Source organism: Lactuca sativa, chromosome 7 (genome assembly GCF_002870075.4).
Source record: "Lactuca sativa cultivar Salinas chromosome 7, Lsat_Salinas_v11, whole genome shotgun sequence".
Lineage (NCBI taxonomy): Eukaryota > Viridiplantae > Streptophyta > Magnoliopsida > Asterales > Asteraceae > Lactuca > Lactuca sativa.
Window position 1 is genome coordinate 59,933,370 of NC_056629.2, and position 144,179 is coordinate 60,077,548.

General features: G+C 35.1%; 9 protein-coding genes and 1 pseudogene across 12 annotated transcripts; 8 read left to right on the plus strand and 2 right to left on the minus strand.

Moving 5' to 3' along the window:
• Positions 1-1,971: 1,971 nt before the first annotated feature.
• Positions 1,972-3,096, plus strand: LOC111883775 (uncharacterized). Its single transcript, XM_023880091.1, has one exon. The coding sequence runs from the start codon at positions 1,972-1,974 to the stop codon at positions 3,094-3,096; it is 1,125 nt and encodes a 374-aa protein (XP_023735859.1).
• A 4,949-nt stretch (positions 3,097-8,045) lies between these two features.
• LOC111883857 (uncharacterized) lies at positions 8,046-12,970 on the plus strand. Of its 3 annotated transcripts, XM_042896392.1 has the most exons (8): positions 8,046-8,274; positions 9,155-9,265; positions 10,316-11,298; positions 11,410-11,639; positions 11,867-11,951; positions 12,077-12,131; positions 12,348-12,486; positions 12,627-12,970. In XM_042896392.1, the coding sequence occupies exons 3-8, from the start codon at positions 11,262-11,264 to the stop codon at positions 12,726-12,728; spliced, it is 648 nt and encodes a 215-aa protein (XP_042752326.1). In that variant the 5' UTR covers positions 8,046-8,274; positions 9,155-9,265; positions 10,316-11,261; the 3' UTR covers positions 12,729-12,970. The 3 variants fall into 3 exon arrangements, with proteins under 3 accessions (XP_042752326.1, XP_023735955.1, XP_023735956.1); XM_023880187.3 differs by lacking the exon at positions 10,316-11,298; XM_023880188.3 differs by lacking the exon at positions 10,316-11,298 and having other exon boundaries at positions 9,200-9,265.
• Positions 12,971-18,691: 5,721 nt separating this feature from the next.
• Positions 18,692-23,000, plus strand: LOC111883880 (uncharacterized). The gene is made up of 4 exons (XM_052765917.1): positions 18,692-19,367; positions 19,594-19,678; positions 19,804-20,214; positions 22,619-23,000. Exons 1-3 carry the CDS (start codon positions 19,050-19,052, stop codon positions 19,896-19,898), a joined length of 498 nt encoding a protein of 165 aa, XP_052621877.1. The 5' UTR covers positions 18,692-19,049; the 3' UTR covers positions 19,899-20,214; positions 22,619-23,000.
• A 6,900-nt stretch (positions 23,001-29,900) lies between these two features.
• Positions 29,901-33,181, plus strand: LOC111883879 (rac-like GTP-binding protein ARAC7). Its single transcript, XM_023880209.3, has 8 exons — positions 29,901-30,191; positions 30,665-30,752; positions 30,853-30,962; positions 32,072-32,135; positions 32,275-32,339; positions 32,441-32,506; positions 32,613-32,719; positions 32,794-33,181. The coding sequence occupies exons 1-8, from the start codon at positions 30,093-30,095 to the stop codon at positions 32,822-32,824; spliced, it is 630 nt and encodes a 209-aa protein (XP_023735977.1). The 5' UTR covers positions 29,901-30,092; the 3' UTR covers positions 32,825-33,181.
• A 558-nt stretch (positions 33,182-33,739) lies between these two features.
• Positions 33,740-34,679, plus strand: LOC111883893 (uncharacterized). Its single transcript, XM_023880225.3, has one exon. The coding sequence runs from the start codon at positions 33,975-33,977 to the stop codon at positions 34,443-34,445; it is 471 nt and encodes a 156-aa protein (XP_023735993.1). The 5' UTR covers positions 33,740-33,974; the 3' UTR covers positions 34,446-34,679.
• A 16,296-nt stretch (positions 34,680-50,975) lies between these two features.
• LOC111883837 (cyclin-dependent kinase F-1) lies at positions 50,976-52,866 on the plus strand. Its single transcript, XM_023880160.3, has 2 exons — positions 50,976-51,572; positions 51,879-52,866. The coding sequence occupies exons 1-2, from the start codon at positions 51,078-51,080 to the stop codon at positions 52,779-52,781; spliced, it is 1,398 nt and encodes a 465-aa protein (XP_023735928.1). The 5' UTR covers positions 50,976-51,077; the 3' UTR covers positions 52,782-52,866.
• A 5,334-nt stretch (positions 52,867-58,200) lies between these two features.
• LOC111883836 (probable plastidic glucose transporter 2) lies at positions 58,201-62,965 on the minus strand. Of its 2 annotated transcripts, none has more exons than XM_023880157.3 (14): positions 62,775-62,965; positions 62,336-62,483; positions 62,006-62,123; positions 61,816-61,883; positions 61,586-61,718; positions 61,284-61,383; positions 61,073-61,185; positions 60,902-60,995; positions 60,674-60,827; positions 59,967-60,110; positions 59,810-59,883; positions 59,086-59,174; positions 58,640-58,754; positions 58,201-58,559 (listed from the first exon to the last, which is right to left on the minus strand). In XM_023880157.3, the coding sequence occupies exons 2-14, from the start codon at positions 62,424-62,426 to the stop codon at positions 58,365-58,367; spliced, it is 1,488 nt and encodes a 495-aa protein (XP_023735925.1). In that variant the 5' UTR covers positions 62,427-62,483; positions 62,775-62,965; the 3' UTR covers positions 58,201-58,364. The 2 variants fall into 2 exon arrangements, with proteins under 2 accessions (XP_023735925.1, XP_023735926.1); XM_023880158.3 differs by having other exon boundaries at positions 62,756-62,965.
• Positions 62,966-78,135: 15,170 nt separating this feature from the next.
• LOC111883754 (protein tesmin/TSO1-like CXC 5) lies at positions 78,136-83,078 on the plus strand. The gene is made up of 8 exons (XM_023880074.2): positions 78,136-78,824; positions 79,569-79,676; positions 80,306-80,483; positions 80,815-81,162; positions 81,491-81,594; positions 81,958-82,052; positions 82,222-82,602; positions 82,716-83,078. Exons 1-8 carry the CDS (start codon positions 78,520-78,522, stop codon positions 82,922-82,924), a joined length of 1,728 nt encoding a protein of 575 aa, XP_023735842.1. The 5' UTR covers positions 78,136-78,519; the 3' UTR covers positions 82,925-83,078.
• A 401-nt stretch (positions 83,079-83,479) lies between these two features.
• Positions 83,480-88,079, minus strand: LOC111883753 (peroxisomal fatty acid beta-oxidation multifunctional protein AIM1). The gene is made up of 18 exons (XM_023880073.3): positions 87,902-88,079; positions 87,561-87,632; positions 87,302-87,364; positions 87,166-87,222; positions 87,009-87,076; positions 86,839-86,920; positions 86,672-86,727; positions 86,045-86,347; positions 85,826-85,912; positions 85,565-85,739; positions 85,367-85,488; positions 85,116-85,279; positions 84,784-85,038; positions 84,578-84,699; positions 84,388-84,509; positions 84,174-84,322; positions 83,946-84,084; positions 83,480-83,872 (listed from the first exon to the last, which is right to left on the minus strand). Exons 1-18 carry the CDS (start codon positions 87,993-87,995, stop codon positions 83,834-83,836), a joined length of 2,169 nt encoding a protein of 722 aa, XP_023735841.1. The 5' UTR covers positions 87,996-88,079; the 3' UTR covers positions 83,480-83,833.
• A 19,914-nt stretch (positions 88,080-107,993) lies between these two features.
• Positions 107,994-108,818, plus strand: LOC111883773 (fructose-1,6-bisphosphatase, chloroplastic-like; annotated as a pseudogene).
• Positions 108,819-144,179: the final 35,361 nt, after the last annotated feature.

The window sequence follows — 144,179 nt, forward strand, 5'->3', positions numbered from 1 at the left end:
TTATATTCTTTATATTTATATAAACTTATTATTTTAAAAAATATTTAATATTGATAATTTTATATTAATTTTTTTTCCTAAACCCGTGTAATACACGGGTTTCACACCTAAGTATATTATTATTCATATGACTATTGATGGGAAAATCGTGAAACTACATCTAACACACATGATTTCATAGGTATATTGGGCCTTCCGAAATGGTCTGGTCTTAGTAATGAATAAGTATATAAATTCTATAAGCCCATATATATCCATAATAAACCCACCAAGTTAAATAGCCCATTTCTATATATAGAAGTAAAGAAAGTAATATATATTCCAACAAAATTAACACTAAATAAAAATCGTGAAACTCTTTACAAACCCTAAGCATAGTCTTTGTAAAATCGTGAAACTCGTATGTTACAAACCTTGAGCAGACTCGTTATTGAAGAATTGTTGTTAATAATCGACTGAAAACTTCATCACATGTAGCTAATTCTCAGTAACAGGTATTTATGGGAGTCTTTCTCTTCAAGTTTATTCGTCTTTGTCAAATCCCACCTCTTTTTTAGTTTACCAATACATGAGTTGTCCTTTTAACATGTTTGTATTTTACATGCATTATATGAAGGGATTGAAGAAGTGCCTAACAGCCTAAATGAAATCCGCTTTTGATAAAAGTTAAAAAAAAATGAATGTTGTGTGCCTTTTGCGAAGAACTATAATTAGTCCAACTATACAAATGCCATAATTAATGACGATGAAGTATTTATATAGACCAAATGAGTGCAGGAAACAAATGGGTGTACAAGATTTGAATTGGTCCTAGGTGCTAATATTTGACACATTGACAACCATGATGAAACCATAGCCAAGAATAATGCTATAAATGCTCTTAGACCTATCTGTTTCTCAGGTTGCACTAGTACTAATTTAATTACTTATAAGGTAATTACTCACCATTGGCATACTTTGTAGTTCTTGAAGAGTTGCATATGGGCCAATCTTCTAATTGGGTACCTATTAGTTCCTAAGGGCATCCACAATGCATTGAACTCCATAGAGTTCAATGGATTATCACATCATCATTCTACAATCCATACAACTCTATTATTTTTTTCTCTACAATGCATTGAACTCTACAAAGTTCAAGAGAATGTTACAAAATGTAATATATAGTAAATATTTAAGAATTAAAACTTTCATTTTTCCCATTGAAGAGTTTAATGGTCATTGAATTCCAAATCCATTGAATGCCAATGTGACATCTCATAATGGTTGAGTTTCATCAATTGAATGACACATACACTTGCCACCTCATTCAACTCTTTTATTATACTCACCATTGTGGATGCTCTAACTACAAACAGAACTTATAGGAACTAATTAAGGAAACTAAAATAAATATTCTCTATTAATTTTTCTTCTTTGTTTAGATGCACAACAAAAAACCATCTTTATGCCTCTTGTTTTCTCCTGGGCCGGTTGGGGTTAAACATATTTTGCCATCCATTTATCTGGCACACAAACAATTTTAATGTTTTTGGTTTTGTTTTTTTAGCTTTTTTATAGTGATTGCATGCTAGGGTAACCTCTTTTTGGGGTATTATAGTTTTTGGTTTTAGTCCAGTTGCCAACCCTTTTTTTCTTGTCATTTGGTAGCGATGATATGCCTTTATATCATTGGGTGTTTTGATCAACAAATTAGAATGTAATCTTTGATGCTTTTTACTTATTTAAATCGATAAATATCAACCGTTATGTTGTAAATGTACCATCTCATTAATGGTTTCACAATTTTAGTGTTGTGTTTGTTTTGGTACTGGAAACAACTTTAACTAGTGTGTATCAATTGTGTATGACTAAAATTCTGTGTGTATGTGTTTTGTCTTTTTATTACAATATTTTGAGAAGGGTAGCATATGTTTGTATGTGTACCCTTGTCCCCTATTTACAACTCTTCTATCGTATTTTGCAAGTGTAGGTATGACTAGAAACCATAATCATGATAATGCATCATCATCATCTACCAGGAAGAGGAAGAAGAGGAAGAGTTTCAAGACTTTTGACAAGGGTGATGTGGCACCCTGGTCATATGTTAACCATGATGTGCTTTTTTTAGTAATGATGCAACTGAGAGTTGTTGATTTTGTTGCATTCAGTGGAGTTTGCAAGTCATGGAGGGCATTTGCACTCTATAACAAGAAAACGTTTATGGCGTCCAAACCACCCATGAGGATATTTTTCGAGCACTATAGTGATAATACAATGTTGTGGTGCCTGAAGGACTTTGAAGGAAGAAATTTCAGAACCATTGTTCCCGATTCTCAGGGTAGGAAGTGTGTTGGATGTACTTGTGGTTACCTGATCTTAACGAGAGGTAAAACCCACGACTTCTGGCTAGTGAATCCTATCACAAGGCACGAACTTTATTTCCATGGTTTCTCCTTATATGAAGGTGCTGGTCTTGAATGTACCGGGGGGCTCCTTGTCTTTTCACCTTCAATATCTAGGGGCCTTCTTGTCTTTTCACCTTCAATATCCGGTTGGGTGTTTGTTTTGTTACATGAGAATGAATGGTGTGAAGGAAATATATCTTTTTATATAGCAGGTAAACGAGGATGGAATCATGTCTACTCTAATCACCGCATTCTTGATATACATGTTTTCAAGGGGAAGATATATACCCTAGACGCTGATTTTTGTGTATGCGAACTCAAACTCCTTCCAAATCAGAAGCACAAATGGACGTTACTTGAAATCAAGAATTTTCCAAAGCCTTATATGTTTTCACCGGAGTTTGTAAGTTCGAGTGAAAGCCTTTATGTGATAGATCACTATGCACCACACAAGGTTCTGGAAATAGATATTGGTGAAATGAAATGGGTGTCACCAGAAAAGACAATACAAGAATATGCAATCTTTCTTAGCAATGGCAGGATAAGGTCTTCTGCTGCTATTAAACCCGAGTCATGGGCTGGCCCTTGGACACATTACAAGAGCTATGATTGCTTTCATGATACTGATAAAGATCAACTGGACATTATCCATTATAACACGATGTGGTACTTCCCCCATGATTGTTTGAATGTTAATCTCTTAGATGAGTGATGACTTCTTATCTTTGTTTTGATTATAGACTATATATAGAATCACATTAGTAGAAGAACATTTTGGTTACATAACCACAACTAGTTTATTTTCATCTTGCAACTTGTTAATTGGTTTTCACTCACCATTTTGCTTAATTAGGATGGACATTCTTATCTTTGTTTTTATTAAGGACTATAGCTTGCTCGTTATGCAGTCCTCGGACTCTTTCACACACACACGTACACTTAATTGATTTGGTTGTGGTATGAGTGGGTTGGGTTGTGAGGGTCTTTTTCAAGTGTATATTAATTTAAATATTAAAAATAAATGATGAAAACTGTAAAAAGTTATATTAAGGAGATATTAGTCATTTTACTTTGGACATTGATATTTACAAAGAAACCCTCCTAAATGATTTAAATTTGTAGAAATGAAACTATTGCCACCCAAGAAAACATCTTTTTTTGCATTTTTTTCTTGAATTACACAATAGTAATTAAAACCATTAAAGACACTATGTTACTTTGGGATTGTTATCTTTCTGGACTCTCTCACCATTAAAGACAGAAGTTAGAAATCAAGTAACGCAAATAAGGTCCATTTATTTTTTATTTGCTATTTTATTTCATAAAAAAGCAAAACACCTCAACTGATATGACATGCCTAATTAATCTGCAAAAAAAAAGTTGAGTTGCTAACTGCAAGAGTCCTCAGCTTAGTAATGCTAAAATTCTTATTAAAATTGCTAACTGCAACAGTTTTAGTTGAAAGTTGAGTTACCAACTGCAATAGTTTTAGCTGAAAGTTGAGTTGCTAACTGCAATAGTTAATAGTTTTATCATTTGGCCAATATGTTAATATGGTGATTATTTTTTTTGCTGGAATGTGTTAAAATTGCTAAAATGATAATAATATAATTGTTTTTTGAACGGAGTTTTAGTTCAAAATAACTTTATCATTTGTGTGGCTATCGGAGGTCTCCAGCCGGTGGCTTCACAGTGGAGGTGCCGATGAGCAGTAGTCGGCGTGAGGAATGGAGTCGACGAGCAGGAGCAGAACGATAAGAGCGAGGTGCAATAGCTGAGCTGTGTTTTTTCTTTTAGGGCGAAGGATAAAAACGCGATGCATTTGTATCTTTTGGGTCAACAGTAAAATTAAACAGGATCGAATTAGTCCATTGGTCAGCAACAGCTGACCGAGTCAGCCAATTAGGAGCTCCATCAAATAGGCTAACTTCTGACCAAATCAGTAGCTCTAACCGGACCTAGTAAGTGTAAATCAAACGACACTAAGCGTTTTAGCTCAAAAAAAAGAGTTGGGCCAAACAAAGAAAAGTTTGTCAAATATAAGTTTTCTCCAAAAAAAATTGTAATCACCAAAAGATTTCCAGTAAACCTCTTAGAACGAAGAAATTGGAAAAATACAAGTTATATATATATATATATATATATATATATATATATATATATATATATATATATATATATATATATATATATATATATATATATATATATATATATACCCTTATTCTAATTCTAATTCTAATAAAAGAATAATTTTAACCTTCAAATTGCCAAGTGTCACTCTAATACAACACCCTTATTAATATTATATGTCATTTGTCATTTAGATATATTAGGCAACTCATTTCAAAATTCAAATTTATATTTTCTAATTATATGATAAATTTAAAGTTATAATAACTTTAAAAATTTGATATATCTCTTAATTAATAATTAATAATTTATTTAAAATGATTTTTTTAAATAACTAATTAATAATTATAAATTTTTATTATGAAAATTTAACTAATTTTATAACCGTGGTTCCCACGGGTTATAAACTACTATATATATATATATATATATATATATATATATATATGTCTGGATCCGGTAGCAACTGCAATGACAATTCTCCACTGTCCATTTCGTCAACGGCACAAATGTCAAACACAATTACTAGGTTGTGACGCGTTCACATGCGACGCACGTCCGTGAAACATAATACGGATCTCGAAGAAATAATCACGTACGACGAATGTCCATAGAACATCATTTAAATGAGTTATTTATTTATTTTTTATTTTTTTATTTTTTTAAAAAAACTTTTTTAGAGGAATATATTCTCGGTTTTGCTGTTTTTTACTTTCTTTTTGTTCTTTTTATTTTTTGGTTTTTTCTTTCATTTTTTTATTCTTTTTATTATTTGAAAAAAAAAACTTATTAAGATCAATATATACTTAGTTTCTCAGTTTTCTTTTAAACGTTTTTACTATATCTTTGTAGTTTCTTGTGTTTCTTTTTGTTTCATTTTTTTAATTAAATATCAATTCGAGTTTTGATATTTAACAATTACAAAAAAAATTCAAATCATAACAATACTATGTATCAATGCTATTTTGGATCGTATTATTAAAAGCGGTCTCAAGAGGTTTCTCTAAAAAAACAAACAACCTCCTCTACCAAAATATAAAATCTTTGTTGTAAGGATTAAATCTGGAAAAACGTAACACCTTTGTGGCAAAAATTAATAAATTGAAGGGACTAATTCTCCTAAAAGGTTTTGCAAAAACTAAGGCCTTTCGGTATGGTATGCATTTTCACGCGTGATGGCTGATGTGGCAGACTTTTCCGCGCGTGAACACCGCCCCCAAGGGGGGTAGGTGTGGTGTGGCGCGAATCCGGTTACGAGCAACTACGAGAAATTTGATTGGTTAATGTCATTTGACCGTTTTTCTTGTGTATGTTGAATGTATTGACCGGAGAGATTGTTTAAATGGTTTAAAAAAAGTAGATTCAAGCTTTGAGACTTTGAGTTTTGGTAATGGCTAAATGACCCGTTTTCTAAAAAACGGGTGAAGAAGGAAACCAAATAGGATAAACGACTTCAATATTTGCTTTTTAACTAAAGTTACAACAATGGTCCCTGAGATTATATCTTTTAATTTCATTACACTCTTTCACTTATCTTTGAATTAAGTTAAACTCTCTCAACTACTATATATAGGGGTGTTCAAAATCAGATATCCGAAAATTCGGATAGTTGATTTTTGATATCCGAATCCGTATCCGAAATTTTGGATATCCGAAATTTCGGATACGGATTCGGATATTAAACCGGATATCCGAATTTCATTATTTTTAAATAAATATCCACATTTGAACATCTGATCCGTAAAATCACTGCAACTCTTAAAATTAATAATAGAAACTATGTTAAATCTTGCGACATAGATGGATATCGATAGCAACAAATAAATATATGTAGCATTTACTTAATAGTTTTTTATTATAAGCCAACGAACCAGGATTATAACAAACAAATATATAACGATTGTAAATGGAAAGGTTTGCAATAAAAGTTTGGAAAGAATGATCACGAAAAAGTTGAAAATGGTGGGGAACATTAGTCCATTAAGCATGTCAATGTTTCTAATTTCTCATTTTAAAATATTAAAAAATAAAGAAAAATTATTTTTTTCAGATATCGGATATCCGAAATATCCGAAACTTTATAAATTCACTATCCGAATCCGAAAATTCAGATATCCGAAATTTCGGATAATTTCTAATCGGATTTTCGGATCGGATATTTTGGGATGCAGATATTTTTGAACACCCCTAACTATATATACCTATATATGCTTATTTAATTTTAAAAATAAGTAATATGTTTGTTTAATTTTTTTTATTAGTAAAATGATTATTTAAGATTAAAATTATGTTTTCTTTATTTAGTCTAGTGTTAAAAAAAATAAAAAATAATAAAAATATAAATGATGTGGAGTGATAACCATTTCCAAAGACTAGTGGTTTGTAGTGAACATTTAGTAGAGATGACTTGGCATATGGATAACGTCACTTTTCTAGTGGGTAGGTGGGGACCATACCCCTTAGTCTAACGATTTGTTTAGCACTTAATACCTCTTGATAAGGGTAGCTCTAAATTTTATAGATTCTTAAGCCCTGTTTGTTTACCTCTTAATTGAAAATTTAAGAGGGAACCTCTTAAACATTCATATATGACTTGTTTGGTATCCTCTTAATATACACATCTGAATTTGTTAAATGACTCTTAAAAAATTAGACTTCACCCAACATCTGGGAAAAAAAAAAGATGCAGCTGCCCTTAGTTCTCGCTTTTTCTTTTTTGGCAAAATTGCAAAAATGGTCCCTGTGGTTGACAAAATTCTGTAGTTTTAGTCCAAAAACTTTTGGTGGTGCGCCAATGGTCTAATTTCAGATATCTTATATGGTTTTGGTCCTCATGGTTGTTATTTTTGTGTGGTTTTGGTTCAGACCCAACCTGAAATGACGAATATACCCCTTAAGGAACTCTTTTTTAATTTCTTTTATTATTCTTTTACTTAAAAATCAAAAAGAAAATCTACAAATCTCTCTCTTATTTAACTAAATCTTTATCTGTGTTTTTTTAACATCGTCTCCTTCTTCGTCTTTTCTCTTCTCCCTTTCCCTTTATATTTTATCTAAAGAAGCCTAAAAATTCTGATGTATGAATGTGTTTTCAGAAAAGTCCAGATTCCTAGAAAATCTTATGTATGTATGTGTTCTTGAAGATATGGATGTTCTTGATAATGTGTTTGTGTTCATAAGATGATCTCATGTTCATGTTCAAGAGAGAGAGAGAGAGAGAGAGAGAGAGAGAGAGAGAGAGAGAGAGAGAGAGAGAGAGAGAGAGAGAGAGAGAGAGAGAGAGAGAGAGAGAGAGAGAGAGAGAGAGAGAGAGAGAGAGAGAGAGAGAGATATGCCTTTTTCTAAATTTTAATTAATGAAAAACATTTGAATTAATATAAAAAAATTTAAAAAAAACAAATATAAAAATATAATAGTCTTTTTTATTTTTTATGTTGACAGATACCAAAAACAATAAAAAAAAAAACAATTTTGAACCATGGTTTTTTACCAAAAACATATAAATTTGCCCGAATTTCATATTTTTGCAATTTTGTCCATTTTTTTTCTCTCAAAATCACGCCCCCACACCTTTATTCTCATCAAAGCGCACACACAAACCTCCATCGATCTGTCGAAGTTGTGTTCCCTCCCCGCCGTCGCAGTCGTCGGCCTCCTCTCCGCCTCCAGCTCCGACTGCTACGCCACAGCACCTCCGGCTCCACCTCCGACTGCTACGCCAAAGCACCTCCGACGACTTCTACAACGACGTCTACAGGTAATATCACGCCTCCACTCTTTATTCTCATCGAAGCACACACACAAATAACTTCTAAAATCAGTGATTACTCAGATGTGCTATCGTTTTCTGTTACTGATGATTTTTGCAAGTTTATGTTCCCTGAATTCGGTGATTTCATAGAAAATTTGTTGTTTTTTTCTTTTATTTTTTCTGAAATCAGATGGTGTATAGTTTTATGCAATCGCGGGTTTCTTTTTTTCCTTCGTTTTTGCTGTGAAATCTTGTTTCTTTTTGTTTTCTCTTGGATTTTTCTGAAAATCTTGCTGATTTCTTGTTTCTCTTAGTTTTTATTGTGAGATGTTGCTGAAATATGTGAAAAACATTGCTGTGAAGTCTTGATTTGTGTTGTTTGTCTTGTTTTTCTACTTTTCAACAACAACATATGAAGTATTTTTTCTTTTGATTTGTTGTTTTTCTGAAATGTTGTTATTATGAATTCTGAAAAATCTGTGAAATCGATTATTAACATGTTATGGATTCACTAAATGAAAGTATGATGCTAAATCTTGAACAGGCTGTGTCTATTAGTGGAGAAGATTTCATACCAGGCATTCATTAACATCATATTTATTATGGATTGAAGTAAAGAAATTATGGTTAACACAGAAAGGGTATTTTGGGGAATAAGTGAAAATTGACAGGATTTTAGGTGTTTATCAGAGCATAATTAAGAACCAAATTCTTTTTTTCTTTTAAAAAAGCTTTTTGCTCTTTGTTGTAATAAATCATGATTGGTGATCATGCCAATCAGAAGAAGCTCTGATGATTGGCATATGAAGTTAATTTGCAGTTGGGTTGTTCTTGTTATTCAAAAACAAACACTAGTTTCATGTTTCCATTGGAATCTTCATTGCAGTTGCCACATGAAGCTAATTTACGCCCATGGCGTTTTCATTGGCAGATCAAAGCTTTTGCTGAAAAGTTTTGAATGCAGCTTATGGTGCCTCTCATGCTGCAGGTGGTAGTGGTAAGTGATGTTTGTTCTTGATCCTTATTGTAAAGCTCTTTGTTACTCATTAGACTTGGAATGCTCTAAAAATCTGCAGCTTATATATATATATATATATATATATATATATATATATATATATATATATATATATATATATATATATATATATATATATATATATATATATAATGGTAGATAAAGACAAGTATATGTTTGTTGGAAAATGTTGATCAAGAAGAGTCTTATGCCAATTTAGATCTTGTTCATAGCCCAGTTTAGTTTTTTCTCTGTATGTTTATGATATTATTTTATTATATACATTTATAATTGAAGGGAAATTCAGAAATTGTTTTTTATTGTTTCTTTGTTGAAACTTTTTGACTTGTAACTATGCCAAAACCCTTTTTTATATAAAGTTTAACCATGAAATGATGAAATGGAAGATGAGACTATTAAAATTCACATAGAAGCATGCGGAAATTGAACTAGAAGCATATTAGAATATTTTGTAACATGTCATCTCTTGGATTACATAATATAATAGGTTTAAATGTAAGAAGTTGATTCGGTTGATTTCTAAACATTAAAGCTGAATTCAGCCAAAAAAAAAACAACATATTAAGGTAAAAGGGTAAATGTCACTGTAGCCTATGAAGTTTCATGATTTGGTTTAAATGGTCCCTTTTGTTTTTTTTTTTGGCATTTAAGGGGAACAAAATGTAGTTTTACCGACTCTTCAAGCCATTCTATAGAAAAGAATGGGTAGGCCGGTTAACCCCATCCTACTCAGCATTTTTTAAGACATCTCATGTTAATTATTGACACGTCGAAAGATTCATTGCCACATCAATAAATGAGGTTTTGACCTAGTTAACCCTTTTGTAAATAAGTCATTCACCCATCACTATCTTCTTCCCCTTTCTTCTTCTACCGCTTCTCTCCTAATCGATACCATAGCCGTGTATATGAAGATAGATCTTCATTTTGCTGACATTTTTACTAGGTATCTTGCAATAAGTTACTCAGATGGAGCCGAGCAACGCTTTACAGATGTCGATTTTGCAGGAATGGATGTTAAAGAATTTCTACTGTTCATTCAAAGATTCGCGAACGAGGAATGTTTGAATGTGTATTTTTGCATGCCAGGATTGAGGATAATAGCCATCGAGAAAGACTACCAAGGGTTCATTCAAGTTGGGTACGACAACTGATGTGTAATCCAAGTTTACATGGATCATCTTGGTTCTAATGTCCATCAATGGATACTGGATGACGAAGCTGAAGTTTGTAGTTCTGAAGATAAGATGCCGGGTGTAGGGGAAATAACGAGGACTTGCATAGCCTGAGACCTTTTCAGAATGAGATTGATGACTTGCAAAGTTAATGTACATGATTATTTCATTCCACTCCTATGAATAAGACCATAAATGATGTTTTTTTGAGCAAGCTATGCCCTAAAGTGCAGTCAATCCCATCAAGTCCTCCTGATGAGGATGCATATTTTCGTATGGATGACAATGACACAAATGTTGAGGAAGTGACAACCTATAATGAAAATGTTAACTGGAAAAAACAAAAACCTGTGTTTCTGCCATTCTCTCCCCACAATCACAAAAAATTGTGTGTATGTCACTGAAATTCATCCGGTCTCGAGAATTTAACGAGATCGAATCTGATGACAGTGGTGCGGTAGCCATCTCGTGATTCTCGTGAAAGGGATTGTCTCCTTGTCGGTAATTGTTTGGCCGAAAATGGGTATAATGTATTAGGGTTTGCTTTATTAAACCCTCCCTTTATATATATTGGGACCACAATGACCCTTAGGGACCAAGCAACCGATTCGACTCAACTCGGTGACGTGTAGGGCGAGTCGACTCCGAATGAACTCATTACATGACTTGGAGTGTGACTAGGCTAAGAAACCAGGTCATTGGACTACTTTAGCTGGTAAAACTACATTTTGTTCCCCTTAAATGTCAAAAAAAACAAAAGGGACCTTTTAAACCAAATCATGAAACTTCATAGGGCTACAATGACATTTACCCAAGGTAAAATGGTTATTTTTTTCATTCAGAACCATGGGACATCTTACCGAATTAGGGTTTGCAAAAGGGTTTGGTTATATCATGTAGATGCTGATCGTGATTAAAATGTTACAGGGGAAGACGATATCGTTTCCATGAGCTCCAATTTTGGTTCTAAAATGGTGGAGCCTTCTGTAATTTCGAATGCGAGATTTACATATGTGCATGACTATCATAAGTTTCTTCCTCTCCAAGCCGTTGACACCCACCATATTATCGCTCAGAGAAGTGTTGTGAAGCCAATTGTCATATACCTCTTTGTGATACTTCTCGTAGCATATGCTACCTTTCTCCATTTCGAACAGGTATGATTAATTATCTAATTAGTAACTCTACTTTTTTGAGTTTCATGTCCTATATGTGCTTGTAATTTCTTCCCAATTTTGAATCTAATGTGATCTACTAGTCATATATGTTGAGTTTTTGTGTTGTATGTGTTTATGAAAAGCTGATAAATGGGGTTATTGATTGTGTATCTTACTTTTCATACTTCAACTTTACAACGATCATAATGGTTTTTCCTCATCTACAGGGAAAACCAGTCACGACTGTTTTATGGTGCCTACTTTTTGGTCTTCTCTTGGTCAAATTGTTTATTTGGAGACCAATTGTGAAAGGTGAGATCCCTGCAACCATATTAAATTAGGTATCCTTTCAAACATATATCAACCGTTAAAACTTAAAAAATAAAATAAAAGACATTGTGTAATATTAATTTGAAATACATTTTTTTTGGTTTCAGAGTCCGTGATAATCATGCCTTCTTTTGGAGTCCAACTTGAAACTCATTATGGAAGGTACTCAACTTATCCCAAAATCTATAAAAAAATTCACTTATGAAAAAACAAGTTGTACTGCATATGATTGAGACTGATGTCAGTGAGACAAATTGCAACCTTTTGTCCCATCCATAAAGGTCGAAAAGGTGGGACAGTGGATCTCTAGTCCGTTCAAAAGACGTAAATACCCTCATCATCATCATCATTGATTTTTTGTTTTGTGTACGAGTATAGTGGAAAGATAAGGCGATGCTTTATCCCTGTAAGCAAGATTCTTAAACCGGTGCTTAATGAACATGTTACTCCAGTTACTTGTTGGTGGTGCTTATCTCTCCTACTACGTGACCAAGATGAACTTACCTTAGTTTTCAAGGTAATTACTTCATAAATCTCATTAACCATTAATGATAAATGCAAGAAATAGCAACAGACTTTCATAATCATAATCTATCATCGGAATGCTATCTACTTCTTTTAATCCAACTTTACTCCTTTTTTACTTGCATGATGCAGAAATTCCATCCACCCTTGAAAATGTTGGTACCCATATGGAAAGCTTTATGTGATGCCACTGAATGTAAACAAAGCTCTGAGGTGTTTCAAGAAGAAGAGTAAGTTGGTGGTTTATCATAACACAATTACCTTTTGGTTCCTTTCTCCTCTTCAAAGGCTCAAAACATGTACATGTTTCATGTCAAAAATTGAACTTTTGGTCTTTTTGTATCATGTTTTATAATTATAATCAAGAACCCTAAAAAATAAAACACGAGGTGTTATCTTATAGCCAATTTTATATCAACAATGTTCGAGATGTTGTTGCAATTTGGGGCATGACTTATTTTCATTTCTCTCGATCACTTGATATTTATTAAGCCTTATTTTGATTTGTGTTTTGTACATTTAGTCCCCTTAATTTAAATAATATTCCATTTCATTTTTTTTTTCACTAATTAAACAATTGTATCAAATTTTTGTTAATATATGACGCATTGTAAGGTATTTAATTATTTAATCTTAATGCTTGGTGATATTTCTTTTAGAATCATTTCGTATTCAAATATGATTTGTGTAAAAAAAAGGTTTGAATACATGGTTGTATAGAATATTTTAAATAGATAAAAGATAATAATGTCAAAAGTAATAAGTTATTTAAAATAATAAATACTGCCTGCCGGACGATTTCAAAGACCCATCATGTAGGTGGTGAATAGAAGGAGCATTTGAAAATGTAGGTCAAAATCTACGATATATATTTTGTTTTAATCTCATTGCACAATATTTTTGATGACACAAATTGTTCATCGGTGTTGTGATAGAATTCTTTTTTCTTTGATTATATAGGAAGTGGAAATTAGAAAGTATGAGATAATGTGAATATATGTAAAAATATTTACAAGTAGATGATGAGTTTTTTTCTTTGAAGTGCAAACAATCCCTACTTATAGACTAACTTCTATAATCAATTAAAACAATAAATACAACTCTCTCCGGATCCGGATTTTTTTTTTCTGAAGTTTTGAAATGTGATTATATGATGTTTATAGTTATAAAATAAAAAAAATATTGAAAATTGTTATAATTATTATAAAGTTAATATTTCATAAATGAAATATTATTTAATATAAAATAAATTAATTAAATGTTTACAAAATGCAATTTTAATCCCTTAATTTTATATAATCTATCATATACAATCTTTCTGTTTCGAAATGATATTTTTTATTCTTGTACTACTTTTTAAAATACTAATTTCACTCCTCCATCCTCCATCTTCAACTTTATAAGATGTTATTTTTACCCCTTCTTTGTCTAGATTTTCGTATTTATCCCCTGTCCATGTAGTGTGTGTGTGTGTGTGTGTGTGTGTGTGTGTGTGTGTGTGTGTGTATATATATATATATATATATATATATATATATATATATATATATATATATATATATATATATATATATATATGATTTTTACTCTATTTTGAAAAATGTATTTTCCACCCCTCTTTTTTTAAAAATGTTATTTGGAAATGGATATTTACAAAGAAACCCTCCTAAAATGATCTAAATTTGTAGAAATGAAACTACTCCCACCCAAGAAAACATCTTTTTTTTGTATTTTTTTTCTAGAATTACATAATATTAATTAAAACCATTAAAGACACTATGTTACTTTAGGATTGTCATCTTTTTGGACTCTCTCACCATTAAACAGGAATGGTTACTTTGCGATTGTCACTCCCACCCATCAAAGAATACAAATTGATGTTGCTTCTTCTAAATGTGGTGTCTGATTCTCATGAAAAAAAAGCACCTCGTAAGAAATTAGAAATCAAGTAACTCAAAGGTCCATTTTATCTTCTATTTGCTTCTTATTTCATAAAAAAACAAAACATCTCAACTGATATAATGTACCTAATTAATCTGAAAAAAAAAATTCAATTTGCTCATAAGTGAGTTTTAGCTAAAAGTTGAGTTTCTAGTTGCAAGAGTCCTCAACTTAGTAATGTTATATATATATATATATATATATATATATATATATATATATATATATATATATATATATATATATATATATATATATGATTTTTACTCCTCTATTTTGAAAAATGTATTTTCCACCCCTATTTTTTTAAAAATGTTATTTGGACATGAATATTTACAAAGAAACCCTCCTAAAATGATCTAAATTTGTAGAAATGAAACTACTGCCACCCAAGAAAACATCTTTTTTTTGCATTTTTTTCTTGAATTACACAATATTAATTAAAACCATTAAAGACACTATGTTACTTTAGGATTGTCATCTTTTTGGATTGTAACACCCGTTTATTTATTAGTTAAATAAGCAAATTAATGAACGAATGGTAGCCTAAAATAAATAATTATATATGCAGGGTGTTGGTTTCGAGGAGTTAATTGCCACACTTTTTAGAAGTCGGGGGTTAAAAGTGTGACTTCAGGACTCAATTTATAAATATTTATCAAGTCAGGGGCTCTGTGGTAATTATCGAGAATTTTTTTAAAAGAAATGAGGTGGAGGGGCTGAATATGTTATAATTAAGACATTGGGGGACTGTTTGGTTATTTGTGTACCTAATTTGTAAAGGATTTTAATGGTGAGGGTTCAAAGGGTAAAATATGGTATGGATTTGAAAGAAATTGGAGAAGGAGGGGCTAATTCCGTCATTATGGGTTGAAGTTGTGTGAATCGGGTATATAACCATCGACTCATCTGTAACCCTAACCCTAAGAGCCATTATTCAGCCATCACCCTCTCCATCCTCTCCTCCCAGCCGCCATCTCTTCGCCAACACCAAAGAACCACCGGAGCACCCACCTTGTTCCGCCGCCGGCAAGACAAAGAGACTCGGGGATTGGGAAGCGGCTCGTGGGTGTGTTGTTGTTCGCGTTTGGTTGGCTGCCTCAGCCTATGTCTGTCGCTGTAGCACGGAGGAGCCACGGTGTTGCCGTCTAACGCCATCATCTCCGCCTTTTTCCGGTGACGTTTGTTGTTGCATTGCCGTAAATAAAGGCCGAGCTAGGGCTCTCTTCTTTCGTTGCTGCTGCTGCCATTAGTGTCGCCCCAAGTCCTCTCTATCTCTCCAGGCATCAATCAAGATCACCGCCTTTCGTAAGGTTCGTTACGATTGCTCCGGTCAGCGTCCGCCACCCTAAAGGAGGTTGTTGTACGCATCTCAGTTGCTGTGTCGCAAGCATGTTGAGTTCCGAGTTGTTGCTCGTTGTAGGAGTGAGTCTAGGTCGGAAATTCAAGAACAGCTACCACCACCGTAGGGTAGTGGCTGTTGCCACCATCTGTCGTCGCCGGCCACCACAAGGTGGTTGTGTGTGTGTTTATTTGTTTAGTGTGTGTTATTTAGATATTCAACATTGTAAAATGTAAAGTACAACTTGAAATAATAAAAGAAGTTGAAAACCACCACCTTAGGGTGGTGGTTGCCGCCACCGGCCGCTGTGTCGGGTGGCGGTGTGCCTTGTCTCGATTGTGTTGATTCGTTTGGAGGGTTTGAAACCCTAATGGGCCCAAGGAAGCCCTAATGGGCCTAATAAGACTTAATGGGCTTAATAAAACCTTAATGGACCCTAATAAAACCCTAATGGGCTTAATGACATTCTAGTGGGCCTAGTAGGCCCAACAAAGCCCTAATCGATCTAGAAGCCCAACAAGTTAATAAATGGGTTAGTCTTTGGGTTGGAAAACACTAATGTCAATTAAACTCTAATTTTTGAGAATTAATCGGGAAGCACACGAGAATTATTTAATAACTTGAGATATTAAATAATAAACTTTGGCAAAGATTAATCTAAGCGATAATGGACTTAATGGATTAAGTCCTTAATGGGTTAAGTAGGAAACTTAACCCTAATCATCATTTTATGGGAAACCCTAATTTCACTTGGGTTTATTGTTGGGCCTTCCTTTTGGGCCTTGATGATCGGGTTATTAATAGGCCATCCAAAGTCAAGCAATTAGACTAGAATAATTTAATGGGCCTAGGGTAAGGCCCATGTAAGGGGCTTGGGCCCAATTTGGAAAATTGGGCCATAGTTTGGGCCTTAATGATTATATGATGTTGGGCCTCAGAATGAGACCATGTATAGGCCTAGGCCGAATTTGGAAAATTGGGCCATGTGTTGGGCCTTGATTTCCTAGTTGACTTTGGGCCTACGGGTTGGGCCTTGGGCTTAAATAAGCCAAGCTTGGGGTAATGTAATTATCCAAAGTAAGTGTTTATGGTTATGTAGTGGGACCCAATTATTAATTGGGTGATGTTTTGATATTGACAGATCGGGAATCTGTCATCCAGCAGCTGGGGTTGAGTCTGCGGGACTCAGCAGTATGGGATTGTGTCTACGGGACTTCAGCAGTGTGAGGTGAGTTACCTTCCAGTAGCGGTGGGTCTACGGCCACAATGCCGGCCCACCAGTAGGAGTTGTATGTTAGATGATTGTCTTTATGATATCATCTAGGTTTGCTACTACCTGATATGTTATATGCTGGCATGATATGTTATGTGATAGTAGTAGAGTTCGGTTGTTAGGACCGAAGGGTAGGTCAGACACCCCGGATATGTCTGACAGCATGTGATGATATGTTTATATGTTGGCATGATATGTTATATGTGACAGTGGTAGTAGGAGGGGAATAGTCCCCAAGTTCGGTTGTTAGGACCGAAGGGTAGTTTGAACACCCCAGGTATGTCTGATAGTATGTTTGTGTTATGATATTTGTGATAGTAGCTGAGTGTGGGCAAGGCCCGTATCTCAGAGATAGTGGAGTGTGGGCGAGGCCCGTACCTCCATGAGTGTGGGTGAGGCCCATATCTCCTAGCTGTTTAGTATGTGATTGTATATACTTGCATGCTATGGTTTAGTAGCTGAGTGTGGGCAAGGCCCGTATCTCAGAGATAGTGGAGTGTGGGCGAGGCCCGTACCTCCATGATTGTGGGCGAGGCCCGTATCTCCCAGCTAGCGGAGAGTGGGCGAGGCACGTACCTCCATGAGTGTGGGCGAGACCCGTATCTCCTAGCTGTTCATTATATGATTGTATGATATGTGGTATGATGGGGGAACTCACTAAGCTTCGTGCTTATGGTTTTCAGTTTTGGTTTCAGGTAGTTCGTGTTTAAAGGAAAGGAGCCGGCTTGATCGCAGCGCATCACACTATGTTTTCCGCACATGAGATCTTTGGGATTACACTCTGATATGGTTTTATGATAATATGTTTTGAATATTGACACTTTAGTTTGACATGAGATACTATTATGAATGTTTTTATACTGATGGTTTTATGTAATAACTTAATTAAAACGAAATTTTTGGCCTTGAATTTTGGGATGTTACATGGATTCTCACCATTAAACAGGAATGGTTACTTTGCGATTGTCACTCCCACCCATCAAAGAATACAAATTGATGTTGCTTCCTCTAAACGTGTTGTCTGATTCTCATGAAAAAAAAACATTCTGGACCTCGTAAGAAATTAGAAATCAAGTAACTCAAAGGTCCATTTTATCCTCTATTTGTTTCTTATTTTATAAAAAAACAAAACATCTCAACTGATATAATGTACCTAATTAATCTGAAAAAAAAATCTTCAATTTGCTCGTAAGTGAGTTTTAGCTGAAAATTAAGTTTCTAATTGCAAGAGTCCTCAACTTAGTAATGTTAAAATTCTTAATAAAATTTGTTGGCTGATAATTTCAGAGCCGGCAACTTGGGCTTAGGCCCAATACATCAAATTCTTAGGGGCAAAAAAATCATGTTATTCATATAGTAAAAATATTATCCCTATGTTTTGTTTTGTGATCTGATTTCGAACGTGAGAAAGCAGTTGAGGCAACGAAAAGTTAGGCGCCAAACAACCATCTATCGTTTCTTCAATTGCACAGGCGCTCTGAAAAGCTGTCGATTGGATGCCTAGAATCACGTCATAAATAAAAGTAAGAACGATTGATTTTTCACTTTCACTCGATAATACATAGCTCTCAAGTCCCAATTTATTATTTATCACTGATTACATTCTATAACTGATTACATATCCCAATTTTCCATATTTCTCTAATATTGGTTGGTGGTTAAAGATCGTGGTTCAAGCCTACTAGGTTCTTGATATAGTGATTTGGTACAACAATTATGACCGAGTGTGAATCTGATTTGGGTGAGGTCAATTTCTTTTATTTTGATTTCGTTTCCTTGTTGGCTTTATAAATTCTAATTTTTTTTGTTGTTGTCTTGTTCAAGTTTTACTTTTTGAGTTCGAAATCTATTTATCTATGTTTGTTTCGGTAATCTGCATTTTTATTCTATTCTTGATTTCTTATTTATTGTATGACAGGAAAAAAGAGACAATGTCTTTAAAGACCTTTGTTTAGCTCTGATTTCTTCTCTCTTAGGATCGAAATCTACTGCTTCATATATGACATTTGTGGTTTGCTTCAGCCTTCATGTAAAGTTTCGTACCATTTATCATCCGTGTTTTGATTATGATACAAATTTTGCAAAGATCCTTTTTAATGATGATTCCTTGAGCTCCAATTTTGGTTCTAAAATGGTGGAGCCTTCTATAATTTCGAATGCGAGATTTACATATGTGCATGATTATCACAAGTTTCTTCCTCTCCAAGCTGTTGACACCCACCATATTGTCGCTCAGAGAAGTGTTGTGAAGCCAATTGTCATATACCTCTTTGTGATACTTCTCGTAGCATATGTTGCCTTTCTCCATTTCGAACAGGTATGATTAATTATCTAATTAGTAACTCTACTTTTTTGAGTTTCATGTCCTATATGTGCTTGTAATTTCTTCCCAATTTTGAATCTAATGTGATCTACTAGTCATATATGTTGAGTTTTGTGTTGTATGTGTTTATGAAAAGCTGATAAATGGGGCTATTGATTGTGTATCTTACATTTCATACTTCTACTTTACAACGATCACAATGGTTTTTCCTCATCTACAGGGAAAACCAGTCACGACTGTTTTATGGTGCCTACTTTTTGGTCTTCTCTTGGTCAAATTGTTTATTTGGAGACCAATTGTGAAAGGTGAGATCCCTGCAACCATATTAAATTAGGTATCCTTTCAAACATATATCAACCGTTAAAACTTAAAAAATAAAATAAAAGACATCGTGTAATATTAATTTGAAATACATTTTTTTTGGTTTCAGAGTCCGTGATAATCATGCCTGCTTTTGGAGTCCAACTTGAAACTCATTATGGAAGGTACTCAACTTACCCCAACATCTATAAAAAAATTCACTAATGAAAAAACAAGTTGTACTGCATATGATTGAGACTGATGTCAGTGAGACAAATTGCAACCTTTTGTCCCATCCATAAAGGTCGAAAAAGGTGGGACAGTGGAACTCTAGTCCGTGCAAAAGACGTAAATACCCTCATCATCATCATCATTGATTTTTTGTTTTGTGTATGAGTATAGCGGAAAGATAAGGCTATGATTTATTCCTGTAAGCAAGATTCTTAAACCGGTGCTGAATGAACATGTTACTCCAGTTACTTGTTGGTAGTGCTTATCTCTCCTACTACGTGACCAAGATGAACTTACCTTAGTTTTCAAGGTAATTACTTCATAACTCTCATTAACCATTAATGATAAATGCAAGAAATAGCAACAGTGTAACATCCTAAATTCCAAAGGTATTATTGAAGGGCTTAAAGTGTAAATTAAGGAAAGGGACTCGACGAGTAGGCATGCTTAATCGCCGAGTCGGAGCGGGATTTGGTCGCGGAATAAGTGGCCAACTCGTCGAGTCGGCGGTTGGACTCGACGAGTTGGTGTTGTAGAGAGAAAACCCTAATCCCGTGGGTTGTCCCCTATATAAAGCACATTATAACCCACCCTCGGCCTCTTTGCTACCCTTTTTAGACCAAGAAACCCTAGAACTCGAGCGAGACTCCAATAATAGAGAGATTGGAGCTTTGGAGGAGAAATCTTTGAAAGGGGCTTGAAGATCAAGAGGCTTGCTGCAAAGGAGTGGTTAAGATCAGAGATCTACTTCAGTTGGAGCTTGCATTGGAGGTAATAATCTGTTGCTTAAGCTCTTTTGCATCTAGATCTATTATTGCTTGAGATGTGGGGCATTTTTGGTGTGATTGAGAGTTATTTCGGGTTTGGAAGTTAGATCTGAGGTTGCTACCTCATATCTAAACTTGTGATGGTCCAGAGTGCCATAAAGCTTCTGTTTAAGAGTTGTTAGTGAAACCCCTTTGTCTTAAACCCTAGCCCTAGAGAATTTTGGGCTCATAGCTCCTTGAGTTCACGCAAAGTTTGCCACTTTACGTGAGGGATAGATTGTAAAAGGGTAGATCTATGGATTGGAGCCCCTGCATGGCTTGAAAAGCCACTATATGGAGTAAGAACTGGAGAGACTTGGCGAGTCACATGGGTGTACTCTGCGAGTTGTATGAACATGAACATGGAATCAGCGAGTTGGAAGAACAACTCGGCGAGTCTGTTGAAGATTTCCTTGGACTCGGCGAGTCTGGTCGTATAACCCTAATCTCTTCTGGTTAAGCCTTGAATCAGTGAGTCAGGAGGTGGCTCTGTGAGTTGAGCAGGATGGAACTCGGAGATCGTTGGACTCGAGGAGTCTTGGGTTGACTCGGCGAGTTGAGTCGTGTTCTAAGAGTTTTCTGAGTATAGGGACTCGACGAATCAATGGGTTGACTCGGCGAGTAGAGTCAGACAGGAAGTTGACCTTGGCCTGGACTTTGACCTTTACCTTCTAAGGTGTTATGGCAATTGGTTATTTATGTCAATGGTCCATTGATGGCAATAGGTTTTGGAGTCTGGAGCAGTGCTTCGGGTGTGTGCTTTTGTGGTTCGGTTCTTCATTTCAGGTGAGTTATCTTCACTGTACTCAAGGGTCTAAGGCACCAAGGCCGGCCCTTTGAATTGTTTAGAGCTTATTATGTTTATGTGATGATTTGTTTAGAGCTTATTATGTTTATGTGATGATTTGTTTAGAGCTTGTTATGTTTATGTGGTGATGTGCTTGTTAGTATCCTGGTAGATAGGATAATGATATGTCGGTATGCTCTGTAGTTAGTATCCTAGAGGAAAGGATGGTTAAGAGACGACAAGTTCTGTTGGATCAGCACCTTAGTAGTTGGGTAGTGGTTATGTGAATAGACCTGTAGTTGGTCTTGCCTTATGTACTCTGGTAGGAGGATTACCTGTGGTACATGCATGATTGAGCAGTAGCAGAGGGTATTCCATCCCAGTAGGATGATAGGGCCCTAGTATGTTGTTTTCTGTAGAGTGTTATGTGGTTGCCTGTTATGTATATTTGTTTGCTAGTGTAAGGGCATTCCAACCCGATGGTTGAGGGGCCTGGGGTATTCCATCATGAGGGATGATTGGATCCATAGTAGTTATTATTGCATGTTAGGAGGTGGGGCATTCCAACCCGATGGTTGTTGGCCAGGAGTATTTCATCCCGGTAGGATGATTGGACTCATAGTAGGTCGGCATTCCAACCCGATGGTTGAGGGGCCTGGGGTATTCCATCTTGCAAGATGATTGGACCCATAGTAGTTGTAGTAGTAGGATAGGTGGCTGGGCATTCCAACCCGATGGTCGTAGGCCGAGAGTATTCCATCCTGATAGGATGATTGGGCTCGTAGTATGTTGGCATTCCAACCCGAAGGTTGAGGGTCAGGGGTATTCTAACCGGAAGGTTGATCGGACCCACAGTATGTTGTTCTTTGTTGTATGTGTATGTTATGTGTGTATGGGTACTTTAGGGGAACTCACTAAGCTTTCGGGCTTACAGTTGCAGTTTATTGTTTCAGGTACCTCAGGAGATCGTGGCAAGGCGAAGGCGTGATCGTACCGCTCCTCATGTTTTATGATATGGTTTTGGGGACGTTACAAACAGACTTTCATAATCATAATCTATCATCGGAATGTTGTCTACTTCTTTTAATCCAACTTTACCCCTTTTTACTTGCAGGATGCAGAAATTCCATCCACCCTTGAAAATGGTGGTACCCATATAGAAAGCTTTATGTGATGCCACTGAATGTAAACAAAGCTCTTGAGGTGTTTCAAGCACAAGAGTAAGTTGGTGGTTTATCATAACACAATTACCTTTTGGTTCCTTTCTCTTGTTTCATGTCAAAAATTGAACTTTTGGTCTTTTTGTATCTTGTTTTATATTATAACCAAGATCCCTAAAAAAACAAAACACGAGGTGTTATTTTATAGCCAATTTTATATCAACAATGTTCAAGATGTTCTTGCAATGGACACATGAAAGATTGCTTGTTAAGAGCATCTCCATTATTTTGTGGCGAATACTATTTGAAATAACCAATAAATAGCTTATTACTATTTGGAGCATATGACTTATTTTCATTTCTCTAGATCACTTGATATTTATCAAGCCTTATTTTGATTTGTGTTTTGTACATTTAATCCCCTTAATTTAATAATATTTCATTTTATTCATCTGATAATATTTTGATTTTTGAATTTTTTTCACTAATTAAACAATTGTATCAAATTTTTATTAATATATGACGCATTGTAAGATATTTAATTATTTAATCTTAATGCCCGGTGATATTTCTTTTAGAATCATTTCGTATTCAAATATGATTTGTGTAAAAAAAATGTTTGAATACAGAGTTGTATAGAATATTTTAAATATATTTTCCACCCCTCCTTTTTTTGAAATGTTATTTTGACCCCCTGAAGTTTAAACTTTGTAAAATGCCACCGATTTAATCAATTCTTACTGTTAATACGTAACAAAAACACGTAAACCTTGCGGCTAAGCACAGAGTCATTTACTAGTTAGTAAAAAAATAATAAATATATGAAATTTAAGTACAATTAAGAATAAAATGAAATATTATTGAATACGGGATTAAATTTACAAATCATAAAAGTAAAATAAACACTTAAAAAATACCGAGTAGCTGATAAAATCAAGATTGTTAAGATCGAGATCTTAACTAAAATCGTTTTATGTTTTGTAAAATTACGATCGGAAGACTTACCAAAATGAACTAGTCTTCGAATTTGTTTGCAATGTCTTGTTTGTACAATACTCATTATAACTTGGTATTGATTAAAACAACAATGATGAAATTAACTTTAAATTTTTAAGCATGAACTATAATTCTTGTTAATACAAACCACAAAAAATTTGGAAGAAAAAATCATAAATAGAAAAAGAAACAAGATAATCATAATCATATACAACTAACGACATAAATTTATAAAGAAAATAACACGAGTGTCGTGATGCTCTGTATATTAAGATGAAATGGTAATACCTAATGTCACTTTCTGGTTTCGCCCTCTTGCAACATGTAATGCTCGTTTCAAGATGTATGGACGGATTTTTAAGGCTCAACTATATAATAAAGGCTAAAGAGGTAGGATCGGATCGAACGTTAAAAGCTTAATATACTAGTCATAATCCTAAAATCTCAGCATAAATATTGGTTAACATAAATCCTAGTATGATTAAAATTGATTTCAATTTGTACGATCTTAAAATCCTAAGATCTAATCATAGATAAAAGGGTAAATAACACAAAAGATACTAAGTTTACATCAAAATTTTAATTTGATACTGTTTTTTTGTCTCAAATTTGATACTGCGTTATTCAAATGATTACAATTCTGACCACTTGACCGGTTAATCTGGTTACCTATTGTTATAACATGATTACGTGTCAGTTTTGATAATGTGGCATGCTGAAATGACATGCTAACATGTCAAAATTGAAATTTTTTTCCACAAAAGACACTAAGTTTTCAATTTTTTCGATTTTAACAGTAAGTTTTCAATTTCAACACTTTGTTTTTTTGTTCTAAATCAAACATCATTTTTTCCAATTTTGTTTAGTGTTGACCAATTTCCATTTGAAACCGTATAAATGTATTTTTTTTATTACATTTTAAACCGTATAAATATTTTTTTTTTCATTTAAAACCATATTTTTATTTAAATACAAGGTTTTTTTATTTTTTATTTTTTTTTATTTTTTTACATTCAAAGCATAATGTTATGCATAAATATGCATTAGTTTTATCATGAGAATCAAACTAACCATAAGCTTCGAATAAGATGTAAAAATTTAACAGGTTGCAAATTTGACATCTGTTCTTCATTAACTACACATCTCCAACCCTCCAAACTCATTTTAAAGTTGTATATTTAAACATAAAATACGTTTTTTTATATGACTAATACATATTTATACATAAAGTGATGGTTTGAATGTTAAAAAAAACTAGTATTTATACAAAAATATGGATTTTAAATGAAAAAAATGTATTTATAAGGTTTAAAAAAAAATATTTATACGGTTTCAAATGAAAAATTGTCAACATTGAATAAAGTTGTAAAAAATGATGTTTGATTTGGAACAAAAAAACAGAGTGTCAAAATTGAAAGAAAAAAATTAAACTTAGCATCACAGTGAAAACTTAGTGTCTTTTGTGGGAAAAAATACAATTTCGACACGTCGGCATGTAATGTCATCAAAACTAACATATCATCATGCCACATCAGCAGGTAACTGGGTTGACCGGTCAAGTTGTCATCAAAACTAACATATCATCATGCCACGTCAGCACGTAACAGGGTTGACACGTCGAGAATCAATGTGTGTGTGTGTGTGAAAAAGAGAGAGAGAGAGAGAGAGAGAGAGAGAGAGAGAGATAGAGACCCTTGCATATTATTTTATTTTTGAGAAAACATCATAAATGGTCCCTGTGATAGTGAAATGACGAAAATGCCCTTCAGTTAACAAATAAAACTTAACGGAGTTAGGGATAAGGACCAACTGTCAAAAGTTTTCAAAGCATAGGGACCATCTATGAGGTTTTTAAACCACAGGGACTAAACTTCAGATTTTGGGAAACCATAGGGACCATTTATGATGTTTTTTCTTGCTATTTCCTACCGAATTTATGTTTTGATATATATGCAGCAAACGACCCTTATGTGATGAAGGCATGGAGAAAATCATATGCTGATACAAAGAATGTTAAGTTCCTTGCTGATGGATCTGCATCTTACATCCATGCACTTGGGCTTGAGCTTGACCTTTCTGAAAAAGGGATGGGAACTCGGTCCAGAAGGTTTACTGGTTACTGGTTACTACTAGATACTGGTTACTGATTACGTACTAGTTATAGCTAAAAGTCGGTGGAACCAGGTTACTTTTATTTTTTTAGTTAATTGCTAAATAAATATTTATCAAAGTAATTGATTGTCAAATTTAATGAATAATTGATTGATTGACGCAGGTTTGTTATTGAATGGATCCGTTTGATCATTTCCAAGCAAGTTGTAAAAGACATGTAAAATTTGAAAAAAATGTAGTAGTTAATTTTATCAAAAAAGAAATTGTACAAATTTCATAACAAGAATTTGTAAAAAAAACATTTGTAATGGAAAACTTTAAATGAAAACGAGCATGTAAGAAATTTAGAAACCGAATTTGTAAAATCGAATTCTTAAGAAAAAAATAATTTGCAAAAGCACAATTGTACAAATAAGCCAGTTAAAAAAAAAACATGTAAAAACAGAGTTATATAAAAAAATCGGGGTAAATTTGTAAAAATAAAGTTGTGACGAATGTCTTAACAAAAATAAAAACTTTGGCCACAATTGTTAAAAAAAATTATAGATAACCTTTAAACATTTTATAGCATGTCAACGATGACCAATTTTGAACGATATTTATTATTGGTTACCTTACAGAACATTAAAATGTGTAAAACAATATTTTGGACACATAAAAGATAATTGACCCATAAATTGACTAAACTATATAACTACAACAATTGCCAACACTACTAGTTGTACGTCCGAATTCCACTTGTGTAGTCGTTGTGACGTTGCTATTCTCGAGAAAGAAAATATGAATTGTTCATCTGCAAATATTTGGTCATTCCATCGTTTAAATTGCGCTTTTAGACACGTTATTGAATGATGGAGCCACTTGATTAAAATAGTACAATTGATGTCTTAAAGTATAGATTGCTTTTTAAGATTTCCATATAGTGACATATCAATTTTCTTTGTCGTACTAAAATCTAAAAATATACAAATAAGGGATAATTGTTATTTATGATGAAGATAAGTATATAACGACAGAACCAATTTCTCATATTTAACTTTTGATTAGTAAAACCAGAAAGTTTTAATTATTCGTTAAAAACAAAACAGAGTCGGACAAAAATAGACCCTAAAACAATACGCATGCATGAGTATGTTTAGTTTAGTATTACTAATTATAAAATATAATCACCACCAATTACTTTTTATCTAAAAACATATCTATTTCTAAAAGATAGATAAATGTTTTAGTATGGGTTTATAGTTAAATATGTAACCCAATTAGCACATTTTTATAGAAAAATTAAGTAAACTAACCATTATATATGAGTGCTTTAGAAGGTGTTTGGCAAAGCTTATTTAAAAAAACTTATGACCTTTTGACTTATAACTTATTTGGTGAAATAAAGAGTTTTTAATAAATAATTGGTAGGTTATTTATCATTTTTTGACTTATTAGAGTTTACCAACAACAATAAGTTGTTTTTTACAAAAACATTTTTTTTTACTTATACCGGTAATAAGTCAAAAATACGTTTTGCCAAACATCCCCTTAATAAAAATAACCAGATTATTTTAAATTTGGAAATACAACCACCGGAATGTGTAGCCATATATAGTATGCATTCCAAAATTAGACCATTTCGGAGTAGTAATGTTCATTCAAGAATTGGCGGGGGTGATAAAGTTTGGATTCCATAATGTATAGTCATATAAACAATTTCTAAATTTGTGGAAAGTAATTATATCTATATTTATATTTATATTTATATTATTTTATAACCAAGGTCATCCAAATGAATTCAAGAGAGGTCTTGCTTTTACATAATATTCATTTGAAAATTGAACTACCACATTTTCAAAAAGAAAATTCTCATTAATACTACCACTTTATAACTATTAATCTAATACAGTTAACTTATTAATTTAAATATGTACAAATTTCATAAATCAAAACATCAAATAAACATGAAAAAATCTATCCAAATACTATTTTTGAATAATAATAATGTTTAAGTAAATTGTTAAATGTAAATTTAAAATGAAATTCCAACTATAGTATTAAATTGACACAAAAAATGAAAATGTCAAAAAAAAACTTGATTTTTTTTCCAAAAACTATTTTTTTCAATAGTAAAATTTTAAATATAGTGTTAAGAATAAAACCTAAATTGAAATATTTAAAAGTCTAGCACAAATTATATTGTGTATGTATAATATCGATATCAACATTTCGTATTATTAGTGACAATAACCACTGCATAAAACTTGTTTGCATGTAACTAAGCAATGTGTAATATCTTTTACTTCAAACATACTAACAAAGTCTAAACATTAAACTCCAAGACTAAAATTGGTAATTCAAGTTAATATATTATAAATAAATAAATAATTTTATTGAAAAATTGTTTGGTATATAATAAGAGCGGATATTCAGAGGGTAGCGATTCTAGAAAAATAAAAATCATTACCGGAACCGTTTAAGGTGGTTTCAAAGTAAATATGACTATGTTACAAAAAAAGTGTGTTGTTTTTACAACTTTACATGTGATTTGGAAATTTCAAAACAATACATTCTTTGATTTTTTAAACCTAAGGGAGCGGCCATCTTTGACTTTATAGTTTTTCATTCTTTCTTTTGGTTTCTTAGTAGGATTAGTAAGCTTAAGCTTAATTGGATATGATGGCCTAAATACCCATTTTAGTTAATATAAACTCTAAGTAACATAATTAAAAGTTCTACGGATATAGATTATTGTTTGTGTTTGTTAAAAACAAACGATAATTAATGAACAAACATTAACGAATGTTTTTGAACGAGATCATTGTTCGTGTTTATTCTTTATTAAATTGTTCATGTACGCTCATTTATTAAATAAATGAATTTTTCATTAGGGTTCATAAACATTATGTGAACGTTTAATTATTTTACGGTCCTACTCAAAGACTTCAAAAATTGTCTCTTGAAAGGACAGCTTATATTGTCCGGACTTATCTTAATTATGGTTTGGATATGACGGAGGTGACACAAGAAACGATGGAGATGCAAAACGAAACCCATTTTGATTTTTTTTTGAATATATTTTTCGCCGGAGATCTAGCAAAAATATGGTACAGATTAAGAACATGACACATAATCGATTACTTGTAATAACCGGTCAAAATGATATATATTGAACAATGACTTAACACGTGTGTGTGTGTGTGTATATATATATATATATATATATATATATATATATATATATATATATATATATATATATAGAGAGAGAGAGAGAGAGAGAGAGGTTTCGTTGAGATTAAAAATAAAATAGAGATCTCGATATTCAACCTCAGTCACGTATTTCACATCTGTCGCTCTAACCCTTCGGCGTACCGGTGCGGCAGGTCTGGTGTAATCATAAATGATTACACAGTGTCACCCGTTCCTTTCTCCTCCGCCACCATCCCCACCACCGTAACCGCCACCACCACCACCACTATCACCACCTCTGACACCAGTCGACCCTACCATTGTCCCCTCCATTACTTATACCACCGCCACCTCTGTCACCACCACCTCTTCTGCGACTAACTGTAATAATCATTTATGATTACTCAATCTGTGAATAGACATATATGTATAATCATTTATGATTATGCATATACATATAAACATGTATAATCTTGCATGATTATACCTCTCTGCCATATAATCATTTATGATTAGGCATACATCGTTGTTGTTGGTACGCTGGAACATTAGAGCGGCAAATGCGAAATATGTGGCTGAGGTTTAATCTCAAGATCTCTACTTTTTTTTTTATTCTCAAGTGAATCGTCCCATATATATATATATATATATATATATATATATATATATATATATATATATATATATATATATATATATATATATATATATATATATATAATTTTTGAAGCATATATTATCAATCATTTTTCAAGAACTATAATGTCAAATTTACATAAAAATAATATTTATATAGATCTTTTGGATTAAAAATTAATAAAAATATCATATTATAATAACTTACACATTAGTCTAAATTCGACAATTTAATAAATGTAGTTGGTCATATTATTATAATACAAAGGCACTTATTTTCACTAGGTTACAAGTTAATAAATGTTTATCTTTCTTTGTTCAAACCACAGGAATACATTCGTGGAACAAGGTGCCCCTTTCTCTTGGCACCCATTTCGCCATTGTCTTCTTCTGCACGAACCCTTCTCTCTCCTCCGAAACTTCTCCATCACTCTTGCTTCTCAAGCACACTTATTTAGGGTTTGTCTTTCATTAAAATCATCACTGCAAAAAGTAGCAGGAGCTCAAGAACACGAGAATGAGTGTTTCAAAGTTCATAAAATGTGTCACTGTTGGTGATGGAGCTGTTGGCAAGACTTGTATGCTCATTTGTTACACAAGCAACAAGTTCCCCACTGTAAATCTTTCTCTCTCTCTGTATATACTGATACATTAATCTCTTGGAAAAAAACCCACTTTATTTCAAAACACCCTTTATTTTTTAGCATTTTAGCCTTCTTATTCTGGGTGATACCTTCTTGTACAACTTTCGTAGCAAAAATTACAAGTCACTGCAGCTAAACTACCTTTGTTTTTTGCAATTATAATTTGTAGGATTATCTTCTAAGTAATCTTAACCTAATTTCAAATTCTTTTGATGTTCATTTAGCTTCCTTGTTCTAAACTAAACCTTCTTGTACAACTTCCACTTCACAATTACGAGTCACCACAACATTATTACCTAAGTTTTTGCTGAAGATAATTCATGGGTTTGATCTTTTGGTTAATTTATCCTAATTTTAGATGTGAATTACATGTGGGTTTATGTTAATTCATAGATTTTTGTACCAAAGTTTGAATTTTTAAGCTCCGATTTGTATTTCTTGACAGGATTATATCCCAACGGTTTTTGATAATTTCAGTGCTAATGTGGCTGTGGATGGAAATATTGTCAACTTAGGATTATGGGATACTGCTGGTATTTTCTTTAAAATCCAATATTTAATGAGTTCATTGTACAGAATTTATTAGGGGGTATTTTGGGTAATTAATAGTAATTCTTTTCATGTGATTTAAAGGTCAGGAAGATTATAGCAGATTAAGGCCACTGAGCTACAGAGGTGCGGACGTATTTGTGTTAGCTTTCTCTTTAATCAGTAGAGCGAGCTATGAAAATGTCCTGAAAAAGGTACACTTTCTTTTAGTGCTCTCTTCCTTTTATAGTTTTTTTTCAAATCTTCCTTTATTTTTGGTCTTCACTATCACAATTTAAAGTTGACCTGATTTTTTGAATTTGAACTGACACCCCTTTTAGGTTTTTGAATCTTGAATATTAAAATATAAATAAACTCTATAATCTATAGATGAATCTATAACCTCCTTCTCACACTAAAGTCATTTTTGACCTTTTAAAGTCAAACAGATTAGTTACATCTATTTTTATGCTTTAGCTTCTTGAGTCTTTATAAAGCAGAAACCCCTATAATTAACTAATGAAGTTGAATTTATTACCTTCTTCAACAAATTTGAATTGATTTGACTTTTTAAAGTCAAACTGATTTGTATGTGACTTTGGAAATGGATAAGAATTGTTATATCATTATAGAGAAAGAAAGGTCAACTACATCTCTTTTTATCTATTTGAAACTTGAAAAAGAAAAGAAAAACAAAAAAATCCCACAATCAAACTTGCAAGTTGCAACCTTTATAATCAATACCTTCTGACAAAATGGGAGTTGATTTTGACCCTTTTACAGTCAAATCAATTTGCTTTCAACTTTAAAACTGATAAGGTCTGTTATCATTGTGGTTAAAAAGTCCAAAATAAATGTCTTTTTTATGTCAAATTTCTTGACCCCAAATATCAAGTTGGAATCTTTCATCTTCTTGCACAAACTTAAGTAGATTTGACTTTCTAAAGTCAAAAAGAATCAATTGTGACTTTGGACATCTATAAGAATTTGTTATCATAAAAGAGAAAGAATTTGAATGTTGAGTTTACTGAATCTGAAAAAAACAACTCCATAATCAAGTTGAAATCCATTACCCTTGACCACAAGTTACAATCAATTTTGACTTTTTTTAGTCAAATTCGTTAGTTTTTAACAAAAAAGTCGATAAAACTTGTTTTCACTATTAAGACAAAAAAAAAATGAAAAGTATGCTTCCTTTTGTAACTATGTTGTCATCACCGAAAACATTTGACCACAGAAAATTTAATTCATCAAATAAAAGTTTAAATTTACAAAGTCAAACGTTGACTTTGACTAATAAAGTCATCTTTGACTATTCATACAGTGGATGCCTGAACTTCGCCGATTCGCACCAAATGTTCCAGTAGTACTCGTCGGAACAAAATTAGGTACAAATACAATTTTAAATTTCAAACAATAAATCTGATTTCACATTTCAAGATTTTCTTGAAAACAATCACCTATATAATATAAGATTTCTTGAAAAAATAAACACTTTAAGCATATTTTTCATTTTTTTACTACCAGATCTTCGTGATGACAGAGGATATTTAGCTGATCATTTCGGTTCTAATGTCATTACATCTGCTCAGGTACTAAATCATTGATTCTTGCTATTATGGTTAAAAAAAATAAAGTATATTGATTAATTGATATAAAAGTAGCTTATTTAAGAATATTTTATATTTGTTAGGGTGAGGAACTGAGGAAACAAATTGGTGCAGCTGCTTATATAGAATGCAGCTCAAAGACTCAACAGGTAAAGAAAATGAAACCAAAAACACTTGTATTATATTCGAGTCTTTGACGATTTTACCCTTGGAACATTCATAAACTCGGTGTCTATTTTTAATTACTAATTTTAGAATGTGAAAGCGGTTTTTGATACGGCGATTAAGGTTGTTCTTCAACCTCCAAGGCGGAAGGAGGCAGTGAGGCAAAAAAGGCGTAAAACCTCTGGTTGCTCGATTATGTAAGTTTAATGAGTTGTACGTTATGCATTAAAAGATGTACCTTTGACTGACTTTGACCTCGGTGATATAACAGGGGCATTATGTGTGGTGGTTGTGCTGCATAGAGGTGAAAGTGAAACCATTGATGTTAGTTTGTCGATTTTATTATGGTGAAGGATTTATGTGTGAATGAATGTTGTTAATTAGGGGTAGTTAATATAGTTAGATAATTTCGCCATTTTTGTTATTACATTATGGTTTTTGCTCGAATGTATGTCGAATGCGGTGGTGTGTTTATTGGTCAGAGTGGTTTTGATTGCACAAAGCCGCTTGCAATCACCACCTGCCGCCGCCGCCACCACTTCTGACCACCATGCGGTTGTTGATGTCGGCGAGTTATCTCTCTTGTTAAGAATCATGTGCCAAATTTGTATTTTACCTCCTTTTTTGTGTTTGAATTCAAGATTTGTGTGTGATGGCAATTGGCAAGGATCCAACCACTATTTGATTGGTTCATAGTCTTTTCTTGTGGTTGGTAATTTAATAAACGAGGGTAAAATGGTCATTTTATCCACATGGGTTGATAACGGGCTATCACCATTATCAATGGTAAAATATAACCAAAAAAATTTGTTGGTCAATTGGACATTATTAAAACTTCAATGACTTTCTAGATAAATTAGGTATTATTGGTTCTCATTTTGGATTATTTTCCTTAAAAAATATCCAAATGAGAGCAAAATCACAATTTTTCAAAATATAACAGTAACTTAATAATCAATTAATCTGGGCAATTATATATGTTTTTTTTTTATTTTAACTTATTATGGGCTATATGACTTGATGGGTTAAGTAAAAAAAACATTACCTAATGTATTAAAACACCTATCTATCCTTATTTTTTTATTCCAATTCTTTTCATGCTAAACTGATGAATATGATAAAATTTTGTTTTTTGGAATCAATGTCAGAATAAATGGTCATTTAGTGTAACATAAAACCATAGATATACATAAAAATAGATAAATAAATAAAGCAAACACAATCTGTTTTTCACTTTTTTGGGCCATATTCAATATCAAAAATTATATACATAGCCTAGGGAACAAAACTATAATTTACTCTACAATCAATCTCCATCAATATTTTGCAACGATCCAAAAGGTGGCAAAAATCGCAGATTCATCATATTTCTTTCACCATTATTGTCAAAAACAATTCCGAGTCTCTTTCTACAGAATCGATTTGATCTGTTTAATATCTGAATCTGATCGAATGCAACTATTCAGAAAAGCAAAAAAGATCCGTCTTCGAAGCGTAAAAGACAAATACCTAGTGGCAGATGATGACGAGGAAACGGTTTTCCAAGATCGCGATGGGTCATCGGAAAAAGCCGAATGGGTGGTCTACACCGCCGGAAAAAATCACATCCGTTTCAAGAGTTATTACGGAAAATACCTAATGGCATCTAATACGCCATTTCTTCAAGGAGTAAAGGGGAAAAAAGTTATACAAACGGAATTGAAACCGGATTTAGATGGGAGTGTGAATTGGGAACCGGTAAGGGACGGTTTTCAGGTCCGGCTGAAAACGCACACCGGCAGTTTCTTGCGGCCGAACGGCGGAGTGCCGCCGTGGAGAAATACGATCACGCATGATACACCGCGGAGGTCAAAAACGCGGGAGAAGGTTTTGTGGGATATTGAAACTGTAGAAAGTCTTCCGTCGTATCAGAAGGGAGATTAAAAGTTTGAATCTTTGTATTCCTTTTTTTTTTTATTATTTTTTGCCATTGAGTTTTGTAATAAAGAGTTAAAAGTTTAAACTTTATACTTGTGGTCCAAGTAGGGTTTGTAAGTATACATAAAAATAAATATGTAAAAAGATCATATACAAAAATGAAGATATAAAAAATAATTTTATAAAAATGAATTCCCAAAATTCTAAAAAAAAACATATAAAAGAAGTTGTAAAATAAAATTCTAAAAAAAAATCATTAACTTACCATCTAACACGCCCTGTCCCTCAAAGAGAAGGCACATTTTTGACTCCTTAGAAAAATATGGTTTCTCAACAAATATGTCGGTAAACATAACCAATTGTTTTTTAGATGAATTACGAATGAATTAACAATTTTGATTAGCTTAAATATTAGCATGACATATTGTTTATTAGATGTTCCTGACCTTTGTAAAAAGAACGTCCAAATCCAACTTCGTATGAGAAAGTTATGATTTTTCTAAGTTTCAGCTTAGCAGTATGCAGCCCGGAGTTCGGATAGTAGATCGAACGGTTTTTTTAGCCAACATAACCTAACGAGAATCGAAGGTCTCGTTAATAGTAGCAAAACGGTAAAAAGATAGATGAAAACGGACGTCAGATGAAGAAGTTATGAATTTTTAACAGACTTTTCATGTTCCGGCCTGTTAAAAATATAACTTTAAAAATAGAGACAAAATTGGCCAACGAAGTCTAAAAAAAGTTGTAGAGTACGGTCTCACCTACGCGTGGATATAAAGAACGTTAAAAACGGAGCTCGTATATGAAAATTACGAATTTTAGAAGTCAATGGTGTAAATTGCGAGCTGGGTGCGAGGGGTACGCCCAGCGTACCTTCGGACGCCTCGCGTACGGAAGTACGCCCCGCGAAGACCGAAGCGTACGCCCAACGTTCTTCTTCCTTCTGTGGTTCGAATCCAGCCACATAACACCACCAAAGATCTGACGCATTCCCCCTTACGCCCCGCGTACATCCGAAGTACGCCCAGCGTACCTACAAGGCTTCGACCTATAAAAGGAGAGTGAGGGATGCCTTCATTCTCACACCTTTCATCACTTCTTTCTCTCTCTACTCTCTCTCTCTCTCTCTCTCTCTCTAAACCTCCCAAAACACCCCCGAAGCCTAAGGAACCTCCCTAGCACTAGAAGAAAGACCCGGAGCGCACGAGGACTCCGAGAAAAAGAGTTTTTCAATTTAGAAACGCTGCCCCCGCAGAGCCCGGTTTTCAAGCAAACCTCCTAGTTTCGTCAAAGGAAATCATATTTTTAAGAAGCGAAGCACTGTTCAAGTTTGAATCACCACCTTATCATGTGAGTACATAGTTACTTTCATCTTACACATAGATATGAAGTATTTTATATAATTTACGTGTTATGTGTACATATTATCTGTTTAATTGAGATTTGTGTTGGATGGAAGATCCAAACTTTTTCTTTTCAGATCTAAACCTTTTCTTTTCAAATCTAAACTTTATTTTTCAGATTAAACCGTATATATATTTTATATTTGAGATATATGTTGGATGAAAGATTTAAACTTTGTTTTTCAGATCTAGACCTTTTTCTTCAGATCTGAATCGTATGTGTATTTTCTTTCCAGATCTAAACTTTTTCTTCAGATCTGAACCGTATGTGTATTTTCTTTCCAGATCTAAACTTTTTCTTCAGATCTGAACCGTATGTGTATTTTCTTTCCAGATCCAAAAAATTTCTTCAGATCTGAACCGTATGTGTATTTTCTTTCCAGATCTAACCTTTTCTTCAGATCTGAACCGTATATGTATTTTCTTTTCATATCTAAACTTTTTCTTCAGATATGAACTATATATGTATTTTATATCTACAAATATGTTGAGTAGAACATGCATAGATAAAATAGTTGGTGTGTGGTGAAAAAAAAATGAGTTTGAGGATGAGATGAAAACGTGATTTAGATCATGAGATGAGGGTGAGGGGTGAAAAATGAGAGAAACCTTTACCTAAGCGTTGGCCCCGTCATCTAGTAGAGTATGGATGACAACCATGGACTATTTTAGACGATCCGTGGAACACTAGTAGACTCGCAACCTGTAGGTGTTGTGAATGATATGTTCACCCGGTGTACTCTAAAAACCCATTGACATGTATTGCAGGTGGACTCCCGCAAATAATATTGTCGATAAAGGAGAACTATGGACTTAGCACCCGTTGGATGAACCCTGGAAACTATGGATTTAGTGTCTGTTGTATAAACCCTGGCGACGATGGACTTCGTGCCTATTCCTTAGGAAAATCCTTAGGAATGAGTGATAGATGATTCTTAGGGTAGATCCTTAAGAAATAAAGAAGATAATGGGGATGGGTAATTGGGTTAATTGTTTGATGATAAAACATAATAACTTTATTATTGTGGGTTGAAAACCCTATGTACTCATCAGGTTTCCCAACCTGACCCACTCAGTTTATTTGTATCACAGGTGTCGATATAAAGTTATGCTACACCGAGAGATTAAAGAGATGTAGATCACTAGTGTAAATGAATGTAAGTTTTGTTTATGCTTATGTTTCTATATTGACCATGACATCCCAAAGTTTTAAAATGAATAAAATACATTTCTTCGGAAATGCTTTGATAACATATTTATCATACTTTTCTTGGAACAAATTCCGCAACACTTTTCTTTAAAAAGTTACTTTGATTTGAAAATAAAGCATAAACAAATCGGTCTTTTATGGTCGTAAAAATGGGGATGTCACAGTTGGTATCAGAGCAGTAGTTTAAGCGAACTAGGAATTTATAGGATTTCTAGACTTAAACTTAGAATGTTAAGCGATGATTGTGAGATGAGTGTATACCATATTTCAGACACGAGCACTAGTTTATTTTAGGAAAGATGTCTAAAATGCTTTTATGTGCTAAATGGTTTATATAAAGATGCCGTATATGTTATTATTTGATCGGATCTATGGTCTGTTGACGACCGGATCTGGAAATTTTATGTATACAGGTTTCTAAACGTTTGATTTGTAACATTCATAAAATTCGAGCCAATTTAAAACTTTTTAAATCATTTAAAACCATTCAGTTATTACAATTTGTTTTCAAAATAGTTAAAACATCAGAGTTCCCAGAAATCATAATCATCAATCGAGGAAGAGTACGGTCACGCCTTCGCCTTACCGCGGTCATCCATTGAACTTGAAACAATAAATTGAAACTGTAAGCTCGAAGGCTTAGTGAGTTACCCCCAAAATACCAATGTCATACCGATATAACCATAACATATAACATATAAGTAAAAGAAACAACCATGCATCCCAAGTCTATAGTGTGACTGGTCCGCCCGGACCGAGCCTTCAGTCCACCCGGTCCACTCATCGAGTCTATAGTATGCATAATGAGCCTTCAGCCTGACTGGACCGCATCGCAGGCATTCAGTCTATCTGGACCGCTCTCCGAGCCTTTGGCACGTCTGGACCGCCTCGCGAGGCCTTCAGCCTATCCGGACCGCTCGTTGGGCCTTCAGCCTGACTATGTGCCCTCCTGGGCCTGCAGTCTATCCGGTCCGCCCTGGGTATGTTGGCCTTCAGCACAAAGCATGACCGCCTCAACCCAACCCCCAATCAAACAACCATGTGCACATATAACAGATAATCACATAACAATCTATGGACAACAAACCGATCTAACAGATCAATAACATAACGACATCATATAACCAGGATACTGACCTAACCGGTCACTAACATAGCATCATCCTATATACCAGGATTTCGACCTAAACTAGGTCACTAAACATAATACAATCCTAACTACCAGGATGCAGATCTAACAGATTAATAATCATAATGCCATCCTAACTACCAGGATGTAGATCTAACAAATCAATAAGCGTAATACCATCCTAACTACCAGGATGCAGATCTAACAGATCAATAAGCATAATATCATCCTAACTACCAGGATGCAGATCTAACAGATCAATAAGCATATCAAGCAAGTACCAGCATACAATCCGAAAAAGGGTTTGCCTTGGTGCCTTAGACCCTGTTGATATAGTGAGGATAACTCACCTTACACTGCCGATCTAAACTGAAGAGTCGAACTCCCGAATCGTTGCCTCTAAAAATCTCGAGGAGCTGATTTCTCGACTCCCAAAGCTATCAATACCAAAATATCACTTAGTTCAAAACAATAATCCTCCTTAGGGTAAAATGACCATTTTACCCCTAGTCCAACTTGGTCCATATCTAAGGCTCAAAATCATAATATAAAAATCCCAACACCGGATAGGCTTCCCAAACCCACTAATGGCCCAATTTGCTAAGTTGGGTCCAAACCCTCTTATGGGCCTTACCCTAAGCCCAAACTGTTGGATAAGGTGTCTAAGTCCATAACTTATTTGGTACATACTTGACCCGGCCCGGCATGGTGCATTTGGGTTGCACTTCACCCAAACGATTTATGGATAATTTTATGAGAATTGTATACTTACGATTTATTAATATATTATAAGTTATAATATATTAATATGAAGTCATGTTATTTAATTAGTTTTAGTCTTAAATTAATTATGAATTAATTTAGAGATTAAAAAGAAGACTGATTAAATTATGGGCTATTATATTTTATATAGTGTGGGCTAATACTCATTTGTTAATGGGCTAAGCTAATATGAAAGTCCATGGATGATCCATGGAGCTTTTAACCCATGGATCCTTGGAAAGGAAAAGACATGGGTTATTAGGGTTTCACCCTAACTATGCACACTATATAAAGAAGCATATGATGCAAGAAATAGGTTCTAAGGGTAGACTCTAGTTGTGTGAGACTTAGTGGTGGCCGATTCCACAAGAAAGTATACTACTCTCTCAAAGTTTTCCAAGTGTTTGTGGTGATTTGTGATTCCATTTGAGGCATTCACACTATTGGTGCTTGGCTCTCAAACTCCAAACAATCAACCATCATCAAAAGGTATGTATTTCTACTAGTACTTTTATGATTCATAATCCTTATGCTATGCTAGTTAGGAAGAAACCTTGGAAGTTATTATTTGCATGTATTTCATGAAGAAAACATAGATCCAAGGTTTATTAGTGTTGCATGCACACTTAGGAAGTGTTAGATTGATCAAAACCCAACAGTGGTATCAGAGCCTAGGCTTGTTTTCTTAAATACTTGATGCAGATTGCTGAAAATCGAAGTTTATGTGTTGTCTGCACAGCAGACTCGCCGAGTCCATGAAGGGACTCGACGAGTCCAAGACAAACTTCATCCAACTCGGCGAGTTGGTTCATGCACTCGACGAGTTGGAACCCCAGACAGCATATCTTCGAGTTTTGGTGTTGGAATTGGTCTAGAATCATTACCTTAAACTGTTTTGGACTCATAAAACCTGTTTTTGATGTGGTAATGATGATGGTGGACCAATTTCATAGTTATAATCAAAATTTCAAGTTTATATGTGTTCATATGATTCTTGAAATTGTTGATGTGGATGTTCATGTTCATATGAGTTTTGTTAGATCATAGGAATTATTTGCAAATTGTTTGTTAGTTAATTCTTGATCTTAATGTGTTTTAATGGAATTCATAATTTGTCCTCAAGTTATGGAATTCCAAAAGTTTTTTCTTTTAAATGTTTTTTTAAGAAGTCATAAGTTACACTTTAGAAGAGTTTTTCTAATAAATGCTTTTATGGACTTCATAACTTGTCCTCAAGTTATGGATTTCCAAGAGACTCTTCATTAAAATTATTAAACACTTAATTAAAACTCATAAGTTATGAATATCCAAAAGTTTATGAATTGTTCAAAACTTGCCCTCAAGTTTTGGAATTTGTAAAGTCTCACACAAACTTTAATGCCATACCCTAGAAGTTTTAAAAGTTAAAATTCTACCCTTATACTATTATAAGATTAATGGTTAATTATTATATATATGTATAAGAACAAGTCGTTTTACCGTTAGTAGGCCTCATTCGCGAAGCCGGTCTATAAGGTGGGTATAAGGTTGTTGCCTATAAAATGGCGACTTAATGGGTGTCCACTCTCACCCACCGCTTGCTTGACTGGTGGAGGGTCGTTAGCCGAACGGGTAGGACAATGACTTTAAATTCTCATTAAAAGTATAATGATTATTATAAAGTAACTAAATGTTTTATTTAATTCCCAATCTTAGTTACTTTAGGAAAAATGTGAATTTGGTGCTAGCCCATGGAATTCACACTTTGTACCTTACCAAGTCGTTGGTGGAGCGTGTGTGGTTAACTGGCACACTAACTTGGACTAGTAAGGATCACGAAGGGTGACTTAATGTTTGTCATAGATCAATGGAGCGTGTGTGGTTAACCGGCACATTGATTAGGTGATAATATTAAGGGTACCAAGTGAATTGGTATGGTTATTCACACCTTGTTTTGTGATCCTCGGCATCCCAGTCACAAAATTTGAGAGGGCACACTCGAGATTGAAACATGCCATTGAAAAGTTCAATGAATCTCAAAAGATCTAGGAATTTCAAATCCAATTAAAACCTAATAAATTATTTCGTTTTTCATGGTGGAAATTGGTGAATCGTCATTCGCCTACCTTCAAATATTTTATAGCTTGGATTACGACATCCCTCTTCCAAATTATAAAATATTGTGTTGGGTCCTAGCCTTAATATTTCATATTGGGTGTTATATTAAGGACTTTGAATCAACTAACTTGATTTTCTCCCCTTATAGATGTCTGGTTCAGACAACTATGATCTTCCCAAATCTCTTGAAGATGGTGTCCCTCAACTGTTGGATTAGTGTCTAAGTCCATAACTATTATGGTATGTACCTGACCCGATGGTGCATGGTCCTTTTGGGTTGCCTTCACCAAAGCAACTTGATTGGAGAAATAAATAGAGAGAGAGGTTATTATGATTTATTAATATGTTATAAGAATAATATATTAAAGGAGAAATCATATTTGTTTAATTAATATTGGTCAATAATTAATTAAGAATTAATTTTGTGATCAAGTGTAATTAATTAAACTAGAGGGGCTGAATTGTAATTATGTGATAGTTACAAAATAAGGTAAGGATTATCTTATATATATGGTGAACGAATTTGAGGTGATAATCCCTTAGAATTTGACTAGGATAAGGGTTTATAAGACTTATCTTATGGTTGCTTGGTGGGCAAGCAACTAGATAAGGATAAGAACTAAAACCCTAATCTTTACACCTATATAAACCCCCTAAGGCTCATGAATTCGTCGAACCCTTCCCAAGAGGTCCTAAGGACGAATTCTAACCTCCCTCCTCTCTATTTATACCTTCTCCATTTGCTCTTGGTGTTTGTAAGCCATTAGAGGAGTGACACTTGTGACTCTAAGCCTTCCAAAGTCAATTCAAGGAGGAATTGGATTGTTATTGCTATATAACAATCAAGGTATGTTCTTAAACCTAATTACATGTGAATTTCGATTTCCATATGCTAGAATTAGGGTTCAAAGTCTTGGATTCAAAGTATGTACAATAGAGAAACCTAGATCCAAGCTTTAGGGTTTGTATGAGCACATAGGATGTCTTATGACCAAAACCCATCAGTGGTATCAGAGCCATGATTGGTTTCTATTGTATTGATGCTTGATGTAACTGAAAATCGTGTTTTGGCCTCACTGTTCGACCTAACTCGGCGAGTCACTCTTGGACTCGGCGAGTCAGCCCTACTCGGCGAGTTCCAGAGGGTGACTCGGCGAGTCGGTGCGTCAGATAGTGCTTATCTCGGGATTTCTTGCTGTTTTTGCATTGGGATAGTTACCTTATCATGTTAGATTAATATTAATCCGATTATATGATATATTTGACTATATTTTAATCTAATTGAACATATTTATCAATTAATAAGATAATTGTTTCCTTATAAGATAATTGATTAATTATTGATAAATTGTTTTTTGCAAGAAATCATCAAATATGGATAATTATGTGATTAAATGTTAATTTGAATTATTTGTTATTTGATCCTTGTTGTTGTGAAAAGTTTCATATTTTTCCCCTTAGGTTTTATAGTTTAAATTTGAACCCAAAAGTTTTGTTGTTTTGAAATTTAAATAGTTGAAACCCTAATGTTTTGAAAAAGGTTTCAAAACTTGCCCTCAAGTTTTGGAATTTAAAAATTGATTAAAAGTTTAATTAGGAATGTTAAATTCTAAAACTTTAATATAGTTTTGAAAAGGTTCAAATCACACCCTTATGGTTTTATTAATTAATTAAGGTGTATAATTAAAAGAGGTTTAATAAATCCATAAAAGTTTTTGGTTTAAAATTTAATTGAATTAAAAGTATAATTGTTAAATTTAACCACCTAATATTTTAAAAGTGTAAAATACACCCTATACTATATATAACATGAAAAGTCTAACATTATATATATGTATGAGTAAAAGTCAGTCTTACCGTTAGTAGGCCTCATTCACGAAGCTAGTCTATAAGGGGTGTTTAAGGAAATTGCCTATAAAATGGCGATTGAATGGGTATCCACTCTTACCCACCGCACTCTTGACTAGTGGAGGGTCGTTAGCCGAACGGGTAGGATAGGATGAAACCTTCCATTATAAGTATAATGAATTATTAAAGTAACTAAATGTTTTATAAAATTCCCAATCTTAGTTACTTAGGCAAAAGTGAATTGATGCAATTCCATGAAATTACACTTTGTGCCCTTGCGAAGACGTTAGTGGAGCGTGTGTGGTTTACCGGCACACTAAATGGTTCTAAGCAAAGGTAGCAAAGGGTGACTCAACGTTTGTCATAGTTCGGTGGAGCGTGTGTGGTTTACCGGCATCGAATAGGTGACTGTAACATGTGAGGGCACCATGTAAGTTTGCATGGTTATTCACACCCGCTTTGTGATCCTCGGCATCCCAGTCACAAACAAGAGGGGCATATCGAGATTTAAACATGCCATTGAAAGTTCAATGAATCTCAAAGGATCTAGGAGTTTTCATAGATTTAAAACTTAAATTTCTTTTTCGTTTTTCGTGGTGGAAATTAGTGAATCGTCATTCACTTACCTTCAAATATTCTGCAATTAGGGTTATGGCATCCTTCTCCCGAGTTGTAGAATATTGTGTTGGGTCCTAGCCATAGTATCTCATTTGGGTGATTTACTAAGGAATCTATCAATCAACTAACTTGAATTCGTTTTCTCCCGTTTTGTAGATGTCAAATTTTGACAACTATGGTCTTCTCAAATCCCGTGGAACAAGCATTCCACATGAAGATGATATTCCATGATTCGATCGAGGAACAAGAGATCATGCTTCACTTCCTCCTCCTCCTCCAATTGTTCTCCCTAACCCACAAGTTCAAAGGCTTGAAAAGTTCAAGATCACTCAAGCCCTTTTGGCAAGTAAACATAAAGAAGGAAAGTCGGTGTGTGCACACGTCCTAGGGATGAAGTCACATATTGATAGGTTAAGAATGTTGGGATCCGTTGTCTGTGAGGAAATGGCTGTTGATTGGGTCCTTCAGTCACTTCCTAACTCATATAGTGAGTTAGTAACTGAGTACTATATGATAAACCGCGACGTGACCCTTATAGATCTCACCTATATGCTTATTGCTGCTGAATCAACAATGGTTTGGCGCAATAGAAAAGCAAAGTTGATTGGTGAATCTGCCTTCAAGACCTCTATGGAGATAGACAATGGCAACGAAAGACATGCCATGATCAAAAGTGTGATCATAAGAGAAAGGCAATGTCTGAAGTAGTTCCATGTCCTGTTCCAAAAGAGTCTATTTGCTTTTATTGCCAAGAGAAAGGGCATTGGAGACGAAGCTGCCCTATTTACCTAAGAGATCTAAGAGATGGGAGAGTCAAAACGTATGGCTTTGCTTTAGGTAAAATCCATTGACTAACTCTTTTAAGCTTCTATTCTAGATTCTTAATACATAATGTGATAAGATTACAATTGATGTTTTGTAGGATCGAAGAAAAGAAAGGAAGTTTAAGGGAAGAAGTGAGCAAAATCTAACCGTGAAAGAATGGATTTCGATCGCATTTCTCGAAGATTAGATTCTTGAGCTACTACTTAAAGTTAGAATTAGATTGCTAAGAAAGATGTATTAGCATAGTTTTTTCAATGAATTGCATTGTAAGGACAAAATTTTTCCGCAATAAAATAAATTTTGATTTTTATATTATTTATTTATCCTTGCAATATAAAAAATTGATGTTTGAATGTTTCTACTAGCAATAATGGAGTTGATTCTTAATTATGTTGTTTATGGAAATGTCGAGAACTTACCAAATAGGGAGAGTTTCTCATCGCCCAATTTTCAATTGGACAGAAATTTGGAATCATGCAACTTGGTTGCACGATGAATGAGAAATTTCATATTTGGAAATTAGACAAATTCATTGACAAAGTGTCAAGTGAAGGACTAGGAGATCGAGTACACAAAGTTGTGTGTTGATCAAGTCCACCATAAGAGTAACAAAGATATCCGTCATGATTTACTAAAGGTTTAGTAAATGTGATTATACTTACAAGATTAAGTGTAATTCTAGATTGATTGAAAAAGGTTTAAATCAATAGTAGAACGAATAAGAAGAATCATGTAGGCAGAAAGATAAAAGTTTCTCCATTCTAAGAAGAAGGGAGAGTACCTTTTATGCTTTATGATGGGTCTTAATGATTAAGAACCATATCTCAATTGATCCTCTAAGCGAGTCTTAGTACAATTGTATGTCCAAGAAGAAGAATCAAGGATTGAAGAAATGGTTAAATCAAGAAGTCAATCATACTTCATTCCAATAACAAGTCTTAAAGTTAAGATTGTGACAACGAGTGAAAAGTATTAAAGGTTTATAACATTCATCAAATGTGGAAAGTTGTGATGTCTTAGATAAAGACAAAGACCAACTAGGACCAATTTATGAAGTGTTTTGACAAAAGCTACACTAACTCTTGAATATCTGTTTGTCAAGAAATGGTTATTGACAAGAGAATATTATAGGTCAAGGAGTCAGTGGGAGTCTTAATGGTCTTGAAAAGTTTCAAGAACAAATCAAATAAACCTTATCGATCATCACTAGAACACGAGTTGAGGTTTACAACCTATCGTGTTGACATTATTTTGCTTCTGTGCCAATCCAATCGAGTTAATTATGCATGTGAGTCCTATGAGTTCTCATTTGAATGCATAAAAGGCAAGGACCTTGATCAATGGAAAGTACATCGATAAGAAAAGGTGAGCTGCTTAACTACTTGGAAGACATGGTGGGCAGTTGTGCTACCATAAGGCAAGAAATCAAGATTAAGAAAGTTCGGTCCATATGAGTTTGAATTTGTCATAAACTTTAGTTTTGACAAATTCACATGGATAGGAACACATACACCGTTTAAATCTAAGTGTCATAAGATTTCCTCCTTCATGAAAATGATTGTGAGGAAATGCTTTCACTAAGAAAGATTTAAGAAGATAGTGATTGTAAAATTGCATTCTCGAATTCGATTATGGTTACGGTATCCCTTTCCATAATTTGAATTGTGAGGTTTGGCAATTAGTCTTAAGTGTTTAGACACACATATGAACTATCGAAGGCAAAGTTGTATAAGTTCAAAAAGCCTTGATAAAAGATTATCAAAGCACTAAGTATTAGAAACATGAACTTAAGAAATTCAATAAGTATTGTTTTTCTGAAAGTTAAGATGTTTATGAATACATGTCGAAGCTAGTGGGAGCATAAGTGTTATGTTTTATAATAATCATCATGATAGTGGGAGCATAAATGTTATGATTGTATGATTATTAAGGAAAGTATTGCAAGGTTAGCAATATTAATTATAGAAAACAAGAGTCATACTTTGCAAAGTCACAATAGTTGAAGAGTTGTTTTGCTATAATTAAGGGAGAGAATATTATGCTTCATTTCAAATCTAAAGGTTTAGGTTGAGAAATGTTAATAAATTTAGTCAAAGGTACATAGTGTGTTCTTAAAATTTCGATTATAATTACGGCATTCCTCTTCACAATTCGAATTTTGAGAACATAGCAAATAAAACATTGTGCGTCGTGTCCCATACGCTTCGAACATAGGATCGATTGCAGATGCTTTAATGTTTGACCATTCTAAAATTTTCCAAATCTCGAGCGCATTTAGAGGGAAAAGGGACTAGAATTGGTGTTGACTAAAACAATTAAACAACTATCAAAGGACAATCCAAAGTTTGACGAGGATCGGTCGCTTGTGAGTAGTTAGAAGCATGGTATGGACCATATCGACTTTATTATGAATAGAAAAGATTCTATTAAGAATGAGTTGTCATATGGAAATTATGGAAATGTTTCCATATTTGATGGACCATATCAACTTCATCATGAATAGAAAAGATTCTATTAAGAATGAGTTGTCATATGGAACATATGGAAGTGTGTCCATATTGGGAATTGAATATTGAGAAATCTATGACTAGATTAGAAACTTCTATGTAAAAGGATGTTCAAAGAAAGTACTTTGAGTGAGAGACATCACATCTATGGAATTGTCTTGTAACAATCTCCGATAGAGGACTTTGTAATATCATTGGCAATAGTCTTTGTGACTTTAGTGTAGTGACATTACGAAAGGACAATTGCATAAAATGTTAGAATCTAGCATATTCTATAAGTAGCAAGAATTTGATATTCTTTCACTTATGGAAAAGGATTTGGAGTTGTGAAATGAGAATGATTGGAAATGTGCTCAATTTGGTCTATTTCACAAAGTAAGAACCATAGGTAAACATTGTGTGCATGTTAGGAGCATGGGACAAGTGTAATAATTCAAGTAAGAAGTTGATTACCCGAAACGACAAATAATGAGTAATCGATATGGTGATAAATAAAAGGTGTTTTATTTATGCTCAAAGGGTTAAGGCCATATGGGATTAGTATTATTCTTGTGTTTCACATTTGCATGTTTTGACTTCCAGAATAATTGAGTTTATTAAGAATAATCGAATTATTCAAACGGGCCACAGTCGTTCATATGTTGGAAGTAGATATGAATGAAGACTGTCGTGAATTGGTGTGTGGATTGTCTAAAGAGCATTAGACATAAGCAAATGTTTGCTGCAACATTCATGAGTGCTTATGAATATGATTTGAGCATTGGATTAAACCCACACTCACTTGGATCACTCCATGAATTGTATCACGAGTGATTGGTGAGACGATAACATCTTATATTCTTGAAACCGAGATGTGTGAGTTGTATCTTGCGAATCGGTTGCACATTGATAATATGTAAACGCATTAGTAACTTGGTGTTATAAAACATATTGTTGTGTGTGATTTGGTTAGTGAGTGCAAGCGAGCATTGTATCAAAGTTTATCCATTCCTTTTATTCAAAGTAGAATAAAAGCGATATCTTTGGGCCCCTCGATGGTTTAGTGATGACAAACGTAAATGCTCGGTCGGGCTAGGGCTAATTTGATTTGTTCAATTAGTCTGTCGTCATAAATCAGAAATCGAGAAGTAGTACAAAGAGAATGATTTGAAATCATATCTCATATGATATCTAGAATGGAGGAATATATGATCCCTTATCTAAGGACACGCGTATCTGATAGGATCAGAGTTGACAGCGGCTTTGGAAAGCTACGATTGCAGATCAGGATCTGAAGTCATACGCAGAATAGTTATTAGACTTATCCAAGTGGGAGACTGTTGAATTAGTGTCTAAGTCCATAACTATTTTGATATGTACTTGACCCGATGGTGCATGGTCCTTTTGGGTTGCCTTCACCAAAGCAACTTGATAGGATGAATTATGGAGAGAAAGGATTAAATATGATTTATTAATATATTATGGGAATAATATATTAAAGGAGAAATCATATTGTTTAATTAATATTAGTCAATAATTAATTGGTAATTAGTTTTGTGACTAAAAGAGATTAATTAAACTTAAGGGACTGGAATTGTAATTATAGGATAATTGCAATTTGGGCCATGGATTGCCTTGAATCAAGAGGTGGACGAATTCTATGGGGAAACCCATAAGGAAATCGTCCATGGGCTTGATTAAAGGAGTCTATGGGTTGCTTAGGGCTTAAGCAATCAAATTAGGGTTTCATTGTTAGATAACCCTAATAGTCTCACTATATATAGAACCCTTAAGGCTCAAAAACGTGGACAAGCAATCTTCTAGGGTTTTCACATGGTTTTGGCAGCCTCCATCCTCTCTCTTCTTCATCATCTTGCTTATGGTGTTTGTGAGCCATTAGAGGAGTGACACTTGTGACTCTAAGTCTTCCAAAGTCAATTCAAGGAGGAATTGGGATTGTTATTGCTACATAACAATCAAGGTAATATCATAAACCTAATTATATGTTAATATTGATTTCCATATGCTAGAATTAGGGTTTATAGTCTTGGATTCAAAGCATGTACAATAGAGAAACCTAGATCCAAGCATTAGGGTTTGTATGAGCACATAGGATGTCTTATGACCAAAACCCATCAAAATAGACTTTGGAAGATTGGATCTACAAGATGGAGCCCCTGCATGGCTCGAAAAGCCACTGTATGGATTAAGAACTGAAGCTACTCGGCGAGTCACATGGGTGGACTCGGCGAGTTGGATGAAGATAGACAGGAACTCGGCAAGTCTGTTGAATATTGCCATGGACTCGGCGAGTCTGTTCTTGGACTCGACGAGTTGGATCGCAGAACCTCAACCTTTTCTGGTTAAGACTTAGACCGGTGAGTTGAGTGGTGACTCGGTGAGTTGGGCAGGATGGGACTCAAAGATCGTTGAACTCGACGAGTCTTGGGGTGGCTCGGCGAGTAGAGTCAGTCAAGAGAGTTGACTTTGGAAAGAGTGGACTTAGACGGCTTCTAAGAGTTCTGTTTGGATCTAAGTGTTATGTATATTGATATTGGTAGCCCGGGGAGCTAGTGGAGCTTGTGGTTCAGAGAATTGTCGGTCAGCAGTCAGAGGGTTATCAGCAAGAGTTCCACAGTGCAGGTGGGTTTCCCTTTTGTGTGAATAGGTCTAATGCCACAATGCCGGCCCATGTAGTTATAAGTAGGAAGACCTGGGGGTTAGCCTTAGGCACTATTTGCTATTATGATATTCAAGACCAAGGTCCGATTTCGGGCGGGTGCCCAAGGAATGGTTTGCATGATAGAGTATATTTGTTGTCTGTGTGATGCATGTATGTGCCTGGTAGGAAGGTGAGTGTAGGCGAGGTCCCGTATCTCACCAATAACAGAGTATGGACGATGTTCCATATCTCATTTGTAGCAGAGCATGGGCGAGGCCCGAGATAGGTATGGAGTGAGTGTGGGCGTGGGCCCGTATCTCACTTACAGTTGGAGCTTGGATGGGGTTTCATGACTCACTAGTGATAGGATAGGGGCGAGGCCCAAGACAGGCAAGGCCTAAGGACAGGATTACAGTAGGGTATGTTCAATTATGTGTTATATGCTAATTTTATTATGTGGTTAGCGGGCGGGGCCCAGAGACAGGCGGGGCCTAAGAGAAACAGATTTGTATCCGAGCAAGGCTCGAAGCCAGGCGAGGCCCGGAATAGCGGGTGTGGCCTAGTATGTGCAGTATGTGTTTATGCAGGGTATGTGGTAGGTGGGGGGAAACTCACTAAGCTTCGTGCTTATGATTTTCAGTTTTGTTTTCAGGTACTTCCGGTTGCGGAGGGAAGAGCTCGGGGTGATCGCATGACACATACCATTGATTAGTCAGTCTGGGATGTTTTACTCTGATAATGAAATTATGTTTTGGAATTAATACTCTGAATTATGTTATGCTTTAATCTTTATGATATGTTTTTATAAAAATGGTTTTAGTAATGATTTAAAGAAAAAAAAATTGGTACGGATTTTTGGGATGTTATATGAGCACTCGAAGCGGATTCAGAAACGGTAACCCGCATCCTAAGCCAATCACGATGGCAGGAGTACATGCAATGGTGCAGATGATGTTGGATCAACAGATGGAAGAGACAAGGCGTTTACTTCAACAAAGTAAAGACGAACTTACTATGCCCTGACTTGCTTCCAAAGTAACTCATGACGGCCCAACCCTAATGAAACCCTGATCTCGTTTATTATATAAACGGTTCTTCTTTCTCAGAAGAAACACATGAAATTTAGCTCTTGTTTTCTTCAAACTTTCACAGAATCTTTCTAGAAGTTGGTTTATGATTTCTGTACCTAGTATCGTAAGTGTCTACTTGGATTATCATAGGTTGAATTTCTTGCAACTCAGACATAGGATAGAAATATCAGTTTGAAAAATGTTCTCATGATCCAAGTTGGTATCCAGACTAAATTTCTCTCTCTCTCTCTCTCTCTCTCTCTCTCTCTCTCTATATATATATATATATATATATATATATATATATATATATATATATATATATATATATATATATATATACGTAAAAAAAATATGTTTATATATTTAAAATACATAAATACGTAAAAATAAATGTAAATACGTTAACCTTAAATAAAACTTCGAGATCCTCACGTGCAGATCACATATCCATCTTCTTCCTCGCACCGAAGGGAAATCGGGAGTACAAAATTTCAAAACCCTAAAAACGAACAATTTGAAAATCTAATGGATCCAGCTCCGCCGTCAACCACCAAGAGCTGGAGCATACATACCCGCCGGGAGATCACCTCCAAGTACGAGATTCAAAACCGAATCGGATCCGGTGCCTACTCCGACGTCTACAAAGCTCGCCGTCTCTCCGACGATCTTACAGTCGCATTAAAGGAAGTTCACGATTACCAATCCGCTTTCCGAGAGATCGATGCGCTTCAAACTCTACAACATTCTCCGAATGTTGTCGAGTTGCACGAGTACTTCTGGAGCGAAGACGAAGATGCAGTGCTTGTTCTCGAATACCTTCCGACGGATTTGGCGTCGGTGATCCGCACCGCGAAGAAGGAATGGAATGGGTTGAGCGTCGGAGAGATCAAGCGATGGATTATTCAGATTCTATTGGCGGTTGATGCTTGTCATCGAAGTTCCATCATTCATCGTGATTTGAAGCCATCAAATTTGTTAATTTCCGCCACCGGTGTACTCAAGTTAGCTGATTTCGGCCAGGTGATTATCTTAAGTTCACTGTTTCATAATCCTATAACTGTTCCTGTAAGAGAAAACAGATCTATAAATTCTTACAACATTGTATGAGAAATCCTTAGAGATTCTTCCATTCTCAAATAGGAAACACTCATCCTTTTCAGCTGATTGATTGAATAATATCATTGTAGTAGGCATGTGAATCACCTACAAATACCTTAAAACTGTAATGAGCATTACATTTTTCTAATTCAAAAAACAGTAGATTCTTCTTTCTCCAAACTTTTCTGAATCCAAAACTCAAGAACGTCTTGCATTAATTTCTTACAGGCAAGGATCCGTCTAGCACCTGGATTCCTTTCAGTTCACGACAACACACAGCCACAAGTCCAAGAATCATCTCTCTTCCAACAACAAGAAACAATCACCCAAGAAACCCGTCCAAATCTCATGGAACCACCACCTCTAAGAACCATAGAAGAATACCCAAAAGACCCCATTGATGAACTCCAACTCGAGAAAGAAACAAACTTCCCAGATGTAGACACATCATGTCTCGCCACATTCACCACTAGTGACATAGAAGACGACTTCCTCAAAAGCAACTACTCATACAATGAAACCGGAAATGACGAATCCGCCCTTCTAACATCATGTGTCGGGACCCGTTGGTTCAGGGCACCCGAGCTTCTATTCGGGTCAACAAATTACAGTGCAGAAATCGATTTATGGTCTCTCGGGTGTATAATCGCAGAGCTTTTCACTCTACAACCGATTTTTCCAGGCACTTCAGATATCGATCAATTAAGTCGAATTTTTACAGTTTTAGGCAACTTAAATGAAGAAATATGGCCCGGGTGTACACAATTACCTGATTATAAAATAATTTCATTTGGGAAAGTTGAAAACCCAAGTGGGTTAGCTTCGTGTCTTGTGAATAGATCACAAGATGAGATTTCACTTGTGGAGAAGTTACTTTGTTTTGACCCGGCGGGTCGGGCTGCAGCCATGGAGCTGCTTCATGATAAGTATTTGAATGAAGAACCGGGTCCGGTTCCTTTGGGTGAATTGCGGGTTCCCGGGTCGAACCGTGGTGGAGATGATGATGGGTCGAGTGAATCTGGTGAATGGGGTGGGGGTGGACCCATGGGTTCGGATTCGGATTTTGATGATTTTGGTGGGTTTGATGTTACTAAAGGAAGTGGTGGAGACTATTCGCTAAGGTTCGAGTGATTTTGTTTTGTTTATATGTTATTACTTTTTTGTAAATGTAACTTAAACATGAATGAGATAATAAAGTTAAACATGTTAATGTTTACTGCTTTTGTTTGCAATTAAAATTTGATGTACATAAATTGGTTCCAATAGAAAAACTCAACCTCACATGCTCCGTTTTGGTGGTTGCTCTAACTCTGATTATTCAGATTGTATACAATATCAAAAAGGAGTTTATAAGTACGTGTGTATGGGGTGGATTGGTTTAATAACGGATATAATAAATTAACATGTGTTTGTAAAAGTAGTTATTAGAATAAGTCATACTTGTCCTGGTCTCATGGTATTGTCATTCACGTGCCTATGTATTAGGAGTTAGGTATTGCTTTGTATTTTGTATTGTTGTATAAATACCTGTGTACCAGATGATATAATAGACATATCAATTTTCACTATCACTTTCATAAATTCACATGGTATCAAGAGCTTAGGTTCTTTTTCCCAATTTTTTTTTCTCTCCACCATGTCTAATGGAGCTCCACATCTTCTTGCGGCAGCCACAATTGCCCCTGCTAATTTGAATTTTCAGATCCCTTCTCTTAGCATCAAATTGGACAGAGAAAATTACCCACTATGGCGTACAAACATCATCTCAGCCTTGGAATGCTTTGACCTAGACTCCTTCATCCTTCATCCCTCTCCACCAGCTTCCACCCTTCCCCCTCCGACTACACCTACCGCCTCCACCACTGATGCTTCACCCACTCCCAATCCCGATTATGTTACCTGGAAGAAAAAGGACCGATTTGTCCTACTCTGGATCAAATCAACTCTTACTGAACGCTGCTTTGCCTCTGTTACTCGCTCATCCTCTTTTCACGAAGCGTGGATCACACTTGAGCACACCTTCCAATCACAAACACGAGCCAAACTGATGGCTCTTAGGGCTCAATTACAAAATCTTAGAAAGGGCTCCTCCTCCATGATAGACTATCTCGATCGCAAACGACACATTGCCAACTCGCTTGCTGACACCCTCAACCCAGTCTCTGATGATGAACTAATTGGGTATATTCTCCAGGGCTTAGACTCATCTTACAGCTCATTCACTTCTGCCTTCCTGATGCACTCTGCCAAGGCCTCCGTAGATGATCTGATTGGTCTATTACTTCACGAAGAAGCACGTATTGATGCTGATTTGGCTCGACAGGCCACCCAACAGCTTCCTTCCACCCCGATTCCCACCTCCACACCATCGTTTCCAGTCGCGCATCAAGTCTCTCGCAACACCACCACCACCACTCGTTCTCCAAATCCTCACTCTGGAAGCTCCTACAACTATCGTGGTCCTGATAATCGTAAACGCCGCCTCCATTGTCAACTATGTAACAAACCAGGTCACGAAGCAATCAACTGCTGGCAAAGGGAAAACCAAACAGACTATCCTTCACGCAGGCCCAACTACATTTCTCGTGGTCCACCAAGACAAGCCCATCTCATCACTGGTCCAAGTCCCTCCACAGTTATCGACCCCGCCTGGTTCTTCGACACAATAAATGGAAATCAATACTTTGTCCTTTTTGTTGATGATTTCAGTAAGTTTGTATGGATATACTTTCTCCCTACAAAATCACAAGTGTTACAAACATTTATAAACTTTAATATGATTAAAACTCAGTTTGGCTGTGAAATCAAAAAATTTCAATCAGATTGGGGTGGCGAATTTCAACCAGTTTCCACCTATCTTCAATCTTGTGGCATTAACCATCACATTTCTTGCCCATATACTTCTGAACAAAACGGATATGTAGAACTACGCCATCGCATTATAATTGAAAAAGGCTTATCTCTTCTTGCTCAATCCTCCCTTCCACACACGTTCTGGGAACACGCGTTTAAATCTGCTACCTACCTTCACAACAGAACTATCACACCAACACTAAACTATGCATCCCCTTACTCCATACTATACAAAACAGACCCCAATTATACCTTTTTACGTACTTTTGGCTGTCTGTGCTATCCGTTTTTACGCCCTTACACAAGACATAAAATGGACTTTAGCTCCCTTCCCTGTGTCTTCATTGGGTATAGTACCTCCCACAAAGGCTATCTCTGCTTACACCTTCCTTCCTCTCACATCTACATCTCGAGACATGTTATCTTCAACGAAGCCATTTTTTCCATATGCCATCTCCCATCCGTCTATTCCTACCCCCACCTCCTCTCCACATCCTACGCACCTCACCACTGACTCTCTTCTAAGTCATGCAACTTCCATCCCTCAACCACCTACTCCATCCTCCTCCACTCCCTCTCATCCTTCGTCCACAACCTCCTCTACAACATCCCCAACACCTTCATGCCCTTCTCATCAACACCACACAGTTAGTTCTCAAGCCAAGCAAACCACTCGTTTTCTAAGACCATCCGACAACAACCAACATCCCACGGTTACTCGGGCTCGCACAAACTCCCTCAAACCGCGCTCATTTCTCACATCTACCTCTACTCCACCCACTACAGAACCTTGCAATCTTCCCACAGCCCTTAAAGACCCCTATTGGTCCAATGCAATGAAGTGTGAATTTGATCCCTTAATGAAAAATAATACTTGGTCTCTAGTCCCACGCCCTCCTAATACTAACATTGTTGGTTGCAAGTGGCTTTTCAGGATCAAGCGACACTCAAATGGGTCCATTGAACGATACAAGGCACGCCTTGTTGCAAAAGGATTCAGCCAAGAAGAAGGGGTTGATTTCTTTGAAACCTTCAGTCCTGTCATCAAACCAACAACAATTCGCTTAGTCATCTCAGTGGCATTATCTAAAGGATGGACCATTCGGCAACTAGACATCAACAATGCATTCCTAAATGGTGTGCTAACGGAAGATGTTTACATGGAACAACCTCGTGGGTTTGAAGATTCATCTCACCCTCATTCCGTGTGTAAACTTCACAAAGCACTTTATGGCTTAAAACAAGCTCCCAGAGCATGGTTTAAACAACTCAAACAACATCTTGTTACTCATGGCTTTAGAAAGTCAGATACATCTCTATTTGTGCACACATCCACCAATAACACCATTTACATCCTAGTTTATGTGGACGATCTGATCGTTACTGGTAATAACTCAACCCTCATCCAAAACATCATCAACAAATTACATCAGTCCTTTGCTCTCAAAGATCTAGGAAAACTCAATTATTTTCTAGGTGTCCAAATCACAGCAACAACCACAGGTCTCACTCTTTCCCAAACCAAGTATATCCAGGATCTTCTCACCAAATGCAACATGCTCCACTCGAAACTCATCACCACACCTGCCGACCCATCCACTCGTCTTATTCTTTCTGGTGACCCCTTTCCTGATCCAAAGTTATACAGACAAACAGTTGGTTCCCTTCAATATGCAACCATCACACGCCCTGATATTACCTATGCAGTCAACCGTGTCTGCCAATTCATGCATGCACCCACCACCCTTCATTGGCAAGCTGTGAAACGAATACTTCGCTATCTAAATGGCACCTTACATCATTGTCTCCATTTTCAAGCTCATCAAGCATCTTCACTAGTTGCATACTCAGATTCTGGATGGATATCAGACACGGATGATAGTCGATCTTAATATGGTTTTGCTGTTTTTCATGGCCCAAACTTGATCAGTTGGACATCACGAAAGCAATGAGTAGTAGCTCGATCCAGCACTGAAGCTGAATACAGAGCAGTCGCCTACACAACAGCTGAACTCCTTTGGATTAAACAACTACTTCGAGATCTTCATATAGTTGTCCCAAAACCTCCACTTATACTTTGCGACAATGTCGGTGCCACCTTCATGTGTAAAAATCCAGTCATCAGTACTCGTTCCAAGCATATAGCCTTAGATTTCCATTTTGTTCGGGAACAAGTGGACTCCGGTACCCTTCACATCGGCCAAGTGCATTCAGCCGACCAACTGGCTGACATCTTCACCAAACCACTGCCTAAAGATCGCATAGCTCATCTTCGTGACAAGCTTCAAGTCAGACCTGCCTTTGAGCTTGCCGGGGGGGTAATAACGGATATAATAAATTAACATGTGTTTGTAAAAGTAGTTATTAGAATAAGTCATACTTGTCCTGGTCTCATGGTACTGTCATTCACGTGACTATGTATTAGGAGTTAGATATTGCTTTGCATTTGTATTGCTGTATAAATACCTGTGTACCGGATGATATAATAGACATCAATTTTCACTGTCACTTTCATAAACTTACATGGTTCGGTTATTTGGTCAAAATCGAGCCATAACCATTACAATTGGTTTAATGTATTTTTATAACCATTGGGTATTGGCTAATATTGGTTTTGGTTAATGGTTTTAGTTTGTTAATGGTTATGGTTAATGGTTAATATCAATTAACCATAATGGTCCAAAATGACATAAAAATAAAAATATTTTTCTATGAAAATTGAACCACTGGGCTAGAAGCCATTTTTTACCACACCTAGCGAAACATCACTATTGAGAACCACCAAGAAACCATTTTTTACCTTTACCATAGATAAACAAGAAGCAAGAAGAGAAGGGTGTGTTTTCTTTGTTTGTATGACTACCGGGGAAAACAAATCATCGTAAAAAGAGTGTTCATTGTTGGAAAAAACATTATTGGTCGGAGACTTGCCGGTAAAGATGACCGGAGTCAGCTGTGCAAAGAACGTTCGAAACCGGCTAAACGCATACCAACCGGTCATAAGGATAAGATATGGACAAAAAAACAAGTTTACTGGGCAAATGTGAACAAAAGAAAATCAATGACTAAATTTGTACGAAACAAAAAATACCTTACCCTTCTTTTTAACCCAAATCTACAATATTGGTATCATATTGATCAAAGAAGAAATCTGCGCTATGTCTTTTGCCTCTTACCTATCCAACTCAAATATGAAGATGCATTCTCAATATTATATTTTTTCGATTGTGGCTTACCTTCTCGAATTTGGGGCATTTTATAAAAAATATAATTAAACATGAATGTTTAAAGTGCGCACTATTTTGTAAGTGTTTTTTTTTTCTCGAATTAGTTCAATGGAGGAAGTTTTGAAGTAAAAGATCATAGCTTTGGAAAATGACATGAACATGTACAAGACAAACTTTCCCTCAATCTTTGGTTCAAAACCTCATGCCTTCATTTTCATCTTTCTTCGTCCTATTCAACTTCACATAAAGATCAGATAAGGTTGTATGATACCATTCATTTGGAAGTTTGGGATCAATGCATTCCCAAAACAAAAAAATACAGTTTCTCCTTGATCCTAGGTAAGGATTAACAAACAAAATGGTGCATGTTATCTTCTCTCCAAGATGTCCTAATTCGAGAAGGTAAAGCCACAATCACAACAATATTGGAAGTGCACCTACTATATACTTCCAGCCACAAGCACATACAATACCTTCAAGAAGAGTTCATATCATATCAATATCATAAAATACAAACATACATAGTCTAGTTGTGTTATTTTACTTTACATACATGACATCATATTTGATCTCCTCTGCTATCAACGATTAGCATCATGGGTTTACATTTACTCTAACAACATAAACCAATCAATCAGATTTCACTATACTCTTGTGGCAAAAGTGCAATCTCAATTTCTTGAAGTGTTTTTCCTTTTGTTTCCATAACATTCCTTTTCACAAACGCCACTCCCACCAAACAAAAAGTACCCAGCATCGAGTACAGCAGTTGTGCACCCATCAACTCCAACAAACGTAGGAATAATAATCCCACCATAAAATTGAACACCTAGTAGACAAACAAATCAGTTAAATTATAGAAAAGAGGAAGAAGATGAAGGGTGTAAAGTGTAATATTATTATTATTACCCAGTGCACAGACATGCAAAAGGCCATTGCTTTTGCTCTTATACGGTTTGGGAAGATTTCTGACAGGAGGAGACCTGGAACGGGACCCGCTCCAATTGCAAATGAAAAAACAAACCTACATACACAAATAGCAATATACTTTCATTTATCTGTTTATCATAGCATTCTACTTCCATTTTTTTTTTACCTATTACAATTTATTTTTTAATTTTATCAGTTTCAATATTTTCTTATTAGAGAATCCACAATGGTTAACCTCTTGTAAACCTTATTTATTTTCCCACATCAAATTTCCACCAACTTTATTCAACAGAAACATATCTTTATAAATCTTCTCCGATGTATTAAGCTTTTTTTTTTTTAAATAAATAAAACTTACCCTCACCTATTTGATACAATTATTTATGAAATTTTAAAAGGCAAAAAATAAAAATATTGGATCTTACATTAGCATGCCACTGACAGAGAGGTATAGAGCTCCAGATGTGGATGCAAACAGGCCTGCTGCAATTACTTGAAGGACTGTAGACATAGCCTAAAAAACCATTAAAAAAAAATCATTTCAGAATCACATATTTCTGATACGAATTATTATCCAAGAGTGTTGGGGTAAAAATTTTGTGATTTTTGGGGGATTAGTTTTATATTGTTAGTTATTATTTATCAATTATAATTAGTTTCCTACAAGTCTTTTGATTTTGGGAAAGCCAAATGAATTTTGTTAGATTGTTTTCTTACTTTTCGTGAATTGTGAGTAATAAAAAAATTATATTTGATTTGTATCAATTTCACGAAGAAATTACTACATTTAGTTAAGAAAGAAAAAAAAAACTTTGCAGGTCCTAAAAGCAATAACTATAGGAGAGAAATAGAATGTTGATGATATTGGCTTTCTGATATTGATCCAACTTTCATTTCTTCCAATTACAACATTATACTTTTAAAAACTCTATCCAGTTATAGCAATGTCATCCATATAAAAACAAATTTTCAATGCTATAATTCATTAGATTTTTCTAAGTACAATGTCTCAATGAGAAAAAGAAAAAACGAAAGCAAAATGCTATAATAGATAGAAATACAAGTAGGATTCCAATTGTTAGTAATAGATAATATATAATAAAACAAATATCTCAATTATCATAAAACAACTAGGTCTGTGAAAGTTACCATGCCAAAGAAGCTCCAAAGAAGGAGAACCTTCCTCCCGAGTTTATCCATGAGAAGCAAGGCAATGATAGATCCTGAATGAGTATAAACAAAAATATCACAAGTTTGGAAAAATGTTGATAATTAAATGGTGAAACAGAGTTGATAAATACAATACCCAAAAGGTTGACAATCCCCACAAAGGCATTGGCTAGGTTTGATGAAACTCCCGCACTTCTGAATACAGTTGAAGAGAAATAAAACACAGCGTTTATTCCAGATAGCTGTTGTAAAGCAAACAGGGTTGACCCAATAAAAACAACTGCAAAACGACCAAATAAATAACAAAGCTTTTTTTTTTTTATGCACCCAACCAAAACCAACAGATCCACAGGCATCAACTCCACTTTGGTACACAGGACATGACATGACAGCTTTTACCTCATTAGACTGGGATTGATGTGAATGAGACAAAAAATTGTACCAAAAAAGTTGAACAAGTCGAGACAAAGACTGGCTCTCAACTCTCTCGTTTGTGAAAAAAGACATAAATGCCCTCCTCATCCTCATCCTTGAAAATAACCCTACAAAGCTTGTCCAGTTCTGTCCCATGTAACAAACACAGCCTTAGGCTGCGTTTGTGACACACAACATGAATGGAACTGAACAAGCTTTCTAGGGCTATTTTCAATGATGAGGACGAGGAGGGCATTTATGTCTTTTTTCACAAACAAGAGATTTGAGATCCAGTCTTTGTCTCGCCTTGTTCAACATTTTTGGTACAATTTTTTGTCTCATTCACGCACGTCAATCCCAGTCTAATGAGGTAAAAGCTGTCATGTCATGTCCTGTGTAACAAAAGGGGCATTATAATCCACAAGTTACCTCTAAAATAGCGCCCATAAAACAGTTCTGAAATCCCAACAGTGTCATTCTCGTCCCCTCTGTCCGACTTCAAGAGCTCTGCCATTGCTGATCTGACATTTGCTGCTCCTAAAAGTTTCTGGAACTCCACCTCTGCTTCAGCATTTCTTCCTCTCTAGAAAGGATTGGAGTAAAATTACTCATATGCCCTTGTAATATCAAAAATAGAAATGAAGACAGATAACAGACCTTGTAAAGCCAATGTGGACTTTCTGCACAGAATATCATAGCAAGAGCAAGTATTGTGGATGGAATTGTAGATAACCAAAAGCAGATACGCCACCTGGACATACATTCAAAAAATGAATCTAAATCTAAAATGTTAATTACAGTTTCAGAGGTAGACAATGCTTTTGTTACCAGCCTGTGATGCTTTTTACAGGAATCCCGATTAAAAGAGCTCCCATCAACCCTAAACATGTTGAAATTTGAATGAAGCTTCCATAGGTCCCACGCACAGCAGGAGGTGAAACCTGTTAGAAATTATTATGTTTAATAAAAAAAAATGATAAGTGATAATGAATTTCCATATGCACAATTCATATCTGAACGAGAAGTAGGGTTTTTGGACCTCTGTGATATAGAGAGATGCGACAGGTGGACCAATACCCAATCCAATTCCAACAATAAACCTCCCAATTAGCATCCCTGTCAATGTGTTTGTTGTTGCACTGGAAAATACAGTATATAAATTAGTATCTTTATAGAAGTTCTACAGTACACACATAGATGAAACAAGACAAACAAGGTGGTCTCTCTTTGACTTAATGGACTTAATGGGCTGGACAGATATATATAGAATTGTTTCTTTAATAACAGAAGGGTAAAATTGTCATTTACTCACATTCAGACATTTGATTTAAAATATATTACCTACAAGAAGCACCGATGATCATAGGCAAAGCACACAACTGAAAAGCCCTACGACGCCCAAATCCATCAGCAATCCAACCACTGAACAGAGACCCAATAAAGGCACCACCAAGACACGTACTAACCACCAGACCTTCATTTACAATGCACCAAAGCTCATGAGATATTAGTTTACAATCAAGATAACAGAAGAAGAAAAAGATGGATCTTTGGTGAAAATGAGAAGACACCTTCAGCTAAGCTATCCCCACTGAAACCAAGATCATGAGATATGCTTTCAAGCGGTTCATTCACTACCCTACACATAAAAGAGCACGGTTTACATTCTTACTGAGTGGTATTTGGATTAAATGTAGTTTATAAATTTTCTTTTGAGGGGAAGGTCAATGGAAACAAGAGATGTATAGATTGAGAACAAACCCGAGATGGTAACCAAATAAGAACGAGACTAAGGATGCCACAAGTACATGAGGTAGAGAATGTCTTGGAGATGGATCTGTAGATTCTTGGAAATTATCAATATCATCCTGCAAAAGTTCTATTCAAGCAAACAAGATTTTTCAGAATATTATAAACCCCAAAAACGTTGCAAGAGTAAAGTATATTATAGAGTAAATTGACATAATAAAAAACATGAATTGTTTGTAACACCTATATTGACTAAACTTTTTGCATCTCTAAACTTCATCAACAGAAGAGCAAGCATAAATATCTAAGCTGAAAAAATATGATGAATAATCAGATATTTACCAGAACCATCTTCTAGTTCAACTGAATTTGTATAGTCCTTAGACGGCGTGCGTTTATACATCGAGGCAGAACTGTGTGGATGCACCCGCATACCAGAACCTGTCCAGACTTGATTCCAGATTGTAGGATTTGGAGAACCCTAAGATCACTGTCGTCAAAAACATGTAAACAAAACGTCATTTACACATCTACCAGATAAAACAGATCATCATATATAAAAAAATTAAGCTTCACAATACTTCAAAAGCTGTGTTCTAGGTCTAAAATGATCCTTTGTAAACATCAAGATACTTTACTTGTTGTTTCTAGACTGTCATCTACACACTAATTACTAAGCTCGATAACCTCAACACGCAATAGATCTAACACACTAGAACATAAAACCTATAACCAAATACGTGCAAATGTGGAGCAGTTTACCAAAATCGAAGCTGCTAACCTAACGATTTATTCTGGTTCTTCGTATAATCGAAAGTAAACTGAAGTTCGAAAGAGTGATCAGGAATTCGACGAGCTCCTTGAGTAAATTTCGGAACAACAGATTGTATTATTGCTTCAGACGTACGCGTATGAAGGCGGTTACGAGTGGTTGTGGCTTTAATACGCCGAACACTTGTTGCTGCGCAACGTTGCATTGTTATCCACACCGTTCGATAGTTTTAAGAGGACCAAAAATAAAAATTTATTTATTTACAAAATATGCACTATTGTGTAAGGGAGAAAAAAATAATAAATAATACTATAAATAAGTTTGGACCTAACTGAAATTGTGCCATATAGTGTCTTTGGATTGGTATTTGGTATTTTCAGTTTTTGGGACTATCAAGTTCGGTATCTTTGGGTAAAAACTGTAATCGAATCAGAATTTATATTTTTATTTTTATGTTTTTTTCTATCTTAGCTACTTCAAAAATAAATCAACTGGGATACTTGAAAACTTAAATTTTCAAAGACTTCTGGCTTTTTTTTTTCTAACTAGACATGTATAAAAAATTTCTTGAACTTTTATCACTTGTAACCCTCTCATGTAAACTTGGATTGTGCTGATTTTTTTTTTGCTATGACTTCATCTTAGAATCAAGAACCTCTTGTTTTGTTGTACTTAATAAGTTTGAGTTTTATAGCATCAAACATAGGTTGTTGCACACAAAAAAAATCAATATTAGAAATGATATTGGTACCAAAATATTGCTATCGGCACTAGAACCAAACAATATCATGTATTATATTTTGGTTCTGTACTCGGTTCCAACAAAATCTAATTTTTAATATTAATATTTTCAGGTTCGATGTTACATGCCAAGCCCACCCCCTCAATGATACCCCATATCACAAGTTCGCAAAACAGCCCTCAATTTACTAGAAAAGGATGCAAATATATAATAGAAACTATATTATAATATTAAGGTAGTGAGGAGTTATTAATAAATGTATGTATTTATTGATGGTTATAACATTAAAAACAATTATTTTCTTATTTGAATATTATCATTTGGTTTTAACTATTTCTTTAATTACATTTAGACGATTAAAATTGTGTAAATTTAGATGTTTATAAAATCGAACCCGAAAACCAAGAAACCAATGAAACAAAAACTATCGATTTTGAGTTTTGATTTCAAAAACCGAAAAAATCAGTTTTTAGTTTTGGTTTTAGGTTCATAAACCGACCCACTAAATCGAACTGATCGAAACCCATAAACATACCTATAATATATATTCTTGATTATCTAACATTTGATATATACTTTAAAAATAAAGAACTAAAATATAGAACATATCTCTGTAAGTAAATGTTAGGAGTGCTACTAACCCAACTATGCTCAACATTAAAGAACAATGAGGTTATTTTGTAAAATCAATTGGTGATAGAATGGATTACCCATTGTCTTATATGCTACCATCTAGTTTCTTATTTTACCAATGTGGGATTGGGTTTACACCCCAACAATCTTCCCCTCAAACCCAAGTTCATCTCTTGGCATCACCTCAACGACTGTTTATCAGATCCAATCATTTTTCATACTTTCGATACTCTCAGGACACGCTCACCCGACCTAGGTCATCAGGAAGACTTTCGATACAAAGCTTCAGGATCAACTTCGTTGGACCGGGGATTGTGCCACCTGCGCCGACTACCACATCTATCGGGCTACGACCGTAACTCTGATATCACTTGTTAGGATCGTTACTAGCCCAATCATGCTCAACATTGAAGAACAATGAGGTTCCATTTTCTAAAACCAGTTGGTGATAGAAATGATTATGAAACACCCCAAAAATATAGTCCAAAAATTCCGTTTTAAATCATTATAAAATCATAGGAATCCAATCATCACATTAAAACAAAAGTGGTAATATCTCAAAACATCATGTCAAAACACTGCATCCAAGTCATATATCAAAATATCAGAGTAAATCCTCCCTAGCTAAAACGTTGTGGTGTGTGCCATGCAGTCATCCCGAGCTCTTCCCTTTACTAGCGGAAGTACCTGAAACCAAAACTGAAAATTGTAAGCACGAAGCATAGTGAGTCTCCCCAAACTACCACGTACCATACACATAATCACATAATCGCATATAACATACATTGGGCCCTGCCCCGCATCGAGCCCCGCCCGACATCAGACCATATCTGGCATCGGGCCCCACCGGGCATCGAGCAAAGCTCGGCATATATATGAGCATAACTATCAATACACATAACATAAGCATAACCACTTAACTATAGACATATACACATTCATCGGGCCCCGCCTGACATCGGAGCGAAATCCGGAAACATACAAGCGTTCCACGGGAACCGCCCCGGCATCAGACCGTATTTCGGAACATACAAATGCATACACATGCAAGAATCACAAAGACATCAAGCATACTAACATTCTTCGGGTACCGTCCCGGCATCGGATCGAAATCCGGAAAAAAAACATATAAACCTACATCGGGCACCGTCCGGGATCGGACCTTAATCTGGAACATACTATCATACATAAACGGGTCGACCTTGGTGCCTTCGACCCGTTCCTATTGGAGGAAAACTCACCTCATAAGCTAACTGTGAAATCTCGCGTGAGAAATCTTTGACGACTGCTCCAATGACTCCCCGGCTATCGTTATCACAATAACACTTAGTCAAAATCTGATAATTCTTCTTAGGGTAAAATGACCATTTTATCCTTGGTCGAAGTCAGCATTCCGATAAAAGTCAACGTCCTGGGTTGACTCAACTCGCCGAGTTGACTCATCAACTCGTGGAGTTTTATAACTCAAAAAACCTGAAATCGCGATCCAACTCGTCGAGTCATCCCCCTGACTCGCCGAGTTCCCTGGCTACTCATAATCGCGATAAAGCGAGTCAACTTGCCGAGTCCCTTCATAGACTCGTCGAGTTCTACCTTATATTGAATCGGGACATAACGACTCAACTCGTCGAGTCCTTTCATGGACTCGTCGAGTTCCTTAATCTGTTTGGACCATTTTAAGGGATTAAGCCCCTACTCTCCAGATCCAAACTCCATACTTCATCCATATACTGTAAATGCCCTTTTAAGGGTAAAGTTTCCAACTTTACCCGTTATTAGTCCTTCTCAATGGGTTTATCTAAAACCCTAGTAATCTAGGACATAGATCTTGGTCCAAAAGCCCTAATACTCCAAACTAAAGCATAGTAACATATATCTAGGCCTTAGACATCATTTGACACGTAAAGCTCCTAACTTTCCTTCCATGCATGGCCTTGTGGGGCTTAAAAGGCCATAATAACACCTTAAAGCTTGCATAGGGCTTCCATGGTCATAAAGTTTGCACCTTTATGCCATGAAACCCCTTCTAGACCCTAGATCTGAAAGGTAGATCACTTGGGATGTCCATATCCCAAGGATTAAGCTTCTTGGACCAAAAACCCCCATGAAATGATAAAAAGGAGATCTAACAAGCTACTAAGAAAGGTTGAGGCTTGCTTACCAAAAAATTAAGAGGATGGGATCTTGCTTATGGATCTACAATCTTCTCCTGGAATCCTCTATCTTCTTATTCTTCTATAAGCTTCAAATCACACAGAGTTCACTCAAAAAATGGCTCACAAGAACACAAGGCTCTAGGGTTTTGTGGATTAGGGTTTGGGACTTGGAGGCTGGAAATGAGGCCATAAAGTGGAGATTAAGATGTAAATAGGGTGCAAAAACCCGAAATCGAGGTTTCATCCTGCCAACCCTACTCGTCGAGTCGAGGCTCTCAACTCGTAGAGTAGGCGACTTAAATCCCGCGTCCAATCTCGTTTCTACTCGACGAGTCTGGGGCTCCCAACTCGTCAAGTAGCTCTTCAAAAATGAATAAATTATAATTAAATGCATACTAGGAATTAGGCGTTACAGATTACCCATTGCCTTATATGCTAGTATCTAGTTTCTGATTTTACCAATGTGAAATTAGGTTTGCACCCCAACAATGAGGATTGAAGATTGGTGTTGTTATGGTGTTTTCATGTTTTGGTTGTAATGGATTGTTTATGTTTTACTTTGATGGTGTTCTTATATTTTTGCTGTAAAGTTCTAAATTTAGCAGTTTTAATATTTTCTTGAACTATTTAGTTGATTTTGATGTTTTTGATTGGTTTTAAATTGTTGGAACGATGGAAAAGAATCTGATGTATTTTGTTTACATTTGTTGGAAAATAGGTTAAAACTCAAAACCCATTAACATATGAGTTGAACCCGAGAAATTGAACTCATTCATAATAGGAACCTAATGGGTTCTAAAAACTAAAAACCGAAATCAATGGTTTTGGTTTGGTTTTGCCCCAAAAAACCTACCCATGCCCACCCCTAATTTAAGTGTTATAAGTATTGTTCGATTAATTAGAGTTTTATAATTATGTTATTGTAACATATTAAAATGTCAGCTTTTAACGGGAAAAAAATTCATGATTCCTGTTGGGATCCTCGTTTCACGTTAGAGACAGGGATGATGATGCATTTATACTTCTTAGTGGGGATGATGATGTGGACTCGAATGGGGATGAGGACTGAGATCTCCGATATCCACACTCCTCTTTGTTATGGGGTGTTATGATTAGGGCTATAAACGAACTGAACATTTAGCGAATCGTTCAGCGGGAACCGATGACTAAGTAAGAAGTCGAGTAGAGATTAATTCTCTATGATTTGTAAAATGTATTTAATATTGCGAACCTGTATCCCCACTCGGTGAAGAAAATTCGTTAATTGATGAACACTTCAATAAAACAACAAACCGATTTTCACCATGAAAGGTAGCCTCTGATTAATACTGATTCAATTGTTCAAATATTTTTTCGTGCTCTTTAGTTTGACACGTCGACGGAAATATGGGTTCATTTTGAATTTGAGAATCTACGGTTTTCATGTTCAATTTCATGAATCAACAAATGAGATAACCCAAATTGTTAGATCTTTACGTACAAATAAATCTCTTTGGAAATTGGGTGAAAAAAAGCTCTAATCTTGGGTGTGGTTTCTAAACGTGGTGAAGAATTGATTATACATTTAGGTTCTTATGTTGTTAATTGATTAGGTATGATTTGTTGAAAAAATATTATGTTTGTTATAGAATAGGATTGAAGTCACTTGCGGTTTGGATTATCACTAAGCAAAGGATTTTTTATTGACGATGCTTTTCCAAATCTTAGTTCATCCATAATTTATCAAATTTATTTTCCACATTGTTAAGAAAATTAAAATAGTAGATATTTTTAAAATGTCAATTAGCATTTTAAATGTCTTTATTCATTCATATTATAATTATAATCATTTGTCATTCCAACGTAATTCATTTATGATTATGGTGCAATTTATTTGTGTTATTGTAACACCTTGTTTAGATTTGTTCCCATGTTGGGGATGGTGATTAGGGATTAGGTATTAGCAAGCTTCAGATGTAACGCCCGTAGATCAGGGCTAGTCAAATTAGAGACGATAGGCGTCAAAAATGAATTTTTGATTAAAGATTATTTAGAACGAATAATCTTAACTAAGTTATAGTATATGTTACAAGGTTTTCGTGCATATAAAGAACGCCGAAATCCGAGTTATAACGAAGAAGTTATGACATGTCGAAGTTTCGCGACAGAACCGGCACGACACAGCGCGACGTAAAAAGTGAATTTACGTTAGAGTGATATTTAGCCTTAGCAATCTAAATGAAAGTCATAGAATACATTAAACCATGAGCGTGCATATATAGAACGCCAAAATCTGACTTCGTATGAGGAAGTTATGATTTTCTGAAGTTTCGACTTAGCGGTATGCAGCCTGAAATACTCGATTTGAGATCGAGCGGTTTTTAGCCGAAACAATCTAAGCGAGAATCGAAGATCTCGTTGTTGGTATCGAAGCGATGAAAAGTTAGGCGAGAACGGACGTCAAACGAAGAAGTTATGAATTTATAACGAAGTTTTCCTGTCCAGGCCTACTAAAAATAAATAATAAAAATAAAATCAAAATTAGCCGACGAAGTCTAAACGAAAGTTGTAGAGCGTAGTCTCACCTACGCGTGGATATAAAGAACGTCGAAAACGGAGTTCGTATGAAGAAGATATGAATTTCCGAAGTTTATTAAATAATTAATATTTAAATTTAATTATAAAAGTCGGCATTATCCGAAGAGGAGTCACCGATCTGATCCGAGGTACGCCCCGCGTACCCCGATGCATGCACCGCCTCGCACTCAAGTGACTTCGGATACGTAAGCCATGACGACCGAGGCAGTACGCCCCGCATAGCTAAGTACGCCCAACGTACTCCGAGGCTCCAGCCTCCTATAAATAGGATGCGAGGGCAGCCGACTCATTTGCTCTTTTTCTCTCTTCTCTCTCCCGTTTTGCATCGTTTTGCGTGCCAGAAGTACCCCGAAGCCCTGGTATCATTCTCGAGCCCCGAAGCAAGTCCCGAGGTCCCGAAGATCCCGAGAAGTAAGATTCCCGAGCCGAAGCTCTGTCCGCGAGAAGTCCAGTTTTTTTTGTGAAGATCTTCCAGATCTACCGAAGAATACTACTTCTACAAGCCGTAGTGTTGTCCGATAATCTTTTGATCAAGTGAGTGTGTAGTTACTTTCTTCTAACACAAAAATATTAAGTATTTTCTATAAAATATGTGTTATGTGTATAATATAAAGTTGTTTATACGTGTGGGTGTATAGTCCCTTTCATAAACACGGGTATATTACAAGTATTGTTTGAATGTATTAAGTATATGTTTGGGAGAGTGTGTGGTTACTTTCTTCTAACACATAAATATGAAGTATTTGTTATAAAATACGTGCTATGTGTTTATATATTGTTGTTTATTTGAGATGAGTATGGAATGCATGTTTTATATAGTTTTTAAATGAGTTAAACTGTATATGTATTTTATATCTACAAATATGTTGGGTAGAACATGGGTAGATGAGATAGTTGGTATGTGATAAAATGATGAGGTATGAAAGATGATTAAGAATGATATTGGTAGATGCACCAATTAAAGAATGTCATAAAACTAGCAGATGCGCTTCAGAATAATATTGGTAGATGCACCAAGTAGTGAATGTCATGATCTTGACAGATGCGCCAAATAGAGATTGTCATAACAATAGTAGATGCGCTTATAGGATAATCTTGGCAGATGCGCTTATAGGATAATCTTGGCAGATGCGCTTATAAGATAATGTCGGCAGATGCACCTAAAAGATAATGTCATAAACCTGGCAGTCGTGCCTCATAGTGTATGACGTAATCCTGGCAGGGGGCGCCTAAAGGATGATGTTGGTAGATGCGTCTTATGTAGCAATAGATTTTGTGCTAATTCCTTAGGTCAATCCTTAGGAATGAATGAATGACGGGTAGTTGAATTCCTAGGGTAAAATCCTAAGAAAGATAATAGGGATGGGTAATCGAGTTGATTGTTTGATGATTGAATATAATAACTATATTATTGTGGGTTGAAAACCCTATATGCTCACCAGGCTCCCAAGCCTGACCCACTCAGTTTTCTTTGTATCACAGGTTTCGATACGAAGATATATTTCACGGAGAGATTAAAGGAGATGTAAAATCTTTAGTGTAAATAATGTAAGTTCTGTTTATGCTTATGTGTCTGTATCGGAACATGACATCCCGAGATTTTGTTATATAATGAAAATACACTTCTTTAAAAGAAATGCTTTGATAATTTTTATCATATTTTGTTTTGGGAACAAATTCCGCAACTGTTTTCTTTCATAATTTATCAAATTTATTTTCCACATTGTTAAGAAAATTAAAATAGTAGATATTTTTAAAATGTCAATTAGCCTTTTAAATGTCTTTATTCATTCATATTATAATTATAATCATTTGTCATTCCAACGTAATTCATTTATGATTATGGTGCAATTTATTTGTGTTATTGTAACACCTTGTTTAGATTTGTTCCCATGTTGGGGATGGTGATTAGGGATTAGGTATTAGCAAGCTTCAGACCCTTGGGTAATTGAGATTCGGGCTCAGTTGGGTTGGATAAGGTAATTCGGATGGTTCGGGTATTCGATTTGTGTTTTGGAATCAAATGGATTTCAATAATTTTTCACCTCGGGCTTTTATGGGAAGTGGATGTTCGTTCAGGAATCTCATGGTAAGTATGAGTTGATGATAGTGTAGAGCGTCTCGATACCTTTTCATGGATATAACGATGGTCGAAATCGGAGTTGTATCGAGAAAGTTATGGCCTTCGGGTGGATTCTTGATACCTTTTCATTTTAGCCCTTGAAGTATCTATTTTTGGCAAATGAGGAACTTTCGTATGTTGGGCGTACATATGCGTGTGCTTGAGCATGCATCGCAAAGCTGAGGCTCGTACGTGGGGCATACGAGGCCAGAGACCAAAAACCCTAATTTCATGACTTGCATCCTATTTAAACAGCCTTATATCATTTGGGCCAAACCCTAATCAAACTCCATAGCCTCATTTCATCCTAAAACCCTGGTTTTGCAAGGAAGTGTGAGATTTGAGCTTAAAGTTGTGTTTGGTGGCCTTTCTAGAGGGTGTGCAAGAAGAAGAAGGTGGTGTTCAAGTTTTGATCAAGGAAGGAGCTTTTTGATCATGCATCTAGAGCTTCTTGGAGAACTTTTGAAGGTAAAAAATTTGCATTTTGTTTATCATCTTGCTTATTGAGTTAGGGTTTTCTAGATTCCACTTTCCAGTCCATAAATCATCTCTTGTGAGTTTGGGCAACTCCAGAGGTTATGAAGGCTAGATCTGAGACTCTTGGACTTGTTTTGTTGTATAAAAATGCAATCTTGATGTCTTATATGGCTTCATGCATGAGTTAAGACCTTTGGAAAGGTCTTAATGAGATAGAGTGAGTTGTTGGGATCTTATATAGCATGTAAAGGCATAAAGTTGCCAACTTTATGCCTTAGGATCATTAAATCAACCAAGATTTGGAATTTGAGTGAAGATTTTGCATGCATTAAGCACTTATTGGATTTTGTGCATGAGCAGTTTGTACGTTGGGCGTACCATGTTGTACGTTGCGCGTACAACCCTTTTGCCCAGTATGCTAAGCGTACAGAAGGGGTACGCTGGGCATACGCTCTTAGGATGATTTAGGCCTTGGCGGACTTCAGACCTTTGGGCCCTAATGGTTTTGGGCATGGAATTACTGGTGTTTGGATAAAAAATTATCTTTGGGCCAATTTTGGTATGTTTGGGCCTATTGGGCATTGTGGTGTTATTTGGGGGTTTGGGCTGTCGTTGGGCTTGTATTGTTTGGGGTTTTTGTTGGTCCAGCTGTGATTATGTGTTTTGGATTAGGTAAAAGTTTTTGGGCTTTAGGGTAAGGCCTATGTAAGGCTTGGGCCCAATTTAGAAAATTGGGCCATAAGTGGGCTTCAAATGACTTTTGGGTTTGTGTGCCTTTATGACGAGGAGTTTGGACCTTAGTCCTGGTCTAACCTAGGTGAGGGGTAAAATGGTATTTTTACCCCATATATGGATTATTGGATTAGGTTTGGAACCCGAATGTTAAATTGGGTGTTATTTGTTTGATAACGCGAGGACTTTAGCGGATCTGCAGGTCAGAGAGTATCCGTGGGATTCAGTTGTACGAGGTTGTTAGGATGCAAAGTCACTCTTGGATGTAGTGTTTTAGGCTTACCCTCCTGTATGTGTAAATGGGTTGAGGCTTTCCTATAAATAGGAAGTGGGTGACTCCCATTATGTAAGTGAATCCATTTGGAGTGTTAGACTAGAGAGAGAAACCTGTACAAACCCATTTTGTATATTCTTTCTAGATCTAATAAGAGCTTACAAAGATTTATTTACTCCTCGTGTTCTTGATTTTACATGATGATTCACTAGATCTTTCTAATTCCGCACATGCCATCATAATAAACACCACTACAATTGGTATCAGAGCAGGAATCATATCTCTGATCTAATTTTCACTCTATTCAAAAGGTTTTTGAATCAACTATTTGATTCAAAAGTTTCTGCACTTTTTAATAGTGAAAAATTTCTTAGATCTAAGTCTATGATTCGATTCTGCACTTAATTCATTGAATCGAGTGTTCTTAGAGTGATTGTGATTTGAATCATACAGTTTGTTGTCAAATTTTCAAAGTTTCTTCAAAAATTCTCAAGGTTTTGTTCCGTACAACAATGACGTCATTCAATATGAATTCCATACTTCATTTTCTCATCTGCTAGGATCATCCACCAAAATTCCTATGCTAATTCCTGAGTATTATGATCAGTGGGTAGATCGTATGTAGGATTATCTCAACGGTTTGGATGAAGAACTCTGGAAATGCATCACTGGCGATCTGAATCCACCAACAAATGTTCAACCAATTGGTTCTTCCTCTGGTAATTCTGAAGTTGAAAATCAATCTGATCGACTGAAAAAGCTGGAGAAAAGGTGTGTAAGAGAGCTGAGAGGAGCTTTACCTCCTATTGTGTATAACTATGTGAGAAGTTGTACAACAACAAAAGAAATCTGGAACAATCTTAAGGAAAAATTTCAGGGAAGCGAGAAGATGAGAGTTAATTCTGTCAAGCAGTGTTTAGTGGAGCTGAAAGACTTCAGATAGAAAGATAGGGAATAAATTGAACTTTATTATGATCGTCTGAATGAGTTGATATATCGATGCAATCAATATGGGATCACTAGACCAACAATGGAATTCAATCTGATATTTGTCATGGGACTTCGAAAGGAATGGAGTAGTGTAAGTATGATGGTGAAGAACCAACAGAGCTTTGACACATCTACATTGAATGACTTGTATAACCAGCTTAAAACTCATGAAGACGAAGTGAATGAAATAGCTGAAGAATCGAAGGCTATGTTGGGAGGTCCACTAGCTTTGATGTCAAAGATTTCTGAGAAAGATGCTGAGAAGGATGCTTCGGATGAAGATGAAGTTCTTTAAAAAACCTTTCAATCCAAAGGCAAAATCGTCTGAGATAAAAGGGAACTTTCTGAGTAAAAATGCTGGGGAAAAGAAGAAGAAGGAAGAGAAGATAGATTTGAAGCCTTTTGAGGGAAAGATTGAAAAGAAGCTAAAGGGAGATGTTGGAATTGACTGTCATTATTGCAATGGTGCGAATCACCTTGCAAATGACTGTATGCTTCGGAAGAAAGATGAGAGAAAGATGAAGGTGAAGGATGAGGCATACTATACTGAGAAGTTGGAGGAAGTTCGTATGAAAGCCAAGAATTTGTCCCTGGTTGCAAAGGGCACTGATGAGGAGGAAGATGGTACGTATCAAATATGGTCATCTGGATCAGATGATGAGGAGATGCGCAATCCAACCCATGGAGCCATGTTTGCAAAGATGGAGGAGGAATCAGAGGAGGATGCATACGAAGTGCGTGGAAGATGCTTCGTATCAAAGGCTGCTGACAAATCACCAATGACAACAAAGGTACGAAACATTCTTGAATCTTTTAATATTCGAGTACATGCTTATAATTCTGAATTAGTATCTTTTGATGAAACTGTTACATATTTTGATTCGATTGTGGTATCTGCTAGCAATGAGGCTAAGAAGCTGTCAATGCAGTTGCTTGAGACTCAGAAGAAGTTAGATTCGAAAATCACTATGATAGATTGTCTAGAACTCCGAATAACGAATATCATGGTAGATATGGACAATTTATCTAGTGATAATAAACTATTATTAGAACAAAGAAACATCTACTGTAATGCTGCTAAGAGATTATATGGAAAAATAACTGAACTTCATCATTCGTGTGAAATTAGTAAAGAACAACATAGAAAATTGTTGCCATTTTTAGCTTATGAAAGAGCTAAGGTAGATAATATTTCGTATGATTGTGAAAATGAGATAACTGATTTTGACAAAGTTCCGAATGACAAATATAGATATGGAATTGTCAAAGTTGATGAATGTCTTGATTCGAATGATTTAGTTAACATTGTAAATGATACTTTGACTAAATCTGAACAAATTCACAGTTTGAAAAAGACTGAGAATTCAACATCTGATTCTCAATCCAATTTTGCTGATATTGAAGATAACTCTGATAATATTAGTGAAATTAGTGAGCTTGAAGATGTTGATTGCTCTCAGTTGACTATTGTTAATGTTGCTTCGAATTCTAAAGAGAAAGAAAAAGTTAAGGATTTGATAGTTGAGAATGAAACTGATATAACCTCAACTTCGAAAGTTGGTGAAATGAATTTCGTGGATCTCAAAAATTATCAAACTGATGATAGTGATGATGAAGAAGTTGAGAAAGTTTCGAAAGAAAAGGCATCCTCAAAGAAAGAAGAAATTCCACAAATAGTTGTTGACCAAGTGTATGGTGATACACAAAAATTCGAAGAAGTGATGAATGAAAAAGGTCCACATTATCTTGAAACAAATACGGTGGTTTTTCCAAATTTCAAATGCACAGATGATGTCATTTTTCCAAATCAAGTTTTTGTAACTAAAGGAAATGTTGAAAATATCAAACCAGAGTTAAAGAAGATGGTTGAGGAAGACAATTCAAAAACAACTGAGGAAGGTTTTTTCGCAAATCAAAACACAGTTGAAAACACCTTAACAAAGAATTCGTATATTTTTCAACGACAAAAACCACAAAAACAATGGATTGAAAAATCAAAAGTTGAAAAGACAAAATGAAAAATGTTGAAAACGAAAAAGAAAAAGTTGTCAAATTAAACTCTAAGGAATTTAAAGATCAAATTGACAAATTTTTAAAGGAAAACAACATTTCAAAGAGACAAGCAAGAAATAAAATATTTTGGCAAAGTATTGAGTCTCAAAAGATGTCTGAATCAGAATCCACTAAAAATGTTTTCAAAGCTAAAAATGCTTCTTTTTCAAAATCTCAAAAATCATCTCGATCTAACCAAACAAGGTCTGAAATAAATAAGCAAACAAAGTTTTCGAAAGTTTCTGAAACTAACAAAACAAGAGATTTTTCAAAAAGATCTAAATCAAATCAAAAAGTTATTCAACGTCAAAGTTTTAAATCAAAAGTTAATACATCCTATGCTTACTCTTATGTCACAAAACCCAAAGTTGATTTTGTTCCACAAAAACCAAAATTTCCTAATTACACAAAGAAAGAAACAATGAGGACTTCTTGGGAAAAAGGAATGACTTCAAGAAAGAACGTTGATCATTGGCTTGAAGGAAAAGGAAAAATATATCAGTCGAATAAATATTCAAAAGAACAAATTCCACGAATCATCATTACTTGTTATGTGGAATGCTAGTTGTCTCTGTGATACTTGCATGAAAGACCATGGGGGAGCCCACAAAAATCCAGGTAAATACCATGGAGAGAACCCATGACACTTGGATATCAGACCTTGGGGGAGACCATGTCATTCCATGTAAAGACCATGGGAGGAGCCCATGACACTTGTATATCAGACCTTGGGAGGAGCCCATGACATTCCAGGTAAAGACCATGAAGTGAGTGATGAGTTTTATATACTCTAACATTCATATGGTGCACATACAACCATAATGCTTTGGATCTAAGTTTTCTCTAATATTACAAAACTAGGTGTGAAACTCGTGTATTACACGGGTTGATTTAAAAAAATTAAACATCAAAGTGTAAATAGAAAATAATTTTTAATGTACAACTTTAAAATAAGGAAGAAACATATTTATTGCAATTTAATATCATATATATGATATTTAATACTTTACATATATAAGTATATATGACTTTAATTTTAAAAATTAAAACAAACAAAAAATTGATAAATGGATAATATTTATTTCAAAAATACCACAAAATGACAAGTGTCAAAACTCATGAGAGATTGACATGTAACAAAAAACCTTCATTTATTAAGGAGGATTTAAATATTATATGAAATTTAATAAAATAGAAAAATCATAAAATGACATGTTGAATAAAAATTAATTTAAATAACTATATAAATTACATTTGGCAAAATGAATAACAATGTGACATGTGACAAAAAATATCTTTATTTATTATAATAGACTAGGCGTAAAACCCGTGTATTACACGGGTTGATTTAAAAAAATTAAACATTAAAGTGTAAATAGAAAATAATTTTTAATGTATAACTTTAGAATAAGGAAGAAATATATTTATTGCAATTTAATATCATATATATATATATATATATATATATATATATATATATATGATATTTAATACTTTACATATATAAATATATGATTTTTACATATATAAATGTATGATTTTAATTTTAAAAATTGAAAAAACTAAAAATTGACAAGTGGATAATATTTATTTTAAAAATACCATAAAATGACAAGTGTCAAAACCTCATAAGAGATTGATATATGACAAACAACATTCATTTATTAAGGAGGATATCAATTATTTATATATTTTAGATTTTTATACGAGTACTAAACTCAATAAATAAAATTTCACATGTAGATTACTCGAGAGCCGCAAGGTCAACTTGTATCTTGTGAGATCTAATTAAACATCATATGTCTTTTAAGTCATTCTGTTATAAATGGCCGAAGTAAAAAAAAAAACATATTTCAATTTCCACAAAACTACCTCGAAATGGATTGGGAACGAACCAACGCACATGGTTAATAGAGAAATTTGACTGAGAATAAAAATATAAAAAATCAAATAAAAAATAAAAAGAAGTAAATGTTTTTTTTTTTTTTTTTTTTCTAAAAAACAAAGTTTAAGTTTAATAGTATATTAAAACCAAATATATATATTTTTAATACAATTAAAAAATTATGGATTTTTTTTTGAAAAAATTAAAATATAAACCGGAAGTTTACCATAAACGGATAAACCTGTTAAAAGGATAAAAAATTTAACCTTTTTTTTATTTTTTTAGTAAAACAAAGTTTAAGTTTTATGTGAGAAAATCAAATATATAAATTATTTTTAAGTAGTTAACCATAAAAACTATATCAATGTAGTTATTTGACTAGATTCTGATTATTAACAAGGTAGATTCCATTGATCTTTAATAACATCTACACCAATAATATTATAGTAATTAAATTAGGTATTACAGTATTTATTATCATTTGGTTGAGTTTTTTTTATACAAATTTCATTTAATTATTGTTTATAAGTTTCTTTCCCGTGGACCAAGCCTAGCAAGAAAGAGAAATATTTCCATTAGCATCTTTTCGATCAAACGGTCCAAATCACTTGTAGGTTCTGTTATTAATTACAGCCGTCGGATACAACTTTCAATCTTAACCATACGATCAAAATACCAAGACTTGATATACCGTCGATTATTTAAAAAAATTGAATTTCAAAAGCTCAAGAGAGGGAGGAACAAAGCAAAGAAAGCAAGTCTATATTTTTCGCTCCTGTATTTCTCTCTCCCCAATCTTTCTCGTCTCAATCACATCTAAAGATTGCTGTTTTCCATCGTAGAGTTGCTGGGTTTAACCGATTTTATTCGTGGTATGTGGTGCTTATTTGGGGTTAATCTTTTGATGATGATTTAGTTGCGAATCTGAGCTGTTGGAGTGGGAGCGATAAGTTTATTGATTTTGTCATCGTATTGTTTCTGGGTTTCCGTTTTTTAATCGAATGGTTGTTGATTTTTGTTTGAATTTGGGGAATTTGGTGAATTTTTGTATATTTTCATAGTTCTGTAAAGGTTCTTGATAAAGAAAGTGAAATCTCAAATTGGAGAGATAATAATGGAGAAGGGTGAAGGCGGGGGGGATTCAAATTTCCCTCCGAAAACGAATCAATCGGACGCGGCGGAGGTATCGACGGCAACACCGATGGATATCCCGGCTGCAAAAAAGCTCGCACGGCAGCTGGATTTTAACAGCATCGGCAGTAGTGTACCGCCGGCCGCGTCGTTGGCAAGGACTCAAGTGGTTTTGCCGGAGCACCCTCAACGGCCGGTTGTGGTGCATGTTCAACACCCAGCGCCACCGCCGCCGCCACCACAACCAAAACAGTCGCTGCTGCAACAACAACAACCTTTAAGGCCTTTGTGAGTGTTCTTCAATATGCTAGATTATAAATTATTAAATTCCACTTATTTGTGTTTGATTTCGTAACATTGATGGGTTTTTTTGTATTAATCAAAATCAGACATCTGCAGAACTTCACAATTCCAACTTTGTTAATGCTCCATGTTTTAGTTAGATATCACATATTAATAATCTGAATCTGGATTTTGAAGCCTCTTTAATCCCTTTTTGTTTGGTTTCTTGTGATACCATGTCTATTCAATCACATGAAAACAGAAATCCATCCTTCGTTGGAAAACAGTTATATGGAGATTCTGTTTTTGCCTTGTACCTTTTGTTTGATTTCTTGTTATAAACAGACCAGATTAATATTTAAATCATGTATCATTAAATACATGACAGAAATTTCGATGTGCATTCACAATCTGATAACGTGATGATCAATATTTAGAATCAAATAATCATCTGTAATAGAAAATGTGGGATCAGTTAATCACTTATGATTGTGTTGAGTTTGAGTGATTGATAAAGAAGTAATGGATACAATAAGGTATACATTGGATGCGTGTGTTTTGAATCTGATTATATGATAATATGATATCAAATGATTAGACTTAGATAATCAACTATAGTAAAACATGGTATAAGGAAATAATATTTGGTAGTGCTTCTTTTGATTTAAGATATAATAATCTTTTTTGATTGTGTTGAAAGTTGAAAGTTCATTTATTAATGGTGGAAAACTATATATTTCTTTATGCCAGAAAACCAGAATCTCCAAAGGCTCGAGCAAGACAAAATGCTGAAGGAAAAGATGGTACTCCAAAGAAGCCAAAACAGTGCAATTGTAAGCACTCAAGGTGCTTGAAATTGTAAGTATCATTCTTCAATTCAACTATCATTTTTTAAAAACTTATGTAATATTGTAATGTAAAAAACAGAGCTGAATCATGTTTTTACTTTATATATATTTAATGCATCATCTATGAGAAAGCTTCTCGTGTAATGATTTTCCATTTTTGCTTATATAGCTTTTCCACACGTGTGTGTATATAAATTTTAATTGTTTCACATCTGTTCTGTTCTTGAATTATAGTTGTGTTTCTTTTCTTTTTCCTTTTAAGTGTTGTATGTATATATATGTACAAAATATAAGAGGAAATGACAACACATTTGGGGAAATGGAAGGGGAAAAAAACAAGTCCAAATTTGCAACAAGTTAGGACTTAATGGATGATTGACTGATTTTCTCTATCAAGTCGTTCTTTACTTCTTTCCACATTGAGTAAAAAGTAAAAGCACTCATATAATTGACTAAGGGGTTGTATCTTTTTTCCTATTAAGTTCTATATGAGTAAAGTGGCTGAATGGGTGATGATATTTGATATCTGTTTGGATAGAGTGTGGTATTATTCATAAGGTCTGTTTCTTTTCTAGGCTGAATGAGACTAAATGAACATTTAATCTTTTATATTCTAAAAAACTAAATTTTGGTGTGCAGATATTGTGAATGCTTTGCAATGGGAATATATTGTGATGGGTGCAACTGTGTCAACTGTCATAACAATGTTGAAAATGAGCCTGCAAGAAGAGATGCTGTTGAAACCACTTTGGAAAGAAATCCAGATGCATTTAGACCTAAAATTGCAAGTAGTCCTCATGGAAACCGTAATAGGAGGGTGAGTCATCTTCAATTCCATTGTTTTTTCTTTTTAATACATTTTTCAAAAGTTGTTATAGTTTTAGTTAGTTAGTAACTGTTTTTATAGTCTAATGTCTGAAGTAGAAATGAAGTGAAACTGCATTACCATTGCTGATTGTTTCACTTTTTCCTCAAAATGGTGTAAAGGAATACCATAACACCAAATTTGGTGTTTTACTTTCACTTTACATCATCTAGTTGTTAAGTTTTCAAGCGTACAATTTGGTCCTTCAAGTTTTGAGTTTATACATTTGTAGTAAAATGTTTGTTCTGATAATATAGTATCTATCAATCACAAATTTATGCAGGAAGAGGCGGGAGGAAAACATAACAAAGGATGCAATTGCAAGAAATCAGGATGCTTGAAGAAATACTGTGAGTGCTTTCAAGCAAACATTCTTTGCTCTGAGAACTGTAGATGTATGGATTGCAAGAATTTTGAAGGAAGTGAAGAAAGACAAGCTCTTTTTCATGGTGACTCTGTTAATAACATGGTCTATCTTCAACAGGCGGCAAATGCCGCCATCACCGGAGCTATCGGGACCTCCGGTTACGGTTCACCGCCAGTGTCCCGGAAAAGAAAGGGGCCGGAAGTTTTATATGGTGGACATGCAGCAAAAGATTCAGTGTTTCATAGGGTTGCACACTTTCATGAGGTAATTTAATGATATTCTTGTTTTAGGTGGTGTTTGTTACATGGAAATCAAGAATCTTTCTAGAGGTAGTTTTGACTTTTGACTTTTGATGATGATGAGGGTATTTATGTCTTTTGCAAAGACGAGAGTTTGGGAGCAAGTCCCCTTTGTTTCATTGATATCTTGTTCAATGCATGCCAGACAATGCAAGCCAAATGCAGTACAACCTGTTCTGTTCTGTTCTGTCCTATTCTGACGAATATGGTCTTATAGATGGTTGAAAATAGTTGACTTTGGGTTCATATTATTTGCTATATTTGACTTTTTTTATTTATTGATATGCAAGCAGACGAATCATGTCAAAGATTCCACTCCTTCATCTTCATGTCCTTCTGTTCCTGGTGCTCGTGTAGCTAACAATGCACCTGTGGGCCCTTCCAAATATACATACAGGTGTGTACTTTCTTTCACCAATGTTGCATAAGATAATGGAAACAAGTAACTTTTGTTACATTATATGGTAAAAATTGTAACTTTGTTACATTGAATGGTTAAAGAAAGTATATTTGCATGAATTAGTGAAACAAGGGAAGTATCTTGTTGCATTTAACCCCTTTTATAGACCACAATGTGCTAAGTATAATTACAAAACTCTATTACTTTTTGAATAAATCGATTTAGGAGGTTGTATGCATAGCGACTTTTGACCCTTTTAAATCTTTTTTTGTCTATATCTTATAAAATCTATAACCCAAATGGATTATTTAATATTTATATATTTTTTTTGGAAAGCTAATTAGTTCATCTTGGTTGAAGGTCTCTATTAGCAGATCTTATCCGTTCAGATGATATGAAGGAGCTATGTGCTGTATTGGTGGTGTATGCAAGTGAAGCTGCTCGGGTGCTTTCAGGTATATTTCAAGAATTAGAATCAGATAATACAAAAATATTTGAATAAATTGTTGTAACATTGCTATAATTAGGTAGACTTTTCATAGTAGATTGTTGTAACATAAAGAATGAAAAGTATGATTATAATTTAATAACAAAAAAAAGTATGTTGCAATTTGTTATACTCAGATGAGACAAATGCAAAGGAAAAGACAAGAAACATTAACAGAGAAAGCTCCCTAACATCATCAATAACGGATCTACAACAAAGCCCAAAGGAAGGTGATGCTCAGAAAGCCATGGCTGATGAATCTTCAAGTGAGAGGCCAATGTCTCCAGGAACCCTAGCCTTGATGTGTGATGAACATGATTCAGTGTTCATGAATTCTGATTCTGATGGATTTCTGGATCATGATCATGCGGATAATAATAATAATAACAATCAAAAAAATCATGGTCGATTGCCAAATGGACAAATCATTACACAAACTTATGTTGAGCAAGAAAAGACAGTGTTGACAACCTTTAGAGATTGTCTTAATAAACTCATCACTTTAGGTGAACTAAAAGGCAAGTTTCTTCCTTTCAAGGGTATATAAGTAATTTTACTCTACCCTTTGACGATGAGAGAGTTTTTCGTTGTGTGTTTTGATTATAATTGTAACTTTGTTTTGACATTGCAGAAACGCAATGTTCTTCATTGGCAAGAAGTGATTATGGAGGTCAAAGTCAAATGGAAGCAGTTGAAAGCTCAACAACAAATGCTCATTGGAATCCTTCCATTAATGGTTTCTCAAGGCCAACACATAATGATAACCAAAATAATATGAAACCCCCATTTCATCTTGAAAATGGAGATTTGAAACTAAAACATGAAAAAGATATGCAATAAGAAGGATGCTTGTCGCATTTTTGTATTATTATTATTATTATTATTAGGCCATTCATTTTTATTAGATGCAACAGCTAATTATGCTTTGTGTGTCATTGTTGAAATAACCAGGTTGCTTTTATTGATTTATTTTAGTCTTTTAGAGTTTTGAGTATTTTGTGCTTTCTTGTTTTTATCATTTAGATTTCGAGTTCAATTCTTGTTTGGCTATTGGGCATTTTGTCAAAGGTCAAAATGGTGAAATTTACACCTAACCCCTATTTCATCAACAATATTTCATTTTACATCCTAATTATAGTTAAACTTTAAATACTATTTTTTAATGTTTGATATTAAATACTATTTTTAGTTTTTGGCGTGCAATATTTTATCAAAAAAATTGACATTCGTGTGTATATAGATTATTACTTAATTAGAGAAATAGCTTTTCAAAATGGTCAATGATTCAGAGAAGGTTTAAGTTAATAAGTTTTTATTTGATAAAGTTAGTGTAAAGCTGAAGTAACAAAACAAAAAAATATATATGAGGTCGATGATTGTGCCTTAAAGACAATATAAATTGCAAATACCATCGTTCATTTTTCTTTCCATTTCCTCATGTATGTGTATTGATTTTCCCAAACATTTATTAAACATTTATCCAAAAGACATAAAGATGGTTTTTATTCTTGTTGCCTCAAAATACACTAAACACAGCCTTTATTATCTAAACCTATTTAACCCTTATTCAAAATTAATATACTCCACATAACCCAACTTTCCATCTCTGCCTCCGTATCAATCTTCAACAAAATCGATACCAACAAACAACCGATTTCTTATTAAGGTTTTGAAAAAAAAAAGACCACTTTCATACCATACTTAGCTTCATATAACTCAATCCATGAACATATGGTTGTATACCCTTGCTTACATACGTGCTCTAGAACCCGTATTTATAGGTGCACTCTGCAAAAAACACTCATATATAAGCTTATGTCCCATTAAGTAAAAAAGATTGAGGATAAAAAAGTAAACTCACCAATGGGACACCATTCATGGCTCTTTCTTCCAAGAATCTTGATGGTTTATAAAAGTTGCCATATTTTTCAGACCATTTTTTCAGACTTGTATATATGTGGTTACTCCCAACAACATCTGCCCAAAAAACAATGCCACCACTGCAAATACATTGTGAAAATGTAAATGCAAAATACATTTTTATCTAAAATCGTTTATTCTTGCAACTATTTTTCAATTATAAACATACCGATATGAAGGAAAACTCATCCCAAGAACAGATGCAATGTCAAGATCGGATGCTTTCACAACAATTTTTTCCTCTAAAACACGACATGCTTCATTCACCACTGGAAACAACACCATCTCTACTATTTCTTCATCAGTCATGGCTACAGTCTACACAGATAAAACACAAAATGACAAAATTGCCCTTGGTATGTCCCAAGGGTACAAATGGTTACCTTTCCTTGTGGCATAAGATTGGCTACCCTTCTTGACTCTTCTATAACCGGTAACACCATATTATCAGGTTTTGGTTTGCTACCTTTTTCATACACATAATACCCTTTTCCATTGTTTTTCCCTGAAAAAAGCCATGTCATTTAAACACATGATTGAAAGACAACACGAAAATGAAAACTAGTAAATTACCATTTCGCCCATTTTTGATAAGAAGGTCAACTACAGGAGAGATGAAAGCTCGATCAGGAAAAGCAGTGGCGAATTCTTTAGCTACAGCAACTGCTAAATCATATCCTGTCAAGTCTTCAAGCCTAGAAACAATCACATGTTTGGAAAATTACCGTTTTGCCCTTTTCTAAACTATTTGAATTTATGATTAAGAAACAGAAACTTACTGGAATGGCCCCATTGGAAGCCCAAAATTCTTGATCAATCTGTCGATTCTAAATAAATCTACTCCTAAAAGAAGCAAGATGTGTGCACTTTGTTTGTATGGAAAAAAGGTTCGATTAACAGCAAAACCAGTACAATTTGAAACAACAACAGGAACTTTTTTTATAATTTTTGAAATTGTCATAAGATCAAGAATCACTTGGGGAGAAGTCTTTTCTGTTTGAATAATCTCCAGTAGTGGCATTACATGTGCAGGACTGTTATCATTAAGATAAATATAAGTTATAACAATTTTTTTTATAAATTTTCATAGGAAAATGTATAAAAAACATACCTGAAGAAATGTGCACCCACAATTCGATCTTGACATGTAAGTGTTTGACCAATTAAATTGAGGTCAATGGTAGATGTGTTGGTTGCTAAAATGCAATGAGGTGGACATATTTTCTCAATTTCATTAAATAGTTTTTTCTTTAATTCAACATTTTCAATAACTGCCTGCCATTCAAAGTAACAAAATCAAACAATTAAACACAACAATCTTTATATTTTATAGTAATCTTTATATATAGAAAAAGAACATACCTCTATCACCATATCCACATCCTTTAAATCTGAGTAGTCCATTACCCCTTTAATCATCAACAAAGCTTTGTCAGCTTTTGACTGAGTCAACTTTTTCTTTGCAACCAAACCTCGGACATTTGCTAAAAGGAAACAACACCATTAAGTTTTTGAATCGCAATATTTATAAAATAAAAGTTCATTTGAGAAAATGAGTACCTTCTATCATTTTTATCCCTTTTAGAAGAAACTCAGAGTTGACTTCTTTGAGAATAACATAAATATTATTAATAATAAAAGCTGTAGCTATTCCAGAACCCATTAAACCTCCACCAATGATAGCAACTTTCTTTAAAGATCTTGGCTTGAGCCCAATATCAGTAACATTAGGCACCTGTAAGTGATTAAAACTAAGTTGAAAATGTAGAAAATATTCAGAAGATTAAAAATGTTGGTATTAGTTTATATCAAGTATGTTACCTTTGATGTTGCACGTTGTGCAAAGAACACATGAACAAGACCTTTTGATGTGTCTGAAACAACAAGCTTGTTGAAGACTTTAGCCTCCTGAGGGATAAAATTTTGTATATTTGAGAAATATTAATAATGACAAGATAAAAAGAATCTTTTGGAACAACACTAATGTTATTAACATTGCTGAAATGATTATTTTGAGAACAAAAATTGTCATACTTATACCTTTAAAACACCATGATATCCTCCATGAAGAATGCCTTCCATAATTACATCAATACATGCTATGTGTTGAGGCATATTAGGCCATGTTATTTTGGCTTTTTCTCTTGCAATTGTAAGTATCTTATGTGCTTCAGATAAGGAACCGATTTTGTCTACAAGGTGAAGGGAGCGGGCCCACGGTTTATGGTTGTTTGCAATGTCTAATGCCCATTGCCTTGAGACTTTAAGCAACTCTTGAGGTGACACAATAGCATCAATGAGCCCTAGCTTATGCCCTTCTTGAGAGACTATTGGTTTAGATGTCTGCAAAATGATGTTTAAAAGATATTTGAGAAAAATGATGACACACTTGAAAGAATAGACAAGGGTGAATTTGTAAATAGGTAGGACTTAAGGGGACTTTTTCTATTAAGTTGTTCTTTCTAGATTAAGTAAAAGAGTCTTTATATGGATAAAGTGATTGAGTGGGTAATGATGTATGTCTGGATAGTGTCTGGGGTTGTTTCTTTTTGGACGAAATAAACTGTCTGAATATGAGTAAATGACAATTTTACCCTTCTATTTAGAAACATAAATAATAATACGAGTTTTCCATGTTTACACTTGTTGCAAGGGAGAGGAACTCACCAACATCATATCAAGTGCCTTTGGCAACCCCAAAAGTCTAGGAAGTCGTTGGGTACCTTAAAAAGTATTTTGTTTTTTATATTAAGAACAATTATTAAATAAAATCATATTTATTAAACTTAAATGAAAAAAAGTTTTAAAAGTAGACAAATTACTAAACATTATACCTCCAGCCCCTGGGATAATTCCTAGAGACAATTCGGGTAAACCAAGTTGGGCATTTGGAGTTGCAATTCGTGCATGGCATCCCTGTTCAAAACAACAAGATGAAAATGATTTTAAAGGACTTAAATTTAAATATAAAAAAAAAAATTATTTGATTCCCAAAATCACAAACCATGGCAACTTCTAACCCTGCCCCAAGTGCAAGTCCTTCAATGGCAACAACTATAGGTTTCTTTGCATCTAAGTTTACAGAAGAACATAAGTTAATAAAAAAAAAAAAAAAACGGATCTTTGATAACATTTATGAATGAGGAGTTGTATGATAAGACCTTCTATTCTGTTGACCACAAGGTCAACGGATAAATCAGGTAGAAGAGATAACTTTCCTGCAAGTCCAAACAATGCTTGATTTTCAAAAAAACATGTTTGAATTTTGCAAATAGAATACAAATAATGAAGGTGTACCAGTTTGTTGAACTTTTCTGAACACATTGATGTCAAATCCACCAGAAAACTTCCTATTCTTGCCTATATAATATAAGAAAAACCAGACATACATGAAAAGATAAGAAGAAGATATCATATCAATTTTCGACTTCTACTATTGAATTGTAATCTCGTTAAAGCAAAACATCAAACAGTTTGTAGGCATTCCAAATCATAGAAAACTACATCAAAACAACAGTCGAATTTAATAAAAGAGGAGGCTTGTTCAACGAATTACCAGTCAAAACGATAGCTTTTACATCATCTCTGCTCATAGCTTGTTCAATTTTCTCCTTCAACCAAGCAATAACTACACAAACGCAGCAAACAATTAATCATTGACATCACATGTAAGGTGGAAAGACAAAACTAACAAAACCCCAGTTTACCAAAGGCATCAAAGAACATACAACTCACAAACAAACAAAGAATCAATAGTTTTAATGGGAGTTAGTTAAAGAGCAGTGATGAAATAAGAAAGATTAAACCCACAAAGATAACAATAAACTGATCATTTTGCTCGTGATTTGAATGGGGGTAAAAGAAAAACGAAAGAAACGGTATTGAATTAAAGCTCACTTGAGACGGCAAAGGCATTGACAGGTGGATTGGAGATGGTGATCACAGCAACACCATCAGAACCCACCACCATTTTCACTTCAAGCTCTGCCATCTTTGTTCGATTCCTCGAGCAGTGGGTCAAAGGGAAGTCAATGGAGGAGAAGACTACGATCAAAACTCAAAACTCTAACAGCAATTTATAATGGAAGAATGCAGTGACTTAGTGAATGGGAAAATTTCGTAGATATTTGCTTTTAACCTTTGTAAATTAATAAGGTTGGTAACATATTATTATTTCGATAAATTAACGAATTATTAATTTAATGAGTTTGATTTATATTCGTAAAGAAGCGTTGCAAGGGGCAATAATTTTTCACAATTTTTTTTTAAAGATAAACTCAATGTTGGACAGAAACCCAACAACATTTTCATCCAATGCTGATGGTAGTCACCTGTGATAACACCGCTACCATCACCCGATCACCACCTTATAGGAATTTGTTGCGCATTGTGTGAGATATGAAGGATTCCAACGGATTATGAATAGGTTGTCGTAGGTGGCTACCAGAGATGTTGGGTGGAAAAAATTAATAGGGTTTACGTCGGACCTTCGATAAAGGTTTTTGGCAGTGATCCCGATGATTTTCGTTGATGAGCAGGCAACGTTTTTGCGTATTCCGACAACTTTGTGGCGGAAATAATAAACTTAAAAAGAATTAATATTATACATTAAAAATAAATTAATAACATAATCAATAATATTTATTATATAAAAAATAATAAATTAAAAGTAGTATTCCAATAAAAAAGAATTAATCCAAAAAAAGGAATTAAAAAAAATTAACTAAAAGTAATTAATAATATGATAATGTACTATTTATTATGATATAAATATTACTACGTATAAATTAAAGGGTAAATGACACAAAAAACACTTTTTGTACACAGAAATTCGATTTTGACACCGTGTTTTTTTTTGTGTTAATTTTGACACTGTGTTTTCCAATTTGTTACAATTCTGACCATTTGACTGGTTAACCAGGTTACATGCTGACATGACATGATGACGTGGCATGCCGACATGATATGCTGACGTGTCAAAATTGAATTTTTTTCTCACAAAAAACACTAAGTTTTCATTTTTTTTTTCGATTTTGACACTAAGTTAATTTTTTCTTTCAACTTTGACACTATGTTTTTTTGTTCCAAATCGAACATCATTTTTTCCAATTTTGTTCAATGTTGACAATTTTCTATTTGAAACCGTATAAATATTTTTTTAATACATTTAAACCGTATAAATATGTTTTTTTTTTTCATTTAAAAACCATAGTTTTGTATAAATACAATTATTTTTTACACTCAACCATATTTTTATGTATAAATATTTATTAGTTATATAAAAATTGTATTTTATATTAAATATGAAACTTTAAAATGTGTTTGGAGGCGTGTAGTCGATCAAAACTCGGATATCAAGTTTGCAACCCATCAAATTTTTACATCTTATTACAAGCTTATGGTTATTTTGATTCTCATGATATAACTAATGCTTTGAATGTAAGAAAAAAACACCTTATATTTAAATAAAAATGTGGTTTTTAAATGAAAAAAATATGTTTATACGGTTTAAAATGTAATAAAAAAAATATAATTATGCGGTTTCAAATGGAAAATAGACAAAATTGAACAAAATTTGATAAATGATGTTCGATTGGAACAAAAAAAACATAGTGTCAAAATTGAAATAAAAATTAAACTTAGTGTCACAATCGAAAAAAAGTGAAAACTTAGTGGTTTTTGTGGAAAAAAGATCAATTTTGACACGTCAGCATGTCATGTCATCAAAACTGACATGTCATCATGCCACATCAGCATGTAACCTGGTTAATAGGTCAAGTGGTCAGAATTGTAACAAATTGAAAAACAGAGTGTCAAAATTGACACAAAAAACACACGGTGTCAAAATCGAATTTCTGTGTAAAAAAGTGTTTTTTGTGCCATTTACCCAAAATTAAAATAATATTTATTAATATATAATAATCCAATAAAAAAGAATTATTCCAACAAATAAAATTAACTAAAATAAATTTATAATCCAATATAATAATATTTATTAATATATAAATATTATATATTAAATTTAATATTTTGTTCATATATAATAATCCAAATAAAATATCCGATAACAAAGAAATTAACAAAAACTAATTTAAAAAATTTAATAATCTATTACAACAATATTTATTAATATATAAATAGTATATATTAAAAATAACATTTATTTATTAATATGTAATAATTCAATAAAAATAAAAAGAAGATATTTAGAAATGGTCATTGTAGTTTGGTTGTAGAAATTGTCCCTAAGGGTAAAATAGCTATTTTTAAAAAGTTAACTGCCAAACTTTTAAAGTTAACGAAGAAGGGATCAAATCTACAAGTTTTCAAAGGTTTAGACCTTAACCACATAAAATGAAAAACCAAAATACCCATTTTGTAGTTTTGTCGAGATCTATAGATGAACTCAATATGGATTTGAAGTTCATAAAAAAATAAGTGACTATAGATTCATTTTTTACAAAACAGTTCTAGTATTTTGAAATATTTTAGTAATTATTAATTTATAGTTTCGCTAGGACCAATATATTTACATTTGGATTTCAAAAAATTATTATTTTACTATTTTATCGATTAGGGTCTAATTTTGTACCGTTCTTAAGTTGGAACCGGACAAATTATTAATTTTATCAAAGTTATTAATTTATTGAGTATTAAATTATAAATGTTCTACTATACTTACAAAATGCATTGTTATTTATTAAAAAATAACTTAATTATTTAGAAATAATCATGATGTCCAACCGGTTTTTTTCTTTTCTTTTCTTTTATTTTTTTAAATAAAATTTAGAGCAACATATACTCCGTTTTTCAGTTTTTATAGTTTTTTGTTTTACATATTTTTTGTTTTATTTTATTGTTTAAAAAATGTTTTTAAATAATTTGTAGAGCAACATATTCGAAGCTTCTTATGTTTTTCTGTTATGTTTTTATTTTTTGATTTATTTTGTACTTTCTGATTTTTTGAACTAAATATCGGTTCCAGTTTTTATGTTTAACAATTATAAAATTTCAAATCATAAATATATTAAGCATCATACTATTTTTGTAATATATCATTTTGGATCATAAAAATTTCGATCATATCATTTTGAACTTTAGATGATATCATTTTGAATAATAATATTATTTTGGATAATATATTTTTTAATTATATGATTTTGGATCATAATATATTCAATTAAATAAAACTTTCGTTCAGAACAATATTTAGATTATTATATTTTTTTAGTCATTTAATTTTGAATCAAAAAAATATAATAAATAAGGATAATAAAATATTTGGATCAAAATATTTTTAGATCATAACAAATTAAGAATATTAAACATATTTAATCATAACTTTTTTAAATCATAAATATTTTGAATCATAATTGTTCAATATTAGTATCTTTTTTAAACTTGTAATCTTTTAAAATAAAGTTTGGAATCTAAACAACCTTATTTTCAAAATTTTCTTTTCAAAAAATTCATTATATATATATATATATATATATATATATATATATATATATATATATATATATATATATATAGGGTGGGCTCATGCGAAAATGCAAATAATTTGCGAAAACGAGAAAATAAAGAAAACCTATAAGATCATGTCACCTCAACCTTATATTTTTGATTATAATCCATCCAAATTTTGAACTACTTGATAATAATCGATGATACATGATAAATTGTTCATATTAGAAAAACATGTTTTTTTGACTTTTTTACTATGAAAATTTGAAATTAAAAATGGTTAACGATGTGACAAAAAGAGAACAATTGTTAAATCCACATTTAAATCTATATTACCATAATACCCTTCCATGTAAACCTATTATCTTGCTAATAAATTTAATTTTTATAGTACATGTGTTTGATTTTTAAAAGATAAAATATGTTTTCGCATTTTTGCAAAATATTTATGTTTTCCCATGACCCTAATATATATATATATATATATATATATATATATATATATATATATATATATATATATATATATATATATATATATATATATATATATATATATATATATATATATATATAATAGAACGTAGTTGTGTCAGGTCCGTATCAATCCGAAGTCCATAATGACTCCTTATAACATGTAGCTATGTTGGGTTCGTAACAACCCTGAGTCCAAAATGACTCCATATAATAGCATGTAGCTGTGTCGGGTTCGTAACAAACCCTGGGTCTATTTCACCCCATATACATAAGCATACATGCATATAAGCATGAGTCACAAAGACAACACGCACATACATGTATATCAACAAGTGTCACAAAGACAACTATCACCCTACAAACATAATCCAATGGGTCGACATTGGTGCCTTCGACCCAAAAGTATAATGAAGAGACTCACATGATCTACTCAACAGAATCCCAACAGGTACCTCAGCATCAGAACAACCAACCTGAGCTTCCTAAATCCAAAACGAAGCCAACCCTTAGACAAATAGTCAATTCTACCGAAGTTTGACCAAAAGTCAAACCTATCAAAAAGTTAACGAGCAAAGCTAAGGTAAAAATTTCCAACAACAACCCTCTATGTCGTTGCCTTCCTTGGCCACGTTGTGGGCTTTAAATGCCAAAACAGTCACTGATTCCCTATTCGCCACGTCATGGCAGCCAATTAAGGCCACGCCGTAAGGACTGGTCTGAACAACTCAAACGAGCTTAATTCATTTTCTTTTGATTTTAAGAGCTTCAAAGCTCAGATCTGATTCCTTCCAATGTCTTAATGGATAAAGTTTCTAACTTCGTCCATTATAAAGGTCCAAATCACCAAGATCTAGACTTTAAGTCTCAAAGGGACCCAAAATGCATCTTTCCCAACTTAATCCATTAAATCGAAGTCTTTCACTTCCATATACAATATATCTAGAGGGATAAAATTTCCAACTTTATCCATAATAATGCCCTAATTATTCAAGATCTAAACTTTAATACACCAAAATAACATAAAGTACCAAGATAACTTGCATGGACAAAAGGGAAGGCAAAAGATCATAACTTTCCTAGTCCATGGGGTCCAAGAAACATAACAAACCAATCATAAGATGGTGGAGTCCACTCAACTCCAAGATCACTCACAAAATGGACCAAAAGTGTCAAAACCCCCAAATGACAAGATCTAAAGAACTAGATAGCAAGATTGGAACTTTATACTTACAATAGTCTATAAATGTAGTGCATTTGATGGATTTAAGCTTAAAACAACTATCCTTGCACCCATAGGAACCTTCTTGATCTTTAAAGTTCATCAAAATAACATAAAAATCATCCAAAAGAGGAGGGATGAGAGAGGAGAAGTTCAAATCAAGGTGGAGGCTAAGGTTTCTTCCAAGGGGTTTTAGAGATGATGGAGGCTGATAAAATGCCCAAAAATGCAGAACATTAAGCTTAAATACGTTGAAAACCCTAAAAATAATATGCTTGGGTCTAACTGATCGCCATGTCGTGGGCTCTAAACCCCACACTGTGGCCATGAATTTTCATCTAAATCCACATCAACTTCAAACTACCATAACTTCTTTGTTTGAACTAGGTTTTCAACAATCTTTATATCCACAAAAGGGTATCAACGAGACCACACTTCTATCTAGTTATTTTTGGCCTAACACATGTCAAACTAAAAACCATAATCCATGCAAGAAGCCTAACATGTAAGTTTTCCCATTTTAAGCCTTGGCTCCAAAAGACAACCCAAGGGATTATATCATATAACCAATATTATCAACATCCAATATGGTCTAAACCCTATTCCATTGAAGCACACAGACTTTACTCGATCCATTTATTGCCCATAATCCCAAAATAAGAAACTTCTCAAAACAAGATGTTACAAATCTCCCACACTTAAACTGGATTTCGTCCTCGAAATCCGTCTTGGTTAGAATCTTTGAAAGCAACACCAATGTCTTCCATAAGCTTCCTCTAACCATTTCGAAATCAAGGCATCTATACAGAGAAGTCGAGAGATCACTCAAAGACCCACAACTGTCAACAAACAACCCAATAACTTGAAAATACTAAACCGCAACCACTATCTTCCTCTCCCTAACTGTAAGGCCCAAATCCCAGTGAAAACCACTCAAACCGGGAAACTTCTCAAAAACCGGAACTACAACTAACTCCATCAATAAACCCCCAAAACTGAGAACCCATTGGTCTAAACTCTAGAAACCATACTCTAATACTGATGATCATACGTCGTTGTACCAACCCTTAGTCCCTGATTAGGAACACCACCAAATCATGCAGATGAAATACTCAAAACATACCGATCGAGAATTTCAACCAATCCCAAATCTGTAAGTTGCGCCCAAAAACCTTAAATACACACTTGACTTCCTGACAAGTCATCACCAACTCGCTGCTCCCATGAGCAAAATGATGGTCAAACTAAGAATCTCATTTTGCATCCAAATCCCTCATCAACTCAGGTGTGCATCCACCTGACAATCACTCAAGACATCTACAACGAACTTCTTGACTCGAGATTTTAGAACCAATGCCTAACATTGGTAACCAAACTCCGAATAAACAACCTACAAGAAAAGGGGGTCCAAAATTGTAAGCATTCATCAAGCGACTTCCGATGCACAACTAATGTATCAACCAAAACAAACTTTAACTATCCACATGATTTACACCAGATGCTCAGTGAGTCTCCCAACTCCCGAAAATGCACTAACACTCAACCATGCCAAAGACTAACGATCCGAGACCTAAGAGTCTCAATAAAATGACTAACGGGTCCCACCATATGAATCATACAACTACTGGTTCACGATACATCGTGACACCTTCTAACCATTATAACGATAAGATCACAGTACTATGCCGATCTTGTCGTCATTCCATCACAAACCTGAAGACTCACGACAAGCACCTCAGGGCCTAAAGATACAAAACCATCAACCCACCGACTTATAGAAACCCAATCAACATCCCTCTTAACACTATCCAAAAACGACATGAGCCATACCCTTCTATAGCACACAATTCCTTTCACGGTATAAGATGCTACCAATGCAAAATTAGATGAAAACATGATCACAAAATGAGATAGGTGGTTGCACTCCTGTTCTAATTCAAGAGCTATAAAACCAATAAGAACCAAGCCAATAACCCGAGCTAAGTATTCTCATACTATCATACTCAGCCCATATACACTCCTCATGGAAATACCTAATGAACTCACCACAATACACACCCTCAAGGGAACCCATAACCAGCCCTAGATCTACTGCATTCCTTCTTCCTCACAACCTTACCCAAAGGGTGAAGTACCAATAGATCTAACAATATGACGAACCTCAACCATTAACAGAAACATCCCTACGAATGACTGATACAAGATCCCACACCTTGATTGAAACTGAACAGATCCGACCAACCTCCAAAATTATCCTGATTAGTTGTCAAAACCCGAGTCGAATCAATCAAAATACCGACCCTGACATGCCTAAAATTGGATTCTACGTTGATCTAAAGTTACGCTTGAAAAACTATCGACACCGCCCCAACATCCAAACTCCTAATAACTAAGGATAGTTGTCGAGCCCGAGCCCGCTATGAACAATACTTCCATAACCAACAATTTGGGGTACATCTGGACCAATAACAAGTGAATTTAAATACTATTAATGTTTTGCTTTATTTTGATTAGCTATTAACTTGAACATTCTATACCAGTTTAGTTATTTATTGTTAATATCGATGATAATAATAAGAAAATTAATAAAATAACTATAGCAAGTGAATTTAAATCAACATCATGTGCCTTCCATATTTTAATTTTTTTTTAGAGACAAAAAAATGTTTTCAATCTCTTGTTTATTGCTTTCTTATCAACATGAACTCATATTCCCATAATCAATCCAAATTCAAATGACACACTTGTATTTTATAAAATTGCTTGTTTGCTAACCCACTTGGCTTATGTTTCACAAAACTCTTGACATAATCTTGTTCACATATCAAAAATAATAATACTAATGTGCCTAGTCAAAACATGCTTTGAAGTAGATCCAAAATGATACGAATTAATCCTCTAGAAATACTTAGCACTGAAGATTCAATGGCCAATGGCCGAATATTTATAATTTATCTTAATATTTATGAAAGTGATATAATTTATCTTAATATTTATGAGAGTGAAGAATAGAAAATGGTTAACATCCCCATAAGTCATATGTATGGATTTAGATAACGAAAACAAGAATGGAAGAGAAAAAACGTGAGTAACAAAACATGAATGTTTTGTTCTTAAAGGCAAAACTTTTCAATTATCCAAGTACTAATTAGTATAAAAGACTTTTAGGCTTATAATGAGGAGATAAATTGAAGAATTTTAGGAGTTTCATATTAAAAAACTAGTTTATAACCCGTGGAAACCACGGTTACAAAATTAATTAAATATTCATAGTAAAAAATTCAAAATTATTAATCAATTATTTTATATAAAATTTTAAATACATTATTAATTAAGAGATTTTTTTTATTAGTTATATAAAATTATAATTATTGATTCAAATAAATATGTGTAATTAATTTATCATATATATATTAGACTATTTTTATTTGTGAACTAATGAAAACAATAATATAAAATTTAAAATTTAAAATAATAAATAAATAGATTGACAAATAACATTACATTAATTTGGAGGTTTAATGAATTTAAAATGGAGAATTAATAGAATGACAAGTGACATCATATTAATTAGGAGTTCTAATATTATGACACTTGACAAAATGACTACTCTTTTATTAGTATATATATATATATATATATATATATATATATATATATATATATATATATATATATATACTAATGTCATATTAATAAATCAATTAACAATCATTACTAAAAAGGCATTAGAAAGGATATGGGAGTACAAAATGAATTGGTTGAAAGTTACGAGTTTAAGTATTAAATAAATTAATAGTGTGTTTAATTAGTAGAAAGTTGAAGAGTTGGAGTTTCAAAATAATATAATTCAAGATAGATGATTTATCTTGAACCACTATAACTTGAATGACCTTTATTATAAGTTACTAGCCGTATATACGTGAGTTACGCAAGATTAAAATAATATGGTAAAAAAAATTTATATTATATATGAACCTATGAATTTTAGATATAAGCTTATTATGAAACTAATTATAACACAATCGTCACAATGCATATTATCTAACAATAAGAATATTTTTCATTACAAAACTCCAACATAAAACGTAATCATATGTTCGACATGTCAATATAACCAACATCAACAACCCATTTAATAATATCTATAAATTTATTACAGTGAAAATAAAACATATTGATAATAATATAAATGTCACATGTAAGTATCTTATTATTGTGTGCTTAATATATTTTAAAATGAATAAGTCATAAACCACATAGAATAGAACAAAATAACGATAAATTTCATGTGTTTAGATTTACATGTTTAATATATATTAAAATAAGCAAATCATAAACCATATAGAATGACATATCATAAATGTGTGGCTCAGGTTGAACTCAATATCTTTATCTTTTTAGAATCTCAAATAAAGTGTAACGTCCTATTTTTCACAACCCAAATTTTTTCATTTTTATTAAGGTAAAACTTCCAAATTTAAAAATACATTATTAAGAAAACTGTTTATTCGAAAGTATATTTATTAAAATCAGAGTATCATATAAAACGCATAATCCTCAATGCTACTGATGAGTGTGTACAGTCCTGCATTCGTCTTCCCTTAGACACTGATGATACCTGAAACAATAAACAACTGGATAAACATAGTCTTAGTGAGTTTCCCCAAAATACCACACATAACCAAACAAATAAACGAGCAATGAACCCAATCAATCATTGGACTGGAATGTCCATCTATACCGGGTTTGTTGACCTTACCACCTCAACCTAACCGCTCATCCTGAACCCTCGTGCCTATGACTTACAGTCGGTCCACACCAAGCACCTTGGCATTCAGCACAAAGCAAGACCGCCTCAACCCAACCAAACACTACATGTCGACATGTAAACAATCAAGGGTCAAGTAGGCACATAATCCAGGCAAACATCAATCATACAGCTCACTACCGCCTACTAGTCCTCTCATAGCATACAATCCCACTACTAGCTAAACTCCATGAAATGCGTAACCATAAGTAACCAGAGGTGAAATAGACACCTGTACAGGTGATCCTACTCTAGAGCCACAACCAAACAAGGAACAAGTCATCAGTCTATCCTACATGACTACGTACAGTCCCTAGGCATCCCCTTACTAATAGATAAACAAAACTAGTAGGCCGACATTGGTGTCGTCGACCCATGGGTACAGTGAGGTGAAACTCACCTTGACATGCGCATAAGTCACCATAGTAGCAACAAGGAACTCTACCAAGTTCAACTCACTTCCAGTCACCTACAAAAAGATACTTGAGTCAATCCCCGATCACAGGTCATAGTCACTTGTAATAGTGAGTACTTCACATGAAATGACGATTAGGGTTAAGTTTCACTTAAAATGACGATTAGGGTTAAGTAAGGACACTTAACCCATTAAGGAATTAGCCACCTAAGGGTAGGACTTATTAAGGTTTAACCTAGTCATTGTTGGGTATAATAATAATCCAAGCAATAGCCCAAATATGTGCCCTGATCATTATCCAAAATAGGGCTTCCTGATTCTAGGGTTTCCTACATTAAATCATAAATAGGGTTAGTGTTCTACACTTAAGGACTTAATTCATTATGTCCAATACTGCATTAAGTTAATCGTCGGGCATTATTGAGTACAACTTAAAGTTTAATTAACAGTTCAATGCAGGTGCCGACAAAACTCCAAAACTAGGGTTTTCTTGACATTAGGGTTTTCTAAACCCTAGTTAGGGTTTCCAACCCAAACACGTGCCACTCGGTCTAAGGCTAGATGCTTATGTCATTTAGGGTTTTCTAAACCCTTGTCTTTGTCAGCAGCAGGAGCAGCAGTGGTCTCTTGGTGGTTCAAATCAGCGACATTGGTGATGTCGGCGGCTGGAGATGTAGAGGGATAAGGTTGTGGTTGCTGATATATGCATATCTACATATATATTTTACATCATATCTTAATATTATTAGCTATATTTATGATTATTATAGAACAAAAGGTACTTATTATGTTTAATATCTGTTATAAAGTGTAAAATACATTCTCAGAAGCAATATGGAATCTGGAAGCTGGAATGTAGAGCTTAGGCAAGAAGAAGACACAAGAAGGATGTTGCTGGACAGCTTGAACCCTCGTTAGTATTTTGGACATATCTCGTGAATCATAACTCCGATTGACGTGATTCAAAATGATCTGAAAACTAGACACAATTTCGGAAAACTTTTATGTTTTGAGAAAATGCTGATTCTCGATAACCATGACGTTGTGAATGGAATCTTCACGATTCTTAACGCTGGCTTGAGGAATACAGGATAAACACGAGGACCACGACGTGGTGCCTTTACCATGTCGTGGTGGCCAAATTTTAGGCAAGTATATATATCCGAACATTATGTCGAATTGGGGGACTTGGAGGTGACTTTCTATAAAATTATTGCGACAAAAACCCTTCTAAGAACCCTTTGGGGTCGATTTTGAAGCTAGGAAGTCGATTGGAGCAAGGATTTGCATCTACACATTCGGTTTGCTTAGTTTAATGATGTTTAGTTTAGTTTACCTTTTGTTTATGTGTTCATCAGCTGTGATTATGGGCTAATACCCTTCTAAGAACCCTTTGGGGTTGATTTTGAAGTTAGGAAGTCGATTGGAGCAAAGATTTGCATCTAGACATTCAGTTTGCTTAGTTTAATGATGTTTAGTTTAGTTTACCTTTTGTTTATGTGTTCATCAGCTGTGATTATGGGCTAATACCTTTTCTTTCGTTTAGATTAGATGAACTCCTGAATACTATATGTTGATTTCTTGTTTTGTGGATTGATGAAGTTGGTTTTTGCTTTAAATATTGTTTGATAAATCTAAACCTAGCTTGTTAAAGTTTCTATCTTTATTTTTGTGTAGTTAAACTATAGTTAATTGCATGAAATTGGTTTACCTAGTTGTTTATGACCATTAAATTTCTAGAGCTAGAGATTGACCATATCCTAATATATGTGATAAGTTAGTTGCTTATCTGTGTTAGAGAGCAGTATTTGATCATAATATTTGCTCGATTACTAGACTTGACCAAAGAATAGTAGTCTGTAAATTATATCATTTAGAGTCCAAATTACCTTTAAAATCAATTTAGTGTCCTTAACTTGCATGATCATAGGGGTTAAAGTTGTTAAATTGACTTATGCTAGTTAGTATGATCATGATGACTAGTAACTATTATTTGGTAACTAGAGGAATTAATCAATTGTCTTGAAATCAACCATAGGAAACAAGAGGGATTCGAAGCTAAACGAAAGTATCCATTATTCTTGATTTGAAATCATATTTTTAGTTGTTTACTTTAGTAATTAGTTTGTTATTTTAATTTAAGTTTTTTTGAACTTGTAAAATCAAATAAAACCCCCATTTTAGTTGTCTTTTTTAGTTTAACTTTTAGTAGTTATTTTATTAATTAAATACCGTTCCCCGTGATCAAAACCCGACTTACCTAAACTATAATTCGACTAGGTACACTGCCTAGGTGCATTCTAGCTAGTTAAGGTCGTTATGTTATAAATTCAAAACTAGATAGATATAAATTGTGCACATCAGCTGCTAACATTATTAGAGATAGGGTTTGTAGTAGTATAAAAGACAAGAGACAAGGGAGGGGGTGTCATGGTTTTAGTCCCACCTCCATCTTTCAAACTTGAGTCCTTTTTTCACTTTTAGCCCCCTGCCACAAACATTTTCAGATTAACCCCAATAATTATTAAACAACCCCCAACTTCAACAATTCTATTCATAACTAATCCGAAAGTTACACTTTAACCCATGATACCCAAAATTTATAACATTTAACTCCTTGCGCTAACACTCTGATAAATTATTATGGATTTAGGGATAAACGAAAAATATAAAAATACATCTTGGGGTTTTAGGTTTTATTATTTATTAATGAATTAATTTATTCATTTTATTTTATTTAAACAGGATGTTACATGAAGTTATATATATATATATATATATATATATATATATATATATATATATATATATATATATATATATATATATATATATAAACTCAAAAATGGGTAAGAACCGCGAACAAATCTTGACCGTTACATTCGAGAATCGTGTGGCTAAAATAAATCCATTAATTTTTTTTTGCTAAATTCAACAATGGTTTTTTGGGTAATTATCTCAAATTTTTCGAACGTTTCAAAACGTAGGGCAAAATTTAGGGGTTAATTCGGACAATTGAACAAAGATCATCAATGTACACACTTTGTTATGTGCCTGTCTTCCAATCTTAACACCAGATCTTGACATTTGTCACAAATTCATTGATTGTAGCCTTTTTACTTTTATTTTTTTTATTCTTGTTCACTTCATTTTTTTGTCATATTTTTTTTAAAAAGAAATTTTGAACAAACTAAAGTTCTTAGAATTTAATTATCTACAAGATTAGCATAGTCACAAAAAATATTTTAAAAAAAATATTTTTTTTAATTTTTTATTGTTATAAAAAAAAAGAAATTATGGAATACTTCTACTCATTATAATAGTGAATTTGTAAAAATATGTTTTTAAATAAGTTTCTTTAGTCTTTATATTTTAATTTTAAATTAGTTTTTATAAAATATAACCAATTTTTTTATCCAATTTCAAAAAAATAAATGATAGAGTTCTTCGTAATACTATTTTAATGAGTTTGTAAAATAAACTTTTAAAAAATATTGTTGTTAAGGGTACTCATGTTTTGCTTAAATAATTCTAAATTTTTATTAAAAAAAGACAAATCTTTACGGTAGGACTTCTGGTAGGACTAGGGTCCTTTAGGTTATCCATGTATTTCATGAGCATATCATCCCATAGTTGGTAGTTTCCTTAGTTAAACGAGTAAATCTTACTCGGATTTGGGATTTAGATTTTTCCTTGAGTCAGAACAAACTCACCATACATTGGATCTATAGTGAATGCATAAATGTTGGTGCCTATGGAGAGCATGAAGATGATGGAGCTTGAGTACATGCAGTACCGACTGCCAGAAGGTTGTTTATGGGCTGGCATACGATCCACAATTCACCTCTATTCCACAGTGTCCAACTACATATACAAGAATCACTTTTTGTGTTTGAATTCAAATATATATATATATATATATATATATATATATATATATATATATATATATATATATATATATATCTTTTAATATACAATCTTATAATGTTTTATCAAAACATTTTTTGAGACGTGAGGAATTTTGATCAATATTTGATTTTGATTAGAATCAGGTTGACCTTAAAAGTCAAGTTGATCGGAAATTTACCGTGGATTTATCGTTATGTACAGGGAGACACTCGTCGTTTTGACTGTATATTCTAAAAATAGAACCGGTAGAAACAACAACATCAATGTTGGATGATCCACCAAGAGGATCAAACATCACAATTATAACGTCCCAAAAGTACCAATAAAATTTTCATTTTTAAATCAATCTGAGAAAAATTTATCTTTCCAACATCAGAGTAAAACAATAATAATCATAAGTCATCAGGAGATGTTGTGCAGTCAAACTAGGTCCTTCCTTTTGGAACTGGAAGTACTTGAAAATGTTTAAACCACAAACGGTAAACACAAAGCTTAGTGAGTTTCCTAAAATACCACATAACCATACAGGTCAAGCCCCAAATGTATCAGGCCCCACCTATCTAATCAGAATGGGCCCCACCCAATGTAACAAACGGGCCCTATCCAACATAAAAACGCGCCCATCCGATCATATAAATAGACGCAACTCCTGGAACAAACTCAATACCGAACTCTACTTGCCTTTTCGGAGGCACACCCGACAAGTCCTCTGGAAACACATCCGGAAACTCACGCACTATCGGGACCTCATCAACTGACTTCGGTCTCTCATTATCAGTCCTCGCATCCATCACATATGCTACAAAACCCCTACAACCCTGCTGTAGACTCTGTCTCGCTCTGGCGGCCGAACAAAATGCTGACCCCGTACGTGTACCCTCGCCGTACACCGTAAGAACTCCCCCACTAGGGTCTTGAATCGACACCAATTGACGCTTGCAGTCTATCACAGCTCCATAATGGCTCAGCCAATCCATACCCACTATCACACACACGTCCCCCATCGCGATCAGAACCAAATCTATCGGAAACTCCACACCGAAGATCTCAAGGACACATCCTCGAATCACATCCGAAGCATACACAGCTCACTCATCAGCTATGGAAACTCGCAGAGGCCGATCCAATGCCTCTCGACGGGTACTAATATGCTGACTAAATGTTATGGAAACAAACGACCGATTCGCACCCGAGTCAAATAACACCAAAGCAGGCACAAAATTCACAAGAAAAGTACTTACGCATATGATCATATAAGCATAAAATCTCAATTCAAACAAAAGATGAAAAGAAAACACATACCAGCCACAACATCGGACGCCGCACGGACCTCCTCTGCGGTCAACTGAAACGCTCTCCCACGAGCCCTCGGGGCCTTGACCTTCACCGGCCGAGCCTCGGTAACCCTAGCAGCAGGCGCAGATCCCTGCGCTGATCCCTGAAGAAGCTGCGGGCTCTCGGCCTTCCGATGGCCGGTCTGGTTGCAATGAAAGCAAACCGAGAATCCCTTGTGGCATTCTCTCGCGATATGCCCCTCCTTCCCACACTTGTAACATACCCCAGCCCTGCACGACCCCTCATGGCTCTTACCACACTTCCCACAAGTGCGGCCCTTCGCGCCCCCAAATCTCGAATCAGCGGGTCTAGCCCGCTTGGCTGCCGGCTGAGACTGGGCCGGCCGCCGATCCATCCTCTGAGACCCGGCCTCCTCCCTGACCTGAGTCTCTAGCTCGATCTCCCTCTTCCGGGCATTTACCTGGAGCTCAGCAAATGTCCGGTAAGTCGAGTTTGCCACGAACTCCTGAATATCTCTCCTCAGAACACCCAGATAACGGCTCATACGAGTCTGCTCAGTCGACACCTGCTCAGGGCAAAACATCGCCCTCTCATGGAACTTCCTGGTGATGACTGTCACCGAATCAGTACCCTGCTTGAGGGTCAAGAACTCCTAGATCAACCGTTCCCTCTCTACCGGGGGAACATACTCCTCTCGGAACATAGCGACGAACCTCTCCCAGGTCACCTCAGAAATCTCAGCCAAAGTAAAGTTCGCCGTCACGAACTTCCACCAATCCTTCGCTCCCAGGCGGAGCTGGTTCAAGGCGAACCGAACCCTCAAGTGCTCTGGACAAGAGCACGTATAGAAACATCCCTCGATGTCAGAGATCCATCTCATAACGGCAATCGGGTCCTGCGTCCCGTCAAACTTTGGTGGCTTCGTGTTGCTGAACTCCCGAAACAGCAACGAGTCACCTCCCTGAGGTCTGGCAGCAGCAGCAGCAGTAGTAGCTGCAGCTGCAGCAGCCTCAGTCAACGCTGCATACCGCTCATCAAAAGTCTCGATCAATGTGGTCTTGATGTCCCCAAACATCTCAGGAATCTCAGCTCGGATGGCAGCAGCCACCTCCTCATGAATCAACCGACGGATCTCCTCTTCGCTGACACCACTGGTCTCAGGTGTGTGTCGAGTCCCAACCATGATGCCTCTGAAATACAACAAAAATTATTAGAGATTCGATCGAACATGCTCATACTCGATGACGCAACCCTACTTGTCCTCTGTCGTCCAAAATATTCTTACTTGAAATGCCCACTGATCCGGTGTCTTCAGTAGTACGGGCCCAATACTACTGACCACACCGCATCAACATTCACTTCAAGTCCTCCTCCTTGGATCTTGGATTACAAGTACTCTATTCTCATGAGCTCCTAACTGCTATCACTCGCCCTCAAAGCATCTCAGCAGCAGAAAACTCCTAGGCTAAGGCATCACAAATCAGGCCACTCTAGTCCTAATATGTATACTTAGCCTACTCTAGCATGCATAATATAACATATCTCGTAACACATAAAGTAAGGGTACTTTTGGGGAATTCGTCGTTCGGGCGCTGACTGATCGTACACACGGCTCTGCTCTGTTTGTCTCAAAACTCTGTTACTCTTTTCAAAAAATTTACTTTATTATAAAAATTCTCCTCAATTCCTCAGTTTGAGTTCAGATACGCCCGAAGATGCATCCGAATCCCTCAAACCAAGGCTCTGATACCAACTTGTAACAACGTAAATTTTCAAAACAAAATTTTCATTTTCAAAACATTCATTTACTCACAAAATAACATCAAACATATTGTATCAAATGTATTTATCACAAAAACATCTCCCCAGAATCCAAAACATAAACTCCTCAGGTGTGTACGAATCATGCCGACGCCTTCCCGCGCTCATCACTGGTACCTGAATCACATCACACAGCAACTGTAAGCATAAATGCTTAGTGAGTTCCCCAAAATACCGCATACAACACATACGCCACTCAAGGCTATAATACGACCCTCCGGTCAATATGTCTCAGCGGGACCCTCCAGTCTCGTAGCTCGTTGGACCCTATGGTCTGGTCATAGCTCGTTGGGCCCTCCAGCCCGGTCTGTATCGTTGGACCCTTCGGTCTGGTCTATAACAACATACAACATACAGATAACACATAGCACATAATCTCATACATAACACATAAGACCCTCTGGTCTACACAATGTACCACTCTAGGTAATGTATAGTGAGAAGACTCACCTCGATGTCTCGGTAAATATCTGACTCGGAATAAATGTGATCTAGCCTCCGCCTAATCACATAAAGTAATACACTCATAAATACAAATGTACTCAACCCTAAAAGGCAACAAGGACAACAGTCAACTTTGACCGGACTCGGCGAGTGCACTAGGGCGACTCGGCGAGTCTACACATGTCTACTGACTCTCTTAGATCCTCTCTTGACACGCCGAGTACCTCCCTGACTCGACGAGTTCCACATGGCATGAATCGCGGGGCCACCACGACTCAACTCGCTGAGTCTCAAGAACAACTCGGTGAGTTCCGGCTTGAACTCAGCCCCCCTGACTCACCCTGACTCACTGAGTTGCTCACTCAACTCGACAAGTCCACTCACTGAGTGATCACGGGCAAACTTCATACTACTCGCCGAGTCTGTTCTTCAGATTCGGTGAGTTCATGCCATGCAAAAACTCAAAACCACGTATGAGGTCAGATCCGTTCCATTCAATCATAGATCTGGCCTCCCCAAGCATGATAATCACGTAAAGTCCAAACCTTGATGCTCAAACAACATCTATTTGCTCCTATATGATGTTTTAGCCCCATATTTCATAACCCTTGGTCAAAACTCCCATGAATCCTCATAAAGCTTGAGGAATAAAGCTTCTCTGGACCTCTATGGATCCCATTCCAAGCCTCATCACAAATAGGGACGAAATGGACATCAAATCTAACCAACAAAGGGGTCAAGAAACCCTAAACCCCCATGTTCATCATAACAACAGAAAGGGAGCCAAAATATTACCTCCAAAGTGATGCTCTGAGCTCCAAATTCGAAGAATGTCCACCTCCCTTGCTTCCTCTTAGCTAGAACCTCCTTTTCCTTACCAAACAATGCTTCAAAGGTTAACAATGGCCTCCTCTCTCTCCTAAAATGCTCAAGATCTCTTTAGGGTTTCTCTCTGGGGTTGGTGGCCGCAAATGACGGCCATAAGCCCCTTTAAATAGGTCTCAAACCCTGAAAATTAGGGTTTCATTAAACAGCGTGGACTCACCGAGTCCAGACGCGAACCCGCATGCAAAACCGCGATCCTACTCGGCGAGTTTAGACTCCAACTCGCCGAGTCTCCTCACAATACCCAAAAATAAAAGGATAAAAAATAATACATGGGAATCCGGATGTTACACAATGCATGAGTTGTTGAGTAAAAGGTGATAGTATGGACTTAGGGTTTGATTTTTTGATCTTTTTGGCCATGCATATGGATAAAGTCAGAGACTTTATCCATTAATACATTCATTCATATCAGATCTAGAAGTTTGAGGGTTTGGCTTTCTGTATTAAAAGCCTAATATAAGTTTTTGGGAAACTGGTGTTCTATGATGAATGTAGCTTTCTGTATGCTAAGCATAGCTTTACGCTGAGCGTAGATTAGTGTGCTATGCTAAGCGTAAGTCAACTGAGGGTTGACCGTTGAATTTTTGACCGATTTGACTTTTGGTCAACCATGTTGGGACTTAGTATCGGAAAAGAAAAAAATGGTCTTTTGCCCAAAGAAGGTTTAATTATGAGCCTAAACCTTTTGAGAGTTAGTTATTGCCTTAATTGTTAATTAGAGTTTTATTATGTATATGTTTAGCAAGAGGAGACTTGATATCGTCGGCTCGAGTGTGTGGTTTATCTTGTATTTAGGATTGAGGTGAGTATTTTCACTATACTGTGTAGGATGCTATTTGTCTTTTGGATTCTTGCATTGGTATGTTGGGTTGGGCCTGTTTGTATATTGGGATGGGTTTATTTGTATGATGGGATGGGCGCGTTTGTATGTTGGATAGGGCCCGTTTGTTACATTGGGTGGGTACTGTTCTGATTAGATAGGTGGGGTCTGATACATTGAGGGCTTGACCTGTATGGGTATGTGGTATTTTAGGGAACTCACTAAGCTTTGTGCTTACCGTTTGTGGTTTAAACATTTTCAAGTACTTCCAGTTCCAAAGGGAAGGGCCTGGTTTGATTGCATAACATCCCCTGATGACTTTTTTGCACCGATTATTATTGTTTTACTATGATGTTGGAAAGATAAAATTTTCTCAGATTGATTTAAAAATGAAAATTTTATTGGTACTTTTGGGACGTTATAATTGTGATGTTTGATCCTCTTGGTGGATCATCCAACATTGATGTTGTTGTTTCTACCGGTTCTATTTTTAGAATATACAGTCCAAACGACGAGTGTCTCCTTGTACATAACGATAACTCCACGGTAAATTTCCGATCAACTTGACTTTTAAGTTCCAGCAGATTCTAATCAAAATCAAATATTGATCAAAATTCCTCAAGTCTCTAAAAATGTTTTGATAAAACATTATAAGACTGTATATTAAACGTTACATATATATGAATTCAAATTCAAACACAAAAATTGATTCTTGTATAAGCAGCTGGACACCGTGGAACAGAGGTGCATTGTGAATCATATTCCAGCCTGTAAACAATCTTCTGGCAGCCGGTACTGCATGTACTCAAGCTCCATTATCTTATGCTCTCCATAGGCACCAACATTTATGCATTCACTTTAGACCCAATGTATGGTGAGTTTGTTCTCACTCAAGAAAAGATCCAAATCTTGAAAGCGGGTAAGATTTACTCATTTAATGAAGGAAACTACCAACTATGGGATGATATGCTCAAGATATACATGGATGACCCGAAGGACCCTGGTTCTACTAGAAAACCTTACTCTGCTTGGTATATCTGTAGCTTGGTTGGTGATTTCCACCAGGTTCTTTTATAAGAAGGAATTTAAGGATACCCTCGTAACAAAAAGAGCAAGAACGGGAAGCTTATGATCTTCTAAGAGTGTGCTCCGATGAGTTACTTGGTTGAATAGGCTGACATAAAGGGTTCCGATGGGCATCAACAAGTACTTAACATACAACCGATTGAGGTTTGGAAATTGTAAAACAATTGTACATAAGTTTATTTTGACTGTTGAATTAGTCAAACACTCACCAATTTGTTTATTTCTTATAATTTTGACTTTTGAATTAGTCAAATACTCGCCAAATCATTTAATAAGTAACAGAAATACAAAACATCAAGAATGGTCCCTGTTGTATGGAAACGACACTTTTACCCTCACATGTTTTTCACATGTTTTGACTTAACAGAAAAAACTAACGGAGTTAGTCAAAAGGACCAACCATTAAAAGTTTTTAAACCATAAGGACCAACATTGATGACCTAAAATGTTAATGACTTAACTCGATTTTTTTAGACACCGCAATGAACATTTTTAAAGATTTGTCCTTTTATAAAAACTTAGAATTATTTAAACAAAACATGAGTACCCTTAACAACAATATTTTTTAAAAGTTTATTTTACAAACTCATTAAAATAGTATTACGAAGAACTCTATGATTTACTTTTTTGAATTTGGATAAAAAAATTCGTTATATTTTACAAAAACTAATACTTCTTAAAATTAAAATATAAACACTAAAGAAATTTATTTAAATTTTTTTTACAAAGTCACTATTTTAATGAGTAGAAGTATTCCATAATTTCTTATATATATTTTTTGTTTTTATAAAAATAAAAAATTAAAAAAAAAAAATTTTTTTAAAAGTTTTTTTTATGACTATGCTAATTTTGTAGATAATTAAAATTTAAAAACTTTAGTTTATTTAAAATTTCTTTTCAAAGAAAAAAAAAATATGACAAAATAATGAAGTGAACGAGAATAAAAAATGCTACAACCAATGAATTGGTGACAAATGTCAAGATTTGGTGCTAGGAGCGGAAGACATGAGTAGGAGCATAACGAAGCGTGTACATTGTTGATCTTTGTTCAATTGTCAGATTTAACCCCTACATTTTGCCATACCTTTTGAAACTTTTGAAAAATTTGAGATAATTATTAAAAAACCATTGCTGAATTTAACAAAAAAAGAAAATTAATGGATTTATTTTAGCCACACGATTTTCGAATGTAACTGTCGAGATTTGTTCTCGTGATTCTTACCCATTTTTAAGTTACAATATATATATATAGCTTCATGTAACAACCCGTTTAAATAAAATAAATAAATAAATAAATAATAAACCCTAAAACCCTGGGATGTATTTTTATATATTTATTTTAGCCCTAAATCCGCAATAATTTATCAAAGTGTTAGCGCAAGGAGTTAAATGCTATAAATATAGAAATCAGGGGTTAAAGTGTAACTTTTAGACTAGTTATGATTAGAACCGTGGAAGTTAGGGGATGTTTGGTAATTATTGGGCTTAATCTGAAAATGTTTGTGTCAGGGGGCTAAAAGTGAAAAAAGGACTTAAGTTTGAAAGATGGAGGCGGGACTAAAACCCGACACCCCCTCCCTTGCCTCTTGTCTTTTATCCTACTACAACCCCAACCTTAATAATGTTAGTAGCTGCCACCTTATCCCTCCACATCTCCAGCCGCCACCATCACTAATGTCGCTGATTTAAACCAATGAGCGACCATTGTTGCTCCTACTGACGACGAAGATGAGGCTGACATCGTGACAGTGGGGAGATAGGACGATCGAAAACTCGTGGCCGCTATTTCCTTTCTCCAACTGCCGCATGCCACCACGATGGTGGTTGTGTTTGTGTGTAATTTCGCATGTGTGTGTGTGTGTTTCAGTTGTATGTTGTCGTATTGATGTTGCTTGGACGGAAATACCGAAGAAAACCCTCCACCACCACCACCACCACCACTGTGAGGTGGTGGCTGCCACCTCCTGCGGCCATATTGGTGGTTGTATTGGGCATTTTTGTGTTCTTTTTGGTGCTATCTTGTGCATGTATGATGTAGGAGCTTTTATGTGTGTTTTGTTGTTGGATTTATCACTCGAGAACCACCATCGCCGCCATGAGTGGGTGGTTGCCGCCATAGACCGCCGCCGACCACCACTTTCCGAGGTAGCAGCGGGTGGTTTCTGACTTACTAAACACTAAATGACATAAGGATCTAGGCATAGACCGAGTGATACGTGTTTGGGTTGGAAACCCTAACTAGGGTTTAGAAAACCCTAATGTCAAAACCACTTGGGTTGTGGTGACTTGGTAAGGCATGTGGAAGATATGGTGGATAACCTATTGACCCATGTTCAAATCCTGGCACCACTCAGCCCTTGTGGCCATGGAGGTTCGTCTGCAGTGACTCCAGGGCATGAAGCAAAGCTTTATGTTTGCGGCGGGGGATTAGTCGGTGCGCGAAAGCTGGCCCGGAAACCCTCGTTAGGGAAGTCCCTTTCCAAAAAAAAAAACCCTAATGTCAAGAAAACCCTAGATTTGGAGTTCTGTCGGGACCTGCGTTGAACTGTTAATTGGACTTTAAGTTGTACTCAATAATGCCCTACGATTAACTTAATACAATATTGGACTTAATGAATTAAGTCCTTAAAGGGTTAAGTGTGGAACACTAATCCTAGTTGTGATTTTATGTAGGAAACCCAAGAATCAGGAAGCCCTATTTTGGATAATGATTGGGGCGTGCATTTGGGCTATTGCTTGGATTATTATTATACCCGAGAATGACTAGGTCAAACTTTAATCACTGCTACCCTTAGGTGGTTAAGTCCTTAATGGGTTAAGTGTCCGTACTTAACCCTAATCGTTATTTTATATGGAAGCATAATCATCATTTCATGTGAAGTCGTCACTGTTACAAGTGACTATGACCTGTGATCCGGGATTGACTCAAGTATCTTTCTGTAGGTTATTGGAAATGAGTTGAAGCTGGTAGAGTTCCTAGTTGGTACTAGGGGTGCGTAGGGACTGTACGTAGTCATGTAGGATAGACTGATGACTCTTGATCTAGACTCTTTTACCTGTTCCTTGTTTGGTTGTGGTTCTAGAGTAGGATCACCTGTCCGAGTGTCTATCTCACATCTGATTATATACGGTCATGTATTTTTTGGATTGTTGATATTTAGTATACAACTATGTTGTAGTGATCTGTTAGAATGGTGTCCTGGTATCGAGTATGTTACGTTGCTATAGTGATCTATAGAACTTTATATTATCTGTACTTGCTGGTTATCATCTGGTGGAGTGCGTTAGGGACTGTCTGTGGTCATGTAGGATAACGTGAGAGCTATTGATCTAGGTTTTCTTGCATGTTCCTTGTTTGGTTGTGGCTCTAGAGTAGGATCATCTGTTCGGGTGGCTATCTTACCTCTGGTTACTTATGGTTACGCATTTCATGGAGTTTTGCTAGTAGCGGGACTATATGCTATGAGAGGACTAGTAGGCAGTAGTGAGCTGTATGATTGATGTTTGCCTGGATTATGTGCCTACTTGATCCTTGATTGTTTACATGTCGACATGTTGTGTTTGGTTGGGTTGAGGCGGTCTTGCTTTGTGCTGAAGGCCAAGGTGCCTGGTGCGGACCGACTGTAAGTCATAGGCAAGAGGGTTCAGGATGAGCGGTTAGGTTTAGGTGGTAAGGTCAACAAACCCGGTATAGATGGACATTCCAGTCCAATGATTGATTGAGTCCGTTGCTCGTTTATCTGTTTGGTTATGTGTGATATTTTGGGGAAACTCACTAAGATTATGCTTATCCAGTTGTTTATTGTTTCAGGTATCATCAATGTCTATGGGAAAGACGAAGGCATGACTGTACACACTCATTAGTAGTATTGAGGATTCCGCGTTTTCTATGATACTCTGATTTTAATAAATATACTTTGGAATAAATAGTTTTCTTAATTATGTATTTTTAAATTTGGAAGTTTTACCTTAATAAAAAATGAAAAATTTTGGGTTGTGAAAAATAGGACGTTACACTTTATTTGAGATTCTAAAAAAATAAATATATTGAGTTCAACCTGAGCCACACATTTCTGATATGTCATTCTATATGGTTTATGATTTGCTTATTTTAATATATATTAAACATGTAAATCTAAACACATGAAATTTATCGTTATTTTGGTTCTATTCTATGTGGTTTATGACTTATTCATTTTAAAATATATTAAGCACACAATAATAAGATACTTACATGTGATATTTATATTATTATCACTATGTTTTATTTTTACTGTAATAAGTTTATAGATATTATTAAATGGGTTGTTGATGTTTGTTATATTGACATGTTGAACATATGATTATGTTTTATGTTGAAGTTTTGTAATGAAAAATATTCTTATTGTTAGATAATATGCATTGTTATGAGTGTGTTATAATTAGTTTCATATTAAGATTATATCTAAAATCTATAGGTTCATATATAATATATAATTTTTTCACCCTATTATTTTAATCTTGCGTAACTCACGAATATACGACTAGTAACTTATAATAAAGGTCATTCAACTTATAGTGGTTCAAGATAAATCATCTATCTTGAATTATATTAATTTGAAACTCTAACTCTTCAACTTTCTACTAATTAAACACACTATTAATTTATTTAATACTTAAACTCATAACTTTCAACTAATTCATTTTTTACTCCCATATCCTTTCATATCCTTTCTAATGCCTTTTTATCCTTTCTAATGCCTTTTTAGTAATGATTGTTAATTGATTTATTAATATGTCATTAGTATTTTGTAATATGAAACTCCTAAAATTCCTCATTATAAGCCTAAAAGTCTTTTATACTAATTAGTACTTGGATAATTGAAAAGTTTTGTCTTTAAGAACAAATTATTCATGTTTTATTACTCACATTTTTTCCTCATTATAAGCCTAAAAGTCTTTTATACTAATTAGTACTTGGATAATTGAAAAGTTGTCTTTAAGAACAAATTATTCATGTTTTATTACTCACATTTTTTCTCTTCCATTCTTGTTTTCGTTATCTAAATCCATACATATAACTTATGGGGATGTTAACCATTTTCTATTCTTCACTCTCATAAATATTAAGATAAATTATAAATATGTGGCCATTGAATATTCAGTGTTAAGTAGGGATGAACATATGAACCGGGGAAACGGCCGGAACCAGAACCGGAACCCGATGGAACCGGTCGGCCCGGGACCGGGACGTTATTTTTATAGATTTTTGGAACCGGGAATCAGTAGGAACCGGAACCGATATAACTGAAACCGGTAGAACCGGCAAAAACCGGCACCGTATGATGCTATTTTTCGAGGACCGGTTCCAACATTTGAAGACATGACAAGAACCGGTAGAACCGAGAACCGGAACCGGTAGAACAGCCGGGCCGGTTCGGTTCTTGATTTTGGCCGAAGCCGGTTTCCGGGCCGGGTCCGGTTCCGGCCGGTTCGGTCCTTTTGCTCATCCCTAGTGCTAAGTATTTCTAAAGGATTAATTCGTATCATTTTGGATCTTCTTCAAAGCATGTTTTGACTAGGCACATTGGTATTATTATTTTTGATACGTGAACAAGAGTATGTCAAGAGTTTTGTGAAACATAAGCCAAGTGGGTTAGCAAACAAACAATGTTATAAAATACAAGTGTGTCATTTGAATTTGGACTAATTATGGGAATATGAGTTCATGTTGATAAGAAAACAATAAACAAGAGATTGAAAACATTTTTTATCTCTAAAAAAAAAAAATTACATGATGCTGATTTAAATTCATTTGTTATAGTTATTTTGTTACTTTTCTTATCGTTATCGATATTAACAATATACTAAATTGGTATATAATGTTCAAGTTAATAGCCAAACAAAATAAAGTAAAACATTCTTAGTATTTTACAATTCTATCTATTATTTATTTTAATTGCTATTGATGATAAAAATTTGTTATATGAGACCTCCCGGTGGTGATTCAAAATTTGGATATTGGCGATGTGTTGTATTAAGTGCGAATGTGCCGATGGGTGAAGTCGGTGTGTGTGCGGTGTTTAGTGTTTTTGGATTTTGATCTATTTTTGAGATAATAGAGAAAAAGAAATGAAAATATTATGTGTTGCAGTGTTGATTTAAATGGTATATATAAAGATTGGGTAGTGTATTATTTAAATTTTTAGCGAGTTAAAAAATTGTTTTTTTTGGGTCAAATAGCAACTTCAAATGGTCGCAAGACTATTGCTTTTCTCTCACCCTTGTGAATGAGTAAAACCAACTTTACGAAGCCTCATACTTACTGAAATGAGACTGAAATGAGGGGTAGTGTTTTAAAAAGAGAGATGATTTGTACATAATAATTTTTTTCCATACATAACAATTGCTGCTTTAAAATGTTATTAACTCTATAATGCATAAATTGTAATGACACGTGCTAACAAACATTAAGTTTTAGAAATAGCTAATACATTGCTCATGCTCTAAACGTTTATTATTTTATTGGATGCTCTAAACGTTTATTATTTCATTGATAATAGAACTATATTATCTTTTACATACTAGAATAAGTAAAATAACTCATTATCCTAAACTAAAATTAAATTAAATTGACGGGTAAAATAATCCATATATTAATTATTCCTTGAAAGTATTTAATCATTCTTTGGAAAAATCATGTCCGTTATCATCTTACAACAATGGCTATAGGTGAACCTATTATATATATATATATATATATATATATATATATATATATATATATATATATATATATATATATATATATATCAATTATTTAAGAATAATAATAATAATAATTATTATTTATTTACTTTGAATTATATTGGACGTGTTCGACAAAACTAGCTGGTAGCAGGTAGCTTATAGCGGGTAGCGGATTGCTTGTAGCTTGTAGCGTTTTGTTAAACGCTACATGAAGTAGCATTTGGATTTGGAGCGTTTTATTTAACCTAAATGTTAGAAGCTTGTAGTGCCAAACGAGATTATCTGTTCAAAACGGAGTGTTTTGTCAAACGCTATAAGCTAGAAGCTCTCAAACGCTCCGTGTCGAACACGCCCATTGTCTTTTCTAACTTTTTTTTTTTTTTTTTTAAATTTAATTTATTAATATTTTTATTAAGAAAAAAATATCATTTATAAATTTTATTGATTCAACAATCAATATGTAAGAATATCATTTTGATTGATTCAACAAAAATGACACTTCCACCAATAGTTATTTTCCTAAAAGAGAATCAACAAAACTCGTAAAAAATTTAAATATCTTCCTATCTAATAAAAGAATAGTTTTATTCTCCTTTTGACATGTGTCATCTTATTACGCCTCCTAATTAATGCATGTTTTATTTTCTTTTTGCCATGTGTCACCATATTATATCTCCTAATTAATGCATGCCATTTGTAAACCTATTGATTCTCCATTTCAAATTTCAAATTTTAAATTTTTCACTCTAATTACATTAAATTAATAACATTAGAATAAAAGTTAAAATAAACTTAATACAAATTATGAAGTGATATAATTTCACATATTTATTTAAATCAATGATTAAAATTTATATAATTAAAAAAATCGCTTAAGTAATAATTTATTTAAAATAATTGATTAATAATTTTTAGTTTTTATTTTAAAATTTTAATTAATTGTATAACTGTGGTTCGCACGGGTTATAAACTAGTATATTATAATCATATTCATCCTTGAAATGTAAGTTTCTTTTTTAATTTAAACAAAGTTGTCAAATTAAATTACCTCCTTAAAGTTGCTGAGTTATTCTGATTTGGACACAAAAATAAAGTATATGTAAACGGTTTGTATTTAAAACTCTAGATCAATTTGAAAGCATTAAATGTATTGAAAAAAAAAACAAAATTGAACATTGTTTTTTATTTTAGAACGACAATTGAACATTGTTTAGATTGGGTTTCTTTGTGTTAGAAGTGTGAAATAACTAATGAGGTTTCTAACTTTCCGTTATTTTTCGTCTGTTTTCCGAAAGTATACAAATAACAAATTCATACACGAACATATTGAAATATCTAGATCTAGATAAGTAGTCTCACATTTAAAAGGTAAACGACTAATTAAACAACCCAACCCTTCAAAAAGTATCTAAATTTGCAACTGAAGTCATTTACATCAATTTCGTTTGTTTTCCAGAAGTATACATAGTCATGCACTAACACTTTAAAGATCTAGATTAGTAGTCGGCATTTAAAAGGAAAATGACTAAGCAAGCAACCGACCATAAGACTTTAAAAGGTATCCAACTTTGAAGTAGATGTCATTTACATCAATTTCGTGTTTTTCCCCTCAAAATATACATATTCATACATACACATATCGCAAATCTAGATTAGTAGCTTCATGTTTTAAAAGGGAAATGAACTAAGAATCCCAACTTTAAGACTTCAAATAATATCCAACTTTGCAATTCTTGTCATCAACATCATCAATCAAGTCCCACAAAAAATAACAAATATGATAGAAGTACTCTGATTATATATTTATCTAGTGACCAAAACATATATGTAAACTTTGTTGGTCAAAATATAAAATTCAAACTATAAATAAATCTAAGGGGCAGTGTGATAGGACGAGTTTAAACGTGGCTTCCGGGTAGGGTGGCTGACATCAGACGTAGGAGGACGTAGGACAAGGCAATGAGTAGTTAATGATAGAGGCTCGAGGGTTTTGTATAATACAAGTAAATGCATGCTGTGTAAAAATGAGGTTTTGACTATGTTAACTTGAAGTTTCTAGAAGGGTTTTGGATCTTGTTTGTTCGGTCGCCAAAACATGCTTAGGATGACATTCATAAAAGCAATGGTGTCCGTAAGTTTGTTTTTTTTTTTTTTAAATCTTTATAGTCATGGTCCCAAGGTTTCATGATAAATGAGAGATTGATATGGATTGACATAGAAGGCATGCTGATAAAAGCATAGGATCTAAAATCTCAAAGAAATTAGCAAACAAGTAGGGCACAATAGTTTATATGGATGACGACCAAGATTAAATTTTTTTATAGCTTAAAACTATGCATCGAGGATCGGGGGAAGGCAAATACATGATTTTACACATCTTCCTGAGGTTTTTACGTTTTGGAAAAAGACATGTTTTGATAACTCTGATTTTATGATGTGATGATTTAATGTTTCTCAGTTATGGAAACTACTTTATTATCTTTTAAAAACGGAATTATTTTTCTATGGTTTTTAGGACATTACGTTTAGTGTAAGTGAAGTATCCAAGGAGCGTACCTAGACTAGATAAGTTCATAGCTGACCTTGGAGTTGTTTTGAGTAACAAATAGTCCTTAAAAATATTATGTGAAGGCGCAATTGTGTTGACTTATGATCCTTGATATCATAAAAGGCCAATGCATAGAAAAAGGAAATTTCACTACATCCAAGATAAAGTTGAGGATGTAGATCTAGTTGTGAAACGAGTATCTTTCGATGATTCGTTAGCAATAGTAATGACCAAGGAAACCATAATATGCATGCTAAGGGAATAGGCATAAGAAATGATAAAAAATTTAGTTGTTAAGTCGATTACCCTGAAAAATTTACAGTCTATAAATTTGTAATTGTATGGTGATTAAATGTAACACCAATCAAAATAGGTCAATAACAATCACATGTGATTATGCCAATCATGTAATGTGATTTTGTTAAACTAGTAATGTGATAAACGTACTATGTAGTTCTTGATAAATTCTAATACAAATATGAACTTTCTTTATGATACAACTCAAAGTATATGTCCATACGATTCCAAAAATATAGAGAATGTCTAAATCAGACTTTGCATGAAGATGTTATGATAAACCGAACACTATAAATCTATATAATAAGAGGAATTTAAAATAGACTTAGAATTAGCTATTGTAGTCGAAAAGAAAGTTGTAGTACTTGAAAATACCTACGCGTGGATATAAAGAACGTCGAAAACGGAGCTCGTATGCAAAAGTTATGACCTTCCGAAGATGCAGCTGTCTAAGGGCATGACACGTGGCAGAAACCCTAGCCGCCTTAAGTCACGAAGTGAACATGAAGTTCATGACGTGAAACATGTCAGGGACACTAATGGGGTCTAGTAAACATGTGTTAAAGCTATGGGGTGACTCATGGAAGTTCACAACGTGAACCTATCATGTTCACGACGTGAATGGGCCAAGAATAGCCTATAAATAGCGATCAAAGCTCATTCAATCCTTACACCTTCTACTTTCTTTCTCTCTCATTTTCAAAGGCTGTTTCCTTTCCCGAGCCTAACAATGACGAGCCTCTGACAGTTTAGATTCTATAGATCACGCTACTAGGGTGAGTTTCACGGCCCCATTTTTTTAATGTTTTCGGGGGGAAAATACATGCTAAATATCGAATACAAGTTAATAATATATTTATATGATAGTATGTTTGTTAATCGGGATATAATTATTTTGTATCTTTACAACTATCGTAAACTTGTTAGTATGCTATTGTTGTAGTAGTATACTAATGTAGATCTTGAGTTATACTTAAGATTCTATATATATATATATATATATATATATATATATATATATATATATATATGTTGTGTGCGATATAGTTCCAGAGTTATACTCGGAAGTTCTATATGATAATTGATAAGTATGTTGTTATTGTTAATTTTATGTCAAGATAAAACTAGGTATGTTATATGTTGTTGTTATTGGTTTTATGTCAAGATAAAACCTCGTATGTTATATATTGTTATTATTGGTTTTATGTTAAGATAAAACCTGGTTTTTCCCAAGTTATAGCTATTGTAATGTCTAAAGTATTATGAATTTAGGAGTAATGTTAAAAGCATAGTCTAGTAACTTAGGGTTTTAGACATGAACATGCTATTGTTGTTAGAGCGATAGGAAGTCGACTAAGTCTACATGAGTTATTGTGTTCACCATCTAAGATTGGGGATCTTAGTGAAAGTCCTCTGACTTGTAACCGTTAATCCCGTGCGAGCGAGGAAGTTATGTATGAATAACATACAGGTTGACAACCCCACTCGTGGTTGCTAGCTACAACCCAACTTAAACGAGTGACGAACTGTCCATTTATTTGTTGTTTCGACGTCGATGAAGCGTTCGGTATTGAGTATATGTTTTGGAAATCTTCATGGAAATCATGAGTGGGCTGTCCTCATGCAAAGCATGAGTGGGATCCATCAAAGGCATTGTATGTCATAGCAACGGTTACAGACTCATGGTAGCAAATTGTTAGAAACATTATACTTTGTCGATATACAAGTATTAATGTTAAGTATAAGTTTCCCCATACTTATACCCTAGGTACATGGAATGTTTATGTATATCACTTATTTGATAAGTAAACTATTATATCTAATATATCTATTAAACGTTGGAGCATCAAAATGATACTTTCAAAACTATACTTTTGAACTTGAAAAATGTATTATTTTATTTGGAGTCAAAACCTATGGACTCACCAACTTTATGTTGACGTATTTTCAAAATGCATGTGTTTTCAGGAACTTGATAAAGCTGGTATATTATTCGAATAGGAGAAGTTTTACTATTACATTTCTATTCATTAAGCAGTATACAATAGTCGGATATTATGTAATAGGTTCTAGAAAAACAATAATGTAACTTTCAACCATCAATAAAGGTATGTATTTTATAAAATTCTTTAGTACTATTCAATGTATGTTATATAACTGTGATACAAGGAATGACGTTACACCGCCCGATGCTTCCGCCGACGGCCGGGGTGTGACATTAAATAATGAGGATTATTTTGTTTATTATTTTGTTTCATTTTGTGCGTCTGTTCCTGAGTAATTAAGTTACTTAGAATACCAGAATCGGTAAGACTTTTAGGAAGTAAGTTATGATTTAAGATTGTCATGGAGTACTAGTAGATTGTTCATAATGATTGGACATAGCATGGAGATTGCTGCTATACTCATGAGTGCTTAAATAGGGATTTTAAGTATTGGTTAAACCCGCTCTTAGAGATTACTTCATGGATTCAATCACATGTAATTCTAAGATGTTATAAAATGTAGTTCCATGTATGGCATGATAAGTAAAGTTTATGATTATGCAGTCGAAGTTTATTCGTTCATTTTGCCTTAATAGGAAAAACGATATCTTTGGGCTCTGTGATTTGATGTTGACATTCATGTGCTAGGCCTAGCCCAGACTAAATTGATGTGTTGAATTTGTAGTATGATTTTAGTCATCACAAATTGGAAATCGGGAAACAAAATCTTGGATCGTGAGATTGATTTGTATTCGTGTCTCGTGTCCATACGATATCTTGAAGAACGAAGGAATAAATTATCACTTATGTAAGGGCCAAAGTTTTATTATATTAGAGTTTGGCAGTGGCTTTAGAACATACTCTTTACTGGTTATACAAACTCTATACTTGCAATTGTAGTTGACGACTTATCCAAATGAGAGACTATTGGATTTAGGTGTCTAAGGTCTTAACCAAATTGACAGAATCTTAGTGAATAAAAGTAAAGTCCTTTTTGGGTTGTCCTCATAACCAGAAATAACTAGAACTTATAGTAGGAGAGAGATAAAATGATTTGTTAATTTATTATATGATTAACAAATTAATTAGAAATAGTTGGAATTAATTAATTATTAATCAAAAGTAATATGAAATTAGTTCGAGATTAACTGGAATTAATTAAAGGTGCAAGGGGCTGAATTATAATTATTCAGTATTTGAACAAAAGAAACAATTCTAGATGGTTCCATGGTATGGACGGTTTTATGGAGCCTTTTAGGGTTTCTAGAAGCCTCCTAGAGCTGATAAAGATAATTGTCTTGAATAGATAAAATATGATTATTTTATTATTCAAATTAAGGTTTATCTTGGAGATTCCCTAGCTATAAATACGATCCCCTTGGCTCCTAAATTTAGTGACTTTTATCTCACACAAGGTGAAGAACGAATTTCTCTTTGTCTCCCCTCTTTCCTCTTGATTTCTAGGGTTTCTAGGGTTTTGGGTGTGAACCATTAGAGTCATCCACACTATTCATGCTTGCTTTCCAAAGAAGAACTCAAGATGATTGTTTGCATTATTCAATTTTATCAAAAGGTAGGTGTAACACCGTAAATTTCAAAACAATTTTTCGCATTTTATAAAAACACAAATCATTTAGCATTCATAAAAGCATTAATATTTGAAACTCAATCCATGCTACATAAAAATCCTAAGATCTGATAACATAAAAATCCCGTGTGTGTGTACTGATCAAGCCGGCGCCTTCCCACGGTCATCACTAGTACCTGAAACAAATATCACCAACACTGTAAGCACAAAGCTTAGTGAGTTCCCCAAAATACCACACATAACACATATTAGCCACTCGAGGCTATAACTCTGTGGGTCCGTAGACCCTACTCTGTGAACCCTCTGGTTCTAATCTCTGTGAACCTTCCGGTTCCAACTCTATAAACATGCACAACATAAATCACATAGAAATAATGAGTACAACACATAACATACATATAGCATACAAATACTCTGTCACATAACTCTGATTACCTACTCAAGGTAAAGTATAGTGAGAAGACTCACCTCGCGTATCTCGATAACTCACAAATCCCGGAAATCACTCGCGCTCGATCCCCCGAGCTATAATTCTCCTATAACACAATACATCTCTAATTAACACTTTCATAACTAAGGTTGACTACCCCTATCAAGTCAACACTGGTCAATGGTCAACGGTCAACTTTGACCGGACTCGGCGAGTGCACTATAGCGACTTGGCGAGTCTATATGCATCCACTGATTCCCTGGGATCCTCTCTCAACACGTCGAGTATTTTCCTAACTCGACGAGTTCCACCTGGCATGAGTTGCGGGGCCACCACGACTCAACTCTCCGAGTCTCAAGAACAACTCGGCGAGTTCCAGCTTGACTCAGTCCACCTGTCAACCCTCTCTGACTCTCCCTGACTCACTGAGTCAACCCCTTAACTCGGCAAGACCACTCGCTGAGTGGTTAAGGACAATCTTCATGCTACTCGCCGAGTCTGTTCTTCAGACTCGGTGAGTCTATGCCATGCATAAACTCAAACTCACTCCTGAGGTCAGATCCGTTCCAATAACTCATAGATCCAGTCCTTCCAAGCACATACATCACGTTAAGTTACTAACTTTGTGCTCATGCAAAGGTTCAAAGGCCTTATTTGATGATATGGTCTCTAGAATGCTATTCTAAGCTCATGGCCTCCATTAACACTCATAAAGCTTGAGGGAAAAGGGTCTCTGGACCTCTTTGGGCCCAGATCAAAAGCACCAACATGTGAAGAGGCCAATTACTCCATGGATCATTCCACAAAGAAACCCTAACTCCAAGATTTACACCAAGGACTGAGAAAGGAACGAATGGTTACCTCAAATGAAGTCTCTAAGCTCAAGAATCACTGGATTAGCACCTTCTTTGGTTTCCTCTTGCCTTGATCCTCTTCTATATGCAAAAACACCCACAAATAGTCAAGGATCTTCCTCTTCTCTCTCACAACACACTCAAAGACTCTTTAGGGTTCTCTCTGGGGTTGGTAGCCGCAAATGACGGCCATAAGCCCCTTTAAATAGGTCTCATACCCTGGAAATTAGGGTTTCATTAAACAGCGTGGACTCACCGAGTCCACATTTTGGACTCGCCGAGTCCAGGTGCGAACCCGTGCCCAAGCCGCGATCATACTCGGCGAGTTTGAGCTCCAACTCGCCGAGTCTCCTCACAGATTACCAAAATTATAAGAATAATTAATACTTGGGAATCCGGGCTGTTACAGTAGGTGTTCTAACTTTGTAATTTTCGATTTACATAGGTTGGAAGTTTTTTTCATAAGTATGTTGCTATAACTTGAGAAAACTCCATATACTTCTAGGTTGCATGTACCCATAACATGATTATGATTATTTTGTGTAATTATTCTTGTGTTTAACATAGAAAACCAATCAGTTAGGTATCGAAGTCATAATGTATATTGTGTCAGATTCTATTGTGAAATTCTGTTTTGTAATATTTTAATTCTTCTTAGTATTGCTTCGAATGAATGTTTGGTTTCATAGCGTTGTACACCTTAGGTTTCGTAGGGAACATGTGTAACTTTTTCATAGTCTATCACAACATAGGTGTCATAATCTTATTGGTTCTTATTGGTTATTCTGTAACTAACTCTTTTTTTTATCAACCTATAAATAAGGATGTTAGTTAGAAGGTAGAGTAAGAATTTTGGGAGTTCGTACACTCAATAGTTGTAATTGAACCTTCTTACTCTAAATCAAATCAAAATATTATTTACTTTCTTGTGCAATCATTTATTGCATTAAAACATGATTTCAATCATATCGAACTAGTAAATCAATCCTACAATTAGGCATATATATATATATATATATATATATATATATATATATATATATATATATATATATATAGTTTTCCAAATTAACTACTTATCCCTCAAACTTTTATTAATTTCTGTAGAATATATAATCTCACATTATAAACGCATGTAAAGCTTAATCCTACATAACGTAAGACTAGCTTCACTAATGAAAATAATTTGGGTTGTTACACGTGTCCTGGCCAGCTACATGGTCGCGTCGTGGTCATGAGATGACAAAACAATCGTAGATGGATCCCGTGGCCCGCACCTCAGCTAGAAGCTCATCGAGTCGCGGTTACGTTCAAAAACAAAATAATTGATTAAGTTGTTAAACCTTAACTTCCATAGCTCTAAAGCTTAGATTTGATTCCTGTGAGGTCTTAATGGATAAAGTTTCAAACTTTATCAATTCTCACAGCTCAAACTCACCCAAAATTCTAAGCCTAACTCTAAGGTGGACCAAAGCACATGCTTGGTCACAAAAGGAAGCATGAAAACTCATTTTTCTTTCAAGACTCCTTTCCAGAAGTCATTTGGATCACTTATGAGGTATTGAAGTTGTCAAACTCCAAGAACACCAAGAAAATGGACTTAAAATCACCCAAAAGAAGCATAAACATATATCTAGGTAAGCAAAATCCAAGGTTAGAGCTTTATACCTCAAATGGAGAAGGAACTTGATAAGGATGTTGAATCTAGGATAAATCTTCGCTTCCTTCCACCAAGCTAGAGTCCCTTCTTCCCCAAACTTCACCAAGATAAACAAAAAGCTGAAAACATAATAATAGGGTTGGGGTTTTGGGAGAAAATCAATCTCAGTAGGTGGGTGCTGCGAAATGAGGCAACACTAGATGTTAGAATCCTTAAATAGGGCCCAACGACGATGCCTAGGGTTTGAGTCTCTGTCGCCACTGTGTCGCGGTCCACACCTGACCGTGCCGCAACTTAAGTGATTCGACGTGCCGCGTTGGTTACCCGTCATCACATTGTGGTCACTTAAACCCAAAAGTTCAAGACTTGAAATAAATTAAATACCAAATTCCAATACCAAAAAACGGATATTACAAATAATTTATCAAAATAGTATATGAGTACATTATAATTTATATAATGGATAATTATAAGGGGTAATTTTTACTATTTCAAACATAACATTTAATTATCTTTTAAATTTCTTCAAGCTTATCGATCTCTAAAGATAGTAAATTAGCTACTAACTTAAACACATTGCAAGAATATAGTAGGTTAAGCATGAAAAGCCCATAAAATAATAGCATGGTTAGACCAAAAGGAATGAACACATTTCAGTAAGAGGTCTTAATCCCCCCCTTTAAATAAATAAATAAATAAATGAATAAATAAATCAAGGTTGTAAAAAAAAACGCTCGACGTTAGCTAGTCAGTGGACTGTGGTCAAGGGATTAATCGGCTAGACGGAGATTAATCGGTGGATTAATCGGGGATCATTAATTGCTAATTTGTTGGATTTTAAAAAATTAAATATGACTAATATCATATCAAAGTTTGTAAATACCACTAATATGATAACAAAATAGGTTAATATGTTTAATGGAACACTAATCATGCCTCAAATAGTTTCCATTAAGATAAAACTTCTTCAAAATGTTAAAATTTCATTGTTTTATAATATTTCACTCATTATGTATGCGGGGATTAATCGTTAGGCGCCCTCTAATCGGTCGAGTAGCGCCTAAGGATTAATCGAAGATTAATCGGGACCTAGTCGAGATTTTTACAATAGTGAAATAAATAAAGAGTTTATCAAAACTTTAATAAGTTGAAGCTCCATAAGTGGTGGATCACCTACTATTGATTAATCGTGTCCATGTATGCATTCTAGTGATTTCATTTAAATGGTCATTTGAGAGGTTTTAAAGATTGAATTGATTTAATGAGGTTTATCCACTTAATAAGTGGATTAATCTGGAGGTTTATGTCAATTACGATGGAGTTACATGTCAAAAAAAAGGTTTTGAACTCAATCGATCCATCATAATCATTTTGGAAGTTTTAGAGTCAAATAAGATGAGATTAATAGACATTTTTTAGATGTTTGCTTGTAGTGGGAGTTGATGACGCATTATACGACCGTGTAAAATCATAGAGGATTAATTTACAACAATGAACTAGCTGACGAGTTTTGAGCGAAAGAACATCCTATGTGCACATGCAAAACTCTAAAGCTTTGGATCTAGGTTTCTCTATTTTACATGCAATTCATCCAAAGCTTATAAAACCTAATCTAGCATACTATAACTAATTGAATATCAAATAAACAAGTTTAGATGATTACCTCTTGATAGTAGCAAGAATCTTCAATCTTCAAGAGCTTAGTATCACAAATGTAATACCTCTAATGGCTCACAAACACCAAGTCAATCAGATGGTGTAGAAGAGAGGAGGAGGAGGAGGCACGTTTCTTCTGGTGTTCGAAAACTGAAGCCCTAGGGTTCCTTATATACTTGAGCTACTAGGGTTTCAACCAAAACCCTAATTGGATAGCTTAGGCCTTAAGAAGTCCAAGGAACCTTCTGGAATAAGGCTTGGACGATTTCAAGGTGTGCTTCCACCCTAATTTCGTCCCCCCTTATGTCCATGAGGATTCACATCCCAAATCCAATTATCTTATAATTGGCAATTCTAGTCCCCTTAGTTCAATTAATCTCTTTTAATCACAGAATTAATTTTCTAATTAATTCTTGGTTAATATTAACTAACTAATATGATTTCTCTTTTAATATATTATTCATATAATATATTAATAAACCATAATATCCTCTCTTTCTCTCCATAAATCATCCTATCAAGTTGCTTTGGTGAAGGCAACCCAAAAGGACCATGCCCAACCGGGTCAACTATATACCAAATATAGTTATGGACTTAGACACTAATCCAACAGTCTCCCACTTGGATAAGACTAATAACTATGAATGCAAGTATGACTTCAGGATCCGATTAGCAATCGTAGCTCTCAAAGACGGTGTCGAACTCAGACCTTATCAGTAACTTGTCCTTTACATAAGGGATTATACACTCCTCCGTTCTAGATATAATGCGGACAATTACATGGAACATAGTCGTACTCATTGTCCAACAGTTTGTTTCTTGATCTTTGATTTTGTCTAACATAGAACTTAATTGAACACATCAATTCAGTCCTGACCGGGCCCGACACATAAGTCAAACCAAATCATCGAGGGGCCTACATATCGCTTTTACCCTCTTAGGATAAAATGAACAGATAAACTTCGACTTATATGCATTTACCATTCACTCATAAAATCATGCACAACAATGCGTTTTATAACATCAAGTTACTGATGCGTTTATGCATTATCAATGCACAACCAACTTGCAAATAATAAATCATATATCTAGGTTTAAATACTATATGATATTATCGTATTGCGATCACTCGTAAAGCGATGCCAGGAAGCGTGGGTTTAATCCAATGCTCAAATCTTTTTCATAAGCACTCATGAACGTTGTAGCAAACTTTTGCTATGTCTAATACACTTTAGCCAGTCTACAAACCAATTCATGACAGTCTTCTTTCATACCTACTTCCAAATTACGAGCGACTATGGACCGTTCGAATAATCTTATTATTCAGGAAGTCAGAACGTGCAAAATGAAACAATAGGTAAATAATTAACATAAGACAGTAACTTTACTCATAAATAATACTCCATTATTTAATCATCAAATGTTAATTACAATTTATCTATTACACATTTTGAAACTATCTAATCTAAACTAATATCGTCCTTCAGCCCAATGCTCCTAGCGTGCTGCAAGTGCTTAACCCTACTCAATCCCTTCGTAAGGGGATCTGTTGGGTTGTCCTCTAACGATACCCTCTTCACTATGAGGAGTCCCTCTTCCAACCGATGTTTAATAAAGTGATTTTTCTTGTTGATATGTCGGGACCTACCATGATACCTCGGTTCCTTCGTCAAGGCAACCGCTCATTCATTATCGTAGAAAATCTCCATAGGCTCCTTTATGGCTAGAACAACTCCAAGGTCTCCAATGAAGTTCTTCAACCATATCGCCTCCTTTGACGCTTCGCTCGCCGCTATGTACTCTGATTCGCACGTTGAATCAACTTCGGTCTCTTTCTTGGAACTTTTCCATGTCACTGCTCCCCCATTTAGGGTAAAGACCCAGCCCGACTGAGAACGGTAGTTGTCTTGGTCTATTTGAAAACTGGCGTCACTATACCCTCGCACCGTCATCACTCCCACCGAGGACTAGAAACCATTCCTTGGTCCTACGAAGGTACTTAAGAATATTCTTGACTGCGGTCTAATGTGCTCTGCTAGGGTTCCCTTGATATCTGCTGACCATGCTTAAAGCGAAGGCCACATCAGGGCGAGTACAAGTCATAGCATACATGATCGAGCCAACTGCGGAAGCATAAGGTACTCGGCTCATCTCTGCTATCTCGACTTCGGTACTCGGGCTTTAAATCTTAGTCAATTTGGCATTTCTTTGGATCGGTAACTCCCCTTTCTTGGAATTCTTTATACTAAAACGTTTTAATACATTGTCCAAGTAAGTATTCTGACTAAGTCATATTAGTCTTTTACTCATGTTTCTTACTATCCTTATTCCCATAATATAGGCAGCATCTCCGAGGTCCTTCATAACGAAACACTTCCCAAGCCAGGACTTAACTTCCTTCAGGGTCGGGATGTCGTTTCCTATGAGTAGTATGTCGTCGACATACAATACGAGGAAGCTAACTATACTCCCATTGGATTTGACATATACACATGACTCATCCTCGCTTCGCAGAAAACCAAACTCTTTGACTTTCTCATCGAAACAAAGATTCCATCTGCGAGACGCTTGTTTCAATCCATAAATGGATTTCTCAAGCTTACACACTCTATTAGGATGCTTCACATCCACAAAACCCTATGGCTGACTCATGTAAACATCCTTAGCCAACTTCCCATTAAGGAAAGCAGTTTTGACATCCCTCTGCCATATTTCATAGTCATGAAATGCAGCAATGGCTAGCATCATCCTAATAGACTTTATCTTCGCAACTGGTGAGAAGGTCTCATCATAGTCAACTCCGAGAGTTTGAGTAAATCCCTTCACAACCAATCACGCCTTATGAGTGTATACCTTCCCATCCATGTCAGTCTTCTTCTTGAAGATCCACTTGCACCCGACCGTCGTACGACCTGACACATTATCAACCGAATTCCAAACTTGATTGTCATACATGGACTGAATCTCGCTGTTCATTGCCTCTTTCCATTTCGCAGACTCCAAGCCTACCATGGCTTCCTTGTAGCTGTTAGGTTCATCCAAATTTATTAGTGTACTATCACTAATAAACGTATCACCTTCACTTGTTATATGAAAACCCTACAACATAGGCGGAACACTAACTCTACTGGAACGTCTAAGAGGTAAGGACTCGTCAATCGGTTCAACATGAGTTTCCTCCTCAAGTTGAGCGCCAGTGTTAGAGGTTCCTTCATCATTCGATTCTTGAAGCTCTTCAAGATTGATTTGCCTCCCACTGTCCCCTTGACTTATGAGTTCTCCTTCTTGGAAAACCCCTCTCCTTGCAACGAAGACAACATTGTCACTCGGTCTATAGAAGAGATATTTAAAAGACTTCTGTGGGTAGCCGATGAAAATACACCGCTCACTACGAGGTTCGAGCTTGTCATGAATATGCCATCTTATGAAAGCCTCGCAACCCCAAACCTTGATATGTGCCAATGAGGGAGCTTTCCCTGTCCACATCTCGTGAGGTGTTTTGGCAACCTTCTTTGTAGGGACTAAGTTAAGGATATGGGTGGCAGTCTCTAAGGCATACCCCCAGAATGAGATAGGTAGCAAAGCACGGCTCATCAAGGAACGAACAATGTCTAGCAAGGTTCGATTACGCCTCTCAGCCACACCATTCAACTACGGTGTCCTAGGTCGCGTCAATTGCGAAACGGTTCCACATTCCTTGAGGTAGTCGTGGAATTCAAGACTAAGGTACTCTCCACCTCGATTGGATCGAAGCATCTTGATTTTCCTGCCCAGGTGATTCTCCACTTCCTGCTTAAACTCTTTGAACTTTTCAAAGGTTTCTGACTTGTGCTTGATTAAGTAGATATACCCATATATGCTATAATCATCGGTGAAAGTCACATAGAAGCGAATCACATCCCTTGTGGTGGATCTAAAGGGCCCACACACATCGGTGTGTATGAGATCCAATAAACCCTCACCCCTTTCTGAAGTACCAATGAAGGGTGACTTGGTCATCTTTCCAAGTAAACAAGACTCGCACACGTCATCGTCCCTAAGGTTGAATGACTCCAACACTCCATCCTTTTGGAGTTGGGCTATGCATTTCTTGTTGACATGTCCAAGATGACAATGCCACAAGCATGCTTTGTCCAAACTATTGGAAGATTCGATATGCAACACATCATTTCCTAAGTTGTCTACAACCATCACAGTTTCATATATTCCATTACAAGGCAATGCTTCACAATAGAAAACACCATTATGAAAAGCATTAATAGAACCTTTTTCATTATCAAACGAAAATCTAAATCCTTGTCTATACAAACCATGAAAAGAAATGATGTTTCTTGCCATTTCTGGTGAATAGCAACAATTATTCAACTCTAGTCCTAACCCACTACTAAGCACTAAAGAATAAACTCCAATCTTGGTGACAGGCGGCGATCTTCTGTTCCCCATGATCAAGTTTATCTTCCCATGCTCCACATCCCTATTTCTTCTTAGGCCCTGCAAATCAGAACAAATGTGAAAACCACACCCTGTATCAAGAACCCAAGAAATAGCATGCGATAAGTTATTAGATTGAATAGTGTAAATACCTACGAAGGACGACTTGATCTTCCCATCCTTGATATCTTCCAGATACTTTGGGCAGATTCGTTTCCAATGCCCTTTGCCGTGGCAGTGGTAGCACTCTGCATCCTTCGTGTTGGAGGTGGGTGCAACGGGACCAACCCTGGTTCCACTAGAAGAGGTGGCATCATGAGACTTTCCCTTATGGTGGCTCTTGGAAAGAGCCTTCCTCTTCTTACCCTTCCTCTGCCCAATAGCCAAGACGGGGGCAACTGTAGTGGGAGTCGATGCAAAGGATTTATCCTTGAGGTTGCTCTCAGCAGTCCTCAACAAGCCTTGAAGCTTGCTCAAGCTGACCTCCTCTTTGTTTATGTGGTAGGTCATGCGAAACTAGTTGAAGCAGGGTGGAAGTGAGTGGAGAATGATATCAATCGCTAGCTCTTCATCGAAGTTAACATTTAACTTCAGCAGGTGGTCAGCATATCTCTGCATCTTCTGCAGATGAGCAGTGATAGACTCTCCGTCCCTCATCTTGGTCGTGATCATCGAAGTGATGATCTCGTACCTCTCCTGCCTGGCACTCTGGCGGTACCAGTTCAACAAATCCTGGTGCATCTCATACGGATAGTAGTCCTCATAGGACTTCTAGAGTTCTGCAGTCATAGTCGAGAGCATGATGCAATGGAATTTCGTAGCATCTCACTCGTGGGCCTCGAAGGCAGCGATCTCCTCGGGAGTAGCAGTGTTTGATGGGTTTGAGCCATAAGAACATTCCTATGTGCACATACAAACCCTAATGCTTGGATCTTGGTTTCTCTAATTGAACATGCAATGTATCCAAGACTTTGATGATAGATCTAGTATAATAACACAAGGAAAAACAGATCTAAAGAATTACCTTAAGTTTCTTGCTTGAATCTTCTTGTCCTTGGAGCTTAGAGTCACAAATGTCACTCCTCTAATGGCTTACAAACACCAACTTAGCAAGAGGATGATTAGAGAGAGAGAGAGGAGAGGGCAGGAAGTTGGCCAGGGTTTCTTCAAAGGCAAGAGTGCTGATTTCCTTGACCCCATGGGTCTATTTATACTAGTGAGGCTCCTAGGGTTTCACCCTTAAAACCCTAATTGGATAACTTAGGCCCTAAGCAATCTAATCTCCTTATTGATAAGCCTTGGACGATTTCTAATCCTTTCCTAACCCTAAAATCGTCCACTCCTTTAGTACAAGGAATCATAGCCCAAAGCACAACTATCATACAATTGACAGTTTATGCCCCTTTATTCAATTAATCTCTTTAAGTCACAAAATTAATTCCTAATTAATTTATGACTTATATTAATCAAATAACAATATTATTATTCCATATATTATTCTCATAATATATTAATAATATTTCTTCTCTCATTACAAATCATCCTGTCAAGTTGCTATGGTGAAGGCAACCCAAAAGGACCATGCACAACCGGGTCAAATACTTGCCAAATATAGTTGCAGCCTTAGACACTATTCCAACAGTCTCCCACTTGGATAAGTCTAGTAACTATATACACAAGCATAATCCGATTAGCAATCGTAGCTCTCAAAGACGCTGTCAAACTATGATCTTATCAATCTTGTCCTTTAGATAAGGGATCGTACAGTCCTCTGTTTAGATATCATGCAGACAATTCTATGGAACCAATTGTCCAGTAGTTGGTTTCTCGATCTCAGATTTATTTGACATAGAACTTAATTGAACACATCAATTCAGTTCTGACCGGGCCCGACACATAAGTCAAATCAAATCATCGAGCGGCCGAGATATCGCTTTTACCCTCTTAGGATAAAAGTAACAGATAAACTTCGACTTATATGCATTTACTTATTTATTAATTAATTATACACAACAATGCGTTTTATAACATCAACTTACTAATGCGGTTTTGCATTATCAATGTACAACCAATTAACAAATAACAAACCATATATCTAGGTTTTAAGACCATGTGATATTATCGTCTTGCGATCACCCTTTTTATCACATTCCATAAGGTGATTCTAGCAAGCGCGGGTTTGTTCCAATGCTCAAAACTAGTTCATAAGCACTCATGAACGTTGCAGCAAACGTTTGCTATGTCTAATAGCATTTAGACAATCTACATACCAATTCATGACAATCTTCATTCATACTTACTTCCAACATATGAACGATTGTGGACTGTTTGAATAATTCGATTATTATAAATAAACTCAATTATTCTGGAAGTCAAAACATGCAAAGTGAAACAATAGTTAAACAATTAACATAAGACACTAGCTTTACTTATAAATAATACTCCTTTATTTAATCATCAAATGTTAATTACATTTATCTATTACAAGTTTCTAAAACTATCTAATCTAATCTAATATCATCTCTCAGTCCAATACTCCTAGCATGCTGCAAATGCTTAACCCTACTCAGTCCCTTCGTAAGCGGATCTGCTGGGTTATCTTCTGATGATATCCTCTTAACCACGAGTTGTCCTTCTTTTACACGATGTCTAATAAAGTGATACTTTCTGTCGATATGACGAGATCTACCATGATCCCTTGGTTCCTTGGTCAAGGCAACCGCTCCTTCATTATCACAGAAAATTTCCATAGGCTCCTTTATGGTAGGCACAACTCCAAGATCACCAATGAAGTTCTTCAACCATATTGCCTCCTTCAACGGTTCGCTCGCTGCAATGTACTCTGATTCGCACATTGAATCAGCTACGGTTTCCTGCTTGGAACTTTTCCAAGTCACTGCTCCTCCATTCAGGGTAAAGACCTAGCCCGACTGCGAACGATAGTTGTCCCTGTCGGTCTGAAAGCTGGCGTCACTATACCCTTGCACCTTCAAGTCATCACTCCCCCCGAGAACTAAAAACCATTCCTTGGTCCTCCGAAGGTACTTAAGGATATTCTTGACTGCAATCCAATGGGTTCTGCCAGGGTTCCCTTGATATCTACTAACCATGCTCAAAGCAAAGGCTACATCAGGGCGAGTACAAGTCATAACATACATGATTGAGCCAACTGCAGAAGCGTATGGAACTCGGCTCATTTCTGCTATTTCGGCTTTGGTACTCGGACTTTGAGTCTTACTCAACTTGGCATTACTTTGTATCGGTAATTCTCCCTTCTTCGAATTCTCCATACTAAAACGTTTTAGTACTTTATCTAAGTAAGTGTTCTGACTAAGTCCTATCAGTCTCTTACTTCGTTCTCTCACTATCCTTATTCCTAAAATATAGGAAGCCTCTCCGAGGTCCTTCATAGCGAAGCACTTCCCGAGCCAGGACTTAACCTCCTGCAGTGTCGGGATGTTGTTTCCTATGAGCAGTATGTCATCGACATACAGAACGAGGAAGCTTACTATACTCCCACTGGCTTTGACATATACACACGATTCATCTTCGCTTCGTACAAATCCAAACTCTTTGACTTTCTCATCGAAGCAAAGATTCCATCTGTGAGACGCTTGCTTAAGTCCATAAATGGACTTCTCAAGCTTACACACTCTATTTGGATGCTTCGGATCAATAAAACCCTCCGGATGAGCCATGTAAACATCCTCAGCCAACTTCCCATTAATGAAAGTGGTCTTGACATCCATTTGCCAAATCTCATAATCATGAAATGCGGCAATAGCTAGCATCACTCTAATAGACTTTATCTTCGCAACTGGTGAGAAGGTCTCATCATAGTCAACTCCGGGAGTTTGAGTAAAACCCTTCGCAACCAATCGCGCCTTATATGTGTGTACGTTTCCATCCACGTCGGGCTTCTTCTTGAAGATCCATTTTCACCCAACGGTCTTACGTACGGGCACATTATCAACCAAATTCCAAACTTGGTTGTCATACATGGATTAGATCTCGCTGTCCATTGCCTCTTTCCATTTTGCAGACTCCGGGCCTGCCATGGCTTCCTTATAGCTATTAGGTTCATCTAGATTTATTAGTGTACCATCACTAATATACATGTCCCCTTCGGTAGTAATATGAAAACCATAAAACTGGGGTTGAACTGTAACTCTTTCGGAACGTCTAAGAGGTAAGGACTCGTCAATCGATTCAACCGGAGTTTCCTCCTCGGGTTGAGCGCCAGCGGTAGAGGTTCCTTCATCTATCGATTCTTGAATCTCTTTAAGCTCGATTTGCCTCCCACTGTCTCCTTGGCTTATGAGTTCTCGCTCTCGAAAAACTCCTCTCCTCGCAACGAAGACAACATTGTCCTTCGGTCTTTAGAAGAGACATCCAAAGGATTTCTGCGGGTAGCCGATGAAAATACATCGCTCACTACGTGGTTCGAGCTTGTCATGAGTATCTCGTCTTACGAAAGCCTCGCAACCCCAAACCTTGATATGTGCTAACGAGGGAGCTTTCCCTGTTCACATCTCGTGTGGTGTTTTGGCAACCTTCTTAGTAGGGACTCGATTAAGGATATGGGCGGTAGTCTCTAAGGCATACCCTCAGAATGAGATAGGTAGTGAAGCACGACTCATCATAGAACAGACCATGTCTAACAAGGTTTGATTATGCCTTTCTGCCACACCATTCAACTGCGGTGTCCTAGGTGGCGTCAATTGTGAAACTATTCCACATTCTTTGAGATAGTCGTGGAATTCAAGACTTAGGTACTCTCCTCCTCGATCAGATCGAAGCATCTTGACTTTCCTGCCCAATTGATTCTCCACTTCATTCTTGAACACTTTGAACTTTTCAAACGTTTCTAACTTTTGCTTGATTAAGTAGATATACCCATATCTACTATAGTCATCGGTAAAAGTCACAAAGAAGCGGTTCCCATCCTTTGTGGTTGATCTAAAGGGTCCACATACATCGATATGTATGAGGTCCAATAAACCCTCACTCCTTTCACATGTGCTAGTGAAGGGTGACTTGGTCATCTTTCCAAGTAAACAAGATTCGCATGTGTCATCTTCCCTAAGGTCGAATGACTCCAACACTCTATCCTTTTGAAGTTGGGCTATGCGCTTCTTGTTGACATGTCCAAGACGACAATGCCACAAGGATGCTCTATCCATACTATTGGAAGAATCCATGCATAAAACATCATTTCCTAGGTTATCTACAATCATAACAGTTTCATAAATTCCATTACATGGCATTGCTTCAAAATATAAGACACCATTTATATAAGCATAAATTGAACCATTCTCATTATTAAAAGAAAATCTAAATCCTTGTCTAAATAAACCATGAAACGAAATGATGTTTCTTGCCATTTCTGGCGAGTAGCAACAATTATTCAAATCTAAACATAATCCATTACTAAGTACTAAAGAATACACTCCAATCTTGGTCACAGGCGACGATCTTCTGTTTCCCATGATTAGTTTTATTCTTCCACGCTCCACATCCCTATTTCTTCTTAGTCCCTACAATTCAGAACAAATGTGGTAACCACACCCGGTATCGAGGACCCAAGAAATAGCATGAGATGAATCATTAGATTTAATTGTGTAAATACCTGCGAAAGACGGCTTGATCTTTCCTTCCCTGATAGCTTGCAGGTATTCTGGGCAGCTTCTCTTCCAATGCCCTATTTTGTGGCAATGGTGGCACTCTGCCTCCTTTGGGTTAGGGTTAGGCTTAGTAGGATCAACTTTGGTCCCACTAAATGATGAACCATCTCGGGACTTTCCCTTGCGGTGGCTCTTAGACGGAGCCTTCCTCTTCTTGCCCCTTCCTTGCCCAATAGCCAAAACAGGAGCAGCGGGTGGATTGGGAGTGGGTGCAACAGACTTGTCCTTGAGGTTGCTCTCAGCAACCCTAAGGAGACCTTGGAGCTTACTTAGGGTGACCTCTTCTTTGTTCATGTGGTAGGTCATCCTAAATTGGTTGTAACACGGAGGCAAGGAGTGAAGTACCATGTCGATAGCCAAGTCTTCCCCAAAGTCGACATTCAACTTGTGAAGACGATCGACATACCTTTGCATTTTTTGCAAGTGTACGGTTAGAGATTCACCATGTCCTATTTTACCGGAGATCATGATAGTGAAGATCTCGTAACGTTCCTGACTCGCGTTGTGGTGGTATCTCTCCAACAAGTCTTGGTGTATTTTGTACGGATACATGTCCTCATAGGACTTTTGGAATTCGGCGTTCATTGTGGCTATCATGATGCAATGAACCTTCGTCGCATCACGTTCACGAGCCTCAAAAGCAGTCATTTCAGCCGGAGTAGCGATTTCTGGGTTGATCTTCTCGAGCTTTTCATCAAGGACATACTCCTTGTCCTCGTAGCGAGCAATTGTGAGAATGTATCTTATCCATTCGCTAAAGTTTGTTCCATCGAAAGTCACCTTTTGGCAAAGGCTCATCAATGTGAACGAGATAGCAGCAGCGTTGTTCGCGTTCGACATCTACAAATAGAAAGGACAAGGATTGATTAGAATTTAAAATCCCTAATTATCACCCAATAAGAAAAATTAGGGCTAGGATCCAACAACATTATTTACATATTAGAAAAGGGATGCCGTAATGCAACATGCAAACAATTTGAAGGTAAGTGAATGATGATTCACTAATTCTCCACCATGAAAACCTAACTTTAAGTTCTAAATGTATTGAGAATTCCTAGGTTTCGATGAGATTCATTGAACTTTTCAATGGCATGTTTAAATCTCGATATGCCCCTCTCGTTTGTGACTGGGATACCGAGGATCACAAAGTGGGTGTGAATAACCATGCAAATCTACACGGTGCCTTCATTGTAACAATCACCTATTCGATGTGCCAGTAAACCACACACGCTCCATCGAACTATGATAAACAATGAATCACCCTTTGCCACCTTTGCTTAGAACCAATTAGTGTGCCGGTAAACCACACACGCTCCACTAACTTTTTAGCAAGGGTGCAGAGTGTAATTTCATGGGATTGCATCAATTCACTTTTCCTAAAGTAACTAGGATTGGGAATTTGAAAAACATGTAGTTACATTGTATTTAATATTATACTTTTAATGAGGAGATAGAGTTGCCCTATCCTACCCGTTCGGCTAACGACCCTCCACCTATCAAGCAAGCGGTGGGTGAGAGTGTACACCCATTAAGCGCCATTTTATAGGCAGCAACCTTATACCCACCTTATAGACCGGCTTCGTGAATGAGGCCTACTAATGGTAAGACTAGCATTTTAATTATACATATATATATATATATATATATATATATATATATATATATATTAATCTTGTAATATTATATTAGTATAGGGTTGAATTTTAAACTTGTAAAATTCTAGGGTTTGAAATTTAAATTGTCTAAATTAAACTTTTAATCACAAAACGTAAATTTCAAAACTTGAGGACAAGTTTTAAACTTTTCAAAACATAAGGGATCAAATAACAAATAATCTAAATTAACATTTAATCACATAATTATCCATATTTGATTTATTTTATTGTTTCTTGCAAAACAATTTACCAATTTAATTAAAATAATCAATCAATTATCACATAAGGAAATTATTATTCAATTTATTGGTAAATATGTTCAATTAGGTCAAGGATATAATCAAATATATGTTAAAATCGGATTTATATCGACCCATTAAGATAAAGGCAAGTTTCCATAAGATAAATAGCAAGAAATCCCGAAACTAGCTCCTTCTGACGCTCGAACTCGCCGAGTTGAGGCCTACTCGTCGAGTACACAGTGGTACTCGCCGAGTTCATCAGGCAGAAGGACAAAAACGAATTTAGCAATCAACAATCAAGCAACCAATGCATCAATTCAATAGAAACCAATCAAGGCTCTGATACCACTGATGGGTTTGAGCCATAAGAACATTCCTATGTGCACATACAAACCCTAATGCTTGGATCTAGGTTTCTCTAATTGAACATGCAATGTATCAAAAACTTTGATGATAGATCTAGTATAATAACACAAGGAAAAACAGATCTAAAGAATTACCTTAAGTTTCTTGCTTGAATCTTCTTGTCCTTAGAGCTTAGAGTCACAAATGTCACTCCTCTAATAGCTTACAAACACCAACTTAGCAAGAGGATGATTAGAGAGAGAGGAGAGGGCAGGAAGTCGGCCAGGGTTTCTTCAAAGGCAAGAGTGTCGATTTCCTTGACCCCATGGGTCTATTTATACTAGTGAGACTCCTAGGGTTTCACCCTTAAAACCCTAATTGGATAACTTAGGCCCTAAGCAATCCAATCTCCTTATTGATAAGCCTTGGACGATTTCTAGGCCTTTCCTAACCCTAAAATCATCCACTCCCTTATTATAAGGAATCATAGCCCAAAGTACAACTATCATACAATTGACAGTTTATGCCCCTTTATTCAATTAATCTCTTTAAGTCACTAAATTAATTCCTAATTAATTTATGACTTATATTAATCAAATAACAATATTATTATTCCATATATTATTCTCATAATATATTAATAATATTTTTTCTCTCATTACACATCATCCTGTCAAGTTGCTATGGTGAAGGCAACCCAAAAGGACCATGCACAACCGGGTCAAATACTTGCCAAATATAGTTACAGCCTTAGACACTATTCCAACAGTGTTGACGTTCACCTCCTTCAACTCTTTGTCGAGGACATACTCCTTGTCCTCGTAGCGGGTAACCATTCAGATTTTCTGGATCCAATCATTAAAATTGGTCCCATCGAAGATCACCCTCCCACACAAGTTCATGAGTGAGAACGAGTCGGATGAGGTTGAGCCTGAAGCGTTGTTGTTGTTCGAGTTAGACATCTGAAAAGGAAAAGAGTCAAATTTTGATTTGATAAGAATCCCCAATCAAACACTTAAATGAGAAATTAGGGCTAGGATCCAACAACATTATTTGCAATTTAGACGAGGGATGTTGTAACGCCCGTAGATCCGGGCTAGTCAATTTAGAGATAATAGGGGTCGAAAACGACTTTTCGACAAAAGATTATTTAGAATAAATAATCTTAATCAAGTTGTACAATATGTCACAAGGTTTTCGTACATAGAAAGAACGCCAAAATCCGAGTTATAACGAAAAAGTTATGGCCCGTCGAAGTTTTACGGCAAAACCGGCACGACACCGGGAAGCGTAAATAGTGAATTTACGATAGAGTGAATTTTAGCCTTAGCGATCTAAACGAAAGTCGTATAATACGTTAAACTGAGAGCGTCCATAAAAAGAACGCCCAAATCTGACTTCGTATGAAGAAGTTATGATTTTTCGAAGTTTCGGCTTAGCTGTGTACAACCCGAAATTCGAATATTAGATCGAGCGGTTTTTAGCCGAAACAACCTAAGCGAGAATCGAAGATCTCCTTTATAGTAGCATAACGATAAAAAGACAGACGAAAACGGACGTCGGATGAAGAAGTTATGAATTTTTAACGGACCAATCCTGTCCTGGCCTGTTAAAAATATAAAATTTAAAATAAAGTCAAAACTAGCCGACGGAGCCTAAACGAAAGTTGTAGAGTACATTCCCGCCTACGCGTGGATATAAAGAACTTTAAAAACAGAGCTCGTACATAATAGTTACGGATTTTTAAAGTTTGCACTTGAATTTGTGAAGCTGGTGCAAAGATGATGACGTGGCAGCATCAGGGCCGTCCATCGCTGAGCGGAGGATCGCATCAGAGGAAGACACGTCGCCCCTCGCTACGCCTCGCGTCTGAGGCCAAGTACGTGCAACGTACTTCGGTTCTTATCCTTTCCGAATGCGAGACAGTTGGATCCGCCTTGCATCCTTATCCAAAGCCTACACCCTGCGTTGACTGCTGGACGCCTAGCGTAACCGAGGCTGCTGGCCCCTATAAATAGATGCGAAGGGTTCCGAGTTTTTCACACCTTTCTTCACACACTCTCTCTAAGATCTTTCTCTCTCTAGAGTTCCAAACCCCCCCTAAACCCTAGGTAAAACCCCTAGCACCCGAGGGAAGCCCCGAGGCTCCTGGAGTCCCGAGAAAAAGGGTCTTTCGGTTTCGAAACGTTGCTCCAAGCGAAGCCCGGTTTTCTTTAAAACCCGCTGTAAGTGAACTACGCCTATGCAATTTTTAATATAGCTTCTAATTAATTATAGTAACATTATTAGGACCTTAAAATAATTATTTGAGCTATTATTATGAGTTATATAGAGTGTTTTTAACGCTTATATAATAATAATAATAATAGCTAGACTATTAATTAGTCGCGGTTAACGTTAGACTAAACCCTAGTGGTATTGATACTAGGTTTTGTCGAGGAAAATTGTTTTAAGAGTTACGAAGTACTGTCCGAGGACCGAGTCACCACCGTATCAGGTGAGTGCATAATTACTTTCATCTTACACACAGATATGAAGTATTTTATATAAACTACATGCTATGTGTGCATATTATCTGAATACTTGCTGTCTATGCTGGATGAACGTTTTTTTAATAAATGTTTTAAATGATTTAAACTGTATACGTATTTTATATATTCAAATATGTTGGGTATGACATGGGTAGATGAATGATGAGAGATAAAAGATGATGTGAGTAAACATTGGCAGCTATAGACTTAGTGCCTAATAAATAACATCGGCAACTATGGACTTAGTGCCTATTGGACAAACACTGGTAGCTATGGACTTTGTACCTGTTAGGAATTGGTAGCTATGGACTTAGTACCTATTAGATAAACACTAGTAGCTATGGATTTAATACCAGATGAATAAACTATAGCAGCTATGGAATTAGTGCTTTACGAACGAGCATTGACAACTATGGATTTAGTTCCAGTCCTATAATCCTGGAAGCAAGGGACCTCGGAATAAACGAATGTAGGATAGATGACTCTTAGAATAGATCCTTAAGAGTAAAGAAGATAATGAGGATGGGTAATTGGGTTAATTGCTTGATTGTTTAAACATAATAATTATATTATTGTGGGTTGAAAACCCTATGTACTCACCAAGTTTCCCAACCTGACCTACTCAGTTTATTTATGTCACAGGTGTTGTTATGATGTCACATTACACTGAGAGATTAAGGAGTTGTAAATCACTAGTGATAATGAATGTAAGTTTTGTTTATGCTTATGTTTCTGTATTGACGATGACATCCCAAATGTTTTAAAATGAATAAAAATACATTTCTTCAGAAATGCTTTGATAACATATTTATCATGTTTTACTGGGAACAAAATCCGCAACATTTTTATTAAAAGAGGTACTCTGATTTTTTTAAAGCATAAACGAAAATCGGTGTTTTCTGGCCGTGAAAATGGGGATGTCACAGATGTTGTAATCTAAACAACAAATAATTTGAAGGTAAGTGAATGACGATTCACTAAACTTCCACCATGAAAAACAAAAAATAAATTAAGTTTTAAATGTATTGAAAACTCCTAGATCTTTTTAGATTCATTGAACTTTTCAATGGCATGTTTAAATCTTGATATGCCCTTCAAGTTTGTGACTGGGATACCAAGGATCACAAACAAGGTGTGAATAACCATGCAAATGTACATGGTGCCGCCAATGTTACAGTCACCTAATCAATGTGCCGGTTTGCTACACACACTCCATTGATCTATGAAAAACATCGAGTCACCTTTTGCCACCTTCTCATAGAGCCAAATTAGGGTGCCGATTAACCACACACGCTCCACTAACGTCTTAGCAAGGGTACAAAGTGTAATTTCATGGAATAGCATCAAATTTACATTTTTCCTAAAGTAACTAAGATTGAGAATTTTATAATAAACATTTAGTTACTTTATTAATCATTATACTTTCAGTGATGAATTAGTTTCCTTATCCTACCCATTCGGCTGACGACCCTCCACCAATTAAGGAAGTTGTGGGTGAGAGTGGACACCCATTAAACGACCATTTTATAGGCCATAACTTTATACCCCCTATATAGATCGGCTTCGTGAATGAGAACTAATAACGGTAAGACTAGCATTTATCTTATACATATATAATAATTATTCTTATAATATTATAATAGTATAGGGTGAATTTTAAACTTATAAAATTCTAGCGTTTGGAATTTTTTATTTAAAATTAAACTTTTAATCAAAAAAATTAAATTCCAAACTTGAGGGAAAGTTTTGAACATTTCAAAACTATCTAGATCAAAATTCAAATAAACACTTAAACAATTAATTTTGGTGATTATCTAATTTTGATCTAATCCAATTCATGCAAGATAACGGATCAAATAATTCAAATAATTAATATTTATCAAATAAGGCAATAATTATCTAATTAAATGACAAAAATATTTTATTTTGACAAAGATAATCATAAGGAATCAATAAAATTCATATTTTATCAATTAGAAACAATTATGGTAATTATCACAATTCAAAATAACCAAAAATCCCGAAATTCCCTCTGTGTGACAGCCCGACTCGCCGAGTTCCCTTTTCGACTCGTCGAGTTCATCTGACTCGGCTAGTTCACTTTAGGACTCGACGATTCTGTCAGGCAGAAGGCTAGAAAACGACTTTAAGCAAAGGACAAACATACAATGCATCAAATACAATAGAAACCAAGTAAGGCTCTGATACAACTGATGGGTTTTGAGTGAAAGAACATCCTATGTGCACATGGAAAACCCTAAAGCTTTGGATCTAGGTTTCTCTATTGTACATTCAATTCATTCAAAGCTTATAAACCCTAATCTAGCATACTATAAAACTAATTGAATATCAAATACACAAGTTTAGATGATTACCTCTTGATAGTAGCAAGAATCTTCAATCTTCAAGAGCTTAGTATCACAAATGTAATACCTCTAATGGATTACAAACACCAACACAAGAAGATGATGTAGAAGAGAGGAGGAGGAGGCACAATTTCGGCTATAGTAACACTAGGGTTTCTTCTGGTGGTCGAAAACTGAAGCCCTGGGTTCCTTATATACTTGAGCTGCTAGGGTTTCAACAAAAACCCTAATTTGATAGCTTAGGCCTTAAGCAGTCCAAGGAACCTTCTGGAATAAGGCTTGGACGATTTCAAGGTGGGCTTCCACCCTAATTTCGCCCCCTTTATGTCCATGAGGATTCACAGCCCAAATCCAATTATCTTATAATTGACAATTCCAATCCCCTTAGTTAAATTAATCTCTTTTAATCACATAATTAATTTCTTAATTAATTCTTGATTAATATTAACTAACTAATATGATTTCTATTTTAATATATTATTCATATAATATATTAATAAACCATAATATCCTCTCTCT

What these genes read in the sequence shown, in the direction of transcription:
- LOC111883753 (XM_023880073.3), bottom strand. Translation starts at nt 87,995, where the DNA reads ATGGCAGAGCTTGAAGTGAAAATGGTGGTGGGTTCTGATGGTGTTGCT. An exon ending in CACAACGTGCAACATCAAAG is followed by an intron (nt 85,740 to 85,825) that starts GTAACATACTTG and finishes AATCACTTACAG; the next exon opens with GTGCCTAATGTTACTGATAT. An exon ending in ATGAGTTTTCCTTCATATCG is followed by an intron (nt 84,085 to 84,173) that starts GTATGTTTATAA and finishes ATGTATTTGCAG; the next exon opens with TGGTGGCATTGTTTTTTGGG.
- LOC111883857 (XM_042896392.1), top strand. Translation starts at nt 11,262, where the DNA reads ATGAAACTTCATAGGGCTACAATGACATTTACCCAAG. An exon ending in TTGGAGACCAATTGTGAAAG is followed by an intron (nt 11,952 to 12,076) that starts GTGAGATCCCTG and finishes TTTTGGTTTCAG; the next exon opens with AGTCCGTGATAATCATGCCT. An exon ending in AACTTACCTTAGTTTTCAAG is followed by an intron (nt 12,487 to 12,626) that starts GTAATTACTTCA and finishes TGCATGATGCAG; the next exon opens with AAATTCCATCCACCCTTGAA.
- LOC111883879 (XM_023880209.3), top strand. Translation starts at nt 30,093, where the DNA reads ATGAGTGTTTCAAAGTTCATAAAATGTGTCACTGTTGGTGATGGAGCT. An exon ending in ATGTCATTACATCTGCTCAG is followed by an intron (nt 32,340 to 32,440) that starts GTACTAAATCAT and finishes TATATTTGTTAG; the next exon opens with GGTGAGGAACTGAGGAAACA. An exon ending in GCAGCTCAAAGACTCAACAG is followed by an intron (nt 32,507 to 32,612) that starts GTAAAGAAAATG and finishes TACTAATTTTAG; the next exon opens with AATGTGAAAGCGGTTTTTGA.
- LOC111883836 (XM_023880157.3), bottom strand. Translation starts at nt 62,426, where the DNA reads ATGCGGGTGCATCCACACAGTTCTGCCTCGATGTATAAACGCACGCCG. An exon ending in GTAAAAAGCATCACAGGCTG is followed by an intron (nt 60,996 to 61,072) that starts GTAACAAAAGCA and finishes ATGTATGTCCAG; the next exon opens with GTGGCGTATCTGCTTTTGGT. An exon ending in TTTGGAGCTTCTTTGGCATG is followed by an intron (nt 59,175 to 59,809) that starts GTAACTTTCACA and finishes ATGGTTTTTTAG; the next exon opens with GCTATGTCTACAGTCCTTCA.
- LOC111883775 (XM_023880091.1), top strand. Translation starts at nt 1,972, where the DNA reads ATGACTAGAAACCATAATCATGATAATGCATCATCATCATCTACCAGG.
- LOC111883893 (XM_023880225.3), top strand. Translation starts at nt 33,975, where the DNA reads ATGCAACTATTCAGAAAAGCAAAAAAGATCCGTCTTCGAAGCGTAAAA.
- LOC111883837 (XM_023880160.3), top strand. Translation starts at nt 51,078, where the DNA reads ATGGATCCAGCTCCGCCGTCAACCACCAAGAGCTGGAGCATACATACC. An exon ending in AGTTAGCTGATTTCGGCCAG is followed by an intron (nt 51,573 to 51,878) that starts GTGATTATCTTA and finishes AATTTCTTACAG; the next exon opens with GCAAGGATCCGTCTAGCACC.
- LOC111883754 (XM_023880074.2), top strand. Translation starts at nt 78,520, where the DNA reads ATGGAGAAGGGTGAAGGCGGGGGGGATTCAAATTTCCCTCCGAAAACG. An exon ending in CCTTCCAAATATACATACAG is followed by an intron (nt 81,595 to 81,957) that starts GTGTGTACTTTC and finishes TCTTGGTTGAAG; the next exon opens with GTCTCTATTAGCAGATCTTA. An exon ending in AGCTGCTCGGGTGCTTTCAG is followed by an intron (nt 82,053 to 82,221) that starts GTATATTTCAAG and finishes TGTTATACTCAG; the next exon opens with ATGAGACAAATGCAAAGGAA.
- LOC111883880 (XM_052765917.1), top strand. Translation starts at nt 19,050, where the DNA reads ATGACATTTGTGGTTTGCTTCAGCCTTCATGTAAAGTTTCGTACCATT. An exon ending in CCTTTCTCCATTTCGAACAG is followed by an intron (nt 19,368 to 19,593) that starts GTATGATTAATT and finishes CCTCATCTACAG; the next exon opens with GGAAAACCAGTCACGACTGT. An exon ending in TTGGAGACCAATTGTGAAAG is followed by an intron (nt 19,679 to 19,803) that starts GTGAGATCCCTG and finishes TTTTGGTTTCAG; the next exon opens with AGTCCGTGATAATCATGCCT.